Source organism: Hirundo rustica, chromosome 6, assembly GCF_015227805.2.
Source record: "Hirundo rustica isolate bHirRus1 chromosome 6, bHirRus1.pri.v3, whole genome shotgun sequence".
Taxonomy (NCBI): domain Eukaryota; kingdom Metazoa; phylum Chordata; class Aves; order Passeriformes; family Hirundinidae; genus Hirundo; species Hirundo rustica.
Genome location: NC_053455.1, coordinates 10,835,614 through 10,977,039, shown reverse-complemented (window position 1 = coordinate 10,977,039; position 141,426 = coordinate 10,835,614). Strand labels below are relative to the sequence as shown.

Sequence of the window (141,426 nt, the reverse complement as noted above, 5' to 3'; positions counted from 1 at the left end):
GGTGGTGAACCCAAGATCAAAGTAAGTTTTCCTGTGGGTTTTTTTTTCACATTAGATTTATTTGGTTGGTTGTTTTTTTCCTTATTATCAATTAACTAATGCAGAAGTTATTTCTGAGGCTTATATGGGAAATAAATATTTCTTCTGCATCTGTTTTTGGAGAAACATTTTCCTCTTTACATTTAAGTGCAAGTTGATTTTTGAAAAGTGCTTCTTGAAGTCCAAAATTGATGTCTATATGTAGCAGTATCTGCCAGTAAAACTGGATGTTTTTACTGTTTCTGCAGAACATTGTACATGAACTAAGAATAACCAACCAGGTGATATACTTGAATCCACCAATTGAAGACTGTAGATACAAACTTTACCAAGAAATGTTTTCTTGGAAAATGGTAATCCTGTCGCTGCCAAGAATTCAAAGTCAGAGATATCAGGTAACTGTAATGAAGCTGTATCTAAGTCTGAGCAATTGCTTTCACTTAGTAATTAACTGTCCTCAATATACTAGTGTGTTGATCTAAAACCAAACCTGGTCACAAGTATAACTGTGGTTCTTAGGTTGGAGTGCATTACGAGCTGTCTGAGGAAGAGAAGTTCTATCGTAATGCATTGACAAGGATGCCTGATGGTCCTGCAGCTCTGGAGGAGTCATACTCAGCTGTCATGGGAATTGTGACTGAAGTGGAGCAGTATGTCAAGGTAGGAGACTGACAGGGTATAATGGAACAGCTGAAATGGACTTTCAGTTTTCCTGGGGGCTGGAGGGAAACACATCCTTTGGAATATACTGGAGAAGTTCTGAACATTGTGAAATACTTCCATTAGGTTTGGCTGCAGTATCAGTGTCTGTGGGATATGCAGGCTGAAAATATATACAATCGTCTTGGAGAAGACCTGAATAAGTGGCAGGCCCTTTTGGTTCAGATAAGAAAGGCAAGAGGGACATTTGACAATGCAGAAACCAGAAAGGAGTTTGGACCTGTTGTCATAGACTATGGCAAGGTAAAAAATTGCAATTATTTCTTGTGATAAATGCATTGAATTTCAGAATAGGTGTATAACAGAAAATAACGAGAGTGACAAATTACTATTATGTAACATTATTCACTTGTAGGTACAATCAAAGGTGAACTTGAAGTATGACTCCTGGCACAAGGAAGTGCTCAGCAAATTTGGCCAAATGCTTGGTCAGAATATGACAGAGTTTCATTCACAAATTTCTAAGGTAAGAAGAGTCTTAATTCCAGTTTTTCACTTTTAGATCAACTGTTGTAGAATGCTAAAATGCTGATTTGTGCCCTTAACAGTCCCGTCAAGAGCTGGAGCAGCATTCTGTGGACACTGCTAGCACATCAGATGCTGTGACGTTCATCACATACGTGCAGTCCTTGAAACGTAAAATCAAGCAGTTTGAAAAGCAAGTTGAGGTAGGTTTGTTGTCTTCTGCTAATGATTCTGACTTTGTGGAAATGTCAGGCTTAGCTTGTAAAATGCAGCTTCTTCCTAATCATAAAATGATATTCAAGTTCTCTTAGAAACAGACTCAAACTTCATATTCTTAAAAATCCTGTGAGCTCTATAGTGAGCATTTATGTTTATTTAGCCTTGCAGCTTAAGTTTTGTCTTTTTAACTTAACACCACTGTTTCTTGTAGCTTTATCGCAATGGTCAGCGCTTGCTTGAGAAACAAAGGTTCCAGTTTCCTTCCTCTTGGCTCTACATTGACAACATCGAAGGAGAATGGGGTGCCTTTAATGACATTATGCGTAGGAAAGATTCTGCCATTCAACAACAAGTAGCAAATCTGCAGATGAAAATAGTTCAAGAGGATCGTGCAGTGGAGAGCCGAACAACTGACTTGCTGACAGACTGGGAGAAAACAAAGCCTGTAACAGTAAGTAGTGATGATTATTATTTACTGAATGAGGTCGGTTTTCTGCATTCAGTAAGAGGTAGGGAATTTGTTTTTATGCTTTTTTTGCAGTTTTTCACAGTGAATACAGGTAAAAGTATTTTTAAGGGTTCTGTAATAACCTGTCAGTGTGTTAATTTTTGGCAATAATTGCAGAGGGAAATTTACCCTTAAAACTTAGCCTCTGTTAGGTGCAGAAAATTAAATTACTTCATTGACTAAGAGAGCTTTGTCTGAAACAAGTATGTGTCAGAGATATTGCATGTAAGAGGATTAAGAAGCAAGCTGCTTTTTCCTTTTTTTTTTTCCCTGAAGTGCTTTTTAGTAAAACCAAAAGCTGCATGTAAAAACGAAATTAGACTTATTGTGGACTAGTAAGTCTTATTGTCAGTAAAATGGAAGTGTAAAAAAATTAGACAGAGCAACATTTATATTTCATCCCCACTTATAACTTGCCTTCAGCATAACTGTAGGATTATTTGGATTAATGTATCCCATGCAAACTTTAGGGAAATCTGCGTCCAGAAGAGGCTCTTCAAGCTCTTACCATTTACGAAGGAAAATTTGGCAGGCTGAAGGATGACCGTGAGAAGTGTGCAAAGGCCAAGGAAGCTCTGGAGCTTACAGATACTGGACTTCTCAGTGGCAGTGAAGAGCGTGTCCAGGTACAAGCTGCTCACACACTTTCTTGCCAGTTTTGGATGGAAATGTTTCTGTTCCATCATTTTCCCCGCAGGAGAGTGACTTGTAGTGTGTGCTCTACTAATATCAGGGCACAGTCTCCACACTGACTCAGTTCTAGCCTTCAGAACTTGTCTGTGATCTCTTCCTTGGCTGTCCTATTCTTTTGAAACTGTTATGTGAGCCAAGATGGAAAACTTTATCTTGGTCACTTGCTGTTGCAGTTCTGTTGAACTGGCAGACTATCCGGAGGTTTTTGATGGATTAGAAATATTTTGTTTAAGTCGCCCATGCTGTTTACTTAGAAGAAATTAGGAATAACTTCTGATGTTTGATACATTCTTTATTACAGGTAGCCCTTGAGGAGCTGCAGGATCTCAAAGGTGTCTGGTCTGAACTCTCTAAGGTCTGGGAGCAGATTGATCAAATGAAAGAACAACCCTGGGTCTCAGTACAGCCTCGCAAGGTACTTCCCTTTTGTGTACATGAACAATGTAACTGCCACAAGTAAATGCAAATTAGAAAATAGACTTCTTGGGCATGTTTCTTTTGAAGATAAGCTAAAAAATATTCACAGGATTGTCATAATTTAAGTAATCTTACAGGGAATTTATGCAGTTTCCATAGTTTGAGATTGGACTGCCTCTACAGAGAAGAAGCTGCTGTTTTTAAATAGGCTGTTGGACCTTAGAGAAACTTCATTATACAGTTGGGTAAACAGCATTGATTTTAGTTCAATGCTCAGGAGGTAAAGAGCAGAAAGAACAATAATCTATAAACTAACTGCGCGTGACAAGACTGCATCATAAATTTCAATCAGACCAATAAAACTAGATTCTCAACTGTAGAGTGAGCACATCTTAGGCAAATATGGATGACATTTAAAAGAGCTGTCCTGTTGCTAATGTCTCATTAGAGTGAGATTTTTGTAACAAATGTATAGGCAACTTGTATAGTTATGTGCACACAACTTATAGAGAAAGATTTCACTGCTTTTATGTTTCTGACAGCTTCGACAAAACTTGGACGGTCTGCTGAACCAGCTGAAAAACTTCCCTGCCCGTTTGCGGCAGTATGCCTCCTATGAGTATGTTCAGAGACTTCTGAAGGGCTACATGAAGGTAAGTTGCACACATTTCTAAAATGCATGTGTTCTGTATTCAAGTTCAAGGATGTAACTTATCTTTTCTTCTGTAGATAAACATGTTAGTTATCGAACTGAAATCCGAGGCACTTAAGGACCGACACTGGAAACAACTGATGAAGAGGCTTCATGTTAACTGGGTTGTCTCAGAATTGACCCTGGGCCAGATCTGGGATGTCGATTTACAGAGAAATGAAGCAATCGTCAAAGATGTTCTGCTCGTGGCTCAGGGAGAGATGGCTTTGGAAGAGTTCTTGAAACAGGCTAGTATCAGCTCTTGTATGTATGCATGTAATAGCAAATCTGAGCGTTGCTCTTAGGTGGCTTCTTGTGAAGTAAACTTGTCACTCTAAGCCCTTGAAACAAGAGCCAAGACTCCATGATTTGTTCTCTTTTGGGGAACAGTTTAAAGGTATGAAAATTTTCCTCTGATGAAACTTGCATTATTTGGGAAAAGCGGTTCTTGGTAGTGACTGTAAAGATCCCACCTTGAACTGCATCATAGTCTCAATATTTTTAACACAAGCTTGAGTGTAGAGCCAGAATCTCCAAGTAAAAAAAATAGTATCTGGTTACTCTAATACATTTCTACTTTGTAACTATGTTGGAGCAGAAATGATTGATGTCCTATCTTAAACATCTTTTCCTTCAGATAAGAGAAGTGTGGAACACCTATGAACTGGACTTAGTCAATTACCAGAACAAATGTCGTTTGATTCGTGGATGGGATGACCTTTTCAACAAAGTCAAGGAGCACATTAACAGCGTGTCTGCTATGAAGCTGTCACCATACTACAAGGTACAATGGAAAACAAGGCTAAACAGTTTTTGTTTATTTCTGCCTTCCCTTTCTGTTTAGTTTATATTTTTGTCAGCAGGGACTATATTCACTGTTTAAAGCTGACAGACTGTTAATTGTGTATGCATACTTTGTAACTCTCAAAAAACCTTTTCCTCTAATAATTATTAGTAGTCAAACAGTTGATAATATTAAAATGAATATTAATGCAGGTGTTTGAGGAAGATGCCCTTAGCTGGGAAGATAAGCTGAACCGTATCATGGCACTCTTTGATGTCTGGATAGATGTCCAAAGGCGGTGGGTCTACCTGGAGGGTATCTTTACTGGCAGTGCAGACATCAAGCACTTGCTTCCTGTGGAGACCCAGCGGTTCCAGAGGTAACTTTTTAATTTTGTTCTTTTCTTGCCTCCCTTGGAGCACCAAGTGGGCAGACCTGAAACTTCATGGCTCACTATAGCACTCTGAGTTGAAATACTGAATGCATTCTTACCTGGTCCAGCTGGATTACAGCTGCTGTAGATACAAGTTCCTCAAGCAAAGAGGTGCAACTATAGCAGAAAACGTTTACAGTAAACTGGCTGATGTACAATTTTTAGAAGATGATTAGGACTCGGGTCGTTTTCTTTGCTAGTTCCTGTCAGTTTCTTCAAGGGTTTTTCTGGCATTGTGGCTGCAACAATCAGGCTGTTTTCTGTTGCTGCAGACTTTAATATCACCCTTTAAACATTATTTACTTCCTCTCTTTTAAGTTGGTCTGGTCATACTTACTCATTCCACACACTTCCAGTCAGATCAAAGAATCAGATTTATGCATCTTTTCAGGAAGTAAAGATAAGTAGACCTGCTCTGGACTTGGTAGATTGAACATTACGAAGAAATTAGATTTTTTTATTGGGGGCTTGAGGTAGATAAATAGGAATTTGGGGAACTTATGTTTGTGTTCCCTAGACCTGCTGCAACCATTAGAGGTGAGGTGGTCATTTAGAGACAAGTAACTTTGGTATTCTGTAGGCCTGTGGTTACAGCACGCTAATGTATTGTGTTATTTTACTTGCAGCATCAGCACTGAATTTTTGGCACTCATGAAAAAGGTGTCCAAATCTCCACTTGTGATGGATGTTCTTAACATTCAAGGTGTGCAGAGATCATTAGAGAGACTGGCAGACTTACTTGGGAAGATCCAGAAAGCCCTGGGAGAATACTTGGAAAGGGAGAGGTCCTCTTTCCCTCGGTAAGCAGTTGACTTCTGAAGTAATCTGATGTTTCTGTGCAGGAATTGGTGTACTGCTCTGTAAAGCCTTTGCCAGTTCTGTGGCGCATATATATGAGATGTTATGATTATTTAAGTATGTATTGTCTATATACAGAATTCAGTTACAGCTACTTCTCCGGAAGTGGGGCTGAAACTTCCTTTACTTGCGCATCTGTGGCTGGTTGCAGGATTTGGTTATTGCCTAAGGAACTATTGCAGCTGATTTCTGTAAACTGAAGAGGTTCTTCTGCCATTTGATTGAAGGACAGTGTCTAAATTGTCACAGTCTGGTATTTAGATCATTGATTTGGACTTGCCTGTAGACCTCAACTAGTTTGTCACTTAGCATGAGAAAATAAGAGTGAGGGAGGTGCTGAGTGTGAGCTCTTCCTTCCTGGCTGATAGGCAGTTCAGTCCCAAACTTTACTGTGAGTATTTCAGAGATGGATAAGTAAAGGAAATGATCCACACTGTGGAGCATGTTATACATTTCTGTATGGTACAGACCGCATGAACTTAATGGTAGCACTGAGGTATAACTGCTAAAATTTTTGGTTCCTGCAGTGTTGAGGAAATAGTTGTCAGTTGCTTCCATATAGTGGCCATGGATGAAGCATGAATTGTAAATTAAAAGTGATAGTTGGAGTTGGAGTTCTGATATAGATCTAATTTTATGTGATTAATAGGTTCTACTTTGTTGGTGATGAAGACTTGCTTGAAATCATTGGAAACAGCAAAAATGTTGCTAAGTTGCAGAAACACTTCAAGAAAATGTTTGCTGGAGTTTCTAGCATTATTCTCAATGAAGACAATTCTGTGGTTCTTGGGATATCTTCACGTGAAGGAGAGGAGGTATAGCTGCAGTATTTCTTTCTAAATAAAATTCTGAAAATAAGTGAACGTGGGCTGACTTAAACCTTTAATTCTTGCAGGTGCTGTTCAAAACACCCGTGTCCATCACAGAACATCCCAAGATCAATGAGTGGCTCACTCTTGTTGAAAAAGAAATGAGAGTGACCCTTGCTAAATTGCTTGCAGAGTCTGTTACTGAAGTAGAAATCTTTGGAAAAGCAACTTCAATTGATCCAGCAGTCTACATCTCTTGGATTGACAAATACCAGGTATTAATGTGGAACACTTAAGTATACTGCTGCTCGGTTCCTTCAGCAGGGAAAATGATCTGATGAGGGTTTTTTTACACAGGCTCAGCTTGTTGTGCTGTCAGCCCAGATTGCTTGGTCTGAGAATGTGGAGTCAGCCCTCAATGGTGGAGGTGGAGACAACAGTCCTCTCCAGTCTGTGCTAGCCAATGTTGAGGTCACACTCAACGTCCTGGCAGACTCTGTGCTGATGGAGCAGCCACCCCTTCGCAGAAGGAAACTGGAGCACTTGGTGAGTAGAAACCTCTTTTCCTCTTCAAGGTTCACATGTGAGCATTTTTAGATTTTAATTTAAAAAATGATCAGTCTAAGACTTACTGTTCCTCCAGGAAAAGATTTTGTGCATTTTAAGCAATTACATTAAGTTCTGATCCTTAATGTAGGTGGTGGCAGTTTTTCACTCTAGTCAGCTTAATCCATGATACCATTATTATAGCCTATCTCAGTGAATTGATCTTCAAATTGGATCTTCCAGGCATGGAAGTTACTGGTTTCTTTTCATTCAAATGTGAAATATGTCATTAAGCTGCTGATTGTTGTAATCATAAATATGCTTTTGTTTGTAGATAGGGATTGGAGGTGGAGGGGGAATTAAAATCATCCTGGGTTATTTCTAGGGGGAAACACCTGGTTTCTGGCAAGTAAAATCTTGAGTTCAGTAGTGTAATGGATTAACAGGCTAACTGGGCCAAAGTGCTTTTCTGTAAACTAGGAAAGTCATTAAGAACAGTAGGCAACGTTGTTAATTTTGGCTCTGTAACGACATCTTAAACCAGAGACTGATTTTAGGTTGTGATTTCTAAGGGATGGCAACTCACTGTGTTAATCTGAGAAGCTGTAGGATTCCTATCTTTATTAGCCTGTCCTTGTTGGCTTGTATTGTGGTCTTACGGAGTTACTTCATTCTGCAGATCACCGAGTTGGTGCACCAGAGAGATGTTACAAGATCACTGATCAAAAGCAAGATCGACAGCTCCAAATCCTTTGAGTGGCTCAGCCAAATGCGCTTCTACTTTGACCCAAAGCAGACAGATGTGTTGCAGCAGCTCTCCATTCAGATGGCAAATGCCAAATTCAACTATGGTTTTGAGTACCTGGGTGTTCAGGATAAGCTGGTACAGACTCCTCTCACTGACCGCTGCTACCTGACAATGACACAAGCCCTGGAGGCAAGACTTGGAGGATCACCATTTGGTAAGTTAGTGAGACAAGTGAATAAAATTCTTATCTTCTCTGATATATATGAGAATGAGTGGTTTAGGTCACTTAAAGAATCACCATGAGATAACAGCAAAGGCAGGTTTAATATGAATTAGTAAAAGTGCAACAAATTCTATGGCAAGGTTCAGTCTATCACTGTATAGATAAAGCGCACAAGGAAAAATCTGATTTAAACAATCTAAAATGGTTTATGTGGAGACTGGGGATGCAGAAGGATAAGCAGGGATAACAGTAAGGGATGCAAAGGGGTAAGGGAGACTACTGTCACAAGTGTCAGAGTTGCCAAACTGAGCTTCAGACTGGATCAAGTTTAAGTTTAAAGGATTTAGCAACACTTACCTAATCAATGCAATAGTAGCAGTACTTGAACAATTGCTTAATTTAAAACAAAATGATTCAGTAGGATTTTCTATAAGCACAGCAGTAACTTGACAAAAAGTTTAGCTTAATTATAGACCTAAATTGGCAACACTCATAAAGCACACAAACATGAAGTATGTGCAAAGGTATACCTATGAAAAATGCCCCTTGAATTCAGTGAAATATGTCAGATGCCTTTTCATCTCTCCAGAAATGAAGGATTGGGTCTCAAGGAGTGCGGGTGTCAAGGTTCAGTTGTCAGCTTTCAATGGCAATCCTCCATTGTAAATTGGAGAGATCACAAGCTCCAAGAGGTATCTCACCGGGAGGCAGATCCTGGCCACAGACTGCTGCAGTCCAGGAGATCTCAAAGGGTCTCACTGAGGACCACTGTGTATAGAGTTACAAAATTACTGATTTTAGTCATCAGGAAGTTTCCATCCTGGCCGCAATCCGAGTTGAGCTGTTACTGGAATGTTCCTTGGGAAGTCCAGCAACAAAAATATTATTATACTTGCTGTGTTGTTCAGACAGAAAAATATGTCTCAGGGTTATTAAGTAGAAAACAGGAGCTCGTTAGACAAGCTGTGGGAGCAGACAGGGTTTCTGATAAGCTCAAGGGGAGCTAACTGGTGCTGTTAATGTAGGCCAAGGTCTGACAAACATCTCTGAGACTGTAGTGTAGTCTGGGATGGGGTTTAGCAGCAGGACTGGGGAATGGATTTGCAAATGCACAATACAGTGTTAATGAGAACATGCAGAGCACTTACAGCTAAGATACTGAAGAACAGCAGTCTTTTGGAGGAAGTCAAAACAGTTTTAGGTTTCGTTGAACCCTCTGGAACAGGCACCTTCAGAATCCACATACTGGCAGATTGCACAAATTGGCAGTGGTACGCAGATTATGAACTCTAAAGCATGTCCATCCCATTTCAAAATCAGGTCCTGCTGGTACTGGTAAAACAGAGTCTGTTAAAGCTCTTGGACATCAGCTTGGCCGCTTTGTGTTGGTCTTCAACTGCGACGAAACGTTTGACTTCCAGGTAAGCTGTTTGATTATAGCAGTGTAACAAACCGTAAGAATCTCTCCAGAGCCCTCAAACAGCCAGCAGTGTTTATTTTCAAGGTGATTATGTATAAGTCCTAACTGAGCTGGTATCTGTGGGTCATACAGAGCCTCTGTAACAAAAAAAATGCCTAAAGCAGGAGTGGGACGGAACATTGCTAGAGCAGAGGTTCTGGCTTTTTGAACAGGTAGTTCTGTAACAGCAAATGGAGGGAAAGAAAGAGGAGGTACAGGGCCAGGGGCTGAAGACTGGCTTTAGGAAAGTATCTTAAACTATGTAGTTTGCATTGATAGTACTGGTTTAATGAGGAACAGATGAGAGTGTGAGATTACTGAAGCAGCTCTACTACTACCAAATTATCCTTTACAACACAGCTGTGCAGTTTACCTCAGCGTGTAAAGAATTCCTCAAAACTAAGAAAACTTAGCCAGATATTTTAAGATTAATGATATCTTCAAGCTGAGAACCAGATGAAATATCTCTGTAAATGATAACACAGTAAATTATCTTCAGATGAAAACCTTGGTCAAGTGTATAGATAAAAAACAATATAAGACATAGACAAGAAATCACTAAACTTCATGGACTCTGCCAGGTTGCCCATGTGTGGGTTTTTTTCTGTACAGCTCTATTTTGACCAGATTTAGCCAGAATTTGGCTTGTAGGGGTGACTGTAAAAAAATGCTTAGGGAGTATTAATATCACAGATGATGTGATCCTTCCTTGTCCCAGCTCCCTTCCTCCCTCTGACAGTAAAGACAATCATGATGTCCCAGAGGAAGTGTGTTACTCTGTTCGTGCTCCAGTAAACCTTTCTTCATGTACTGTTTCTCCCCTTAAATCCACTTGCGTACTTGGTTTTATAACATCTTTACCAAATTGTACCATGGTGCACCGTTACTATGCACTTCATGGAAGGGCAGCTTCTTTTTTTTGTCATTTTTTAATGATTCCTGTATTCTTGTAGTAGAAAAGACAGCGAATAATTGATACCTGAAATGGGTAGATTCTAGATCTCCCTCACGTTCCCTCCTGTTGCCTTCTACAGAATCTTACCTTAAAGGTTGTTCTTAAAATAGAAAGGTTATCATACTCTGGCCATCCAATTTGCTCTTCTGAAATGTTTTGTAATTCTTGTACCCTCTTTGCAATAAAGGACTAGAACTGCACCTGATGTTAATGGTATCAGCAAACAGAACATTATGCAGTGGACTTAGTTTGCCTGTTTTGGAGCACACTGCAGTGCAGTATGGAGTAATAGGGAGCTGTGCTCATCTTCTGTGGTTCTGTGAAGCAGTGAAAGCTGAACTTCAGAACCCTTTCATAACTCTTATGGTACTACAAATGCAGTAACCTACAAATAAAGACAGCTTCTTCCTGCATTGTATAAAGTGCTCTTCTCTGCTCCTTTTGCTGATGCAACTGAGTGAATTTCCCCTCTCTGTGCAGGCAATGGGACGCATCTTTGTGGGACTTTGCCAAGTGGGTGCATGGGGCTGCTTCGATGAGTTCAACAGACTGGAGGAGCGAATGCTCTCTGCAGTTTCACAGCAAGTTCAGTGCATCCAGGAAGCCTTGCGAGAGCATTCCAACCCCAACTATGACAAGAGTATGTAATTCTTCTCTAACGTCCTTCATGCTGTTTTGTTCTCAGCTACATTTCTTGCAAATAATGCAAGGATGAAGCTACTTGATGTCAGAACTTAAGTATTTGATGTAACTTATTACTGTTTCCTATCACTGTAGGAAATTAAAATAGAATAATGTATGACTTCAGTTCTCAGAGCGATGGATCACTGACTGAGGTATAGCTAAATGCACTCTTTTTTTCAGCTGCAACACCCATTACCTGTGAGCTGCTGAACAAACAAGTCAAAGTGAGCCCTGACATGGCTATCTTCATCACCATGAATCCCGGCTATGCGGGCAGATCTAATCTGCCTGACAATTTGAAGAAGTTGTTCCGTAGCTTGGCAATGACCAAACCAGACCGTCAGTTGATTGCTCAGGTCATGCTGTACTCCCAAGGTTTCCGTACTGCTGAAGTTCTTGCCAATAAGATAGTACCGTTCTTCAAGTGAGTAACAAGTTTGGCTCCAGTCAGTAACAATAGAACTTACTGTTCAAAGCTGTAATACTCTTTTGCAACTCACTAAGCACATTGTGTATCAATAATTTCAAGCAATAGTTTCAAGTAAAGAATGACATTTACCAAGTGTTATGTTGGTTCATACTGAGAATCGAATTGTATTTTGTCTCTTTTGCTTCTTAGGCTTTGTGATGAACAGCTGTCCTCCCAAAGTCACTATGATTTTGGCCTGAGAGCGCTGAAAAGTGTGCTGGTTAGTGCAGGTAATGTGAAGAGGGAGAGGATTCAGAAGATAAAGCGGGAAAAGGAAGAGCGTGGTGAAGTTGTTGATGAGGGAGAAATCGCTGAGAACTTGCCAGAGCAAGAGGTAACTTGTGCAAAGTTCTTCTGTGATAGAGGATGCACAATTAACAAAGAATGTAACCCTTCAGTGTTTACCATTTATTATTAAGCCACGTGAACAAAATAATGTTAGTTACCAAAGGCAATTTGATGGCTTAAAAGCACCAAGTTAAATATGACTTCTAAGTTCCTGAATCATAGTGCACAACTCATTCATATGAGGTGGTGCATCCGTGACACTTATTGCTGCTCAGCATCTCAGCAATTAATGCCAAAAGCATAATAAAGAGACATAAACAGAAAATCAATAGGAAATCATAGGTAGTTCCAAAGTTGAAACCACTTAAATAATTGTTTTGACTAAGACTGCCCTGGTCTGGTACTTAATCAGTAAAGTATTCCTTGTCAAACACATTTGGTGAAGTGAACTTAACAAAAAAATCTGATGAAATGTAACTCTCTCTCTGCAGATCCTGATCCAAAGTGTTTGTGAAACTATGGTACCAAAACTGGTTGCAGAAGACATTCCACTGCTGTTCAGTCTCCTTTCTGATGTATTCCCTGGAGTACAGTATCACCGTGGAGAGATGACAGCCTTGAGAGAGGAACTTAAGAAAGTGTGTCAGGAAATGTACCTTACCTATGGTGATGGAGAAGAAGTTGGTGGCATGTGGGTTGAAAAGGTAAAATATGAAACTGAAAATGTGGAATTGAAGTTTATGTATAAGACTAAATTTCCTTTTATATTATGAAAAGTCAAAAGCTTTTAAATTTTTCTTGTCTTAAACAATACCTAAAAGCTTAGATCGACTGCTGAAGTTAATTGCTACATTATTTTTTGCATCACAGGTTCTTCAGCTATATCAGATTACACAGATAAATCATGGTTTGATGATGGTTGGTCCCTCTGGAAGTGGGAAGAGCATGGCCTGGAGAGTACTTCTGAAGGCCCTTGAACGGCTGGAGGGTGTGGAAGGTGTTGCTCACATTATAGATCCAAAAGCAATTAGCAAAGATCACCTCTATGGTACTTTGGATCCAAATACCAGGGAATGGACAGATGGCTTGTTTACACATGTCCTGAGAAAGTAAGTCTTTAATAGCACAAATACAAAATGGCTGGTACATTTGTACCTAGGATAATTTCACTTTTCTGAGTCCTAATTCTCTACTTCAATGAATATTTCCTTTAATATAGAATCATAGACAATGTGAGAGGTGAACTACAAAAACGTCAGTGGATTATCTTTGATGGTGATGTAGACCCTGAATGGGTTGAGAACTTGAACTCTGTTCTGGATGACAACAAACTTCTAACTCTGCCAAATGGAGAACGTCTCAGCCTCCCACCAAATGTAATGTTCTTTTTTTACATTGTGTTTGTGTGCTGTATATAAGCTTGTTGGTTTAATTTAATATGTACTAGTGTTAATATGTACTCTTTCTCATCACAAGCAAAGTAATACTGAGTTCAGATTGTGGTTTGCTGGAATAAGGGGTTTTTGTGGAAACATTTCATGTTACACTCACTCCGACCCTGTAAGACAAAACATGAATTATATAAAACTTATGGTAAATGTCAATAATTATGAACTTACCTTAGGAGAGTATAATGCTGATGTTGATTATTCAGCATCTGAATGCGAATTTGCATGTTTTAAAAGGTCTCTGTTTTTTCAGTGAAAGGGTTATTCTATTGTTTTCATCTTGTTGGTTGTTTTTACTCCTAAGTGTTATTTTAAATTTCTGTTTTTCAGGTGCGTATCATGTTTGAAGTACAGGATCTGAAATATGCCACTTTGGCTACTGTGTCAAGGTGTGGTATGGTCTGGTTCAGTGAGGATGTTCTCAGTACAGACATGATATTCAATAACTTCCTGGCCAGACTAAGAAGCATTCCTCTGGATGAAGGTGAGGAGGAAGCTCAGCGCAGGCGAAAGGGCAAAGAAGATGAAGGAGAAGAAGCAGCATCCCCAATGTTGCAGGTATAACTTAGATTACATTATGGGATAAAGTAGTAAAAATGCTTGTATCACAGATACACCATACGTAGAATTTATGACAGCCTATCATAGAAAGGCTGACTTCCTCTTTACTTCTTTTTTTTTTTTCTTTTTTTTTTTTTCCTTTTTTTTTTTTTTTCCTTTTTTTTTCCTTTCTGTTCTTTTGTTAAATATGAAGTATTTTAAGCCTTAAACAGAATCTTTCTGCCTGGTAGTCAAATGAGAAGCAAATGCTTAGAGCGGTGTTTGTCTCCCCCAACAGATTCAGAGAGATGCTGCAACAATAATGCAGCCATATTTCACATCCAACGGCCTGGTAACCAAGGCACTTGAACACGCTTTCAAGCTGGAGCACATTATGGACCTCACGCGCCTGCGCTGCCTCGGCTCTCTGTTCTCCATGCTGCACCAAGCTTGCCGCAACGTGGCGCAGTACAACGCCAACCATCCCGACTTCCCGATGCAGATAGACCAGCTGGAGCGTTACATCCAGGTAAATGCAATCTGCTCTCAAGTGACTGACTCCTGTGCTTGCCTAGATTTGAGTTACTCATTGAGCTTTGTTCCGTTACTCTAAAAGCAATGTTTGCTGTTGTTGCCCCTTGCAGAGGTACCTGGTCTATGCGATACTGTGGTCTCTTTCTGGAGATAGTCGTTTGAAAATGAGAGCGGAGCTGGGAGAATACATTAGGAGAATCACCACTGTGCCACTGCCAACTGCACCCAACATACCTATAATTGACTATGAGGTAAACCTTTCTTGTGCTAGAAGTGTCTTTCGTTTTCTTAAAAGCTCGCTTCAGATTTTGGAGGAAAATCTGGAGAATAAACTGCTAGACTATCTCAAATTTTACAGTTTCACGCTTCAGCAAACACATCAAATAAGCATTTATTTAAAATATGTTTAAATAAACACATCAAATTTGATGTCACTTAAAAAAATTAACTAAGGTTAAGCTGTTCTAAATTGTCTAATTATGTTTTTGTGCTTCTAGGTGTCCATTACAGGTGAATGGGTGCCATGGCAATCCAAAGTTCCTCAAATTGAAGTTGAAACACACAAAGTTGCAGCTCCTGATGTTGTAGTGCCAACCCTAGATACAGTTCGCCATGAAGCACTGCTGTACACTTGGCTGGCAGAACACAAACCTCTGGTGCTCTGTGGCCCACCAGGTTCTGGAAAGACCATGACCCTCTTCAGTGCTCTCAGAGCTCTGCCTGACATGGAGGTACATGAGAGAGTTGTGTGTGTGTGCGTGCACATGGGTGTGTGAATTACAGAGTAGTAGCAAGTCTTTAATCTTCTTAAGATTAAAGATAGCATGGAATTTATTTCCTAGCCAGAACTCAATGATAGCTTCACCTCAGTCAGTCACGTGTATATACAGCAAAAAATAAAAATCACATTGAGGAGGATACAAATTCATTTCTTAAGTTCTTTAGCCTGAGGCTGCTTTCTTGCTTTGCCACTTCAGTAACAGAAGAGCATTTCCTGCATTCAGTGTTCAGTTAAAAGCCTTTTAAATGTTCAAGAGTAGCTCTCATCCTTCTGTGTATTTAGGTGGAGTGACAGTTTCATTTAGGTTGTGTTGTTCAAAATGCAGGATCAGGCAAGAAGCATTGCTGCATGGTAAACGGAGAACCTGCAGTGGGAAGCAAAGAGTATCTAGGCTGTATATGGCTGTATATATGTGGTAATATACCTGTAATGTGGATGGTATATATACTTCCATTGTGAACAGCCAAACATACCTGTTTCCAGGACTCCTGGTATACTTTCTCAGTCCTTAGTGTATTTTAATTTTTTCTTTCACTGTTTTCTTTTGAAGGTGGTTGGACTCAACTTTTCAAGTGCTACCACTCCAGAACTGCTGTTGAAAACTTTTGATCACTACTGTGAATACAGGCGTACCCCTAATGGAGTGGTGCTGGCTCCTGTGCAATTAGGAAAGTGGCTGGTGCTGTTCTGTGATGAGATCAACTTGCCAGATATGGATAAATATGGCACACAGAGAGTCATATCCTTCATTAGACAGGTTTGTTTTCCTTTGTAATCAACTGTATCACAACAGCTACTTATAGGGAAATAAAATGTTCCACTGATTTGATTTGATTTTTATGTTTTTGTTCCAGATGGTGGAACATGGAGGATTCTACCGTACATCTGACCAGACGTGGGTGAAACTGGAGAGAATTCAGTTTGTTGGTGCATGTAATCCACCTACTGATCCTGGAAGAAAACCTCTGTCACATAGGTAATGTGTCTAATAAATTCTAGGTAACAATGGAATAGGAGTCAAAACTGAAGCATTGATTATATAATCTGTTCTTAATACACTTGTTTAACAGCAGCTGTGCTGAAATTGTGTTCCTTGCTTTTGCACTCTCTGCTGCTTCGTTCTTACCATAACAACCCAGCAGTGGACTGAGTGTTAGGCTGTTGAATCACCTGTCTGAAACACTTGAGAATGGGAGCAATCAAACCAACTACAATTGCTGCTGATGATTTTGAATCGAGCAGTTATTTAATTTTGGCAAAAGATAATGAAGAGAATACAGATAGTGATTTGACTTTCTGTACTGTGTAATATGCTAATCTTTCAGATTTTTACGACATGTCCCTGTGGTCTATGTGGACTATCCTGGACCAGCTTCACTTACTCAGATATATGGAACATTCAATCGTGCAATGCTGAGGCTGATCCCATCACTTCGCACTTATGCAGAACCTCTCACTGCTGCTATGGTAGAGTTCTACACAATGTCTCAGGTAACTTGTTAAATGCAACTCCAAACTCCAGTTAGAAGACTTTCTTCCATGCTGAATCATTTGACATGTCTTGTTAGCATTTTACATGGATAATATGTGTACAAGAACTCAACTGATTACTTGGGTTCTGGCAAAAATGACTGAATTATGCTGTCAGAGTAATGCCTTGCAATGCCAAGACCTGTCAAAGATAATGGTGCAACTTCGAGGTAGAGTAACTAATTAAGTTTAAATTTTTAGGAGAGATTCACTCAAGACACGCAGCCACACTACATCTACTCACCTCGTGAAATGACTCGGTGGGTGAGAGGTATATTCGAAGCATTGAGACCACTGGAAACCTTACCAGTTGAAGGCCTTATCAGGATTTGGGCCCACGAAGCCTTACGTCTCTTCCAGGACAGGTAAAAAATTCATGAGCTGGGGAAGCAAAACCATTAAAAGTTGCCTACTTCTCACCAGCTTTCATTGGAACATCAAACTAAAGTGTGCTTTATGTTAAATAGCTGGAATACCAGTGAGAATGTTTCCTTTCACTCCAGCTTGACTGTGTTGGAAGTTGTATCTGTACAAAGCAGAAGTATATTGTGCTGCCATGGTGTGATTATTTCCTCCCATTACAGAGGACTGTACTCACTGACTTAACTTCTTTATCCAGACTTGTGGAAGATGAGGAGAGACGCTGGACTGATGAGAACATTGACATGGTTGCTCTGAAACACTTCCCCAATATTGACAAAGAAAAGGCTATGAGCAGACCTATCTTGTACAGCAACTGGCTGTCAAAGGCAAGTTAAAATTAAAAAAAAAAAAAAAAAAAAGAAAAACCCCCAAAATTAAATAGGTTAGATGCAACTGAGTGATGCAGCTCTTATGACCATATTAAAGTGATAATTGGTGCCCATCATGCTGTTAAATTGATCTCCAAGAAATTTTTACTATGATTATCTGGAGTGAACTCTGCCACAAAAGTGATAGCTGTTACACCAGGGATGCTACCATGGAATGTAGAAGCAGTATAATTTTCTCAAGAATAGTGTGACGTTACCAGGTTACAGTTATTCCTTATGGAATCTCTTGGATAAGGCGGTGACTCTTGAGCAATACTGATATTACACATTTTCTGGTGACCTGTTTCTTATAATCTGAAGTGATCCATCTGGGCAACCTGTACAAATCCTGGTGAGTTCAGGCAAAAGTCCTCCTAGCTTGCTACCCTTTGACCAATAGTAAGTGACTAGGAAAGGCTGTTTAAAATAAATTGGGGCAGGAGGTAAGTCTGTAGTGCTGCTTCCCAGTCTCTTTGGTAACTGGCAGCATAGGCTCAGCCTATGACAGGTTCAGTAGATAAAGTGTTTAAACCCCATGCTGCTACCTGTGCTGCTCTAGGCAGTGGACACGTTTCTGTGCAAGTTAAATGAGTACAATGTTCTTAAGCTTTTCTAGGGGATTGCTACTCAAGTATTCTAGTAGTTCTGCTTTGGTGTACTCATAAATTTATCCCTAAGCAAATTCCCTTAATCTTCCATTCTGTATTGGCTGGTTCTTTTAGGATTATATTCCAGTGGATCAAGAAGAATTGAGAGACTATGTGAAAGCTAGGCTTAAAGTCTTTTATGAAGAAGAACTTGATGTACCACTTGTCCTGTTCAATGAAGTCTTGGATCATGTGTTAAGAATTGACCGGTAAGTTCAGACTTCCATTGCTGCTCATATAAGCAGTACTTAGAGTTACTCTAAACCAGAATAGCCTCAGTACAGAGTAAGAACAGAGCATGGTCTCATTGTTGTCTATGGAAAATACACTCCATATAGCAGGATCCTGTCTGGTAAGGTGTGTCAGTTATGGTACTAACTTGAAGCTTAGGTGTTCCAGGAAAAGCTTCAGTAAGTTGCTAACACTTACCAATCACACTTGGTTGTGTTCCTTTTCAGAATCTTCCGTCAGCCACAGGGCCACTTGCTGCTGATTGGAGTCAGTGGAGCAGGGAAAACAACCCTGTCAAGATTTGTTGCCTGGATGAATGGTTTGAGTGTCTACCAAATCAAGGTTGGTGTGCTAAGTTTAACTTCTGAAAACCTGTAAGTCAAAACTCCCGCTTACATATTGACCCCTAAAATCCCATTAAAAGCTAAACCAAAATGTTAATGACCAGTTTTAACTCTTGCCAGGTTCACAGAAAATACACAGGTGAAGATTTTGATGAAGACCTTAGGACAGTATTGAGACGCTCTGGCTGTAAAAATGAAAAAATAGCTTTTATTATGGATGAGTCAAACGTCTTGGATTCTGGATTCCTGGAGAGAATGAACACTCTCCTAGCCAATGGAGAGGTAAGAAGATTTTAAGTAAATATTTTTTGCACCTTTTCATAACCATAAACTACAACAAAACTATCTTTTGAATTAGGTTCCTGGTCTCTTTGAAGGAGATGAATATGCTACCCTCATGACTCAGTGTAAAGAAGGAGCACAGAAAGAAGGTTTAATGTTAGATTCACATGAAGAACTGTACAAATGGTTCACCAGCCAAGTCATTCGCAATCTCCATGTAGTGTTCACTATGAATCCATCTTCTGAGGGCCTGAAGGACAGGGCAGCTACTTCTCCTGCACTCTTCAACAGGTAATTGCTGCATATTCCAACATATTTTACAGGTGCCATTAAAACACTGCTTTTGGGGAAGTCTTCACAAATGCTTCATATTTCAGATGTGTCTTGAACTGGTTTGGAGACTGGTCAACTGAGGCACTCTACCAAGTTGGCAAAGAGTTCACAAGCAAAATGGATCTTGAGAAACCAAATTACGTTGTGCCTGATTACATGCCAGTTGTGTATGATAAGCTGCCACAGCCACCAACGCACAGGGAGGCTATTGTTAATAGCTGTGTGTTTGTTCATCAGACTCTTCACCAGGTATGTTATTACACTGCTTAACTTACACTTACCTCTAGGCCATGGCATCATTCGCCATTTTCCTAAAAACTATGATCCTTGGCATCCAAATAAATTTTAAAACAGTGCATACTCTGCAACACTTTGTTCCCTAAAGGCTAATGCTCGGCTGGCGAAACGAGGAGGCAGAACCATGGCAATCACACCACGCCACTACCTGGACTTCATCAACCATTACGCCAACTTGTTCAATGAGAAGCGAAGTGAACTGGAGGAGCAGCAGATGCACTTGAATGTTGGTCTTAGAAAAATCAAGGAAACAGTTGATCAGGTATGTATCTCTTTAAAACTTTGCTCTCTATAAAGCTGGAGTGAGTAAACAGATCTCAGTGCTCAGTATGGATTCTCTCTTCCATCCTACAATCGATCTTAGGTGGAGGAATTGCGGCGTGATCTAAGAATAAAGAGTCAGGAGCTGGAAGTGAAAAATGCAGCAGCCAATGACAAGTTGAAAAAGATGGTGAAAGATCAACAGGAAGCTGAGAAGAAAAAGGTAAAAAATTTTGTTGAATCTCTGCGCACAGCAACTATTTTATTTACAAAACAGAGCCTACAGAGCAAGTGCTGGAAGAATTTCACCTTCTAAAAGGCAGTATTTTGTCTGTGAAATTTCCTTATAGGTTATGAGCCAGGAGATTCAGGAACAGCTGCACAAGCAGCAGGAGGTCATTGCAGACAAGCAGATGAGTGTGAAGGAAGATCTTGACAAGGTGGAGCCTGCTGTCATTGAAGCTCAGAATGGTATGTTAGCACCTCAAGAGATCACACAGTGGTCTTGGATCTAAAACTGGTCTACAGGAATGTGTTTTCTTGTGATCTGGGTTGGTCCTGTCTCATAAAAGTGGCTCTTAGCATGGGGCTGAACAGAGTTGAAGAAATCCCTTCTTTTGAATTCACAGTCTTTGAGCTGTGATTTTTGTGCCTTTTTTTTTTTTCTTTTTTTTTCCTGTGTATGATAGAACCAGTCTGATTCTTGATACTCCTGTGGATTGCGCCTTAGTTTCTAGCAGACCAGCTGTAGAAAGACTAGTGATGCCTTGCTGCTGAACAGACAGCATGTAGTCAAACTGTCCATTCATTAAACTGGACAGACAGATCACTGGTTTGAGTGAATCATTTTTAGACAGCAGAGTAAGTTGTCTGTGCCTGTTTGGCAAGCTGATCTTCATAGAAGCGTGTCTTGTAATATAGCAGTTATTCAGTAGTATCTGCTTCTCTAATAACCTCATATTCCTTTTGAGAATCTTGAAGCATTTATACAAATCCAGGGTACTCTGCTGGGCTTTGCTAACTGTTTGTTTTCTTCCTAATCAACATTTTTCATCTTTCTGGCACTGGTTAGCTGTGAAGTCAATAAAGAAGCAGCACCTGGTAGAGGTCCGTTCCATGGCTAATCCACCTGCAGCAGTTAAGTTGGCTCTGGAGTCCATCTGCCTGCTGTTAGGTGAAAGCACCACTGACTGGAAACAAATACGTTCCATCATCATGAGAGAGAACTTCATTCCGACCATTGTTAACTTCTCTGCTGAGGAAATCAGGTAAAGTGTGAGATATTTATATGAACAAACCATTTACAAAGAATAGAGGGTCTTCACTGGACTTTCCTCTGTGTAATTGCTTTGGTACCACTTGACTTCTTTTGAAACCAGCTTATTGCACATGGTGAGCATGCAGGTGGTACAGAAACTAGACTGCTGAAGCCAGGGTGTATCATGAAAATTGGGATGAAGCAGCTGCTTGTTGTGTGACTTAATGCCATGGTTGCAAAGCGGTGTGTTGGTGTCCAAAGCCACTTTGTCAGTTGAAAGTAGTTTTGCAGCAGTAACAGCCCAGGCTGCTGGTCAGCTTCCTAGCTGGCTCTAAATGGGAGCAGAAGGTCAGATTAGAGACACCTGAATTCCCTTCCAACTCCAGTTTTTTTAAAAGTAAAGAGCTGAGCAGTTAGTGAATGACTAATCTTAAAATATTGATACTTTTTTTTATCACCTGTAAGCTGTAGTTTCTGAAACAACATGTTGAACATCCCAGCTACCACTCAGCAAAACTGACAGGAAATATTTCTTAGCTGTGGAAGGCAGGCTGGATAAAGGGATACTGAGCACCTGTGTGCTGACATACAGTGTACTCATGCTATCTGTAAAACTTTTTCCCTTGCAGTGATGCCATCCGGGAGAAGATGAAGAAAAACTACCTGTCAAATCCAAGTTACAACTATGAAATTGTAAACAGAGCATCACTGGCCTGTGGACCTATGGTGAAATGGGCAATTGCACAGGTAAAGTCAGCTTGAGGAAGCAAAGGCAAGGTGAAAAGAGTGAGCCAGAAGGCACATAGCAATGTCTAAAGGTTCTGAATTTGCCTTATCTCAGTAAATATTGCAAGCTATTTTGCTTCAAAGAAATGGGGTAGATGGTTCAGATGAATGCTTATGGGATATACAGTGACATGCCAGAGAATTACTGGCCAGTTGTGATACAGCCTCTGCACTGAAAACTTCAGGTTTACGATGAACACTGGTGGATACTTTCTGTATGTGATGTTATTCTACAGAACAGGACAATTCTCCACTGGACAATGCAGTGCAGTCCTCTTAATGAAGACTGCATTTGTCTTGCCTCAGAGTAGGACACTCTCAAAGCAGTCTTTTTAGTTTCCTAAAGGAATAGGCTTTGGGAATCTTTCCCCAAGAGTGAGATACCCAAGAGTGATTTTACTTGCCTGTTGGTGTTCCAATACAGCAAAGTTCTTGACTCATTAAGACTCTGCCTGCTTGGAATGGCATGATCTGGAGAGACTGTATTTAACTTGAATCTTGCCAATAGACCCTGTCCTAATTGTTCTGTGGCTTAGCTTTATTCATTTCACTGCTAAGAAGGGCAGATGAGCACAGTACTGGCATGAACACTCCATTGAATATTTATGTAAAACAATGGTGTGCACTTCTTAATGTGGTCTGAACCTTTTGAATGCTCTGTAAATCTACAGAGCAGTACAAGGATCTTGCAAGAAGCAATTAATTATGTTTCTGTGCTTAGTTTAAGCTAGAGTCCTACAGACTGATAAACAATACTAAGTTTCTCTTAAGTAGTTATTAATTCTTACACAGGTCAGAAGTACTTAAATTTAAAAAGATGCAGTTGGTAGTATACAATGCTGTGGTTCCTGTTAACATGTCATTTTAGAAAGTGTAAAGATTCTTTTTATCATTTGCAGCTAAACTATGCTGATATGTTGAAAAGAGTGGAACCTCTACGCAATGAACTGCAGAAGCTGGAGGATGATGCCAAAGACAACCAACAGAAAGCAAATGAAGTAGAGCAAATGATTCGTGATCTTGAGGCCAGTATTGCCCGTTACAAAGAAGAATATGCAGTGCTGATTTCAGAAGCTCAAGCTATTAAGGCAGACTTGGCTGCTGTAGAAGCAAAAGTAAGATTTCATGTACCAATAATTTTTCGTTCTTTAATCTTTGACAGTCCAAAATTGAATCCTTCTTCGAATCTGAGAGTGGACTTGGTTGCTTCCTCTCTGCAGTGCATTTGAACTGTTTCATCTCTGGGTGTTATGAGGCCTCTCAAGAAACCTGTCTGGAGTTAGAGAAATCCCAAATTATATTGCTACTTGGTTAACAAGACAGTTCTCATAAGATTTAAAATATGTGGAAAGCCTTTGAAAACAGGCATGGATGTAGTGGGATTATAATGTCTTAACTGGGCTTCAAGGAGAGGAGTGTGGATTATTCTATGTACTTGATCTCATCATTAGTACGTTACTACTGTACTAGTACTTACCACTTTTAAGTTCCTCAAGGTAACAGAATAAATTAAATTTATTAGCACTGAAGAACCTCAAATTTAATCTCATTCTGAGCTTTTAAGTTTAACTTGGGCCTTTAGTCAGAATTTAAGTGTTCTGAGAGACTTGAAATATAAGAACATTTCATCACCTAAAGAATCTACTTCACCACTTATTTCTAGGTAAACCGTAGCACAGCTCTTCTGAAGAGTCTTTCTGCTGAACGTGAAAGATGGGAGAAGACAAGTGAAACTTTCAAAAACCAGATGTCCACCATTGCAGGAGACTGTTTACTTTCAGGAGCTTTTATTGCCTATGCTGGCTACTTTGATCAGCAGATGCGTCAGAATCTGTTCACTACGTGGTCTCACCATTTGCAGCAAGCAAATATCCAGGTAAAGATACAGTCATGATAAGCTAACCATACATGGATTTACTGCAGGAGTTAAGCTTTAGAACTGGTAGGTAAAGAATGGAGCTGTTGGAAAGCTGTTGCAGCTTTGTAGAGCTGCATTTACTTAAAATGTCTTCACCAGCTGGTTGGAGAAGGTCAAGTTAAATATTACCTGTGTTTGCTTCCTGCAGTTCCGCACAGACATCGCAAGGACCGAGTACCTTTCCAACGCCGATGAGCGGCTGCGCTGGCAGGCGAGTTCTCTGCCTGCAGATGACCTGTGCACAGAGAATGCCATCATGCTCAAGCGCTTTAACAGGTACTTCCTTCTAAGATGTGAAGTTCTCAAGCAACATTCTCGCAACAGGCAGGGTTTGCACCTATTGAATCACAGTAGCTCCTTCAAAGCACTGTTTCACTGGGGTGTGAACCTCTAATGTTCCTAAAAGCATCTCAAACTTGTGTAAACATAAAAATCTCTCATTCACCTTTGCTTGCCTTTTGTGTTATGCTTAGCTGTTAAAATAAGTTGGCTTGAGCCATTTTGTTATTTGAGCTATTTTGTTGCTCAAATACAAACTTGCTTTTTAAAACTGAAGTGAGTCATTGAACCTGCCTCAAATTAGTGAAAGAATAAACAAGGTTTTAGAGTTGAGACTAATAATGCAATGTAAATTCATAAAACTGCTTAGACACTGTCTGCAGTCAAAATCTAAATAATGAAAGTGTTTTATTTTTAACTTAAGGTATCCGCTGATCATCGATCCCTCTGGGCAAGCTACAGAGTTTATCATGAATGAATATAAAGACCGTAAGATAACTCGTACGAGCTTCTTGGATGACGCTTTCAGGAAGAACTTGGAGAGTGCCTTGAGATTTGGTAACCCACTTCTAGTTCAGGTTAGTGGCATGATCTTGTAGAAGCTATTTAAATTCTTGAATTCTGTCCTGTGTATTAGAAAAGTTTGTTGTTCTCTTAGTAACATGCAAGTGACTTTATTTTCAATTTACAATTTAACAAGCAAACTAATGATACATATGGTGTTAATCCTGAGAAGAATTAGTGAGTTACAAAATCAAAAGAAGGTATTTCCTTTTCCACCATTTCAAGATCAAATTCTTTTATCTTGAATTGATCTTTCCATACTATAAAATGACTTGCAACCTGTCTATCTGTTCCTTTGTTTTCATGTGCTTTCCCTAGTCACAGATAATGGCAACTAATATTGTTCATTATCTAGAATTAAATCTACTCAGAGTATCAGGGAGAAATTTCAGTAATATGAAGAAACAGGCAACTGTAGGAATAATTGACTTTCACTTGAAATGGGTATGTTTTTCACTTCTTAGTATGGAAATGGAAGAGATCAGTAGCTGTTGCTTGTGCTGTTTAGAATAGGGTTTACATGCAGTAGAGCTAACAAAATTACAGCCATTAATAATAATTCTCTTCTCTACCTGTGAGGCTCAACTGCACATCTAAAGTGCAAATACTTTCTGAACGTGATCCCTATTCCAAACCAACTGCCAATTGTTTGCATACCAGAATTTAAGGTGCTGTTGGACTGGGAGTTTTAGCTTGAGACATTTGCCATCAATCTTTAACTCATCTGTCTTTCTAGGATGTGGAGAGCTATGATCCAGTTCTGAATCCAGTTCTGAATCGTGAAGTCCGAAGAACCGGAGGCAGAGTTCTGATTACTCTGGGAGACCAAGATATTGATTTGTCACCATCCTTTGTTATCTTCCTTTCCACCAGAGATCCAACAGTAAGTAAAATCAAAAGCTGTCCTGTTTGTAGAAATGGCATGTGAAGAGAGCTGAGAAATTTTTTTCATGTTTCCCGTGACAGGTTGAATTCCCACCAGACCTCTGCTCTCGTGTTACATTTGTGAACTTCACAGTAACTCGCAGCAGCTTGCAGAGCCAGTGTTTGAATGAAGTCCTGAAAGCTGAAAGACCAGATGTTGATGAAAAACGCTCTGACCTCCTCAAGCTTCAGGGTATGTTTACCAAAATTAACTTCCTCCTGTTCTAAAAGAATACAGTGCGTGTACTCTAGAAGTACACGGTGAAATGTCTTCATACTCTTTTCAGGATGCCCAATGGCAAAGTACATACAATTCACATAATTCTTTAACATATCTGTACAATGTGACTTTTTTTTCTTCTAACTAAGGTGAATTTCAGCTGCGCTTACGTCAGCTGGAAAAATCCCTACTACAAGCACTTAATGAAGTGAAGGGACGTATCCTGGATGATGACACCATCATTACTACGCTTGAGAACCTGAAGAAGGAAGCAGCAGAGGTTACCAGAAAAGTAGAAGAGACTGATATTGTCATGCAAGAAGTAGAGACTGTTTCCCAGCAGTACTTGCCTCTTTCTACAGCTTGCAGCAGTATCTACTTTACTATGGAGTCACTGAAACAGGTAGGTTGAGTTCTTTCTATCAGGAGCTTTGAGTGTTTAAAGCTAAATAGGCCCTGCCCAATATTCCAGTTTGGTAGGCATACTCTGTTGGTTATCAAACAGCAGGATTGTGGAGAGAAAAAATAAACTCTCTTCTCTTTCAGATACATTTCCTGTACCAATACTCCCTGCAGTTTTTCTTGGACATCTATCACAATGTCTTGTATGAGAATCCAAATCTGAAGGGAATTACAGACCATACTCATCGTCTCTCAATCATCACAAAGGATCTCTTTCAGGTTCAGTTTTTTAATTAATAAATGTAATTCTTTAATGATTTTGAAGGGTCAGAGTTTAAAGCTTCTTACGCTACTCCTCTGTTTTGTTCTTAGGTGGCCTTCAATCGAGTGGCACGTGGCATGCTGCACCAGGATCACATAACGTTTGCCATGTTGTTGGCCCGGATCAAACTGAAAGGCACTATTGGGTAAATGTTTCTTTTCTTGCTTCACTTCAGTTGAAAAAGGGGGGGCTGTCTTGAAGGCATCTGGCTAAAATCTTCTTTTCCCTTAACATTAGGGAGCCTACATACGATGCAGAATTCCAGCACTTCTTGAGAGGGAAGGAGATTGTACTGAACACTGCATCTCTCCCCAAAATCAATGGTTTGACTGTAGAGCAAACAGAGGCAATGATGAGATTGAGCTGCCTTCCTGCATTTAAGGACCTGGTTTCAAAAGTTCAAGCTGATGAGGTGAGTGTTGGTTAGGGTTTGTCTCTCCACTGAACTATCTTGTTAAGCTTTTCAGGTGTCTGCTTGAAGAGCTTCATGCTTACAAGTAAGCTCTCCTGCTGTGGAAAGGGAAGTCCTAAAGATTAACTAGCTGTAGTTGTGGAAATGAATGTTCTTACTTCCTTTGTGACCCAGCTGTGAAACTTGTAAAGACCAGCACTGTTTATCATTCAGAAACAGTTTCACCATTCATCTGGCTTTGTAGTTGGCCAGCTTTGGTTCTCATGGTAGCAGAAAGTGTGACACTGCATATCTTTTGCTGTGTCACTGTTGTGTGATAATTATGCAGCAGAGGGGAGCAGCCCCAGCCATACATAACTTCGTTATGGTAGGCTCTTGGACGTGTCTATGTGGAATCAATTTGGACAGTACTCAGCTGCTGAACACTGCACCTTCTCCTGACTGAAATGTTCAAAGAATAATAAATACATCTTTGTCTTGACTGTGAAACTGTATGTCACAAATTATGGCCATATCTTAAATAGCACCTGTTTGGTTTGCCCTTCCTAATTTTTATATTAGAAGTTGAATTCTCTTTACTACATCTAATTTTTCTCAAACTGTTCAGCCTGGGGTAAAATAGCATACAGCTTGGCCTGGGACTTGATAGAGATCTGTAGAATCGGGGGTGCTGGAGGCTATCAGTGAAATGAAACATATCAGTGAAATGATTTGGCACATCTAAAGATAGGATAATAGACAAAGTGTATTTTACATGTCCTTGCTGTACTTTTCTGATATCTTGAAACTCAACTTCAGGTTTTTTGCATATTTTTTTTTCAATACAGCAATTCTGCATCTGGTTGGATAGCAGTTCCCCAGAACAGACTGTACCATACCTTTGGACTGAAGAAAAACCTGCAAGTAAGTGAAGATGCTCTGTTGCCCATATCAGTCGTGCTGTACTGATCTAAGCAGTTACTATGATTTTAAAAGCAATCTAACGTAGAATTTAATTTTGGACCTTAATGGTTGACAAAATCATAAAGTTGGGATTGTAGAAGGACCTCAAGTCTAGTGGGTTTGGTTCCGGGTTTGGGGTTTTTGTGAGGTTTGTTTGTTTTCACTGTATTTTTTAAACCAAATGGTTCTAAGGAGTAGTTACTACACTGGGTTGTTGCACCTTAACCTGTGATCTGGTCTTCCACTGAGGACGAAATGTAATTCTACAGTCTCATTAGATTGATTGCACAGTAGTTTGGATTAACTTTAGTCATTGCCAGTCTGGAGATAGCTCAATACTCTAAAAAGCTCCAAGACACAGAGGAATGGGCTGGTCTAAGTGTAGTGTTTGGACCTGCAGTTGTACCTAAGCATGAAGTCTTACCTCTTGCTACATTAGTTGTCAGTGCTAATTTTTTAGGAGTGAGAACTTGAGAGTAACTGTTGCCCTTCAGTTCATCCCCCATCTCATAGGTAATTTTAGGAAGTGTTTGCTGCCTTTGATCATTCCAGGCTCATTCTTGTAGCTTTTTAAACTAAGGATTCTCAGCTTGTTTTCACTAGCTGGTTATTAAAGCTGCTGGATTATTAGCTGAAGCAGCTCTAGGTTATCTGCTCTATCCATGCTAGACAAGTGTATATGACTTCAAAGTCTAGCAGAAGAGGAGATTATTTTGTGAGTGAGAAGATGTGAAAAGATCTGTTTTCCCTGGAAATTAAAATCACTCATGTCAATAATTCTAGCCTGTAGATTTTGTAAACCAGCTGAAGCTGCTAATTTTTTTCAGTTGTCAAGAAACAGAATATAAGCATTTCAGTAAAAAGTTGCATCAGACCTTCCAAAAAGATAATTAACTTTCTAAATACGTAGTCTTCAGAACAAGATGGGGAGAAATTGAGTGGAGAATTGAAGAGAGGAGGGTGTTGAGAATGGTTTTTTTACCTGTCCATCTAATCCTGTCTCCTCTTTCCAGCTCCCATTGGACAGGCCATTCATCGCTTGCTTCTGATCCAGGCCTTCCGTCCGGATCGTTTGCTGGCCATGGCTCATACCTTTGTTTCAACAAACCTTGGAGAGTCTTTCATGTCCATTATGGAGCAGCCTTTAGATTTGACACACATTGTGGATACGGAGGTAAACCACTTGTTTTTAAAATGCTTAGTGCCACCTTGCATGAGTTCCACAGTGAGTTAAGCTATCCAATTAATATTTCTTTCACTTACCTTTCTCTGGCATGAGGAGTGGATTGTTTTTCTTTTTTTTAAAGTAAAACTAAGCGTTACATAATGGTTTTAGTTGTACAGAAGGAGGAAGCACTGAGCTTTCTGTATTCTCATATTTATGTAGTGATTGATTCATATCCTCTTCAACTTTTTGGAGCGCAGGTGAAACCAAATACCCCTGTGCTGATGTGTTCAGTGCCTGGTTATGATGCCAGTGGTCATGTTGAAGACCTTGCAGCTGAGCAGAATACGCAGATTACTTCTATTGCTATTGGTAAGAGCATACCTTATTTCAACATCTAAGCATAAATGAAATTGTTAGCAGTAAGAGATTTAGCAACCCTTCTCTCTTTTAGGTTCTGCTGAAGGGTTTAACCAAGCAGATAAAGCAATAAACACAGCAGTGAAATCTGGAAGGTAAGTTTCATTTTCAGCTAGAATACAGCCTAGTAGAAAGGTAAAAGACGGATGTTAGCTACTGGTTAAAGACATAAAACTGTGAGCAAAACAAAAAAGTAGGCCTGTCTTTTGAATTTAAGCTTGTAATAACAAGCACATAGGTATACGTCTTCTCTTTAAACATTTTCAGGAGAAGTAGGTTTTACAGTACATAGTAACTGATTCTATTTAGAAGGCAAGTTAAAAAGAGGGAGGAAAATCTTTAGCATTGGTACATTCTGTTACTCTTTGTGATGATCACAGCCAGGATCCATAAGCTGTTCACTAAAAAGCACTTGTTCTCTTTCAAAAATGCACAGATGGGTAATGCTGAAGAACGTTCACCTGGCTCCTGGCTGGCTCATGCAACTAGAAAAGAAACTACATTCCCTGCAACCCCATGCTTGCTTCAGACTCTTCCTTACCATGGAGATTAATCCAAAGGTAACACTGATTTAAAATTTGATTAACTGGTTTGGAGAGCTAAGAGTGCTCCCCAGGGAAGGTTCTCTCATGACTGCCTTTCTGCAGTAAAGAAGAGGGAAAATCCACACCTGTCAGGGCAGTTATTAGCCTTGCTTTCTGATAACTGAATTGTAGCTGTAAACTTCATAGTTTCTTTTGCTGATTCCCCTAACCTCCAAAAGAAAGGCAGTACTTCACGTGCTCACCATGGGGTTTTGAAGCTGATGCAAACTGTGCTGGGATTTAATTAAGTGAAGGCTAAAGCAGATGGATTTGAGCTTGTTGATCTTCTCTAGGTGCCAGTGAATTTGTTACGTGCTGGCCGAATCTTCGTGTTTGAGCCTCCTCCTGGTGTGAAGGCAAACATGCTGAGGACTTTCAGTAGCATTCCAGTTTCTAGGATGTGCAAGGTGAGACTGTGGTTTTGTCTTGATGAAAATAAATGGAAAAACCTGTCTGTTGAAATCTTACCTTAGATGGTAAATCCTCAGATACTAAGATGCACCTGAAGTGTTTTTTCTCTCCTCTCTCAATAAAGTAGTAGTTGCTTTTTCTGTTTGGTAGAATGTATTCAGTTTCAGTAACAATCTAGCATTAAATCTGATACTTTCTAGTCTTTTGGCGGGCTTTGGTTTCATCACTTCACTTGAGTAACAGTTGTTTGGTTTTGTGTTGTTTTTTTTCTCCCCACTTCTAGTCTCCAAATGAGCGTGCTCGTTTGTATTTCCTCCTTGCCTGGTTCCATGCCATTATCCAAGAGCGCCTGCGCTATGCTCCTTTGGGTTGGTCCAAGAAGTATGAGTTTGGAGAATCTGACCTGAGATCTGCCTGTGACACAGTGGATACCTGGCTGGATGATACAGCCAAGGCAAGTACTGTTGTGTACTTAGGCACAGGTAACAGATTACTTTGGATCGTCACTGAAACAGTCAGTTCTGGAAGAATTAGGGAAGTTAAATGAATAGGCACAAAAGACCTGTTGGAAATTCAATAATTGTTTCCTGCTAATTATAGGGTCGCCAAAACATTTCCCCTGATAAGATCCCCTGGTCTGCACTGAAGACACTGATGGCCCAGTCTATCTATGGAGGTCGTATCGATAATGAATTTGATCAACGTTTGTTAAACACTTTCTTGGAACGTCTGTTCACTACCTTAAGTTTTGACAGTGAATTCAAACTGGCTTGCAAGGTTGATGGACACAAAGATATTCAGATGCCAGATGGAATCAGGTAATCATTTTTTCCTTATCCTGATCTCTTAAATACAACTTTTTTTTAATTAGAAAACTGCACACAAAAAAAACCAAAAAACTATAAACCAAGCACATAACCTGTGTTTCTGTGCTGTGTAAACATCTGTCTCAGGCAAAGCATTCCCTTGGCATTCTAGCAGAGGAAAGCCTTTAATGAATATTAAAACTCTGCCTTGCAGGCGTGAAGAGTTTGTGCAGTGGGTTGAGATGCTCCCAGATACACAAACACCATCATGGCTGGGACTGCCAAATAATGCAGAGAAAGTTCTTCTCACTACACAGGGTAAGTCCAGAACTTCAGCAATGTCTTCCATGGATTACCAGGCTACCATTTTAACTAAGAAGCAGAAGAGAAATACAAATTTTGCTTAAGAGTTGATAGCTTTCTCCTTCTTCCTCAACAGTTTTTGAGTAGTCCAAAAACTGACCAGGAGCCTGTGAATCAAGAAAGCCAGTTACATTTAGTCTTCCAGGTGGCAAGCTCCTATCTTGATTCTGGAAAACTTTATTGGAAGCTTCTGGAGCCACCTACAGCTGGGCAGTTCTGAATCTTAGGTCTAGACTAGGAATAATGGAAAGTCCTGGTTCTTGCATATAGCAGGATGTTTTAATCTTGGTGCCACTGCTTCCTCTAACAGCAAATCTTCTGTTTTAGGCATAGATATGATCAGTAAAATGCTGAAAATGCAGATGCTGGAGGATGAGGACGATCTGGCTTATGCAGAAACTGAGAAGAAGACAAGAACTGATTCTACATCAGATGGACGCCCAGCCTGGATGAGAACACTGCATACCACAGCCTCTAACTGGCTTCACCTTATTCCACAAACTCTAAACCATCTGAAGCGGACTGTGGAAAACATTAAAGTAAGAGCTGTGTTCTATTTAACATGGGCATAGGAAAAGCACAAATTCAGGTGCACTGTGATTTGCAAGTACCAATTACACTGCTGAGGGGCCAGTGGGACCTGTATTGATGCTGAGTGCCATAGCCATGTAATGACCTGCTGAGTTTCTTGACATGCTCCTAAAACCTGGTTTATGTCTTTTGGGTAGTATTTGAAGAAATGCAATGGCAAACAGTCTAGCCAGGCAGTCTGCATTTATTATTCAACTGTGAATTCTACTTCCGTGCTTCTCCAAGGGTGAGAAACAGTTGTAAAACAGTTTCTGCGACCACTTTCTGCACCACAGGCTGCATCTTTGTGTTCGCTACTTGTAGTCACAGTGTCACTGCTCTGCCCACCCAGAATTTGAGCGTTGTCTTTCATAGCAGTTTTCCAGCAAGAGCTTTGATCTGCAACTTTGAATGTTTTGACCATCAGGATCCTTTGTTCCGGTTCTTTGAGAGAGAGGTGAAAATGGGAGCTAAGCTGCTCCAGGATGTTCGTCAGGACCTGGCAGATGTGGTTCAAGTGTGTGAAGGGAAGAAGAAACAAACCAACTATTTGCGTACACTGATAAATGAGCTGGTGAAAGGTATGGGAATTCAAATTAGCCTCTCCCGGGGCTCTTTGCTTCTTGCACTCTGTAACAGGCTGCTGTGGTCAGCAGCTTTAAAAAAACAACAAAAATGGTAGAAAAATGTGGACAGACTTTGCCATTTGACACAAGTAATAGTTTAAGTTGAGCATAAAATTCCCTTTGGTTTGGCATGAGACTTCCAGTTGAGGTTGATAATAGCCTAATAAAATTAGGCTATAATAATATAATAGTTAGGCTTTAATAATAATATTATTAGGCTTTTTTGTACAATTTGTATTATTAGCAGCTTAATTTCTAGGCTGAAATATTACTAAATTCTCTCAGTTTCTGACTTGGGACATAAGAAAGTTATTTATACACCAAATGAGTAGTATTGATTCTATAAAATCTTCTGAAAATATTCAAGTTCTCTCAATTTCTGTTTAAAGATTGTACATACATACGGAATTTTCACAGACATTACAACACCATGTTGTAATACATGGTGATTTGAACAAAAGCATTTTCTGAAACACGGATAATTGACCTCCTCAGTTTTTTCTAAAGAACTCAAACCTTCATGCAGAGTTGAAGATTAGGTCTTGCTGTGTGTAACTGCAGCTGCCCTTGAAGGGTGTCTGTAAGTGCGTGGCATTTTAAATACAGAGCAGACCTGGAGGCCATTTGCTCTGTAATCTTTGAAAGTGCTTTCACTCACTGAAGAGCTTTATAAAATAGAGGTTGATATTCCAGTCAAGTCTTTAGACTTTCAATATAGTGTGTAATTTCAACGTGTATATGAGCAAAACTTAATTCTAATCACATCTTTGTAGGTATTTTGCCTCGTAGCTGGTCTCATTACACAGTGCCAGCTGGTATGACCGTTATCCAGTGGGTGTCTGACTTCAGTGAGCGCATTAAACAGCTCCAGAATATTTCCCAGGCAGCTGCATCTGGTGGAGCAAAAGAACTGAAGGTACCTTGTGCTGACTTCTTGGGGTTATTGGTGGAGCTGTGGAGCTGCTTCCTGGAGTCCTCACATCGGGACTTCTAAATAGCTCCTCAGTGACTGAGCTTGGGTCAGTGTTCTCTGCGATGTCTGTATATGCTGCAGAGCATCTCCTGATTGCAGCGTGATGAGGCTTAGCAGGCTAACTGCACAGAGATCAGAGGGAGCATTAGTACTGTGGAACAACAGGAGACAAAGCCTTAGAGCAAAAAGCTTCTTAGCAGTTACACCGTGTTCCAGTAGTAGCAGGAACATTTTAAGGGTAAATAGAAGTATTTATAATAGTCATTAATTAATACTACAGCTGAAATATTTTTTTTCCCTATATTTTCCCCCTTAAATAGAACATCCATGTGTGCCTGGGTGGCCTGTTTGTACCAGAGGCATATATTACTGCTACAAGACAATATGTTGCCCAAGCAAACAGTTGGTCCCTTGAAGAACTCTGTCTTGAGGTCAATGTTACAACTACCCAGAACGCAGTCCTGGATGCCTGCAGCTTTGGAGTCACAGGTAAACTTAGCTGAAGGAAGGAACTTCTAGTATTAAATGGGCTGTGTCAAATGGAAAAGATGCTGTTGTTGCAGAAGTTAATACACACTTCCTGAAAGTATTTTCAGATTAGTTTGAGGTTAGTTATTAGGGAAGTACTTAAAATGCTAATAAATCTTAAGTCTGGGGTCAGTATATATTGAAGTGGTATTGCATAGTGTATCACTTACAACCTCTTCATTTTGCAATATGAAATACTTTTGATTTAGTGGACGTAGCCCTTAAATGATGCAGAGGAGACAGCCTTTGGATGTATGAAAGCTTGCAGAACTCTAAACTGTATTGCAATTTGCAGGCCTGAAGCTTCAGGGAGCTACATGCAGTAACAACAAGCTGTCGCTTTCGAATGCTATTTCAACTGTCCTACCCATTACACAGCTTCGCTGGATCAAGCAGACAAATGCTGATAAAAAAGCAAATGTTGTAAGTATTGATGAAAATATTTAGTTATCCCTAGCAGTTTTTTTTCCTGAGGCTTTACGGATACTTGTACCAGGCACAAAAAATCAAATTGGTGTTCTCTAATTACTTGTGGTGTCAGTTGGCATCTGATTTCAGGACTAGCAGCAAACAGACCTAGTGTTGACCATGTCTTTCCTTTGTAGATAGATAAAAAGGAGAGGCATCCAAAAATGCTGTTCAAGTCAAAACCTCAAATTTATACCTATAGCAGCATCTGTGAATTTATTAAGCCTTGGGGGTTTTTTTCTCATATTTTGGGTACTGAGTTATCTGAGACTAAATTCCCATCTCATTGGTACCATGTAGTTGTTACAGAAACCTGTGACACTCTTCAGCTGTCTTACAGAACTCTCCTATATTCATGTTTCTCCCCAGGTTACTTTGCCAGTTTATCTGAACTTTACTCGTGCTGATCTGATTTTCACCGTTGACTTTGAAATAGCCACCAAGGAAGATCCCCGCAGCTTCTATGAGCGTGGTGTTGCTGTTCTCTGCACTGAGTGAACAAATTTGTTTTCACTGGTTAATGCTATAGTAAGTGTCAGTCTTCTATGTAGTGCTCACCTGTACTTCTGTAATCAGGATAGGTTAGCAGAGGGATTTGTGTCAGGTTGGCTGGAAAGGGGATGGTGCATTGGGAAGCTGATAGGCCAGAGAGATTTCTTTGAAGGAAATTTGAATGAGCTTTTTAGATGGTTGTTGGTAGATGTGATATTTGATGGATTATGTTATATTAAATAAAATATATAGCAAAAATTTTGACTGTCTATTTCTGTTAATCTAATTCTTAGTGATGGTTTTTGGCCTGGAAAACCTGTACCTATGGTCTTTCCAGAGAGTAACTATGAATTGCTCTTCAAGCTAACGTCCAGTAACAGGAATCTTGTAAGTCTGTAGTGTAGTAAGACACAAAGCCTGCTGTCTGCTGTGATAATTCAGGCCTTTGCCTTAATTATTTGCAATGGACTGGGTCATACTTGAAGTCACCTGCTGCACTACATTGAGAAGCTGGAGCATCCTGAACTAAACTTTCCATTGATCACAGAGCTTCCTCTTTCTCAAAATGCTTTTATGGTGAAATATGTCTCCAGATTCATGTCTCAGTAACCCAAGAGGAGGCTATTAAATGCTTACACAAGGAGTTACAATATTATTTGAGACTCTCACATGTGACCAGCTGTTACTAAATTAGGGAAGATGAGAGTTCCTGCTAATTGCTCAGGTTGCTGTAATGGTTTGAGCATTTGCTTGCTTTTTCTGATCCTGAATTTGTTGGCTTTCTGCCCATCCTCTCAGAACAGGTGTCCTCTCTGAAGTGGCTAAGTGTTCAAAGACATATATGAAGACTAGAAAGCTGTGTACCCACAATCTCAAAACAGAAATCCTGGGAACCCCTTCCTTCAGTGATTGCTCCTATGAAAGCAGTGACTTTTATAAGCTCTAGTATTTTTCTGTGATAAGGAGTTCTATGGCACACCTGTGCTGGGAGGAAAAATTGCCATCTCAGCCTGCCTCACATACTTGTTTTGGTCAATGCTTGCTGTTTATTAAATCAGAATTCTTCTGTCTGCCCTCTCCTTATTGCTTTGCAAAATTAATCTCTGAGATTGAACTGCCCTGGCTCATTTTGTTACCTTACAAAGTGTGAATCCCAGAGCAGTGAACCACGTAATCTTTGTGCAGTTCTTAGCCAGTCATGAGGAACTGAGATGAGAACTACATACATCATGATCCAAGATGAGCTGTAAATGTAATGCCTTTGCTTTGTTTCAGCCTCAGTGAGAGACTTTGCTTTCCAGCACCAGAGTGTGTCTGGGACTGGTATCACTGCCTCCAGCATTGTTCCAATTACATTGTACAGAAAAAAGCAGCTCGTGCTAGCAGCAGGCTCTGGGTACCAGCTGCAGTATGAAGTATTAGCTTAAAACCAGAGCTGTTGGCAGCTCCAGTGAACATGGACCTTCCTTTCAGCAACTGCTCATAGGCCTGGGCTGTGCTACCACTTACAGCTACTATTAAAACTCTGCCTAAACCAGCTCCACCTATTGGCAAATGCTGATGGGGAGATCAATAGGCTCAAGGACCCTAGAGCTTGAGCTTCCCCAAACTCTTCAGCTTTTTTATGTTAACTTCTGCATTAGGCCTGAATTAACAAAAGGTGCAATTTCAGTTCACAATTTAATCCACATCTGGAGTCTCCTACTGAATAAACACATTCCAATGATACTGTCCCATGGGGCTTACCTTTCCATTTACTTCTCTCCTGTCTTGTTTCTTCCATGCTGTGTGAAATAGCTGCTTTAACTGAAATCCACTTTAGAGTTTTTGGCTGCAGTTTGAAAGTCAGGGGGATTCAGTTTTATTTAGCTGATGAGGCCAAGAGCTAGGTATCTTAATAGCCAGGACTGAAAATGAGGGGCTTGGCTGTGGGACAGTGTTGTATTCTTAAGCTTTTCTCAAGTCTTCATTCCAGAGAGATCTGTAGCCTAGTTGCAGTACACACAAATCCAGAGCTGCAAGTGGTTGGTTGTTGGTTTGTTTGAAGTTTTTTCAATTTAATTCCATTTTCACTGGAGCAGTCTTTGTCTTTGGAGACATGAAGGGGCAACTACAACAGCTCCTGTCTTTGGGCAAAGGCCTCTGAAACTTACTGTTAGACCACATATGTTCCAAGCTGATTAAAAACCATTTCCAGCTGGAGGACTAAGGATGAAAGAAAAGTTGCTTTAATAAAATAAATACACAGGTGGAAGGGTGCAATGCTAGCAGTTAAGTAATATTTTAAGTGGCTTTCCATCTTATGAAAGAAACTGGAAACTAAAAATCTCTGCCCATTGTACAAAACAAATGCTTTCACAAGTTACTGGTACTAACATCTCTCAAGCCATCATTATACTTTCATAGTTAGTAGTTCCCCTCCCACACAAATGGACTAACCCAGATCCTAAACCTGATTAAAGAAGTTGTCGTACAGGAGAAGGAAACCAGAGACAGTTTTTGCTCCCTAACTGGCTTCCCATCTGTGGGCGCCGCTCCTGCAGCTCCTGAATGATTGTTTTTACTAAGAAGCCCTGAGCTAATCTATTGCACATTACAATGTAAACTGATCTGGCAGCACACAGAAACTGCCCAAAACATTGGTCCAGTGAGGTAGGAGCAGCTGTGGTAACAGCCAGGAGACAATTTCTCCCCCTTTGAAGGATAAAATAAATGCTGGATTGCCAGCAGTTGCAGTCAGTTCAGCGTGATGCAGTTCAGCTGCTGGTAGTCAAACCTGAATCATTCACCACTCCGAGGGAGGTCAGACACAGCGGGAGCCAAACTCACATGAAGCAGGTACCAGACAAGCTGTAGCTATGGAAAGCTAACTGCAGCCAAGGGATCATTCTTCTTTCCCTCCTTGCTAAACCCCTGGCAGTGCTGGTGAAATTACACTGAAACTGAGCAGCTGCCTCCGGGTACTGCACACAGGAGGTGGGCACCCAGCTTGTCTGTCATGCTGTGGATATACCTTTGCTAACTTACACTGGAATTGACACACATCTTGTTTGAGTCCATTGTTCAGCTGGATCTCAGAGCTTACTGTACAGTGCAGTGCACTTGTAACAGGCCTGAGGCAGCCTGTTTAGCTCAGGTACACACTCTGCAAAATAAATCTCTGCCAGAATGATCCTTCAGAACAGTGTCCAATGATTTATTCATCCCTTAGATTAAGTTGCACGGAATTTCTTTATTTTTTCACTTGCATCCTCTGGAGCAGGAATCCCTTGTTTTCTTTTAATGATGGGCTGCTCGGCCATTGTGCCATCACAGAGAGCTGCGAGCAGGGGCTGTGGAGCAGCCTCAGCCAGGTTTGCAGGCAGATCCATGGAGACTGAAGGGTTAACAATCATCGGTAAGGCATGGGCAGGTGTCAGCCCCGCGGGGATAAATGCTTCTGTGGCTGGAGGCTGCTCAGGTGATGGCAACAGATCCTTCTGGAGGCCAGGAAGCTCTGGGGCTGCTCTACAGTCATTTACTGCCTGAACTTGACTGGCATTCAGAGGATTAGGGAAGGATTCTTCATCTTCTGAAGTACCAACATCCCCCAAAGGCATTGCTTTTGAGGCACTGTTTGTCCATGGTGCATCCTTTATACCACAGTCAGTTTGAACAGATGTGTCTTCTGAATCACCATCATAAGGATCTAAAAACTAAAATAAACATCTCTAAACATGGTGGATGATTGTTTGTCCTTAAAAAAAAACAAACCAAACAAGATGCAGCATACAATGGACTTTAAAATCCCTTTCAACCTAAGTCACAGACTTACTGTGGAAGCTTTTCTGTTTTTCCACACACTCCTACCTCTATTTTAGTTTATGGATGCTACACAAAAAACTGTAATACCCAAAACCTACTTGTAGTCCCCTGGATTCCTTTGCTTTCTTGAGTCCTCCAGCAAGTGGGCTAGGCACAACCTATTTAAGAGACGTTAACAAAGGTTTATAAGGTACTTTCCCGTAAGTTACCAAACAAAAAAACAGAGTAGGTGGAAGTCCTGGGGAAGAGGAAGTCAGATTGTCACTTTGCTAAAAGACAATAAAAAGCGTGTCTCAGTCTAACTTTTAAATGTTTGGTAAAGTTAACCTAAAATAGAGCTATGGTAAGTCATAGTGCACTTAAAGCATTGCACTAAAGAGAACAATGAGTGATTACATACCACCAGAAAACAAACCAAAACAGCACTTAAATAATAATAGTCAGGATACAATTTAGACAGTTTCCCTCCCACTCAGGTCCCTTTTTGTTCTTTCACACGGGGATGATTTGTATTCCTGAAATAGCTCTTAGAGTCTGGGCCTATTAATTTAAAAATAAAAGCCATGTAGGGAGACTCCCTTTAGGAAAGCAAACCTCAGGTACCAAGTCTCACAAAGGGAAAGAAGTTAACAGCAAGGAAGGTGGGGAAGTTCTGGAAAAGGATCCACAGCAGGTGCTCAGAGAACAAACACACTGCAGCTTCCAGTGGGAAGGGGGAGAACTGAGCACAGCTGAGGCAAGGCAGGGCTCAGGAATCTGGGCTCAACAGGAAACCAAAGGCTTTATCAACGGAGCTCAAATCAAAGCCCATTTGTGACCATGTAGTCTTGTGCTGCTTCAAGAACAGAGACATCCCCACAAAGCCCTTCTGCTTCTCCAAAGAGCACAGAAATCCTCCAGTCCTGGCCTGGGACCTGCCTCATGACCCTCTGTGAGAGCAGCCAGCTCTTTCTTCAGGCTGGGACCAATGCAAGCCCCTCATCCACCCTACCCAGCCATCACACAGCTGGACTTCCACCCTGGTTTCCCCCAGGAGAACATGGACAACTCCAGCCTTGCCCTGACCATTCTGGAAGGTGAAGTGATGGCAGATTCCTGACAGGCAGCTTCTCCAAGTCACAAAGCACAGGGTTTCACATGGACCAACAGTGAGCATTAATTCCAAAGAGTTTTACCTACAAATTAAGTATTTTGTTCTCCACTCCAGCATCAGGTCTTTTTTTCATCAGCACTGAACACACAGGTTTGACAGAACAACATTCAAGAAGTTACCAATATCCATAACTAACTGCCACAGCAACAGAGCTGCTTTTAATCTCCTCCAAAAGGGACAGTCAGAAGGTAGAAGTCCTCTAAACCAGAGCTGTAGAAATCCCACTGGACCACAGCTGCTGAAAGCTGACATCCAGAAACAGCCCAGGTCAGCACTTTCTTAGCATTTGTCTGCTTAAAACACTGTCCTGCCTCATCCCCCTAGAATCAACTTTTTAAAAGTTTGTAACAGTTATAAGAAAGAGCCTGATGGAAAGAGTAGTACTGGGTTTGGAGATGCTCTGGATTTTTTTCCCAGTTGCAAAATTAACAACCCCACAAAATGCCTTGGTTGCTCCCTACTGAGGCTGAAGGAAGAGCTGGATACACATCAGGGAATCACATCACCATGAGAACCCTTCAGAATCAGTCCTTACCTCCACCCTGGATTCAGACTCGGACTCTGTGCTTGACTCCACGGTGCACTTCTGCTGCAGAGGAGGAAGGGAAAGAAATGGCACTCAAAGCAGAAGCTACTGCAGCTTTAGGCTGAAGCTGAAGTTCTAGTACCAGCTGTAGGTGCTGAGTTTCTCCAAAGCTTCCCCATCTGAAACCAGCTAGTCTTTCCAAATATCCCACAGTTGTGCTGGTTGGGTTGTACAAGTGAGGCATAAGGGGAAAATAAAAACCTCTCTTATCACTCCTCACCCCAAAAACACAAAGGGAAGCAGTCCAGAACCTGCCTTGCACTTGCTAAGAATATTTACTCAAGGCTCATGAGTAACTTTACAAAACATTTTTTAGTTTCCACTGTGATTCTGTTTGTTTCTTTGCATTTGGTGGCCCTTCAGTTCATAAATGTAACTGTACATGAATGACTCAAAACACCCTCCTTTTTTCTAAAGCTCTTGCTTAGAAAGAGACTTACAAATAAACATCTCCCCGCATCCCCAGAGGGTAGGACAGAAGTAGAGGAGTTGCCTCCATCCCTCCCATTTAAATTAACTGATCCACACCTGTTCTTCATGCACTCTTTTCCAGCCCAGACAGCTGCACCATCAGGCCAAGAGCAAACCAACAAACACTTTCTGAATTGTATTTTAATAGGGAGGCAGAGAAGCAGCAATTAGAAAAATTACCATGTATTTTCGTGCCAGTCTTTCTACGCAGTCTGGGCCTTTAACAGAATCCTCCTTTTCCTGAGCATCTACTGAAACAGGTAGAGGAATAGGAGAGCACATTAGAGAAAACCTTCCCTGAGATAAAACGCCCAGACACAGCTATTCCCCTTATGCTAGAAAAGTTGATCAGTCCTTCACATAGCCTGTGTTAAGCTCTCAGTCAAAGGCAGCTTTTGTTCAAAACTAAGTAAGAAGCAGCCACTGTCTTCTACCACAACAGGATTTCATTCATTGGTCCTTCATGCAGGATTAGGAAAATATTACTTTTTTTAAAGAAGCTTATACCCAACCATAGTGGGATTTTTTTTTTTTTTTTCTTTTAGGCACGACAGGTTTTCTGAATCCCTAAAGAAGTATTTGTGTTCAAGATACCCAACCAGACTAGAGAGGGATAAATGCAAAGCTGTGCCACAAGCCAGCCCTCTGTTCCAGTTCCCCACTCCCAAAACTCAATCCCTGTACACTCGCACATCCCCCTCCACCTGGAGGGCTCTGTCAGGGGCTCCCTCCCTTCCATACCCTCCATGGCCCGCCCGGGCTCCCTCCCTTCCATACCCTCCATGGCCCGCCCGGGCTACCTCCCTTCCATACCCTCCACGGCCCGCCCGGGCTCCCTCCCTTCCATACCCTCCATGGCCCACCCGGGTTCCCTCCCTTCCATACCCTCCATGGCCCGCCCAGGCTCCCTCCCTTCCATACCCTCCATGCCCTCCCAGGTTCCCTCCCTTCCATACCCTCCATGCCCTCCCGGGCTCCCTCCCTTCCATACCCTCCATGCCCTCCCAGGTTCCCTCCCTTCCATACCCTCCATGCCCTCCCGGGTTCCCTCCCTTCCATACCCTCCATGGCCCGCCCGGGCTCCCTCCCTTCCATACCCTCCATGCCCTCCCGGGTTCCCTCCCTTCCATACCCTCCATGGCCCGCCCGGGCTCCCTCCCTTCCATACCCTCCATGGCCCGCCCGGGCTCCCTCCCTTCCATACCCTCCACGGCCCGCCCGGGCTCCCTCCCTTCCATACCCTCCATGGCCCGCCCGGGCTCTCTTCTCTTCCTCCGCCGCTGCCTCTTCCCAGCCGAGGCCATCCCGGCCCAGCCCCTCCCGCCTCTCCAGCTTTATGTGCTGGGCCCGGCCGCCAGCGCCTCCACCCTCACGCAGGTCCCGCTCAACCTCCTCCACCTGGGCAGCTGCTCCTCCAAGAAAGAGGGAATGGAGCGAGAAAACTCCCTGAGTGAAACCTCCCATGAAAGAAAGCCACTTGTGCCGCTGCACGGCTCCTCTGCAGCAGCGCCACGTGGGGCCTGCACGCCTTTAGCCGCTACATTTCCCAAGTGTGCATATAAAATACACATATATTACATATATATATATATACACATTTAAAAGCACACACATCCAGCTCGCCTGGTTGGCAAAGATGTGACACTTCCCTTCTGCTCTCACCAGCTGATTTTCTGGAGCCCCGTTTCCCTCACAGGACCCTCACACTGGCAGTCATCAGTCGAGGGGATCCCCCCTCTTCCCTCCGGAGGCAGCAAGGCGATCAGAGATGTTTCTTCCTGGGATTTCCTGGAGCAGATGATCTCCCCTGCAGCAGAGGGACAGTTGCAGCTGGACACACAAAGCTTTCTGACCATCCTTCTTAATCACTTACAATCCAGCACAGCAATTTTATTGTTTTTAAATACCAGGCACAGGGGTTTTTTTTCAGAGTTATTGGAGAACTATGGATCAGGTCTATTTTTCACAAAGTAGATCTGATTTGACCCTTTAAAAGCCACATCTCCATTCCCTTTCTTCTTGTTCTTTTTATAGGAAATGAGGAACTATCTTTACTTTTTTTTTCCAAATCAAATTCCTTTTCTTCCCATTATCTCCTTCTTAGATGGCTTTCTGGCATCTTTCTGCACAGTGCAGAAGGTACTACTGTATGAAAACCTCAGCAAAACAAACATCTTATTCTAAAGCCAGCAGCGGGTTGTTGCTCCAAAATGGCACCAGGAACAAGTCCCAGTGGGGGTGACAGTGACAGCAGCTGTACCAGGAGCAGCCCACAAGCCTTCACCCCACTTCTGCCTCCAGCTGAGCTAGACCCTGCTGCTTACACCTCTTCTCTTCCCAGACACGTCTTTTCATCGCCTTACTTTCTCTACCCAGACTAAACCCACACGATGATTATTACCCCCTCTCTTCAGAATCTCCAGCATTTTCAAAACACGGCAACCAAGAGCCTCACTCAACACCCCACAACACCTCCCACCACTGAAGCGGGAGCTCAGAGGCTGTTAGTGCCTGCAGCACCAGCTGAGCTGAATGAGCACAAATGAACATCGTGCTTCACCCAGACACAGCCTGGGAGTCCTTACTCCCACAAAAGCCTGCCCAAAATGAGCTGTGGATTCCTTACAGGCAGCAGCTGCTAGCAGCAAGGCCCGGGCTCCGTGGATCAGCTGGTCTGCCAGGGGCTGCAGATGAAATGGGCGAGCACAGCCCAGGGCTCCCGCAGCACCTCTCCCTTTGCCCTTCTGGGCAGGGCCAGGCAGCAGCTAGGGTCACACAAGAGAATTCCACGGGAGATCTCGGGTTCCACCTCCCAGCACACGCACTGGCGCCATCGCTGAGCCCTGCGGCTGCAGTGTGAACGGGGAGTGGCCCGAGGCTCAGAGAGGCGCAGCAACGCTCGCTGCAGGGCTCATTCCCACCATCTCCCGCTGCTCAGCGCTCTGCCTCTCCGCCTCACTCTCGGCCCTGCACAGAACTTGTGCCAGCCCCAGCAAGCTCTGAGCTCCCTCGAGTCCAGGCTTTCTTATGGTCTGGCTGCTCAGTGTAATGCAGGGAATGACTCAAAAACACCCGACACATTCTCAGGGCAAGAAATACCTGAGATGGCCCGTAAGTTTCACCTGAATTATTCTCTTAGAGATAAACTAGTTTTCAAGAGAGGTTAAGACTTGTGCCATCCCTGACCAAGTGGAAAAGTCTTTAGCATTGCCACTGTAAATTTTAAATCCCAGTGTTTATGATGGTATTTTCACTTTTTTTTTACACATTATGGAAGATCTTGTAAAACAGATTTTAATCACAAGTCACACATACCTTTCAATCTCCCTTAGCTTCGATACACTATTGAATCAATTTTTTGACACTGAGGTCTTGAAACAGTAACTTAAAGCTCACTGAAATCAGCCCTCCTGGTAACTTCCAACACTAAACATCACAGAAGGAAGCCTTTTCCTCCTGATCATTGCTTGTCACCCACACACCAAACTGAATACAAACCAAATACTGTGCACACATTAGAAACTGTAACTCCCTTTCTGCACATGCCATGTTTGTTTTCACAGCAGCAGTACATCCATCACTGAGGGGTGGTGATGGAACAAACAGCTCCTGCCGAGGCACAGGGACACTTGAATTCAAAGCACATCTCAGTCCCCAGGCAGGGCTGCGGGGAAACCACAGCTCCTGCCTCGCTGTACGAGGAAATTATGTCCTTGGTTTGACAATGCTTTTCACTGACATGCAGGTACCAGCCTCTTATGCAGACTTCTATGAGGTAACCATTAATTTGAAATTATTTGGAACATTTCATGTCATGATACAGAATGTGATGTGTGAAAGACAAATGCCCCACTTGTTACACACATTCCACCTTCAGCACTCGTGTAATCAGCATTGAAGTAACTGATTTTCACATCCCATCTTTGAAAAAGAATTCAGATCTGGAACCACGCAATCACCTCAGTGTAGTCAACTGAGACGAACACCAGCTTGAATTCCTCAGGTTGCAGCATATCCACTGCCCCAACCCAAGCACAAAACAGGGACTGGCTTCTCCCAGCCCTGTCCCTGCTGCTTTGACAAAGATCTCCGTACAAAGCCGCAACTTGTACAAGTCGCTTTGAATTAGCTTGCAGGAAACCACGTTCAGGTACTTGTGAAATTGGACCAGAAACTCTCCCCTTTCACCTTACTACAAAAAGAACACCAACACAGCATTATCATATATATGAATTATTTCACATTGGGAGCTCCTCTATCATGGAGGACAGATGGGTACAGGATGGTCAGAAATTGCCCTTCAACCCCTCCTCCTCACAGATTAGCTCATTGAATCTAAGCCATTGTGAACACCAAATACAATCTGCTGTAAGTCAACTAAAGGGCACACAACTGCTGCTGGAGGGAGATGCTTACCAATAATTTCTCTTTGCCACTCCAAGGCAGCTGCCAAGGAACTCACAACACAGCTCCCTGGCAGCTGTGTGATGTGTAATGGCAATGCGGCTCAGGTAAAACCTCCCAGCAGCACCATTCAACAATGGGTCACAGCTCCCTTCACCCAGACTTCTTAACTGAACCATCCCCATGCATTATATCCTAACTGGGAGCAAATCACTCTTCCAGAGACCCTTCTTGCTCTGGTGTGCCACTGGTCTGGGATCATGAAGCAGATCCTGTTAATTACAGACCACAACAGCAGCTGGAGCTCAGGAGCCAAAGCAGCAACTCACATGGGCAGAACAATTTTATTTCAATGTGAACAAAGAAGTCAGTGACACAGCTCAATTCTTAACACTTTTATTCTTACAGTTCTAGGTTTGAACTGTACATGCAGAGTTGCATAAGTCACAATAGAGATTTACAGTGGATTCTATTCTATGGTAGAGTGCAATCCAGAATCCTTGAACAGTATAAAAAACAACTTTAAACATCAAGACCTTGTTAGGAGCAGAAGGATTAAAGCTTCCCCAAAAGATTCAGCTCTCCTAGATACCTAGTTACTAGGTACGGTATGTTAGACACTTAAGAGTTGAAGAGCTGTGGAACACTAAGCAAACTTGAACACCCTGATGTCTTCCCATCTTCGTTACTTCTTCCCACATTTCTGGCAATTAAGAATAAGTCAAAAACCCTGCCACCTGCAACCAGCTAATACAGACAAAAATAACTACTCCTTACTTGCCTGTTTAGGGTTGTACAGTGTTAAAGAAAAATATTCCCTCAATGGCATTTGTATCTCACATCAGCTGAAAAAGCAATGTAACAAAAATAAAGGTATAACATCTTTGAAAATAAATATAAAGAGGGAATGCAGACAAAGTGTCAAGATTTTTTTTTTTGGCAGGTAACATTCATAATATACAAAATATAACTTATTCGTATTAGCCAAGGAAACATTCATGAGTTCCTGTAAACTGGTTTAATCCACCTCCTCCATGCGTGATGTGTCATCATCTCCTTCGAGAGGTGGCATCTCCTCAGTGACTGCTGGACTGGCTTCTTCTGCAGCAGTGTCATCCTCATCAATGCCTGTGCAGGAAAGACACCCCATTAATGCTGACAGGTCAACTCAAACCTTCCATCTCTCCAGCACCCAAGGGGTTCATTTTCCACACTACCAAGCAGCACCAAGACAACAGACCCTGAGTTCACGGGAGGCATGACAGATCTGGGAACTTACCCAGCCCAAGTTTGATCATCCTATAGATGCGGTTGGCGTGTGTCTGAGGGTCTTCCAAGCTGAAGCCAGAGGACAGCAGCGCTGTCTCATACAGCAAGATGACAAGATCCTTCACAGACTTGTCATTCTTATCAGCCTCTGCTTTCTGTCTCAGTGTTTCAATGATGGAATGATCAGGATTAATCTCCAGGTGTTTCTTTGCTGCCATGTATCCCATTGTGGAGTTGTCCCTTAAGGCCTGCGCTTTCATGATCCTCTCCATGTTGGCAGTCCAGCCGTACGTACTTGTTACAATGCAGCATGGAGAAGTGACTAAACGATTGGACACAACAACCTGCAGAGGGCAATACACAAAGCACAGGTTTGCAATTCAAGCATTTCAACAAGTACAACTCGTTTACCCTAAATTCATTTTGAAATGCACTTTTACACACAGGTTAGCCGAGTACTACACTTTTACCTTTTCTACTTTCTTTTCAAGGATATCTTTCATTATCTTGCAAAGATTTTCAAACTTTGCTTTCTTCTCCTCCTGTTTCTTTTTCTCTTCCTCATCTTCTGGAAGCTCCAAACCCTCCTTTGTTACAGAAACCAGGGTCTTGCCTTCGAATTCCTTCAGCTGCTGCACACAGTATTCATCAATAGGCTCAATCATGTAGATCACTTCCAGCCCATGTTTGCGAAGACGCTCCACGAAAGCAGAGTTGGCCACCTGATCCTTTGTTTCACCTGCGACAAACAATGCCACAGATGAGCCTCAGCACTAACAGCAGCTTGTTTGGTTTCTGCACAGCCTGTGCAGAGCTTTGGTGCTTCATGTCCCCACCACAGGAAAAGCAAAAGGGGCACTGACAGCACAAAGACACTCCAACTGTTAAAACTGACACTCCAGCATCCAATACTCTTAACTGATTTGGAAGCAAATCTGCATTTCCTTTATCTCATTTAAAAACACCCTTCCCATTCCTGCCAAGCAAAGGAACCCTATAACAGCATTTATGAATCCCCCTCTGAAGGCTTACGTAAACCTACATACAGTGTGGGCATTTTGGGCCATTTCAGTTCCCCACTCACCAGTAATGTAGTAGACATGTTTCTGGTTTTCCTTCATGCGAGTGCAGTAATCCTTCAGAGAAACCATTTCATCACCAGATGCAGATGTGTAGTACCTCAGCAATTCTGAGAGCTTCTTGCGGTTCTGCGAGTCCTCGTGGATGCCAAGCTACAAAAGTAGGAAGAAAAATCACTAAGTGATTCCTTCAGGTAAATATTCAACTGTGGCACTTTAGTAGCTGCAACAACCTGCTGCAACTGCAAGTATTAGCACTGCTCAGCAGAAAGACTACAAACCTTGATGTTCTTGGAGAACTGCTCATAGAACTTCTTGTAGTTCTCCTTGTCTTCAGCTAGCTCAGTGAAAAGTTCCAAACATTTCTTCACCAAGTTCTTCCGGATCACTTTCAGGATCTTGCTTTGCTGCAGCATCTCACGAGAAATATTCAGAGGTAAATCCTCAGAGTCTACCACACCCCTCATGAAATCTGCAAAACGACAGAATTACCTCTGTTAGTCTCAAACAAGTATTACCAGTCACTCTACCTACAGGTGGCTCTGCCCATTAGAAGTTATGGATTTGTTTCTGTAGAACTCCAGCAAACATGAACTAAACAGTACTTTTAACTGCTCAACAACTCTTTAGCACTAAAATCATCCCCCTTCCAAATTTCTTTACATACAAAATCAAGCTACAGAACAGCTAAGTAGTTGTAACTGTTTAGGGAACACTTTCCCCAGAATTATACTCACTCAGATATTCAGGGATCAGTTCCTCACAGTTGTCCATGATGAAAACTCTGCGCACATACAGTTTGATATTGTTCTTCTTCTTCCTGTTTTCAAACAGGTCAAAGGGTGCACGCCGTGGGACAAACAGCAGAGCCCTGAATTCCAGCTGCCCCTCCACAGAGAAGTGCTGTGAGAAAGCAAGATGATTGTTTGAGTCCATTTGCACGGTTCCACTGTGATAATCACTTAGCAGTTCTTTAAATACAGAACACAAACTGCAACCATCAGAGATCAGATTAACAGAGCAGTTGAGACACTGGTCAGGAACAAGCACTCTCCTGAGACAGACACTGAATTAGTGTTAAGTTATGAGGTCAGCAGACCAATTCAGAACACATTCGGCTCCTTATACAGCATACTGAGATTTAGGAAGCAAATGTATTCTTATAGCACTTCCCACCATCAAACTAAAGGCACAAAACCTTTTCAATGACCGATTACAAATCTAATCCATTTTTATATTTATGTGCCACCTAGTTTTAAATTTAATTAGACAAGGTAACTAAACTATGAACTGGGAAGACATCTGCACTTCCTGACCTTGATCCAGATTATGAACACCAATGCACAATGGATCACAGTTCAGAAAGGCTAAACAACCTTCTAGCTTCCATGCTGCATGTTATAGTTCATGTATCTACACATTCAACAACTGTAGTTGTGTGTCCAGGGAAGAACTTACTTTGACAGCCAGGTGGTCTTCCCAGTCATTAGTCAGACTCTTGTAGAATTCTCCATATTCCTCATTGGTGATGTCATCTGGGTTCCTGGTCCAAATGGGCTTGGTCTTGTTGAGCTCTTCCTGATCAATGTACTTCTCCTTAATCTTCTTCTTTTTCTTCTTATCTCCATCCTTCTTCTCTTCTTCTTCATCAGAACCAACATCCTCAATCTCTGGTTTATCTTCTGTCTTTTCCTCCTTATCTTCTTTTTCCTCTTCCTTTTCCTCAGCCTCATCATCACTCACCTCCTTATCACGCTCCTTCTCCACCTACAAAACAGCACCAGTACATGAACTGCAAGAACCATACATTAAGTAAGAGCTCCAAGGTACCGTACCCTGCAGCCTCACAAAGTCAGTAAACTTCACGAACATGGTGTCAAGCTCACGTTCTGGGTCCTGACACAAGTGGTGGAATTTCCACATGCTATGAGCCAAGTTCTTACTATTCAGTTTCATTACACTGAATGACTCGTAACAATACACCTACATTAGTTAACGGTTTGGAAACAGACACTATTTGTTTGGAAAACATCTTTTTAATTTAATCCTGTGAAAAATGATTTTAAGTAAGAGAACTACACTTCCCCAGAGCATCCTCCATGTAACACCTGAAAGAACTGAAACCAACCAAATGAAGACTGACTGCTCCTTCTTACATGAACTCTCACATGTGAAAGTAGCAATACTTGTTTAGCATTTCAAGTAAGGTACGTACAAAGAGTGTAATTGGGTAGCCAATGAACTGAGAATGCTTCTTCACAATTTCCTTGATTCGCCGCTCTTCCAGGTATTCAGTCTGATCCTCTTTAAGATGCAGGATGACTTTTGTTCCACGGCCCAGAGGTTCACCTAGAATGGAGTTGACATGTTTTACTTTGCTGCATCAGGGCAGACCTGGTGATTAGCTCTTTAAAAACACACTGCTCTATCAGCCATTTTTTCCACCAGTAGGAAAATGAAGCTTCTGTCCATAAAAAAAGCCTATGTTACACTTTCTCAAGTTTACTGTACTCTGCATGTATTTCAAACAAACTCAGAAAATGTTTACGACTCTGTTCAGTCTTTAAACACTCTGCATACAGAGTTGTTGAAATCTCACAAATATTTTTGCACATATGAACTCTGAAAGCTTTATGCACCATTTACCCGGGCATTCCATATGTATCAAATTCTGCCAACTGAAACAGCAAGATACGACCTGGACCTATGTCTGATGTGACACTTGTGTTAATTCATTTTATCTTGTTTCTTCTCCAAGGCAGACTCTGTATCACTGCTAAACATCTTGAAAAGGCATCACTGGGCAGGAACACTGAGTACTCACCATTATCCAGTCTCACAGTGAAGGAGCCTCCAGCTGAGGACTCCCAAGCGTACTGCTCATCATCGTTGTGCTTGGTGATCACTGTCACCTTCTCAGCCACCAGGTAGGCAGAATAGAAGCCAACACCAAACTGACCAATCATGGAGATATCGGCCCCTGCCTGCAGGGCTTCCATGAAAGCCTTGGTGCCAGACTTGGCAATGGTACCAAGGTTGTTGACCAGGTCAGCTTTGGTCATCCCGATGCCAGTATCAACAATGGTTAGGGTGCGATCATGCTTGTTTGGAATCAGGTTTATTTTCAGCTCTTTTCCAGAATCCAGCTTGCTTGGGTCAGTCAAGCTTTCATACCTTATCTTATCCAGAGCCTATAAAAGGAAGAGACAGGCTTTAACATTCCCTAACTAGTCCTGAAAATTTTCAGAAATTGTCAGAATTAACCAAACTAATTTTGATACTTACATCTGAGGAATTGGAGATCAGCTCACGGAGAAAGATTTCCTTATTGGAGTAGAAAGTGTTGATGATCAGAGACATCAACTGAGCAATCTCAGCCTGAAAGGCGAAAGTCTCCACCTCCTCCTCCATTGGTTGGTCCTGAGTTTGCACAGCTTCCGGCATCTGTGAAGGAAGGGGGAGAAGTTGAAATTCCATCCGGAACAGCTTGGCTAACATATTCTCCCTGCAGGCAGTGACAACAGCATTCTGAGACCAAGTTTTTTAACCACGTGGCTTCAGCACCAGACGAACACACGCACATAAAAAAGCCCTACCCAGATCTTATTTCCAGCCAGTAACCCCATTCAAAAATTTTAATGAGTGCAGAAAATACATGACAGGACTTTAACTCCAGGCATGCTTTACACTCACTTTACCTTGCAGTACCAAGGGCAAGACAAGACTTTTCCCCTCTCCTCCCTTAATTTACGGATTGATATGGGACCTTTATTTTCCATTTTCATGAAAAGTACTTGTAATCTTTATTTGGGTTATTTCTCTTATTTGCATACGCAGCTATCACCTCCAACAAAAAAAACGCTATGCACAACCCCTACTCATGCACCAACACTCCTCAGCCGGACTCCTTTCTTTGGACAAACATTTACGTTGACAGAACAGCCGCCCTTCAGCGGGTACCCTGCTACCCGTTTGCTCCCCCTGCGGGAGCCAAACCTCGGGGGCGGCGGATTTGGCCCGGAAGGGCTGTGTCCGACCCCAGCCGCGCTTTACAGGTTACGGACCCGAGGGCAGGAGCGCAGCGCCGCAGGCGCAGGCCCGGCCACCGCCGCGGGGCGGCCCCGGCTCCCCCCGCCCGCGCCCGGACCGCGCCCCCGAGCGCGCGCCGCGCTGCAGCGCCCCCTGGCGGCGCCCGCCGGAACCGCGGGACCTTCTAGAAACTGCCAGAGCCTTCCCTGCCCCCCCCTCCCCCGCCCCGCCTCCCGCCCGCGCATCCCCCCCCATCCCCAAAGCGCTGCGGCGCCAGCAGCCCCCGAGCCCGCTCCCGGCCTCACCTCCTTGCCCCCGCTCCTTCCCGCCGCTCTTTCTCCCCCCATCCCCCTTTCTTTCCTTTCTACATTCCGCTTGTCTCCCGCTCCTTCCTTTCTGCCGCCCCCGCTCTTTCCCCCCCCTCTGCCCCTCGCTCCCTTCCCTCCTGGCACTCCGCTCTTTCCTCTGGCCCCCGCTCTTTCTCCCCACAGTACTCCGTTCCTTCTTCCTCTGCCACCTATTTCTTCCCCCACAGCCGCCGCTCCTTTTCTCCAACTCCCAACTCCTCTCCCCCCTCTCGCCCCCGCCGCTTTCCGGTCCGGCGCTCCCCCTCACCGCAGCTCCTCCATCTTGCACTCATGGCTGGGTGCCCATTCATTGAGAGCGAATCTCTCCAGCCGCCCGATACCTCCGCACCGAGGCGTGCTCGGGTCAGCCCCTCATAGCCCTGCCGAGGGCGCTGCGAGGCGGAGGCGGCGCTGCAGCTACACCCCGGGACAAGATCAGCCTTCCCTGACCGCCACCTACAGCCGCCGCTCCGCTGCGATACCGGAACCCCCCCCAAGGAGCTGCTCGGTTTCCCGACCTCCATCACCATTTCTATAAGAACATGATTTTAATAAACTGGGTTCAGAATCATGAACACCGAGCTCCCTTTCAGCCATACCCAGACTATAAGCCCCGATCACCTTTCCCAGGATCTAAAGAAGCACGGAGGGAAGCGCGACCTGCGCCACGCGGTTCCTGCAGCACACCCCAGCCCCCGCGCAACTCCAAACAGGAGCCCCGCGCCCCTAGCCACCGAGCCCCGGGACCCGGTCGGAAACGCTCCCTGCGCCGATCCACCGCCGGCTACCACCACTCACCTTGGCAAGGGGAAGGGGCGCTGCTCTACTTGCTGACGCTGTGACACGGCTCTCACGCTCCGCTATAGCCTCACTAGTGCGCGCTCCCGACAGCCCGCCCGATTTATATACGGCGGGACCCGCCTCCTTCCAGAACCATCGGGAACCTTCACCGCCGGCGCGGGGGGGCGCGGGGAGGGGGCCGCGAGGCGGGGGCGGAACAAGCCGGCCGAGGGGCGGGGCCGTGCCGCTCGCAGCCAATCGCAGGCGTCCGCGACAGGCGCCGCGGGGCCGCCGGCTGAATGGGCGCGAGCGCGCGCGCTGCCCCCGCCCGGCCCCGCTGCGCCCCCAGCGATTGGCTCGGCCGGTATTCCGGGGGGAGGGGGGAAGCAGGAAAGAGGCGGGCGCATGCGCGGGGCCGCGCGGGGCGGCGATGAAGGGGCGGGGTCCGGAGCGGTTGCGCGAGCCGGATGACGTCATTCGCCGCCGAGCTCCTCTCCGAACGTCCTAGAAGGGGGCGGGGCCGAGGTCTCTGTTCCCCACCCCCCCCCCAAAATCCTCCTTCATCCTGCCCCCGCGGAGCGGCAGGGAACGGCCTGGAAAACTCGGGGTGCCCCGCCCCCCGCCTCCTGCCGGGAACGGCCAAGGGCTGGGGTGCGGGGTGGCGGTCACCCTCTTTCTCTCCGTCCTGAACTCACTCTCTGCTGCGTGGCCGGTGCTCCGGCGTGCGGCTGTGCAGGGGTGCGGGTGTGTGAGGGTGCGGGAGTGCGGGGCACAGGTGTGTGAGGCTGCTGCGTGCAGGTGTGTGGGGGTGCAGGTGTGTGAGGGTGCGGGCAGGTACAGGTTTGAGGGTGTAGATGCGTGATGTGTGAGAGTGCAGGTTTGAGGGTGTAAGTGTGTGAAGGTGCGGGGTGTGCGGGGGTGCAGGTTTGAGGGTGTGGGGGTGTAGCTGTACAGGAGTGAGGGTGCAGGTGTGTGAGGGTGTGGGGGTGCAGCTGTGCGGGAGTGAGGAATGCAGGTGTGCCCGTGTGCCGGAGCGTAGCTGTGCAGGTGTGCGGCGGTGTGGAAATGAAGCTGTGCGGGTGCGCGGGCATGCAGGTGTAGTTGTGCGAGCTCAAGGGTTTAAGTTACTTAAGGATTTGTGTGGCTGTGCGGGAGTGCAGGTGTGCAGCTGCGCGGGGATGGACAGGTGTAGGTGTGCAGGAGTGTGGGTCTGTAGATGCAGGTGTGCAGCACTGCCGGTGCAGCTGTGCAGGTGCTGCCATCCCCTCGGGTGGGACGAGGGGCTGCGGGACGGTGGCACCGCTCCCCTTGCCCTGCTTGCCCGGCAGGATCCGGCCGCGCTGCCGGGCGTAGCCGAGTGAATCACAGCTTAGCGATGCTGTGGTAACGCGTTTCGCCTGCTCAGGGAAAACAACACCGGTTCTCACGCAGCAGGTATAAGTCTGTGAGTTAACAAAATTCTGCCGCTCAGTCTGTGCACTTCCATGGGGTAAAAAGAGCCATGGGACCGAATCCAAGCAGCTCAGCAGACCCACATAGCAATGCAGTTACTTAAGGATTTAAGTGCTAATAGTAGACATGAGGCGTAGGCCAGTGCTTTTGGGTTTGTAACAGCCTAAAGGCTGAAACCTGCTGGGTTTCTTAGCCTGAGCATGGCCTTTGCCAGTTCATCTGGCAAATCTCGGTTGATGTTCAAAGGGCACTGCAAGAGACACCTTTATACATACATTTACACATCCTTCATAAAGGTTTTGGATATGTACAGATCTCATTATACCCAGCAGCTCTGTGATTGCAACATTTAGCGAGGTGGTTATTTTTATATCCTGAAAGACCTGATTGGGAACAGGGAGTTAAATGCAGATCTTCTGCATCTCAGGAGAATGATCTGCATCCCATGTGTTCCAGACCAGACTTCTAAAACTTTCTTCTTGGAGCTGATCCACTTCCAAGGATATAAATACCAAGAGAAAGTACGTGTTAAAATTGTGCACTGATGTAAGCATGAATCTATCTAGACAAATCTCCTTGCTCTAAAGAACGGCTATTTATTTGAGGAATAAAAAGAATGTTGTTTCTGTTGCAAAAATTCATCTCAGGTGCAACTTCTTTCCATTTTTCTTTTGTCTCTTAGATGCGCCCCAGACTTTTAACTAGTTCAACATTTGTCTGACTTTGGGGAATTGAAATTTAAGTTGCCTAACCTGCCCTTCTCCAAGCTGAGCATCTGAAATAGACTTAGCATGAATTAGATATTCCAATACTTAACACATTAACATATTTAATCAAAAATCCTCATGCTGAACTTAATGTCCTTTGCATTGGTTATCCTGCAGTTTTAACCCAGAGAAGCAAACCTGATTGAATTGAGTTCCACTGGCTTGATTTTGTTGTAGCAGTATGTTTTCAGGGAGTTTTCCATATTCCGACAAGAAGATACATTAAGTACATATCTAAAACATGTAGGAACACTAAAGAATTAAAATTACAGCTTGTCTTGCTGCAGTTTCTGCAGTATCTGGATCAGTACATGCATTGGTGCAATGTCTTAAAGGAGTCTGCCCTCTAAATCCTGGTGCTCCAGCACTGACCCAAGCAGTTGGCCAAAATACAGGATCCTGCAGGTTATTTTAATTAGGTGGAAAAATTAACTGTGGTTTCAACAGCATAAAAGGGTGTATAGGTGAGCTGCTGCTCAGCCCACAGGAGAAGTCAGACTGTAAGGGTGAGGTTATTTGCTCACCATTCTAAGCCACTGAGAAAGCTGGATTTCAGCCAGCACTCAGCCTCCAAAGTTCTGCACTTATGTCTGGGTTATCTTCTTGGTACTTACTTAGGTTGTTTTCTGTACTCTCTTCAAGTTTGATTTTGAGGTGCTTCTCAATGCATTTCTCTTCCTTTCTCTCTCACGTGTATGTTTGTATGAAATAACATGCACCAAAATGCTTTCTTGAGTACAAGTTCCTTTCTTTGCACAGTGACTGTGATTTCAGTGATCTGACAGCTGCTTTGGTTGTCTGCTTCCATACAGCAGCCTAGTGGCTCTTCACCACTGTCCTAATAAAGTGTGGCACTTAAACTCAGGCATAGTGATGCAACTTTCATATTTTTTCTTAGATTAAAAAATAGTCATGGTATAGTATAAATTCTATACAATGTACCTTTTAGGCTGAAACCCTCTTACATTCAGATTCCTTTGACTGAAATGCTTTCTAACATGTATTTGTATCAAAGTACTTCTGTACTTCAGAGAATGGCTAAAGTATTGCAATACATGGAAATCTGACCAAGCATTTTATCAAGCAATATCCTACTAAATTTGCTTGTGTGCTCTCCTTTTGAGGTGTCCAGAATTTTAAGGGTGCCACTTCCATAAAAAATATTCAAGATGTTTAAGAAGGTATTTTCCTTTCTAGTCTCTCCATTAATGTGGGTCCAGTGATTCAGACTTACGGATATACATAATTTCGAGCATGTGAAGACCTATGGAAGGGTTTGCATATGTCTGCAGGATCACATGTCTTTATACTGTCTAATCTCCAGTCACATCATTCTGTTTTCTCTTTTGTGGTTGTGTTTTCAGCTTTCAAAAGCAGACTGATTTCTTTTGTCAAAGCTGTTTGACAAGTGCACTGGGAAAATGTAATCTCATACCAAACCATTTAAGTTTTCCCAGCTCTGCTTAATCCCCGTTCCTCTGTGCTTGTGTAAAACACATATTTTCTTCGTGACTTGTGAATAACCTGTGTTCTTTTTGTTCTGTTATGCAGAGAGGGCTAGCAAATATAGACACTTTGTTCCTATGGTTACTCTATTTTAACTGATCCCAGTTTTGTATTACTTCACTTTTAGGCAAGGAAAAAAAAAGTCTGGTTCCAAACTTGGTTCGTGTCAGAGTTAATTTTGGAGGAAATTCTGAGCGAGATAGATCCATTTTTCAATGAAGAGATTGTGCTGGTTTTCGTTGGGGTAGAGTTACTTTTCTTCACAGCAGCCAGCATGGAGTTATAGTTTGAATTTGTGCTGAAAACAGTGTTGATAACTCAGAGATGTTTTTGTTATTGTCGAGCAGTGTTTGGACATCATCAAGGCCTTTTCTGCTCCTCACAATGAGCCCCAGCAAGGAGGCTGGGAGGGCACAAGGAGCTGTGAGGGGACACAGCTGGGACAGCTGACCCCGACTTACCAACAGGACACTCCTTACCAGAAAGCCTCCATCGTGCATTTCCTGGTTTCCTAAGGATCAGTCCCATACTTGTTCTCTGTATGCATTTGCATCCTAATAGAATCTTTCTTTACACAATTTCATAGAACTCCTCGCTATGTGAAAGTTATTGTATTTAAAAAGAACAAAGTAAAAGTCAGCTGAAAGGAAGTTCTTTAATGTTCAAAGTGTTGAAATAACACCCAGGAAAACTGGGGTTTATTATTCTTTCAATCAAAGGCTTTTTCTGTGTTGCTGAAGATTTTTTTGTTTTTTTGTAAGCCACAAAGAAATTAAAAAGCATTTGCATAGAGAATTCGAATTCCAGCATTTAACCTAACTTCTGAGTGTTTGGTGTTATAGCCTTAATGCTTTTATAGCTTTGCTTTAAAATTAATTTTGAGTTCTGAGACAGTTTTGCCGTGTTATCTCAGTGCTTCAGGGTTTACTGAAGGAAAACAAAACAGCAGCAACTGAAACTGCTTAACAGTAGATTTCAGAAGAATGATGTAAGTAGAAAGATGTGGCAATATATGTCTAGTTTGCTTTAACACATGGAATTATGCATGTAAAAGCTGTGTTACCATAATGAAATGTAAAGCTCAGAATGGATATGTGTCTGAGCAAAGCTTAATGTTTTCTTAAAACTATTTCCCAGGCCCTCTTCTTTTGTGCTTTCTCATTGCTTGCTGGAAGCTAAAGTGATCAGAAGATCTTTAGGTCACAAAAAAAAGGTGATTCATACTAGAGTTAGGATCAATAGTCACTTAGAAGGAATATTTTTCTGGTGAAGAAGCTACTTAAGAGGCTAAGAACAAAATCGATCTCATAAAATGCAGTTGTACTGTAGAACTGCAGGTGGCAGCAATAATTGCATGGACCATGGGCTGCATGTACATATTCTATTTTCCTAAAAGTTTATGGTTCTTTAAGTATGTGTCAGGGACTGTGAAAACTATCAGTCATTTCTCTCAGAAGGAATTCTAAAGGGACTTCCTGTTGAATAAGAATATATTTGTTACAGCAACATTCAACAATTCCACAACTAACAAATGTAAATTATATTTTATATATATATTATATATAACATATATAATGTATTTATATAGATATGTAAAGCTCAGCTGCAAAGGAAAGCTGAGAGAATGAGCATGGCAAGGCCTGGGTTCATGGGACATTATTAGGGTCCCAGAATAATTGTTCTTATCATAAATTACTTTATGTGGTGTTTGTTACAAAATTAATAGGTTAACTTTATAGCAAGTCAAATTTGATATTTTATATTTTTCCTCATCTTAATAGTTCCTTGTGACTGGAACACAATATATTTTCTCTACAGTTTTAGACCTTACATAATGTTTTACACTTCCCCAGAATAAATGCATCATTAGGTACTCCTTAACTGAAATTACATGTACAAATCAAGCATCTGAGCTGTACAAGGCACTTTGTCTTCCACCAAATTAAAAGTTTTTCTTGCACTCTGTGGTTCAGCTCTTTGTTTTAAGAGCATTGTAAGATGACTGCGGTACCTGTTTGTGGAAACGTGTGCAGTCTCTGTCTAGCGTGAGACCAAAAAACCAGGACACACAGTTCCATGGCTTGGAGAGTGACAGGAGAATGCCATGCCCATCAGAGCTCCCTTCAATCAGGAACAGTTACATAAAACTCTTAACTTTGGAGGGAGAACAAGAGGTATGGTAGCAGCTATAACTTTTATTATCCATAGTTAAGAGCTTTGTTCTATTCATAGGCATAAGTTTCCATGGATCCTGATTCAGAAGGACAAGAAGCTTGGAGAAAAAGCCCTTCCAGACAGCAGAAGACAAAAAGGTTCCTAGACAAACCCCTGGACTTCCCACGAAGGTATTAAAAACAATAGTGATGGTAAAGTTACATCTTTAGAAAAATGACTTAATAGAGCCCCAGTATCAGGAAGCATGGAAATAAACCTGACACCATATTTCCCTGTACATACTCGAGTTCTAGGAGTTGAATTCAGTACAACAGTAAGGGGTTTAGTACTTACAACAGCTGAGCACTGTTTCATATTTACTGTCAAGTGTAAATATGTATGGAGCACTTACATGCCTAATTTTGTGTGTGTGGTAGATTTGGAGACAAAACTCTCCTTGAAGCCACCTTCTAAATGTTGGATACTCTTGGTAGTTATGTCACAAAGCATGAGTTGTGTACTTCACTAACATTCTTGATGCAATAGTATTGATTTTGCAAATTACTGATGATAGATGATTTTTCAGAGTTAGGTGATTATGACATGAAAGAAAAGTTGATAGTAGGAAATAAATTTTCAGTTCATCTTAAAAAGAGGCACAGAAGGTAAGTTCTAGTCCTCGCTTTTAAGCAGATAAGAAAGATCACGCATTTTTGCATTAGAAAGTATTATATAAAGAAGATATCTTTGGGATCAAATTGTTCTGGTGACTTCAGCAAAAGGAAGAAGAAAAATTGTTGGAACGGCCTTCATAGTTTAGAAACACTTCTAAAGCATTCTTTATAAGCACATCTCCTAGAAACAAAGAGGAAAAAAACCTTTCATAGACAGGTTTACCTTAGAAATGACGGGGAAAGAGAGAGCAATCTGGTATGGAGATCACACTTTCAGATTTAGTTGTGAATGGAATTTTAGTTGTGTAAAGATCTGAGAAAGTAGGTTTACTAAGGGTGAACTAGGTTAAAGAAAACCAATTACACTTTTTTTTTTTTTAATTGAGGATACTGAGTATGCAATAACCTCAATCATTCCACTTTAAAGAGGACACAGAAATGGAAAGAATTGAAGAATCTTGCAGAACAACTGCTTAAATTGGTGCTATTCTGATAAACCTGATTCTAGAAAGAATTTGCATGGAGGACTTTTAGTTATTTATTAAGTCAGAATTATAGCTCAAAAGCAGCTCTGGTATCACACAGCCAAGTTAACCTTAGATCTGACCAGCATGAAATGAATTTTGTGAAAAAGATTTGTAAGAAGCCTTGGCCAAGGCTGACTCTTGTCACTCCTTCAGAGAGGTGTCCAGGCAGAACACTTCACAGTCCAGAGAACTGCTTACAAACTTTCTGTCTTCTTTCCTTCTGAAAGTCAAGGAAAACTTGGAAAATTTTATTACTGTCACCTTCGTAATTGTGCTGTGCTGCAGTATCTGTGAAAAAATATTGAAGTCAGCTATTCAGAATTCAGTGTATGCTGTGTGCTATACTATGAGTCTGCTACACACCTAAAAGTTTCAAATTTCATAAATGAAGCATGTTTCAACAAAGGTCTTAGAAGTCATAGAAATTTTAAAAATCTGCAATCAGGATCTACATTTTTCACGATGGGAGATTGTGAGCATTTAAAGTAGGTGTCAGTTAAATAGATTTTTCTCATATTTCAAACAGGATCTGGTCCTTTATTTGACATGCTATACTCATTTAAAAAAAGACAAGAAATTAATTTAAAATTGTCCATATATTCTGGGTAGACTTCCCCCCCCCATATTCCAGACAGTACTTCCATTTTATTAGCAGGATATTGATGGGATAAAAAACAAGGTACTAAAATTACAGAGGGCTTTCAGATAATCACAGATTAAGGCTTAACAGCTATCTGTGATGAACAGTCTGCTTAGACACAGTTTAATGTTATTTTCTTGCTGTGTCAGACAGATCAAAAGATTTATTTCTTGTGAAAAACCAAGAGAACTCTGAATCCCAGCTTCCTCTCCACAAAAGAATGCTGTAAAAAAAGAACAGTTGCAGTTAGATATTCTGATTAAAGCTGACTGTGAGTAGGTACTTTGAGAAATTTTGTCAAGAGCTGTGCAAGTACTTGATTAATCATTACAAATTTATCTGTGGGCTACAGGAGCTAAGCATAGTGAATTAGAGGAGAAAATCATCTCTTTCAAGGAGATGCTTCCTGCCATACTGAGGCAAATCTTCTGATGTAACTTGGCTCCTTATGCTGAAATCCTGCTTTGCAGTCAGCTGAGCCAAGGGTATTCTTAGCCAGTTAATATGCAGGTCAGTATAATGCAGCTGCTCTGCTCTGTGAAAGTAGGTCAGACCACAGTTACTAGAAGTCACCAGGTTATTTCCTAACCAGAGGGGTGCTGGTTAACACTTGCCAGGAGATACATCTGCCTTTTTCCCCCCACATCATTGACAAAACCAAACCAGGAAGAAAATCCCTCCAGAATGGGTCTTTTAGCGCTGTGGGATTTGCAATGACTCTTGTGATTGACAAACTTAAAATTGTTTCAGATCCTGACAGCCCAAGATTTCTTCATCTCTGCTTTATTTGGACTGGATATATCAGGAAGCGTGAAAGTACTTTTGTTTTGTCAAATTCAAGTCACTTTTTAAATTTCTAGTGTTTAAAATAAAATCAGCAAGTTTGCTCTAACCAGTCAAGTTCTTTATTATAAAGCAAAACTATAAAAAATTATGATAGAATGCATTTTCTCTTTCTTTTTTTGGCTGTCTTTCACAGTAGATCTGCAAAGCTAAGTTGCAGGAAGGGGCAGCAAAGGATTGTGACAGTAAAATAAGGGATTCCTTCTTTCTCAAGACATAGCTGCTCTTTCTAGTGACTTACCTAAAATTGTGTTTCCTCAGACTGTTTGTTCAAAATGAAATATCCCTCTTGGCTGTGAGTTCTATAGAACTGTTCAAGTTTGTTTCATCTGACAGAAATACAGTTCTGAATTTATACTAAAAATAACCATGATGGCTTGGCTTCCTTCTTCTTCATAGTTCAAGACAGAAAATTACAGGGGGGCATTCTTTTTCTAGAAACCTCTGTAAGTCATATTCCTATTATATTATTTAATTTGCATGTTATTTCCATCTTGATGAACTTCCCTGTATGTCCTTGGGTTTGTATGAATAAACATAATTACAGGTCATATGAGATGTATTTCCAACTCTGCTTTGCAGTTTTGTAGAATTAATAAATTAAATAATACTGATGCACCTGGCATTCAAAGTGCCTTTCTAAATTGCCTTCTGCTCATCTGTTCTCACTTTTGGAAGTAGAGCCATAATAAGCCTGGCTTAAAATCCAGAATTACTAGTTAGTCACTGCCAACCAGACCTTTTTGAGAAGCATATCTAAATATGTCAGGAGATTTCTTTGACCCCAAAAGCACAGCTTTAGTATATATCAATATAAAATGCATAATCAGAGTTTATTGCTTCATCTGCATAGTTATGATCTTCAGCTACAAGCATGTATTTCATTGCCAAGTAGTCCAGATTTTAACAAAATCATGTACTGTGTCTTACTAAATTCACTAAGATAAATATTATAAGATTTTTTCTGGGCTGGTGAATGAGAAGCTCAGCATCGAGACTGGTACATGGTATAACTCTGTTCTTCACAGGAAGTACTCTTTCAGAGCTCGTTAGGAAAGCAACCCAAGAAATTATCACACAATAAAGAGTCCTTCTTGCAAATGGTAATTCTGGCAGTACAGAGACATCTTAGTTAATGTTGTACTGGTAGCATCTGGGAATGATGCAAGGACATTAGGTATGCAACTAATGTTTCAAAGCATGTACAATTAGCATCTCAAACAAGGCACTTACAAAGAGTCTAATTGGATAGCTGATGAATTGAGAATGCTTCTTCACAATTTCTTTGATTTGCCTTTTTCCCAAGTATTCTCTTTGGTCTTCCTTCAGATATAGGATAATCTTTGTTTTACAGTCACATGGTTCCCCATGAAGGAAATATGTGCATTTTAGTGACAAATAGCAACCTTTTTCTGAAAGTAAGAGTTAATACAATTGTGATAAATTCTTAATCATCATTGACTACCTGATAATGCTGAGCTGGTCTTCTATACTTGTTCTGTGCTCCAACAAATGCAACATCTAAAGCAATGATACCATTTCAATGTGTATTTCCCCCAGCTTTCAAAGCCCTCATGAAGCACAGCAATACAACATATGAACTGCAAGAGGGAGTCTGTAATGCAGAAATTCATTGTTTGACCTTTCTCGTGAAATGTTATGCATACTAGGAATTAAACGCAGCAGTGGTGCTGTATTGTGTGATGCACATTCATTCTCTGCTGCACAAAGTTCAGTCAGTGATTATTACCCAGCCAGGCAAATTTGCTGCTAAAGGTGGAGATCCTGCTCCATCAGGCTGTGCACCTGTGCTCCCACTCTGTTCCACAGAATGTTCACTTGACTCTCACCAGCCATGAGACAGAGAACAGCAAATTCTGTTGACAAACATTTACCATTATGAATGACAGTGAGAAGCGTGGAATGAAGGTGACTTTCCTACTGCCTGTCTTTGCTTTGTCACATTTGCAAGCAGGGAGGCAGAGAGGAAGCTGACCCCAACCTGACCATTCGCAGAAACACCAGCACACGCCACATTTCTATAGAAGCTCCTCTACCGCACCTCACAGTAGTCATGGGATCAGCTTTGGTCATCCTGTGCCTGAATCCATGTTGGGCAGAATGGAATTGAACTTGTCAGTCCCATCATTCCCAGAATCCAGATCGTTAGGATCAGTCACAGCCTCAAGTCTCATTCTGTCCAGGGATCACAACAGAAGGCTTGAGCATTCTCAGGGTTACAGTTAAGAATCCAGGCAGTGTTTTAATGGCTGAGTCACATTAATAGCCAGATTACTTGCAACCAATGATTTGCTAACTGCCTCCCTCAGAAAGTTTTTCTTGCTGGAATAAAAAAATGTTGATGAGCAGTTATTTCAGCCTGGAAGGCAAGAGTAGTCTTGTCTTCATCCATGGGCTGATTTTCAGTGTTAATAAGGCTACAGAGAGCTGAAATCTCACTGCATGTATACCCACACATACACTTGACAGTGGCACATGTGTTTTTAAACTGAAAAAATACTAATAACTTGTCTCAAGGGCATAGGGCAGAGAAATTTAATTATTTTTTCAGATTTATCATTAATAATCTGGTACACATTTTAAAGCTTTCCCTTTTCCCTGATTTCTTACTTAAGATTAAGATAACATAGAATGAATAACTATTTAATCAAGAGGAAATTCATAGCTTTTTAATATAGTCATGTTAGACTGTATTCTAAAGTAAGAAAAGTCATCACAGGATTTGATTTATTATCACAAATTGATTTCACTTGTACATTCTGGGACATCCCAGAAAGAAAATTTTGCAGTTATGACAAAATAATGCTAGATTTTCACTCTCCTTTAACTGAAACAGGAATACTCTAAGGTAACTCTTTAATTTTAAAAATAAGTTTGAAAGTTCTCTGGGGAATGAGAGATATTGTATTAGTTGGTATAATGATGAGATTAACACAGATTTGTTTATAGTCCCTTCAAGTCAGAATAACACTGCAAGGAAACACATTTTATTGAAGGGACATATTTTAGTATAATGTCCCTTCTCTTGTTCATTTGGCAGAAACCAAGTCTGAAACCACCTAAAGGTGTAGATTTCCTCCTTAAGATAGACAATTTTTTCCTGTTCCTATTCAAGTTATGCTTAAACAACCCGCTTTATTCACCTTGCATTAAAAAAAGACCAGAAGGCCCTTGTGTCTGGCTACTAGCTGTTTTTATTTTGCCTCAGTTCTCTCCTGTCACAGCTGTGGGAAGGAAAGTCGACAAGAAACAGAATAAATGATAATTTAAACTGACTAGAAATACTATGATGAGATTATGTTTGAATTTTCCAAAGGGAAGCGATGGAAAGAAACATACTGCAGACACATTTCAGCTTATATTAAAAGAGCAACTAATCTTTATCAAAAAAATCAGCCCATCCCTTGGTTTAGACATGCAGCAGGAGAAGGAGAGAGAAACTGAACAAGACTCCTTAAGCATGGAGTGAGTCAAGGCATCCGTGGAGAGTGTCTTGTTCTGACCTACCACATATCAAAGGCTGATAGGGTTTGCTAACCCATGTACTAGAGGCAAGCAGCCTCCTCATTTCTTGTTTAGAAACTAACATCATAATCCTGCACTTCAAAAGAGTTTTATAAATATTTCTTTTTACTGAAGGTAGGTAAAACACTTTCTACTTGAAACAGTGTCGATTCTTGTAGATATTGCACAAAAATAAGTGATAATGTTAAGGGTAAACTTAATGAATGATGGAGAGTTTGAGGTTGAGAGGAAGGAACCTCCTGGAGGACACCACCTGGAGCAGGTTGGCAATTACCGTGTCCACTAACAGCTGCTCTGAAATGAACTAATTGTGGGTGACAGCTCTTGGCAGTTCCAGAGAGTGGACCACAGCCCTCCTAGAGAAACACTGAAAGGTAAACTCTCTCTAGGAGCAGCTGTTTCAGCCCAGGCACACGTGGCCTCGGCTCAAACAGCACCAAGCATCAGAAATGGAAGATTTCTGGTGAACAGGGTGACTCAAGTGCACTGATGGGCTGTGCGTGTTTCGGATGCAAATGAAGAAACATCCTGACTTGTGAGATTAATCCATTAAAGCAAAGAGAAGCTTAGGAAACGTGGTACTGCCACGCTAATGAGGATTCCTCCTGGGTGTTTGTGCTGTTGCTGCAGTGGGCAAAGGGAGGAATACGGGTGTGTCTCCCTGCAAGCCCTGCCACCACCTAAGAGCTGGGACATGAGATTGCGGCATCAGGTCTGTCCAGTTTGCAATGCTGTTAGAACTCACCAGATGGGGCTAATACAGCAAATATAAATATTCTCTATAGGAGAAATTTTTAACATAGAGATGGGTAGAGAGAGCAATGTATATTTATGTATGTGGCACAGGAGTTTTTACCTTATAAATGTTGTTTGGTTTCTTTTTTTAAAGTTAACCCCTTCAACGAGTCCATTATTTTTAATAGATACTTTGTTACATTAATCTTCCATGAGTCATATGTTTAACTGTTCAACCATTCTCTGCCACCCCACAAATCAATAGCTGTCTCAGGAAATCTGTAGGTTGGATCAGGCTTGCTTAGTTTTAATTTTTTAAAAACTCAAAACTACTATAAAACCACATAAATAAAAATTGAAGGTTTATGTTGAGATCAATTCCTCATCATTATGCTTTTATCTATGTTTAAATAAATGGAAGTTGTAAAAATCAGTTTGTTTATAAATGTGCACAGCTTTCCCCTCGCCTTTGGTACTCTGATGCAGAAACTGATCCTGTCACGTAAGTCCATCCCCCAGATTTGTTTTCCTGTAGAGATTAAACATATTTAGATATCACAGTAGAGTTTTAGTTAACTGATTTAAAAAACAAACAAACAACAACAACAAAAAAACCTGTATGCCAGTGCATCTATCAAACATCCCCATCTGTGTCAAATCACTGAATCAGGAAGTTAGTATTTGAAAATTGAAAGTAATTGCCTGTGAAAGATGTCAGACTGGTGCTCTCTGTATTTTACTGTGCCTATAAGAAGCAATTCTATCATCTTTACTATTGAAAATGAGGAAAATACATGAAGATTTAATATGCATCTACCTATATTTGATTTTAGCTTGTTATACCTACTCATGAAAAGAAAAATGACAGTAAACAAGCAGACTTCAGATGGGTTTTAGCTCAACCAACAGAGCAGCTATTGGAAAACGGCATAAATCTTGTAATAGAAAGATGGAGGCTAAAGAGAAGGAATGTCACAGGAATGTGCATATGTGATTGCATGATTACTGATACATGCTTGTTACATAAGAACAATGTTGTATGAGCTGCATAACAATGATAGTTTCAGATAAACCAGAAAATAAGAGACCCCAGAGCCTACTCCACACAGGTAATCTCCTAAATCACACTTTTCTTTAGCAATACCATCCCTTGCTTTATGTATGCAGCAAGAGAAAGTTAGGAGAGAGAAACTGAACAAGTCTCATTAGGCACAGATAAAGTCAGACTTCCATTTAGACAGGCACTTAGGCTGCTGAAAGCCTGAGTGATGATAATTTTTCATGATGAATTAAACTTTGTGTGTGATGAAATTATAAGGTACATATGATAATGATGTAAGAATACATATGTCATAATAATAAATACCTTTTCTCCTCAGCCAGCCTGTCTTGTAGATGACAAAACTCCAGTTAAAAAAAGCGATCCCACTTTGATGGTAAGTTTTATCTAACATAATCTTCCTATATAGGAGTAAATTCTGGATACCAGATGGATGGCAAAGCCTTGTGAATTTAACTTACGCCCTTCTTGACTTGCAAATGAAAATCAGTGACCACATGGCCATAATGAAGCCAGCACATAATGATGACCAGAATGGAGCCAGCACATAATTCAGGGAAATAAGCTCTCCTTTCTTTAAATGTGCAATGATTCAACCAGCACTGAATGAACAGCCAGTGCTGTGCAGTATCCAGAGCTCCCATGCTTCAGTGAGCTTATGGAAAAACTCATAAAAATTCCCATTAGATGATCATTTATCTAAAGCTTCAATGCTTCATCTAAAACAATTTGGAGACAGTCATTCCAGCCATGGAAATGAAATTATGCTTGTGACACTGATGGAGAATCTCCTCCTATGACTGGACAGAAAGCAGATAGCCATGTTTTTGCTGAAGCTCTCTGCAATCTTTCAGATGTGAGAAAGGTGATAAAGGAATGAAGAGTGTGCTAACAAGTTTTCAGTTCCTTTTTGAGTAATACACCAAAGCAACAGAGAAAGATCTTACCATCAGCTAGGTAGATGACCTGGGGGAGACTGAAGAACCTTGCATGAACTTAAAATATACAAGCACATACCTGTCTTAAGTGCAAAATGTTCAGAGGCTCCTGAATCTGATCACCTTTAAAACTCAGTCTTTTTTTTTTTTTTTTTTTTGTTGTTGTTTTTGTGTGTTTGTTTTGGTTTTTTTTGTTTTTTTACTTGTTTTTTTTTTTTTTTTTGGTTTTTTTTGTTTTTTCTTCTTCTTCTTCCTTTAATTCTGGTAATGCTTCCCTTTCCATGACTGTTAAATTCTGTCCTTTCCAAGAACACCTTTCTCCACTTTCCTAATTTTTTGTTCTGCTTAGTGTCTCCTAAATCACCCACTGGCAGCCACTTTTCTTTCAGGGATGACTGCTACCTCACTGTTGCTCACACCAAATGCAGGTTGCTTTGCTGACCTGCAAGTCCCATCAATAACCAACCATGCATTATTGTAACTCAATAACCACAAGCTTCCCAATGAAAACTGGCTGACTGAAATAGCCAATCCAGATGAAAGAGAAAATAATTTTGAAATACATGTTTGCTGAATCTATTTTTTCTTGAACTACAAACATGCAAGGGTCTATTGCAAACCGCACTTTAGGAGTGCTCTTGGCTTTCTCAATGGCGCTGCGTTCTCACGCTGCAACACTGTCTAGAAATTCCAGTTTTGTGAGAAACTGAGTTGCTGCTGCTGGCCAACAATCAGGCCTTATTTATTCACAGGTTGTCATTCCTCAGCTGATTACAACAGTACTGTATGTATGGATAATGTCTTCCTTATTTAGGGAGTTTGGAGAAGTACATAATGCTGCAGCACATCTTAGAAACACAAGTTATTTGTAGGTATATCAAACCAATCTCTCTGGCTTTCCATAGAATTTAAATTAAAATCAATATCTCAGTCTTATCTTCAGAGAACATAATTTCCAGGACAACTACAGCCCCAAGATAATAACTGTTGTTGACAAGAAGAGCACTCCTGGCTATGGAGGCAAGGTACTCTTTTCAGGAGACAACTCACAATGACCTGATTGCAAATGGCAGAATGAAGTTTTCCAAAGACACAACAGAGTCCACCCATCATCCTATCCCAGCTACAAAGCAGACTCATTTTACCTTGCCTCCTTCAATCCAAATGTCTGTTTTCAAGAGTACCCATTTTGTTTCTTGGTAATAAACCCCCCACACACACAATGAAAACAAAATGTTTCACATGCTCTTGCTGCTCCTGTGGAGGGATACAAGTATAAACAACACATCTTGTGTTCCAGGAGAGCAGAAACTTCCTCGGTAACCCTTTCACTTTGTAATACATAATGCATTACCTCACGTATTTAATATTAAATGTATGCAGTGGTTAAGAAGAGATTCCTAATGCAAATATGGAGCTATGAAATTACACCAGAAACAATAATTTCTCATGATCAAAGCAAGTTAAATGTACCGTAAAGACCATGTAAGTACTCGGAAATATATTTCCAGCACTGCCATTCTTTCCCTTCTCCCCATATTAAATGGAACTTGCATGGCATCCTCGCACCAGCACCAACCTTTTGCCTAGTTCAAATGTGTTCCTTACATGTCTGCATCCCTCTGCTAGTAACACACACACACACTCAAAAGTGGTTAAAATTTGACACAGTGCAGAGCTTTCGACTCTCTGGACTCTTAAGCCAGTCACATTAAATGCCTAAATTGTTTTGGGCATCAGAAGTCCCAGAAAGACTTGACAGACCTGCTATAGTTGACAGACAGTGCAGACACAGTCTGATTTCTGCAGCATAATCTGCAAGTGGTACATGCTGGAATAGTTTGCCTGGTGGAGTATGGGTGTAACCACTTTTTTTTTTTTTTTTTTTTTTTTTTTTTTTTTTTGTGTTTTTTTTTTTTTTTTCCCCTATCTCAGGAAAGCTGGTAAAAGCTAGTCCCAGTTGTTGCACTTTTTGAGAAGTAACAGACAACATTAAAATTCAAGCACAGGAAAGTTTTGTTCAAAACTGTACTTGCATTGCATGTTCCTCATGTCCGGTGAAAGCACCATTAATATTACATTCTGAGAAGCTGCAGGACCAATTTATGCCCCACATAAGGCAACCTCAAAGGACCACACTTTTATTACTGTTAGTGAATTTTGCTCATGTCTGTTTTCCAAGTTGCCAAAACAATTTGCAAAAAGTAAAGGCACAGTAAAGGCAGTGATTGTGACTGACTTCAGTTTATTGGTTGTGTGATGCATACAGAACAACTCATCTGTGGTGTCCTCATGGGATCATTTCAGAACTATCATCCTTGGTTACCTTGAAACAGAAGAATTTTCAAGTGGTACAGGGAATTTTTTCATAAGACTTATCTCTGTAATCTCTTTTTCTCCTAGTATTTGATGAGCATTGTTGATGGGGCTGTACAATAGTGTTCTTGTGACTTGCAGCTGTGTTTTTCAAATGAATATTTGTCTTGGATTCTCCCTGGAATCTCTCAGCAGCTTTTATTGTTGTTTCTTGTAAATGTTAAACACTACATCAATTCTTTGACTTTCTGCACCATCATGTACTGCTGATAACCAGGTACTTGTTAACTTTGCTTATTCTTTGGATCACACTCATTCCATCAGTGACAGATGGCCTGCTGTGGTTTCAGTATGATTTGCATTCCACACAGTCCCTCTACCAAAGTTGTCTGCTTTCTTCTTCTAAGTGATCTATCTAATGTTGTCAGTGGGTAATGAATAAGACATACTCAGTATGCCTGCTTGGAACAACACTTTAAAAAAAAAAAAAAATGTTGTTACATCCTTATCTGTTTGGAATATTACTATTTAGAGATCCTTGTTGTTCCTGCTCTTCTTTCATGACTGAAAATATTCCTTCTCTCTGGAAGTCCATTAATGAAATTTCTTTATGAAACAATCACTCTTAAGATGATTTAAAAATAAATTGCAGGGCTGCTTACCTACTTTATGTGCTTTTAGGAGGTCATCAATACCATCTGTCAGGACTGGCTGATAAGCTGACAAGATCTATTGGTCATTATTGATTGGCTTTATCTTAAGAATTTCAAACAAGTAAGCGAGCCTTCAATATCTGGCCTTTTAGAAGTCTAATTATCTGTACTTGTTCAGATATTCACTCAGATACATACTCTGTTTTGGAGATCTTTGGCTGTTTCATGTCTCTTAGCTATCTTTTACTAATATTGTGATAGTCAGCAGCAAGACAGTATTCAGCTACAAACAAAATCTCCTTGAACTAAATTGACTTGAAACTAAATCCCTTTAACCCCCTGCAGTCTGGAAGACTGAGTGGACTTCTTCAGCTGAGCTGATTGGAGAGAAGGAAGGTCCTGCTATCTGTTCCCTTAAGCAGTTGGTGTTTTTTGTTTAACCATACCCATTTCACACTTGCAAGGGGTTTAATTCTCTATCCATTTACCTTTCAGAAATGGCTCCTCATGGGGTCAGGAGAGCACTGTGGCTGGTACAGGAAGGATTAGCAGCAGATAGATATAGTCCAGAAAGAAGAGAGCAGGACAATGCCTTTGGTAGCAGTCACATTAGAGCCACACAGCTACAGCAGGAAACCAGACCCTGAACGTGTGTTTTTTATTGTCAACGTAAGGTGATCAAATTCTATGCTGCTTATCTTCCCCTACTTGCACATTCCCAGCTCCTTCCTTATTTTGGCTCCAGCAGTTCTGTGGTGAGTTGAATCAACCTGGTTGCTGATCAACACTTTGCTTACCTGAGAACTCATAATTTCTGTGCGTGTGTTAATTTTCGGGTGGATCTGACTCACCCTTTGGTTGCATGATTACTAGAACTGATGCAAGGCAGGTAATGGAAATACCTGTAGAGGAGGAGCCAAACCCTTTTTTTACAGCTGGAGATCAGTCTTAGATCAGTTTCAGTTGGTCATGAGGCTGTAGTCAGATAAACTCTTAAAACTGAAACTGCTGTCAGAAGAAACAGTCCTGCCTCCCTGCCCAGTGAATACAATCCTTCCCAACCCTCTGCCACCTCCATCTGATATTGATCTGGTTCACCATGCAACACAGCTGGCTGTATGGCTGCAGGATGATCAGAACAATGAGGTGAGTGACCCAATAACCAGTTCTTCAGGTTCACACCTCGGGCCAACTCCCAGGCCTGGCTCTGCCTGCAGCAGGTTGGAGGCTGGTGCAGAGCTGGAGGGATGAAGGTACAACCTCCATCAGGGGCAGCCTGGGCTTGGCATGAAGTGTCAAAGTACAGCTGCACAGCTGGATTTGCTGTCCCTAAGCTGACAGAATCTTATAGCAGGAACCTCGCCAAGCTTCCAGGCACTGGCAAATGCCCTGTGGGCAAAGCTGGCCGGGGCTGTGGCAGACCAGCCGATGGAGATGGTCAGGGTTGTGATGCCTTACTGTGATGTGAGTGGGGGCTCTCACCTGGGAGCCACTGCCCCAAAACCAGCGTTGCACATGGACACATTCTGGCTCTGATCTGGCACCTCCAGCAGCGGGGACCGCCTCATCCCATGGTGTGCCGACACAGAAACCCACACCCTCAGGTGTCAGGTTCCTGTGGGCACACAAAGCCCCTGCTCATGACCCCCTCCTCCCCCTCGCTCCCATCCCCCAGAGCAGCTGCCCCGTGGAGCCACCATGCTGGGTGACCCTGCTGAGGCCACATCGGCGGTGCTGTGTCCAGATCTGGGCTCTGCAGCATGAGAGAGACGTGGAACTCCTGGACTGGGTCCACTGGACAGCTACCAAAATGATTAAAGGGCTGGAGCATCTTTCTTATGAGGAAAGGCTGACGGAGCTGCACCTGTCCCACCCTGAGAAAAGCTGACTGAGCGAGGACCTCATCAGTGTGTAAAAATATCTAAAGGTGCGTTGTCAGAGGATGGAGCCAGGCTCTTATCGATGGTGCCACGGGCAGAAACTGGTGCACAGGAAGTTCCACCCGAACATGAGGAAGAACTCCTTTACTGTGAGGTGACCATGCACTGGAACAGGTTGCCCAGAGAGGGTGTGGAGTCCCGCTCACTGGAGACATCCCGAAGGGCTCTGGATGCAGTTGTGCGCTCGGGGATGACCCTGCTGGCGCAGGAAGGCTGAGCACGGAGGCCACTGCGCTCCCACCATGACCCACCCCCGCCATGGCCACTCCGTCACTCCCACCCACGCCCCGCCCCAGCCATAAGCCACGCCCATTTTCCAAGCCCCCGTGGCTCGCGGGCGCGGCGCGCGCGCAGTCGCGCGGTAAACAGGCCCCGCCGGCCCCGCCCCCGCGCGTCGCCCCCGCGCGCAGGGGCCGCGCGCGCGCCGGCGGCTGCGCAGTGTCGGCACATCCGGGCACTGGGGCAGGATGAGCGCTCCTTTCCAAGATGGCGGCGGAGGGAGGTGGGAAGGAGATGAACGAGATTAAGACCCAGTTCACCACTCGGGAGGGGCTGTACAAGCTGCTGAGCCACTCGGAGTACAGCCGGCCTAACCGCGTGCCCTTCAACTCGCAGGGCTCCAACCCCGTCCGCGTCTCCTTCGTCAACGTCAACGACCAGAGCGGCAACGGGGACCGGCTCTGCTTCAATGTGGGCCGGGAGCTCTACTTCTACATCTACAAGGGGGTCCGCAAGGTACCGGGGCTCCCCCGCCGGGATGGGGCGGGGAGTGGCGGGGGCTCTGCGCTGCCCGCCCGTCGGGGTGCGGGAGCCCCAGGGCCGCGGGACCGCGCCGGGGGCGGGGGACAGAGGCCGGGCCGCCCCTCCCTCGCTGTCCCCCCTCCCCGCGGCCGTGGGGTCGGCGGCTCTTCGGCGCCGGCCGATCTCCCGGTTAACCAGGTAGCGGCTGGGGAGAGGGAGAGCGGGCCTGGGCCGAGGGCGGTGTGAGGGCATCGGCGCTAGGTCGGTGCTCGGGGCTGCTCCAGATACGGTATTACCGACGGGAGCTGTGTGTGTGGGCCCCGTGCAGAGGAGCGATCGCTTGAGCCCTCCTTGTCGTGCGGGAATGAGGGTTGGCTTTCCCTCCCTGGGCCTCCTTCACCTGCTGCTTCAGGTCAGAATTTGCTGGACACACTAATGCCTGTTGTGATTATGGTGGTGTCAAATCCCTGCTTCCAGGATCTTCGTGGCTTTGCCTGCATGGCTAAAGCATTCGGTGCAGTTTTAGGCCTTTGTTATGACTTAGAAATGTGGGTTGATTTTAGAATTGTTTCTAAATGGGAGTGGTGCAGTGAGATGAGTCTTAAATATCAGATAATTGACAGAAAGTTGCTTTTGCAGGAGAGAAAGAATGATGTACTGGAGAGAGACTCCTCGCTTGTCATTATTGGATGCAGGACAGTGCATGCATTTGATCTCTCAGGTCACCATATTTATGAACAAACCCTTGATTTTACGGGATTCAGAGAACAATTCGGAATTTGCCATGCTGTGTGAACGCATGTTACTCGTAATAGATGCAAACACAGATATAATGAATGTCAGCTTTCTGTTTTGTTTCAAATAGTGGGTATTCGTTATTTTACGTGCTTGGGTCTCAGCTGCCATCATGTGAGTACCTTGAAATCTTCCTGCTCTTAGCCCACCATTCAATATGGGATGAGGGCACGGGGAGCTAGAGACTCACACGAGGCTGTGCAGGAAGCTCGTGGATGAGCAAGAAATTATGCCTGAATCTGCTGTGTCCTAGGGTAGTGCCCCTAGCACTCCTACTTTATATAAAATGTCAGCGCCAGCAGGAGTTTAAAGTCTGCATGGTTGTTTGTTGACTGTGACCTAACAGATCTGATATGTCTTGTATAATTATATGGAAAAGTGTGTCTGTGTGTATTTTAGTTTCACCCTCTCCTGAATTTTAATAATCTAAGTATGTTTCAAGTAGTGCTTGGACAATGGCTTCTTTAAGCATAGAAGGAGTATTTAGTATCAAGCAGTATTTGCAATTTATAAGAAGTTGCTGTCTTTACAAGGTGTCCTGAGGAGCAGTATCTCTGAAAATCTATATCCTAAATTGTTGCTGTGTTTGGGTCCTGCTGTGTTTGTTTTTTCCATGCAAAGTAGCTGCAGAGTTCTCTCACTTAGCTCACAGAGCAGGCCTTTATGTAGTTTTGTAATGGTACATGTGATTCTTGCAAGTTCTCTTAGTCATCTCTTACCACACTTCTGAAAAATAAAAATCTAAAGCCTGGAACTTCGTTGACAATAAGGAATGGAATAATTACATCAAGTTACAAAAATCTTCTTGAGCTCAGTATTTGGATAGCTTTTTAGATGTTAAAAGCTACTGGTATGATATACAGTAACTGAGAAATTTGAGTTTGTGAACTCATGAGCTCTGAGGCATTTATACCTGTGACAATGAGAGGTGTTTTACTCTATTCAGAGAAAAAGTACATTGTTAGGACAGAATTTATCTCAATGACCTTTTACAGTATTAACTACCTAAATTAATACTGTATATTCTAAATGCATAATACTTTAGTAAAGTGAACCGAAAGAAAGAGCTTATATCTGCAATACTTGCTGCTTTGGAATTAATTTTGGAACTTCAGTTGGAAGTAACTGTTTTGTCTATGTAAGAAAATGAAACAGGAACAGGCTGACAGCCTGTCAGCTGATCACGTGAATTTTTCAGAATCAAAAGTTCTATCCTGTGGCTATCATAAAGGGGAGAGAGCTATTGTTACCTAAATGGACAGGATGTAATTCTGCCTTAAACTGGGTAGACTATCACATTCTGTGTTCCTTCCTGTTCCTGGGAGCAGAATGGGGAGAGGGATTTGATGTGTTTAAGACCAACCTGTTTGTGCTCCTTGGCATAATACAGGTGCTGATAACTTCAGTTTTCACTGTTTATAATTATTTACATATTCCTTAAAAAGTTTCCCTGATTACTTTAAGATCATGATTTTCATTCTGGCTAAGTCATATTAGAGTATTGAGTTGAATTTAATGAGGCTGTGCTGTGTGAATACATCAGCTAACTGTGATTTTTTTTTTTTTTTTTTTTTTTTTTTTAAATTTTTAAGACTTCTTTTCTTGATGGGAAAATGCAACATTTTTCCTAAACTGAGTGGAAGAACTACCAGGACTGTATTTTCAGTGACCGTGTCCATTAGGTACTGAGATAGTTCTTGCATCAGTAATCCGTTGCAGATCAGTACATGTTAAGGAAGAGTGACACCTAAGAATAAATAATGTAATATTGAGTCAAAGAAACCACTTAGAAGGGTATTTCTTGACATCAATAATGCTAATCTTTCTTCTTTTAGTTTCGCTTAAATTCTAAATGCTTTGTGTCTGCAATGTCTGGTTTGTAAGTCACCTTTTTAAGTGAACTGCTGATGTGTGTGTTGTCTTAGGAGATTTAACTTACATAAAGAAAAATGTTTCCAGGTAACCTTGATCCTTCTTCCAAGGCAGTTGGTGAAGTTAGATCTAGCATCCAGGACGGTGGTGTGGAGATGGTCTATTTGTACTCCAATCCTAATGGTTTGGTAGAGAGACTGCATTTCCAGATGTCTCTAGAGACTTTTCAAAGCAAAAAGGTATTTTCTCCCAGCTTCGTCCTTCCCCTCTTTACGAAGGAAGCTGAGTTTTTAGTATTTTGTGATTCCATGTTACTACTAAATTTTACTGTTTTCATGAAACATTTTACCGTGTTTCATGTTTTCTGTGTCATACAAAGCACATCAATTATGATCCAGGACATTTTTTTCATACTAAAGCATTGCAGCTCTCTTTGTGTCTATAAAGCAATGCAGACTTCCAGAAAACTCCTATTTTCTGATTTGGGTCCCCTGGAGAAAGAAAGACATGGACCTGTAGTTTAGTAAGAAGTGTGATGGAGGGAGATGTGGTTGCTTTCCTTAGATAAGTATGTAATTGTTCTTAACTGCACTGAGTGTCAATGGACTTCCCCTTTCAGTCCTTCTTTATTAAGGTTAGATGTGTGCAGAGATCTCTTATTAACCAGAAGGGGTAAATTTCCATGAACTCAACTGGTCTAGTGACAGCTGTAAATGATGGACTGGCAGTATAGGATCCTCTTGGCAGTGTGCTCCTGTCTCCTTGGCTTTGACAGTGCTCAGCCTCTGGTTGAGCTAGTCCAGCTTGCTAAACCAGCAGCAAAAAGTACTTGCAGTTTTTCTGGGCAGATTTCCTCTTGATTTGGTGAGTTGAGCAGTGTCATCTTGGGGTCGATTGGCACACTGTACTTAGAGTACAGTGACAGCAAGGAAAGGGTTGGAGGGGCCCTACACCCTTCAGTGGCCTGGACTGTCTGCTTGGATCCACTGCCTTAGGGGAGCTCTCTTGAATAAAGCCTCTGCTTCAGCCTTAGGTCAGTTATGGAATGATCTGTTCCTGAGGCATTGTTGACTTGATTTTGATTAAGAGAGTTATAGGTGTTAAAGGAAGCTTTCCCTGTTATTTTAGGCATTTCCCTCTTTATGGAGTGAGAATATAACACAATAATTCAAAAATTGTTCAAATTATGATGCTCTGATGCTCTTGGTGGGTTGCTTTTTCCTCCAGCCCCTAATTAGAAGTGGGGGCTGTTACTTGATTTTTGCTTATGAGACTGTCTTGAAGGGCTCAAATATGGTTTGTGGCTAGCTTTGCAAAATGATTTATTAGTTGATTCATTAGGCTGGAAAAGAAGAGTCCTATATCATCTTCCTTGCCTTAGGAATGACTGACAAGGCAAGGCTTTCCAGATTGCTGCTGACATTAACTATCAAGTCCTTTTCCCTTCCTGCTAGGAAGCTTGTGCATTTTCCTTATAGAGGTTGTGTGTGCGTGATGTGTTATTCTCCATATGTTGAAAAAGTTTCTGGGCAAATTAGTCTGCAGCTGTCATTGCAATACAAGTACACATTAGCAATAGTGTTGCATGGTGCACAGTCCTAATTTTTACCTAATATATTGGCGGTGATGAAATTTGAATGTATAGTGTAGCTTATTACATGACGTAAAACCTTTTGCATTGTAGCTAAATTCTGGCGCTCTACTCTTTGGTAACATGTGGCAGGCTTTCTTAACATTAGTTGTTTCATTTTTTGAGATCACCTTGTTGGAAGAAGAGGCTTCACCTGTAGTTTGACTTTTTTCTTGCAGCTACCTAACCAAGCAGTTTGTTAATAACTATGGAATATTACAGTATGTTACAGTTGTGTTGGATTAGAGACATACATAGGTGGTAAGCACAGGTTGATGGTGGCATGGAGGGCAGAATTTGTTGACTTTTTTTAAGCTTTTGTTGAGCAAGTGTCTTGGAAATTATATTTGTACTGGAATGAAAATAATCTTGTATCTCAACTTCTTTTATTGAGAGTTGGCATACTGGTAGTCCGTGCTTATCAGTAAAAAGACTGATGTATAGGATTCCTTTGCAGTTCTCAAAATTACTTTTTTTTGTGTCTGGCTTGATTTTTTGTGCAGTTGAGGAGTGTTATCCTTGGTGGTGACTTTCATTCTATAGACTGTTCACCTGGGAACTTGTTGCAGTGACAGAATGATAATGGGTGACATTTGTCGCTGTGCTTAATATATTGCTCTGAGAAGAGCAGTATGAGGCAGTTGTAGGTTGGAAGCTGGGACATGTGGCGAAAACCATCATGTTTTCTCGAGATGTGGTGGCAATGTGAATTTATATTACTGCATACTTAGAGATCACCAAGCTGTGTCAGGCCTCTGAAACAGGAGTACATTTTAATAGCATATATGAGCTGTTAAAAGGCTGAGTTCTGTAAGAATCTCGGAAGATACAGTAGGTCTGAAGCAGAGGCAAGTATACCTACATTTTAGTGACTAGTCCTTATACTTGCACTAATGAAAATTCCACAGTTTCCTTCAATAACATTTTTTGGTGTTAGTTCTCTTTCTTCTTCCTCCAATATCTGACTAAGGGAAAAAAGAGAAATCAAACCAGGCTGCATGCAGTGAATGCAGTTATTTAATGTGGACATAGAGGATAGTTGACTATTGCCTTTGGCTTTTGCATATTTAAAAACTTGTTAATTTGTTCACTCAGTTTTTCAGGTAAATAAATCCACCTCTTTAAACCATTCTTCTTGGATCATGAGTTCCAAATGTTTCATTGCTTTCCTCAGTTGGCTTCTGTTGTCTTGTATTAGTGGTAGTTATAGCATACCTAGACCCAGTGCTTGCACTGTGGGTTCAGCACAGAGTGAGGGAGAATTGTTGCTTGCTGTGTCTGTCTTCTAATTTTCTTGCTAACATATTGAATAGTGTTGACATTTTTGAATCCTGCTTATAGTGATGACTCACTTGGATTGTTTCTTATCATACTTGCTGCTTTTCTCCGTTTTTATCCATTCCTTGATTTTTGTTGATGTTTATAAATGCCATGTAGCATTTTAATGGACTTTTGTTCTATTAAGATTATTTGAGAGTGATTCTATTTCCAGTTCCTTGCTGCATAATGCAAAAAATCCTTCCAGTCTTGATGTTATTCAAAAATTTGATGTGTACTCTCATCTATACATGATAATCTCTCCTAGAACTTAAAAACCATGTGGTGGATTTGCTGCTGATGTTTCACATTTCTCAGGTGTGTTGGATGTGACTCTATTCTGTCCCTCTTTAAAAGGGTGCTGTAGATTCCCTTTTTTCAAGAAATCTCTTAATTTCTTGCTGAGTTATTCTTCTCTCTGTGTTGGATAGTAGTTGTTACATTGGGACTGGACTAGCCAGTCTCATGGAGGTATTGTGGCTAGATCAGTAATACTTTACCTCTGGATCTGTGGTTGTGAAGGTATCTGAGAGCCTCTTGGAAATTTGGTTCAGGTTTTTAATGGATGGGAGTATTCACCACTTTGAGTTTTGTGATGTAGATAGGTACTATCTTTCCTAATTCTAGCTGGGCTGTACTAGAGACTGACAGACATGTTACCAAATACTCCTGTAGTCTTTCCTGAAGGGTAGAATTTTTAGTAATACCTTTTTTTTTTTCCCCAACAGCACTGCTGAAGGAAACAGTGGGGAGTTAACGTAGATTACAGATGTGTAGGTAGCTTTCAGTGTTTAATTTTGTTATGAGGCTTGTACAGAGCAACTAGGACTGGCTAGAGTAAGATAAAAAGACTAAAAAGCTGCTTTCAAATGACAGTTACACTGTTAAGTGTTTCTTGCTCTGGAGGAAGATGGAATATCTATGGTTGACAGAGCTTGCAAGATGATTTTTATGTAGGAAGTGGTATTAGTTTATAGTGCTTTTTCTTGTCCTAGTCTGTGCTTCAAGCCCATGTCACAACTCTGACTTCAGTGAGCTCTTGCACTGTGTTGGCTGAAGGATTGCTCTCTGAGGTAACTGTTCATTTGCCTGTGACTGCTTGTTTGGCTGCTGTGTTTGACAGTGAATGCTGGGCTATGCTGGCCAAACCCCCACGTTGGGATGCAGTATTTTACAGGCAGTGAGTTTTTGTGTGCTTCTTTGGTTGGCGTTTTTTGCTACAGCAGTTATAATTTTGGAGGTTTTTGTTTTGTATTGAAGTGCATTTGTGGTAATACTGCACTTACATGAATTCAGTTGGGGAAATTGAGTTAGTGTAAAGCCAATAATTGTGGCACTTATTCTTTGCAGACTGACGAAATTTTAGTCATAATGCTTCACAGATGCAAAGAGGGGTCATTTGTAACAAACACTTCCGTGCCCATGGAAAGTTTATGGGGCACCTCTGTCAGAATATTTATAAAATTATTGTGCTATGTGCTTAAATTACAAGGAGTTTGCATTATACATTGACATCTGGGAGTCTGCAAAATATTTAAGTAGTTAACTGTTAATAGTTAAAGTGTACATTGAAGGTGCCTCAAACTCTAATTAAAGGCTGCCTAGACCCACCTCTGAGAGGATTGCCAGCCATAATTGGCTTGTTTGACATTCTAGAATCGAATTTAATGCCCTAGTTTAAAGTATTATTGTAGTTTTCTGGCTGAAGGGAACCATCTGAAGTACTTTCCTGTGAAGGACGCGTACCCAAAGGCCACTTGATATCCAGTTGCTATGACTATGAGTTGACACACTTGCACAAATTATTATTTGAAAGTGGTGCCATTTAGTGCTAAATAGTGCCTAATATTTCCATTATCTCTCCTCTTAGAAGGCTTAAGGAAAAGAAACATTACATTAAATGTGCTATACTTAAAGTAATAATATTTGGTTGTGTCCTTATGGGAAATAGAGTATTTTTCCTTCCTTAGCTCACTCCGCTTTTAAGCCCAAGTGAATAGACAGCCCATTTTTTAGCATCTACATCCCACCCATTTCTTGCCCCTTGAAACAAAGCAGCTGCTGTTGCCTGTTTGGCTCCTGTTGGGCAGCTGTTGGTGCACTGGATGCAGCCCCCTGGTCTTTGTGGGCAGGACCACCAGCTGCTGCAGTTGAAACCTTTCCAGTGGCAGTGTTGTACCGTGCATTGGGATTTCTTGTGCATTATTCAGTCCAGCTGTTCATAATGGAATGATAGATCTCTAATGGATACGTTCTGCAAATTGATTACAGTTTTGGTTTACCAGCTACATTCGTTCTTTAATTTCATGCGTTAATCATAATGTTTACATATGGCTGTAATGGTAAAAAATAATATTTATAATTTTTTGTTACTACTTTTTAATTCCATGTGGGTTTGGAAGGTGACTGTATTAAGAAGTTGTTGGTTTAATAGTGTATATTTTTGTACAACTGGAGATTGTAAAGTGCTGTGTCAGACAAAATACTAGTCTAAGCAAGAAATTTAGCTTGGGAGTACTCTGGTTTAGGGAGAAAACATTGCAAGTTATGAACAAACTTCACTATCCCAGATTTCATAGTAATTAAAAACATATTATTTAGCAGGAGTTTTAGATACTTTTTTCTGGGGAAGTGTTACCACATGAAGTCGGAGAGGACTCAAGTTTATGGTTTTAATACTCCCTTTCAGCTAAAGAAAGAGGGAGCAATGACAACAGGAGAGAGAATGGATACCAATATACATTGAACTGTGTGTTAAAAACCCACCAGTCTGCTGGAAAAAACTATTTAAACAATGCCTTAAGGACACTTTAGCCTGCCCTGGGCTACAATCGCAGGGATAACTAACTCTGTGAATCTCAGTAATATAAATGTCTTCTTTTCCTAATTTACAGACATAACCATAACAAATACAGAATCCCAGAAATTGTAGTCTCATCCCAATATAATGTGGCAGTTTATTTCTAAGGATTTTTTTGTATGGCTCTTCTAAGACCTTTAGGAAGGTTTTTTGCAGGTTTTCTCGATATTTTAGGTGGGTTTTGGAGCATGACTGTGATACATGTTTGAAGCTGTCATTGAAAGGAAATTTTGGCACAAGTTGTAAAGGATTTCTTTTGTTTTGATTTTTCTGGTTTTCTCTTGTTAACTGTCAGTACTATAGAAAAATAACTTTGCACTGATTTGTTTTTTTAAGTCACGTTGCTAAGATTTAAGTTACGGTCTAGATGTCTGGATTTGCATATTTTAGTGGTTTGAATGGAAAATGCTGTTTCTTAACATCAACTTAATACCATATTGTGAAGCCATAGATGAAGGCTTAGTGTACATTTTTCTTCAGATTTTTCCCTAGATAATAGCAAACAGTTGGATTTCATTTTCAGACTTAATTTTTAAATGAAAATATTTCTGGAGGTTGCTTTTCTTTAGCCTTTTTATTAAAAGAATGGGCCAGAGACCTACAATACCTGTTTGCATTTAAGGTGTCAAGATGGTCTGTCTTTAAAAAAATAGTTTATGAGGGCAGGAATAGTTGCATGATTAGGCAATGCCGCTTTTGAAATTTGGTATCATATACTGCCAAATGTAGTATTTCTTACCTGTTTTGGAGCCCATTTTGCATTGTCATTTTGTGTCAGTTTGAATTATTATTTTACTGTCCATAAATAATTAAATAATAATTTTTAAGTGTGCCTGTTCAGTGTGATGTATTGATCCAGGAGGTTTTTTCCCAAAGAAGAATTTCAGAAATTCAGGGTGCAGCTTGTGAAAGTGAGATGCTTGTGTTGACTAGAGAATTATTGCTGTTTAATAACATGAGCTGTGTGCCTCAACAGGTGACTTCAAGAAATGTTGTTGTTGCTGTTACTTCAGTGTGAACTTGTCCTCCCTCCCCTCTAAAGGCGGCTGTCCAGTTACATTCACATCACTTTAACACACAGCATGGCCTCTCCTGCCTTCAGCAGTGGCACTGTGGTTCCTTGTACAGAATAACTTCTGTCTGTGTGTCATGAACTGTTTGCTAACACCTTCAGAGTTGAGTTTAAGATGCTGTTCCAGGTGACGTTTCTGACCTAACAGCGTTGGCAGAATAGCTTCTGTGCCAATGAAGTGACTGTTTAAGTGTAGTTCTGTGTTTTAGCCAAAATGCTGCCTCTGTAAAATCTCTAGATGGATCTGGGATGGTTAAGCGTGGGCACATGTTAGCACTTCTAAATCAGAAAGATGGGGCAAACAACTGTTCTAAAGAACTCAAACAAATGCCCAGGTTAAGATGCCTTTAATGATGCTCAAGGTGATCTGTGCTTCTCATTTTTAGGGTGACAAAGTACTGGTTACCAACGAGCTACTGCAGCTTGCTCAGCTGCTCTAAGTGCTGCACGCTGATGTCTCTGTTCCCTGTGAACAATAGGTAACACCTTGTACTGACTTTGTGTGGCCAGGTTCTGGGGGCTTCTCTTGGAAGCTGCTGTGAGAAGCCCAGGACAGACCTGCTGCTGCTGGTCAAGGCTGAGCCAGTCAGGAATGGTAGTAACACCTCTGTGATAATATATTTAAGGAGGGAAAAGTTACTATGCAGATGTATTTGCAGCCAGAGAAGAGCAGGGTGAGAACATGTGAGAGGAACAGCTCTGCAGATACCAAGGTCACTGCAGAAGGAGAGGCAGGAGGTGCTCCAGGTGTCAGAGCTGAGATTCCCCTCTGGCCTGTGGTGAGAACCATGGTAAGACAGGCTGTACTCCTGCAGCCCATGGAGGCCACAGGGATGCAGAGATCCACCTGCAACCCGTGGAGCCGACCCACATCAGAGCAGGTGGATGCCTGAGAGGAGGCTGTAAACCTGTGGAAGGCCCAGGTTGGAGCAGGTTCCAGGAGCCATGGAGGGAGGAGCCCATGTGAGAGCAGCTTCCTGGTAGGACTTGGGACTCCTGCTGGAGTAGGCTGTGCCTGAAGGACTCAGATAGGAAAGGTTCATGGAGAACTCTGTCCTTTGGGACTGACCCCATGTTGGAGCAGGGGAAGGACTCCTCTCTCTGAGCAGTGGCAGGAACAACGCGTGATGAACTGACCACAACCCCCATTCCCTGTCTCCCTGTGCTGCTGGGGAGGAGGTGGAGCTAGGAAGAAGGGAGGGTTGAGGGAGAAGGTAGTTTTAAGGTTTGTTTTTAGTTCTTGTTATGCTGCTCTGATTTTCTTAGTAATAAATTCAGTTGCTTTCCCCAAGTTGAGTCTGTTTTGCCCACGATGGTAGTAGGTGAGTGATCTCTTCCAGTCCTTAGCTCATGAGCCTTTCACTATATTGTTTTCTCCTCTGTCCAGCTGGGGAAGGGAGCGATAGGGCATCTTTGGTGGGTGTTGGCATCCAGCCAGGGTCAACCCACCACGTATCTTCTGCAAAAACACGTTGGACTGGCATTGATCGGGTTGATCTGTGTATTGTGTTTTGTTAGTCCTAAACCGATAGAGGCATTGTGTGTACATAAGAGAAAGCCAAAGGGGAATGCTGCTAAGATCAGGGCCTGGAGAAGCCCAGTCTTAGGAGCCTAGAAAGAGTTTTTGCTGTGCTTTTTCTTCACTCATCTGGGAACCTTTCTTCATTTCTATCTCCTCTGGTTAGTAGGTATCTTGCAGCTGTGGCACTTGCAGTGCAAATCGATGTAAAGGAGAGTTTAGATTTGGACAGCGTGCAAACATCAGCAGTGGTTAAAGGTACGATCATTTTTGACTGCACAGATCCCTAGCGTGCCTGGTGTTAGTATACCCCTATCAGTGGTGGGATGATTTAATAGCTGGGCTGTGTTGGGTGTCCTCACAGTCTCCTGGGAGGACCTTGAGCAAAACGCCTGACATGTGGGCACTGGCCCCTCAGTGGGCAGCGCAGTGTCTGTGAGGTCTGTCGGTGACAATGGACAGTCTGATCGCTCCCTCCCACGCCTGAGACAAAAATCAGCCTGAGGAAAGAGACAGTGTTGTGTGACCGTTTGGCACGTGGAATACTTTCAGCTCTTCGATGGTAATTTTTAAAGAAAATTATTAATAGCAGGCAAAAGGTTGTGGGGTTTTTTCCACATAATATCTATACCAGTGAAACTGCCAACGCTTATTATTACTTAAAATATCTTAATACCTTGCTTACTTTAAAAGAAATATTTTTATTGCGAAAGCTAGTGCCTGAATTTGGAACATAGTGCCTTTTGTTCTAAAAATTCTGAAGGAGGATTTTGCTTCTCAGATTGGGTGATAACCTAGAACTTGTACACATGGGATTGTGGGAAATCAGAGTTCACTATATTTGTTTTAGGGATTTGGCCCTTGATATTGTTTGCTAGTAGCTATGTTTGTTTTGTAACACTTTTCATCTTGTTAGGCTGGCTTGTAATGAAATGTCTTCAGCCCCAGAAGGAAGATGCATTGCAAATTAACAACTACAGGACAATAGTTAGAGCAAATGTGTTATTTCATCTGTCTGTCACTGTATGTGACCACAAAAGCATAAACCAATGGGTCTCATCCTGGTTATGGAGCACAGGTTTTACATTCGTGCAGTATTTTACTGATGTAACTTCGGTGGGACTGTTCTGGTGCTCTTAGGATAAGAGCCAGCTTCATCTTATTTTTAGTACTAAAGTAATTAGGGCTTTGTTCTAGTAATATTTTCTTAACATGCTGCAACATGATGGAATTATGGGCTTGACAAAAACACTGTGTCAAAAATGTCCAGCATTCCTGTAGGGCTTGCAAAATCCAACAGTAGCCAGAAGATTGGACTTGCTGAACGGACGTGACAGTGTTGCATTTGACTTCTATTGAGTTTTATAATGAAAAATTATAAATTGATTAGCAATTAACTGCTACAGTGAAGTAAGTTTCTATAGCAACAGGGCAATGCGGTGTGCAATTATTCAGACTGCTTTCTTTAGCAGATAATTTTTTTCTCCCAAGCACTTAGTTTACACCGTTGGACTAAAACATTCTTTTGTTATAGCAACGGATAATCCTCAGCTTTTGCTGCTCTTGCCTTTTAATTTTTTTTCCTTCCTAAAGAAATAACTTTTCTTCTTATGAGCTGAAAAGGGAATGGGAGAAACTTTGAGATAGTTGCATGTTGAGTTTCCACCAGTCTACCACACTGCTATCTATTTGTCTGTATGTTATTAGTATAATGAGTGGAGTTATAGTGAATATGTTGTTATGCAGTATGAATTTCTATTCCACTTCTGCCTGTTGACAAGTCTATATAAAACTGAACCTGGTCTAATTTATTAATAATTGTGATCATATAATAGCTTGCAAATTTCAAGTAAATAAATTTAGATAAGTTGTAATGCTGATTCCCTGAATCAGCCAGGGTGGGGTTTTTTCATTCGTTCTTTTTGTGTCTGAAGTCTCTGTATTTGTTTTTTTGTTTCAGTACTTCTGAATACCTTTAAAGAGAGGAATATTCTACTTTAATCTTCACTCTTAAAATCAGAAAACATTAGGGTTTTGTCAAGGGACTGCAGGTGTTTGGGGTTTTTTGCCATAGAAAACACTCACAAAGGCAAGTTCTAAGTGTTTCTCTATTTTGATCTTTTTAAAGTTAGTGGAGATGAAATTTAAACAACTTAAATGATGAAGCTACAGCAGTCTTACTTTTTTAACATGACACTTAGTTTTGTGTTAAGTAATTTAAAGATACCTCAGATATCTAATCATGTGAAAGATAAAACAAAAGCAGTTTTTGCTTTTGTCAGTCAGCCTCAATGTTTGCTGTTGATAGGTATTGCACGATATTTCCAATATTGTAACAAAATAATACCAACGTTTTAGAAAAGAAAAAAATAGGATTCAACGGTAAAGTGAAAGTAGCTTTGAATGTGTGACTAAGAACACTGGTCCAACAGGTCAGGTCACTTTTGTGTGTGCATGGGGAGGAGATGATCAGTTCAGAGATGACGCTACCATTAAGTCATTGCAATGTTTCCAGTTTGTTCCATGTTTTGGCTTCCATCTAAAAGCAGTCTACCAGCTCTAATTTAAATAAGTGTTGCATTTAACAGGTATGGTGTTTTTTTTAACCAGTTTTGCTTGCAGAACTGGGCCAATATAAACAAACTCCCAGTGAAAGTAACTTACTAAGTGTTTAAGAAGTGTTGCAGCTGAGTGTGTGAACTGAATGAGTACAGCTGCTGAATTGTGCCAGAATGTGTGGTTTTACTTAGTATCCATTTGATATTTACGTATGTATGTTCCTTATTTTAATTTGTTTCTTACATCTAGTACATGTATTCTTATCTCTGTTAAACTCATCTGAACTGTGCCTCACTCAGTGTTAAAAACAGGTGAGAAGGGACTGATTTTAAGTGTAGGCAACAGTGTGACTAGACTGTAGGAGTAGGAGGAAATAAAGGGATCCACTGGAGAATAAGGAGCAAGAAAGAGATCAGAAAGGTAACTATTACATTTTTACTTTAGAGCTATGAATCTGTTATAAGGTACTAAATTGTAACTATTGAGAAATGAATTATAGTTAACTAAGCATAAATATTAAGTGAGACTTGGAGAACATAACTGTGAAGCATAGTTAAGGAAAGAGATAATTGTTACAGTACACTTCATTTTCTCAGTTCCTCAAAAGCAAAGAGACTAAAATGTGTGCTTCAGTGCCTTTACAGAAAGTGATATGGTCTTTGCACAGCTTGTGACAGTCCATAAGTAGTAATCCAGCGTGAACTTTATTTAGTGCCTGTGAATATTTGGAATGCTCTGTGGTATTCTGAAATCAGTTGCTTTTTAATTCACTCTATTGCTAACAGTGAAAGTTTCTGCTAAAAACCTTCTGACTGCCTTTGGCTGAGTGAAAGGCAGGTATTTTTGCAAGGCTTAAGCTGACTTATATTCAGATAGAGAAAAACATGCAGGAGTGCTATTCAACAAATACCCCACAACAACAACAAACAATCCCCTTTCTACTTTAGCTTTTGAAATTCTTACATTGTGGACTTCTGTGTTAGGGATTCTTTTTTGTTTTGCTGAAAATAAAATGTTGTCTCCCTGTGGTGGGAAAACATTAATTTTTAATGTATATATATAGTCAGCTTTATTTGAAGTTCAAGCGCTCAACCTTTGTAGCGTAACACTTTGGTAGTGAAGGAGAATTGTCACTTACTAAGTTCATGTCCTTGGATGAAGTGGAATAATAGATATTTAAAATGAGGGCATCTGAGAACTTGGAAATTCTGTTACAAAATGATCAGAGAATTAAAAGCTTGGTTCTTTATATCTGAGACAACCATTGGGAAGAGACCTTCAAGTTGAGGCCTTCTAGGAGTGGTTTTGGAAATAATTTATTGGTGACGCTGATACAGAGAAGCAAGAGCATGTACATGGTGCTCATAATAACTTTGGGACTCATCACTGTTCATGTAACTACTTTATAAGGAGAAACAAGCTGATATCGCAACCATAGATGAAGTGAAAATTCATTGAAAAAATCCATAGGGAATTTTTGCTTCAGCAATACAACTGAAAAGACGTTAAACAGAGTCTAGTGTTGATTACAAGCTGAGCCAGCTTGTGATACAGCTGTTGAAGTCTGGAGGACATAAATGCAATTCAAAGATGCATCAAATGAGGTTTACCAATAGAAATAAAGCATGTCTTTAGTGCCATTGTATTAGGCATTGAGAAGATGGTTTTAATATTGTATGAAATTCTGGTTGCTTGTGTTGAAGGTGATTTTTAACGCTTGCTCTACAAAAAGGATGGTGTCTAATGTAAAACTGGAGAAAGAAGTGTGTGATTTTAGTTTTCTGAGCAAAGCAGTCACTAAATAGCCTTTTTGTCACAATCACTAAAAGGAAGAAGAGAGAATAAATAATACAAAACCTTCCTTGGATGTATGAGACATTACCAAAACTTCCACAAATCCCAATCATGCAAAAATTTACTATTAGAAGGATCCTGCTTTTTGACCAGTCCTGCTGTAAGCAGTCACTAATAGTTGAACTGCAGAATGAAAATACTGTAGTGTGATAGGCTGCAGACCCTAAGGGAAGTACAGAATAGGTTTTAACAAGAGGCAGAATGTTTCCTCCAGAAGCTTCTTAGGGCTGAGCCAGATGAACAGAGTGGAGGCAATTTATTTTTAGTGATACAAATCCAACTCTCTATGAGGTACCCAGTGAGGCCACCTTACTGGCTTTCAGATCAGGACAAGAAAGGACTATTAAGAGACTGAAGAGCTGGAGGCAGTAATGTTCAGTGAAAAAATAGTTGTACAGCTCACTTGGCAGCTATCATGGAAAGAACAGGAGATGTTTAATGGTGACTAAATGGATGCTAGAGTATCTCAGTAGTTTTGTGGGGAAGCTTTAGGAGGGAATTTTGTATTTTGTGTATTCTTGGAGGTGGTTTTCTATATTCTAGGCTCCGTTTATACATCAGGCACTGAAGGTCAGAACTATTTCATCCTGTCTTAAACCATGAGCAGAGTAAAGGATGAGATTTTCTGAACTGGTTACCGGTCAGCCCTTTGTTTTTTGTTTTTTTAAAAAAAATCATATGGTGTAGTGTGACTGAAAAATATGAGCAGTAAGCCTGTTTCTTTTTCTGGTTTTCCTAATCTGTTTTGTACTTACTTTTATATAAAATTTTACTATGCTGAGGTATTTGGTAGGTTTTGTAGGAATTGGAAAAGATGTTGTGTGCTTAAAACAGATATTTTCTTATGATCATGTGTTTGAGAGAAATGTTTGAAGAAGGATCTTTCTTCAAAATGGAAACTAAAAGAAGCAAGTATGCTTTGGCTTTGCCCTGCTAGTGTTAATCCGTGAAGTTTGAATTAGCCAGTTACCTGGCCCCCCTTGCACTGGAACAGCACAGTTTTCCACCACGGGAGCAAGCTTTAATGGAATCAGTCTTTCTCATTCAAATGTACTCCTGGAGCAAATTCTCCTTTCTGACATGAATGCAAACTCTTCTTTCACAGGGGAGAAGATAGTGTCAGATACAGACTGCTCTTCTAATGTAGGTTCTTATAAATTGAATATACTCCTTTCCTCGCATCTGTGTGCATTCTCTTTATTTGGTAGCTTTTTACGTACTTCTTTGGCAAAGAAGTTTTCCCTACTACCCTGCCATTTTAAACAAAAGGAAAAATCCATTGAGGTTTGTGATATAAGGTGGTTCTCCAGTATGAGAATGGCTGCTTCACTCTTTGAAGTTAGTGTGTCTTGATCAATATGCAATGCTAAAGAGTTAAACGGAATTTCAAGTAGAGGCTCAGGCTGCTTGGTTACCATGGCAAACACAGTAGGAAATTCATGCCAAAGTTTGGAAACTAAGATACACAAAAGAAAACTTGTAAACTGAAAAAATTACTTCAGAGAGCAAATATACTTGTTTTTAATTTATTGGAGACTGTTTCCCAAAGAATACAGTTTTAAAATCCTATTTTATTAAGCAAATCTTAATTACCAGAGTTTTGCACAAAGGAGGCTATATTCACAAGCAGGGAAGAGTGAGATTCTTTGTTGTCTTGCCCTCTAACTGTAAGGGCATTGAGTGAATAGAGTAGCCTCTTGAAGACAGAGGAATTGAATTGCTTAAGTACTGTAATCAAGGCTGACATATTTTCAGTGTGCAATGCCTTGTTTCACTGATTACTCAGTCTTGTCTCTCTAAAATTTGTCTGTTAGTGATTATATGTCTGTTAGATCACATACATATGATGGGTGTATGTATATGATCTCTGTGTATCTAATGGTTTGTCTATGTTCCTGATTGCATATATATCCTTTAATTACTTGTGTATATTAAATATCTTGCCATATTTAATTCACTTTCCCACGGTTGTTTGTCTTAAGGCTTGCTACCTGGAACCAAGATCTTTATGTGAGTATTTTAATGGGATGATTTTCAGTTTGATAGGTTCCCTGTGTAATCAGCTTACTGTGAACACAGTATTTGGTATTGTGGTCCTATCAGGATGTTGTGGCAGAATCCAATCCTTTTGCATGTGACTTGCTGTACAGTTTTCCATAGGTGTGGTCACATGCAAATCATGCTGTTATTTTTCTCTTTCTGAATATAAATTAGTATGTATATTTCCATGTATCTTCACCAAAGTCTCATCCCCCAAAGGGAAGCTGTTACACAGAAAGCTGATCTGTGGCTTGAGGGAGACGCTACTTTTAAAGACTTCCTGAAGATGGAGGTTAGAGCTGGAGTTGGGCATTGTGATCATGAGCACCTACCCTCACATGTGACTCTACCTCATCACTTTATGCATTGCATAACATGGATTGGAGATTATGGTAGGCAGTTGGAGGCTCAGGGAAAGCAGTTTAGGTTATTACTGAGAAACTGTGATGAATTTGCCTGTCTTTATAACACATGGTCTCTTGGGAAGGGAGGCTTGCTGTCTTCATAACTGGGAAGTAGTTACTGGAACACGAAATGTTGGAGGTGATGGAACAAACAGTTTATGATTTGGTGTTCAGGAGTTCTTGTTGTGAACAGTAACTGTTATATTGAATTACAGGTTAGTCTTCTTTTTGCTGACCTCTTTAAAAAGGACTTACTGAGCACTTTTTAATTAAAACAAAAGTGGAACATGAAAACATCTGGAAGATTATACTAGGGCTTAACTCAAAGGAAAGTAAGAATTTAGAGGCCACAGGAAGAGAAGAATTGTGCCACTATTAGCAACAGTAAATAAAATGTTTCATCCCACTAAGTTTAACATATGGTAATTTATAGTTATGTGGCATATCTGTAACTTCAGGGAAAGAAGTAAAAGGGAAAGAGCAGCAGAAGTTGAAGATGGACTGGTTTGACTGGCTAACTGGCAAGAGGCAACTGTAAGAAACTTGGGAGATGCAGTTAGGCTACTTGAATGAGCAGCAGTATGTGATCCCACTAATCTCTTGGTGGCACAGAGTGGAGGAAAATACTTGAGTCCGTTTGGAGCCGCACAAAAAGAGGGGATTGATATTGGTGATTGCCTTAACTGATTAGTACTTGATTTCTAATAAATACTTATTTCTTTAAGAAATGGAATGGAGAAGAATGTTAGAAACAAGAAAAAAATCATACATGTATAAATCTCTTCTTACAGGCCTATAAAAATGTCTTATTATGGAGATATTCAGAGAAGTGGTGAAAATTGTGACATCTGAAAACTTTTGCGTAAATATTGAGGACAGGATTGCTTACTCTAGTAATCAGTGTAAGTGCTGTGTATATGAGGAATGTTAGACATCATTGTCTCTTCCTGGGAACAAGATGGTGTTCAGTAAAATCAGAGGGGAGCAAAATTCAGGACTGACATTTTTTTCCACATATTAACTCATCAGGGTACCTTGCCTCTATAAGTGAATAATGAACAGGAAGTGGGAGTTAAAATCTGGCAATTTTTTCAATTCCATGCAGTAGTTAATGCAAAAAACCCCCCCACCAAACTCCTGTAAGGGTTATTAAACTTCCATATTTGCAATTTAAATGGCTTCATGAAAGAAATCTAGGATGGACAGTAATCCATTAATGCAGCTGACTTCATGAGTTAACTTCGGGAACGTGTCTCTGCCCACTGTTTAAGAAATGGTACTGGAGTAAAAAGTACTGGCAACAAAGTCCAGTTTGGAGTCCATGATTATGAAGTATGGATGTGCTATGACTTGTTAAATCTGTGTCTTAATTGTTAAGCCAGTGAGGGGGAGACCAGCGTAAAAATGTGACCTGTCACCCATGGTTTATAAATAGCCCTGAGAGATCATTATTTTGAACTTAAAACTGCACAGTGAGATCTCTTTCTTACATATGTTCTTAAAAAGAGCTGAGTAGGGGGAGAAGAGGAGGAAGGTGTCTGCATCACATGCACAACATACGTGGTTCTGAATCAGGGTTCTGCTGGGGAGGTTTTTATCCAGCAGGCTGAGTTACAGTAGAACCAAAGTTCTGCAGACCAGGCACTGGGAAGAGACAATAATGCTGATATCAGAGCTTCTTCTCCTTTCTTCCTATTAAAAAAAAAAAAAGAAAAAGAAAGAAAAAAAAAAAAAGGCAAGTAATTGCTTAAACCAAAATAGAACATCTAATTCAGTTCATGTCTGTTGGGAATGTGTGATACAGTGACTTTATTCAGAGTTGTTTAACTAGCCTGTTTACAGATTTAGTGTGACCAAATGCTTAACACTGGATTCACAGTCTCAGTTTTTATCTGAGTTGATCGTGTCATTAGCTGGCACCCATGATGAGGGGAATTTTGCAGAAGGAACTGTGGAATACCCCTTTAGTTAGCTCTTCTTCAGCATGGGTTTCTGGGGGATTGTTTCGAGGCTCGGGAGCTAGTTAAAGCTCATACATTCTTTTTGTCTCATAGTAAAACAGTGTTGTGCAAAGTGTGTAATTCAAGTGCTTTTAGTGAGCAAAGGGAGCAGGTTTTCTTCTGCAGGTGTAATAAAAAATTGACTTGGTTAAACATGGAGAAACAAGCACTTTTTGAAAAGTTACAGTGTCCTGTTACTTGCCTGAAGCTTTAGTGGTGTGATCATAGTGCAGCTGAAGATTGCTGGAGTTGCTTGAAGTGCTTCTGGTCAGCTTGTGGAGCGGACAGGCTGCTGGGTTTCTTTTGGAGGTTCTAAGCTCTCAGACCTTGTCAGAACTGACCAGGACGTGCCCTGGAGAGCCGTGTCATGGTCAGTTCATTAGAACAATTTGGGTCTGACCTGGCTCTTTGAACAGCATTGTCACAAGTTGTGTGTTTTGGTCTTCCACTCTAAAGAAGCAGTGTCAGCATGGGTAAAAATTTTACCAAGTGAGTAACACCTTGAATTGAATATGCTTCAAATTTCCAAAGGAACAATTTCAGGGACTTCAGACCTCTCTTGGATTATGACAGGTGGAGGCAGCAGCAGCATTCTGTGCTCAGAAGACAGGGATTTTTGTATGGAGGGGTTCAAAACCTTGTTTGAACTTCCCTTAGCCTCCGTGGCCTGCAGTAGTTCAAATGTGTTAATATTTCTATACTGTTTTAGTGCCCTTTGCTCAGTCTTATAAACAAAGAGTAAGTTGATGCTTTATACACCTGTGAAGTGAATGGGGACTTGCAAACAGTTTCTTTTTGAGTCTGCTTTTCTGAGGTTTTGAACACTTTTTAAAAATATCTACTTTTTCTAGGGTTATTGGTAGCCTGGTGCTTTCACCTTAGACAACTTCCAAAAGAATGTGCTGATCTGTACTGTAACCACAGAAATATTTTGGTTTATGGCCTTACTAAATTTGAGTTAACATTGTTATGATAAGCTGTAAATCAAACAGTCCTTTATGTGCCTTCTTTATGGTGTTCACATCTACTTTCTTGAGTTGCCAATTATATAACCATCGGTTCAGTTAGTATGACATAGATTTATTTCAAACCAGTGCGTGCTCTTTGCTCTGTTTGAGTGCTTAGAGTAATTCTTCCGGAAACAGAATATGATTATTTTATTGGATCCTTCAGAAAACTGCACTGATCTCTGCCTAAATATGGATTTATGTCCAGTTATCTGGTCTAGAGCTTTTCTCTAAATGTAGGTGGTCCTAGTTGTCTGCTGTATGAATAAATGCCTAAATCTTGTTAAGTAATGTTTTTCTCCTTTCAAAAGTCATGTGCGTCTTGTATGGCCCCAAGTGGGAATTAAATCTAGGAGGGAGAAGAATATCAAGTAGCTTCCCAAATTTGAAAGCGGCTTTGTACAAAATTGATCTTTAAGACTTTGTTATGGATGAATTGTGTGGAATACTTGAAAAAAAAATTAGGTTAAATAAAATTACTTGGTGTCCCTGTTTTACTAGCAGAGCTGTTCTTACAGAGTATCCTAGAAACTGTCACATGCCTTTAGTGTTCCTGTTCAGCATTTAATCAAGTGCTTTGTAACTTATAAAAAACCTTCTGCAAAGATACAGGAACTCATTTATGAGGAGCGGTATTGTGAGTGGCAAAGCTATTGATGCTTCAATTCTTGGAGTTGAAATATCAGCCGAATTTTAAATGCAAAACTGAAAATAATGTTTTTATTGAAGTTTAGAAATGTGACTTTAATATAAAGCAGGTACATTGAATGCAATATAAAGACCTAAAATTTCCTTAGCATTAATGGCTTTGCAAGGCTCAGGAGACATTTAAAACTACTCTGTGTACACACACAACGCCTATTATGCAACCCTGGAAACTAAGCACATCACTCAGGTATGGAAAAAGCAGCTCTTTATTTAAGAAACTACTCTTATATTTAGGAAACCTATTGTGGCTATAAATAGGGCAACTTTACAAATAGTGATGGTCTACTGGCTTTTTATGGAATCCTAACGAGAATTTTTACCATATGTTTTTCTTTCTCTTTGGTTTCTAAGTGAAAGCTGAGAAGCTTTTAAACTATTGTAGGTTTTTGGGGGGAGTTTCTGAAGTGGATATGTGTTGAGCTGTACACTACCTGAAAGGTTTATGAGTCTGAAGCGATGCTGGATCTGAAGGGAGGATGTGAGTTCTTGCCAGACTAAACTTTCTACCGAGAAAGCCAAATCAGCAGCCTGTCAGCTTACGTGCAGTTATATTTGTAGCAGCCAGTTTGTTCCTGACAGGCTGTGGCACTGTCAGCTGCACTGAAGAGTGTTTTGTTGGGGCTTTGTACTTACAGGAAGTGTTGCCTGGACTTTCTGTTGTGTATTTTATATAAACTAAGCAGAACTTTTGCCCTACATCAGTGGTCTTTATAGGGAAAGACAACCAACTTGTTCCTGGAGATTTTTTGCTTCTTGAAGTTCCTTTAAGATGCAAACCAGACCTGTTAAGTAAGCTGGGAGTGGTTCTGTTGCTGCGGCTTTGGTTGATCCTAGGCTTAGGATTCCAGGGCTATTCAGGTTGGAAGGAACCTCTTCGAGTGTCCAGTCTAACCCCAAGCAGGGTCAGCTGTGAGATCAGATCAGCTTGAAACAACAGTGATGTAACTACAAATTATTCTGTTGCTAATATTAAGTGATCTGTATTTGGGCTATAAAACAAAAAAAAATCTGGAAATCTACTCCTGCGGTAATAAAATAGATTTCCAGTGGGAAGTATTGACTCTGGTAATTCTGTCAGAAACTTGTGTACAGAAACAAGGAATGGAGTTGGCCAGAAAGTTCTATGAAAGTGCCTGGGATAACTCCGCTTTCTTGCGTTCCTCAGCATTCTCTGTCCTTCGGCTGGCTCTGCAGGAAGGAGGAGAGCAGCACAGACACGGAGGAAGAATAAACAAGCTTAGTTTTCCCTGTCCTCACTAATGCAGTGAGCAAGTTGGGGGGGTTCTGTGCTATTCACAGGAGATTCTGGAAAGCAGAGGGCTCCAGCAAGGGTTGTGTTGCCTCTTTTTTTGCCTAAGTTTTAAAGAGCGTGTGTGAAGTTCAACGAAACTCACTTAGTAATAATTCTAAGAGTTGATTTCTTTTGTTACTAGTGCAGCATTATAACAAGCACAGCTTTTTCAAATTGTTCTGTTTCTAGACTAAGGACCGTTAAATCCCTGGATTTAATGCAAGGTGTGGAAGAAGTAGCAAGTTACAGGTAATCAGTCACGAATTCCAAGCTCCAGAAATATTGAGGCAATTGTTTTCAAAAGAACATTGTCTTGGTTCTGTGTGTCTTCTCTTTTATTGTGCACTAGAGCTATGCATACATAGCAAATCTGCTGCTCAGGATCAGTTAATTCTCTGGACAAGAGAGATTTTCTTAAGAGGATTTTTTGGCAGTAAAATTTTTATTAAATACTTCACTGTTTTGTCTCACAGCTATGACCCATTGAAAGCCAGTCTCTGGGCAAATATAATATTAAATACTATTTGGTATCTAACGGAAGCCTTTAGATGAATACAGCTGAAGTTACCTGGAATAAATTAAGAAAGTTATTAATTTAGTATCTTGGCAATGTTTTCAGCTTGGAAAGAATTGTAACATGTATGACACATTTCATTCAAGTAAAATTTACAGAAAGCTACAAATGTAAGTTAGTAAAAGATAGAGGAAGAAATAACATCTGTGAAGGAGTGTGATTAAATGCTGACTTAAAATAATATGATTCACTGTTTCGGCAATCTTATTATGAAAGCTCTAAGTCTTGGATCAATAAAATAAATCTTGGATAGATATTAATCTTTGGCTTTGACCTTAGAATTACATACAGCTAGAGAACCAAGGTTATTGATGCCCATCCTAATTAGACATTTCAGACATCAGAATTTGAATACTTAAATATTTGCTTCAGACTAAACTGGTTTTTGTTGGTTTTTTTCTGCCATTTTTTTCTTAATGTTTGTGTAGTTAAAGCTGTGATTAATATTCCATTTGACTGCCCTTCTACTGGAAGTCATGAATCCAGGGTGAATGGGCTTCTGTTAGATGGTTGGATTTTTTTTTTCCTCCCTCCCTCCCCAGCAGAGTGGGAGTAATTTTGCTTAAACAGTGTGCTGTGAGAGTTAACTAAATGAGAATAGGAAGTCCCCCAAACAGTTAGATGGTTCATGTTTTATTACTAGAGTACTAATTCATCACACAAACCTAAACGTTCCGTTTTTCTTCTGTGAGCAAGTGTGACGTTCTCTTAAAGCAGAGTTTTGATCTATTCAGAGACAGTGCTTGGAAGCTGTTGATGCCCAAGGTACAGCAATTCTGTTCAGCTGTGTTGCTGGCTTTGTACATGTGTGTGAGGTTCCTGTTGTTACCTGAAAACGGTTCTTCTTTGTCTCTTTGCCCAGGGGGTACAGTACCTCTGTGTTGGAAGGAACAGACTTTTAGCACAGGTATCGGTTGTCCAAGGTGCCAGTCCCAGAGCCTTGATTAACTGAGATGTACTTCAAGGCCTACACAGCTAAGGATGGTCTTGATAGTCCTTGCCTTGCATCAGCTGCCCTATTCTGCTTTCAGTCATGATTATTGAAAGCATTGCTCTTGTCATGGATGGTCCACAACAGAAGTTTCTCAGAGTGAGCAAGCTGGAATAGTGCTGAGTGTTTTTCAGAAGAAAATCTTGAAGGCATTGGGACAGGAAGTGTGCAAATAGCTTGCTGCCAGCTGCTGTCTTGAGGGTGCCTGCTCCTGTGCTTTTAACCTCCATGCCTGGCAACACTTAATCCCAAGATTTTTCTGGGTTTTTTCAAAGTACGTCACCACTTCCACACAGGGGGCAGTTCATACCACATTGTTCAGTAAAGAGTGTCAGATTTGACAGTTTTTTATGGACACACATCTAATGTAAAAGCTTTTCTCTTTTTGTGAAAGAATCACATCTTCCACTAAAGAGCAAATGGGCTTAGTGGTGAGCTGATGTAACGCTGAGTCCCAGGCGTGATTGAATTTTATGAGTAAGCACTTTTCTTGTTCTTAGCAAAATCCAATAGCAACCTTCATGCAGAAATAAAGAAAATGTCTCCTAGTTCCTGTGCCCACTGATTCCACTCTCTTTCAGTTGAGAGATATCTAGACCAAAGCAGTAGTTTAGTGCTTGTAGATTTGATTTGTCTCCATGAGACAACTGTGCTGTAACTGAAAGCAGTAGGTGCATGTAAGTAAAAGGCAGAGCATCCCTATCAGTAGAAGCCTGGTTAATTCTGGGTTGAATTAGTTTATTTATACTCCATTTAAGTTCAGACAGATTCTTACTGCCATCTGGTTCCCAGGGAACAGCTAGAATAAGCACAGTGAAGTCTATGTTTAGTTTTAATTTATCAGAATTTCATGTGTTGCTAGGTTTATTATCACACAATTTCATGACATGGGGAACTTCAGTCGCACCAAAGTTGTTGGACAACAAAAACCAAAGCTAGTGATGTGAAACCTCACCCAGACAAAAAAGCAAGGTATAGTTTGAACATACTGATTCTTTGCTGCTTCAAGGGACAGTGAAGATTCAGAAGAAGGTGGTAATGCCTGTGTCCTCTGCTGGCTGGGAGAGTCTGTGGTTCTCTGGTCATTCAGTGTGATTCAGGCCAAGTTGTATTTACTTTAGAATGGATCATCATTCTTAGGCATTGAGTCCTGCTGCAATTTCTGTCCAGAGGAGAGAACTTGGAGATTCATAGGTTTGGTTTTTTGCATTTATTTGAGGTATGGCTATGTGTTTGTGTAGCTCTTCCAGGTAGAAATGCTACCCCAATTCTGAGAGTTCTCTCTTGACATCACTTGTTTGTAGTGATACAGGACAAGGGAGAGTTACACAGTCTAAGATGTAACTGCAAGGCCTTTAGGATTTGATCTTTCAGCTTCAAATCAGACTTATATCAGCCTGTGAATGCTCTGTGGCAGGCATGTGCATTATTCTGCCATCTCCCAGTAGAACTAGTATTCTATTTAATTTCTCCTTGAAGGGTATTGGTAATATTCTCTTTTAGCTTATAATGGATCTCTGGACTCTGGGGAGTAACCTTTTAGTCTGCTGACTTCAAAAATTGTAATACATCATCTCATTTTGGAGGTTTTAACTAGGAGACTGTACACCTGATTAAACTGGTTTATAATATATGCTGCAAAACATAAGTGCAGCTTTACTACTGTTGTGTATAAATGCTTGTCATGCATATCCTGTAGTTAAATTTGCCTTGGAAATGGCTCACCTGTGTAGCTGCTTAGGATTTTCCTTACTGACAGGTCTAGTTTCTCTCCGTGTAGTTCTATGAATACCAAAGATCTGCTGTTCCTCAGACCTTGTCCTCCCAAGGTTTAATGCTCTGGAGCAATTCTGTTTTATCTGAAGCTTGTTTACTTTCTCTTTTATTGCTGGCCTGATTTCCTCTGACTAAATATACTGAAAAAGTATATATTAGAATTAGAATCTGAGCCCCAAATCTCAGCTACATGTGAGGCCTGTAATATTGTTGAGTATCTGCAGCTTTCTAATTACAGACTCTGAACCTAGTAAATAGGGAGGTTAAAAAACAAGGTTGAACCTGATGTATGATCTTGCATATTAAATGTGTGGGGTTTAATCTCTGGATGATGAAAGATTTAGTTGTCTCTTCAGAAGTAATATGGGGATAAACACAGGTGACACAAGTGAGGGAACATTTTAAATTGCTTTTCTGTTCCTTTTGATTCTTTTGACACTGAGTGCTAGGTCTTAATTTGTTTATACTGAAATTCCTCAGGTTTTTTAGTACTTATTTTGTCTGAGCTATATTTGAATTTTGTTTTCAGAATCAAATTACTTTGTAGCTCAGTGGTGTAAAATGTATTTTATAATCGCAGTATCAGTATCTTGAGTCACTGTTCCTAGAAAATGCTCCCTTTGGAGCTGGTTGATAATTTTTTGTGATTATGGAGAATAATGTCATTTGTTTGCGTGTTGTTAAAGGATAGAGTTCAAGAATTGTGTGATTGAGAATATAGTATTTTTAATGCAAAATTGGTTGTAGCCAGTACTGAGAAAGTGCTGCTAGAAAAGTAGAAGGTACCTTGTCTCTGTGATGGCTCTTGTGGCAGGAGAAGCTTTCTGGTATCTTGAGGACTCAGAGGAGCCCGTGCTACTGTGTGGTTGTCATTGGTTTGTCACGTGTTGTAGGTGCAAAGGCAAGGGCAGGTGTAGTTTGTATACTTGTGTAATATAAAGAGAGAAACACTGCGACAAGATCTTGGATGTCTCGTAAATGCAGAGCTGCTTTTTAAAGTAGGGTTTTGTGACTGCATAAATTGTGTGGTATAAACATTATTTTCAAATAGATGTGGTTATGAGCACATATTATGATAAACTGTCTGAATTCTGTTTGCTCTCTTTGCAGGCTGCGGACTTGAGTAAACCAATAGACAAAAGGATATACAAAGGAACACAGCCTACATGCCATGACTTCAATCACTTAACAGCCACAGCAGAAAGTGTGTCTCTTCTAGTGGGCTTCTCTGCAGGCCAGGTCCAACTTATAGACCCTATTAAAAAAGAAACTAGCAAATTATTTAACGAGGAAGTAAGTAGAAATCTTAATATTGTTGCATGCAATGTATCTGATATTGAAGTTCCTAGATTTTTCAAAGTTCAGTGGATGTGGCTCCATTTGCCTTTGTAGCCTATTGTTCAGTCACTGCCTTTGTTTTTCAGCTGTTCCATTGGCTTGGAGCACTTACATAAACATGCTGTTCATCGTGAAAAGACGTTGTGGGGTTCAAGATTAAAAATTAGGATTTTCTGGTTTGGTTAATACTGTAACTAGGGTTGAGGACAGTTTACAGATGGAAATAAGATCTACAAATCTAAATGTTGCTCTGTGTGCTCTGAATTCAGTTGTTTCTGAGGCTTCTGGTTGCCAACAAAGAATAAAATTTTTAGCTGCTATTTAACTCATATATTATAGTCAAAATACTAAGTAAGTTAAAAATACAGATATTTTTGGTTGGCACACCACAGCAGAAACTGCCTGTATCAAGTATCCCTAAAGGTTTGCTTGGATAAGAGTAGGATGTAAAGCTGAGTGCACAGAAATGCTGGGGGTTTATGAGGTCATGGCCATGTGATGTTCGGAAGGAAACTCTCCATCTGCTTTTCCTGCTGCTGTGCAATAAGGAAAGATAGAAGGAGTACTATGGGGAGCACTAATGCCCAGTTACAGGATCACTGGCTCTGAGTATCTGGTTGCATTGACATTCTTAGAGGAGTAAGTGTCCAGATGCTAGTAAGGAAAGAAATCCAATAACTGGGATGAATTGTGACAGCATTTTCTGCACAGGATAAGCTATGGCAATTTGGGTGGTCTGGGGGAGATGATTTTCTTTTGGGGATTGTTCTTTTGCTCCTTTTTTTGTTTTAATCTAGCTCTGTAGAGAGGTTTCCAGGTCTCTTGGATTGGTTTTTGTTTGTTTGTTTTTCTTTTATTTCTTGGAATTTCAAATCTGGATTAGAACTTTACAGATGAAGTTAAGCCTTGCTCAGCTTTCAAAGTGTGCCTTTTCCCGCCTCAGAGAGATGTGTCGCCTTGCTCCTTCCTTGTGCAAAGAAGATTGAAGTATTGTTCTCACTGGGGATGTTTTATAATTAGATCTAATTCCTCCTCAGCTTTCTAAAAGTAGCTACATGTAGATCAGAAGAGGGGCGTTTTTCTTCCTACCTGGCCTTGTCCCAGCTGCTCTGTCTCTGCTTGTGTTGAGTGGGAAACAGTGCTGGAGAATCTTTTAATGAATCTTTTGTCTGTTGGTAGAAACCTCTGTATAAGTAGTTGAAATGTTAATTTTAGCACTATCCTAGCACCCACATCCCCCCCAAATTTATTTATTCTTGTATAAATACTAAGAAGGGTAGCAGACATACTCTAAACAGCTGGTTTCATATCACAGAGTAGTTCCCACTCCTGTAGCTGAGCTAAGTTCCTTTGAGAAAAACTTCTGGTGGAATACTTACATCAAGGCCCAGTGCACTTTTTCAGGCCTTGATAATGTTTAATGTCTGGGGACTACAGTGCAAAGCTGAATAGTTCCTGTGGTGTTCCCCAGATGCTGGAAGCACTGAAGCCACTTCCATCAGCCAGTATTGCTTTTTGTCTGTGCTATAGGCTGATTACTTCAGTGTGATGGAACACTTTGACCGTTTGGTGGAAATTTAAATGAGATGATCTCTCTTCTACCAAACTAATGAAAGGATTTGTTCAGTGCTACCAAAACTACACACACAATAGGCTACAGTTAAATTACAGATTCTTGTTTCCTTCGCTGACCTTATCTGGAGTTACAACCAACTCTAAAACATACATATTTTTATTCTGTCAGTTACAGTATTGAAGTTTGTAGGTTCTGTCTTGTATTTAAAACCCCTTTCACAGAAACATTAGTGAGCACTGATGTTTGAACCAGTTCATTTGCTTCAAGATGAAGGTGCCTATTGGGTTTTGAATATATTCTGAGTTTAGATAGTCTTTAGGAATAACCATAGGCATAAGGTGGTCTGAATGAGCATTAACATTGTTCTACAGATCCAGCACTAGTGCTAGAGGTAACAGAATTCACCACCTGTCCTGTGAGGATTTGGTGCTTTGGGTAGCCCAGAGCTTTGCTTTGACTATCAGCTGTGATGAAGCAAACAGAATAGCAATCAGAAAATATATGATACATGAAATAAATCAACCTGTTATGACAGGTTATGTTGAACATAAAATGCAATAGCCCTAGCACAGTCTTAACTTGTTACTATTTTTTTTTTTTTTTTAATTCTATTGATTTTGAAGATGATAGGGACATGAGAGGCTGGGGTGAGTGATAGATCCTGTGCAGCTTGTGGCTGCCTACATAAATCTATCTCTATCCACAGTGGTACTCCTTCAAGCTGTGTCAAAATTAAACCAGTGATATTTTCTTACTCCCCAGACCGGTCAAATGTACCTCACAGATTCAGTTGTTTCCACGTGGTAGTGGTTATTATCAAACTAGCCAGTGTTTTTTCATCTTACTTTTTAATCCTTTTTTTTAATTTAAACTGAAGCCTTGAGCCTTTTTTTTTTTCCTTTTAAATTTGTACTGTATCGTTGTTGCCAAAGCTGTGTAAGACCTTAATGCATATTCTTTGATTGCTTCAGATTTTTCAGTCCTTTGTGGCCTGTGCCTGTAATTCTGTCCCTTCAGATTCTTCAAATCATGACCAAGATAATCTTGGCTCGTGTTTCTGACTTGTGAGCGAATCTTCTTCACTTACTATTCTCCTGTCAAACTGAACATAAGCTCTTTATCTCACATCCCTCACTGATTTGCTGATGCTGCATTCAGACCGTTCTTGTAATGCATCTGCTTCTCCTACTGACCGCAGGCCTAGCTTTGTTGTGCTGCAGAACTAAAACTCCTGAAAGTCATAACTTCAGAGTTTTTATCTTGAGAAGGGGATTGGTTGTAGTCATGTGTACATGTCAGGTTAAAGTCTCTCTGCATCTTGTCTCCCTGAGCTGATCTGTTCTCATTGCAAATCGTAATCTTCCATTTTTCACAACTTCTTTGAAGTAAAGATCAGGTTTGCAGGGTTTCTCTGCAGTATTTAGGATCATGTAGCCCACCATGGTTATGGGCATAAAGTGCCATTTCTGGTATAAAATTTGAGCAGGTGCTCTTACGAGTAGAGGTTGTGTCAGATTGAGTTGCTTTAGTAGAGAGCAAGAAATTTTGCTTTTGTTGCTATATTGGCAGTGAGAAGACTGGTGCCTACAGGAAACCAGCTGGGCTCCTGCTGTGTGCCAAGTAACTTTCTCTCTAATATTTCTGATGCCATCATTATTGAGACATCCATGATATATATCAGTGAATACACGACAAACTAGTTAAAAATCTCACAACAGAATCATCGACTGTATTATTTTATAGCTACTCCATTTGAAGGAATGGAGTAAATGCCATATTTAGTTACATCTCTCAGCTGTCAAATATACCATGGCTGTTTTAACCAATGAGAAATTACAGCAGAGAGGCTTTCTGGTTTTACACTGAGGTTGACAGCAGCGGAAGTGTAATCTAAAATGGCCAGGTGCTGCTTTCCAGTGACAGCTCCACAAAAGATAACAGCTGATGTATTACCCATTAGTTTGAGGGTTTTGTGGGTGATAAACAGTGTAAGCAGGGTTTTCAGAGGATTCTTTTTTCTTCTTTGTTTTTAGGGCCTTTGTAACTTGTTCTGGTATTCCTTAGGCTCTTTATATTTGCACTCTTTCCTTTTGTGTAGCTCAGCTCTTCTTTCTGCTTACAATCAATGTATCAAATACAAATCTTGAATGTGCTTGTAAGGAATTACTTGTCTGCAAATTGCAGCCGAATGGTGCCACAGTCAACGTGGTAAGTTGTGGAAGTGCACCAGAACTACAGGAGTCAAAGGAGTCAAAATTTACCTGTCAGTTCCTAGAGCATTGAAAACATTATGACCAGGAATGTTTGTATAATGTCTATGCATTTTTTTGCAATGAACTCTATTAAAACATTTTGTTTTAAAGGAAAGTGCTTAATCAAGTGCTAACAGTATTGACAGGTCCTTGGCTATTGAAAGAAAAACAATTGGAGGCTGGGGATTGTAAGGTGAAAAGTTTGTAGTGCCCTGTGAATTGACCCAGCCACGTGCATTTACCTTCTCACTTTCCAGCCACATGATAACAGGGTCACTGTGTATGCAGCCTTTGCCCCCTGAATCAGTAAAAGCCGGTAGAGTTTTTTTCAGAGGTTGCATTTTATTTGTGATTTCAGATAAAATCAGAGCCTAAATTTACTGTTGTTGATTTGTAACCTGTTTGCTGTATAATACAGTTGAATAACTGCCTTTTTTCCCTTTAGCTTAATCAATGTTTTCTTGTTTCCTTCTCATGCTGTTCAACCTACACAGGGAAACGTAAACCAAAGAGCACTGCCTTTAGATTCGCAATGGATTGGCTCGACCAAAATATGGTCTTTGTAGAGTGTGACTGGACCATAATAATAACCTTTGAAATCACTTTGAAAATAATTTCCTCTTTACTGCCTGCTAAGTTTTTGCCTGATACAGTAACATAGTTCCTGTCTAGAAAGTTAAGTTCACTTTATTGAAGTATCGCTCCTCATCCCCCAGAAAGCTCAGATTTACAGTTTATCATGAAAACTTTTAATTTTCAGAGTTTCTGATGTGTATCTTCTTTGTTTTTCACAGAGACTAATAGACAAGTCCCGAGTAACCTGTGTAAAATGGGTACCAGGTTCGGAAAGCCTTTTCCTAGTAGCTCATTCCAGTGGCAATATGTACTTGTATAACGTGGAGCACACTTGTGGTACCACAGCCCCGCACTACCAGCTACTTAAACAAGGAGAGAGTTTTGCAGTGCATACTTGCAAGAGTAAATCCACAAGAAACCCTCTGCTTAAATGGACAGTAGGTGAGGGTGCCCTGAATGAATTTGCCTTTTCCCCTGACGGAAAGTTCTTGGCGTGCGTGAGCCAGGATGGTTTTCTTCGCGTGTTTAACTTTGATTCGGTGGAATTGCATGGTACAATGAAAAGCTACTTTGGAGGATTGCTATGTGTGTGTTGGAGCCCCGATGGGAAATACATAGTGACAGGCGGAGAGGATGACTTGGTGACAGTTTGGTCTTTCGTGGACTGTCGAGTTATAGCGAGAGGCCATGGACATAAATCGTGGGTCAGTGTTGTTGCGTTTGATCCATATACCACTAGTGTAGAAGAGAGCGATCCGATGGAATTTAGCGGAAGTGATGAGGATTTCCAAGACCTCCATTTTGGCAGAGATCGAGCGAATAGCACGCAATCTAGACTATCCAAAAGGAACTCTACAGACAGTCGTCCAGTGAGTGTTACGTATAGATTTGGTTCAGTAGGCCAGGACACACAGCTCTGTTTGTGGGATCTTACAGAAGATATCCTCTTCCCCCACCAACCTCTCTCAAGAGCAAGGACACATACAAATGTCATGAATGCCACAAGTCCACCTGCGGGAAGTGGTGGAACTAACCCAGGAAGTAATGGAAACAGTATCACAACACCTGGAAACTCTGTACCCCCTCCTCTTCCACGGTCAAACAGCCTTCCACACTCTGCAGTCTCAAATGCTGGCAGTAAAAGCAGTGTCATGGATGGTGCCATTGCTTCTGGCGTTAGTAAATTTGCAACCTTGTCGCTACACGATCGGAAGGAAAGACACCATGAAAAAGATCACAAGAGAAACCATAGCATGGGACATATATCTAGCAAGAGCAGTGACAAACTGAACCTAGTTACTAAAACCAAAACGGACCCAGCTAAAACTTTGGGAACACCTCTCTGTCCCCGAATGGAAGATGTTCCCTTGTTAGAGCCTCTTATCTGTAAAAAGATAGCACATGAAAGACTGACTGTGTTAATTTTTCTTGAAGACTGTATAGTCACTGCTTGTCAGGAGGGATTTATTTGCACATGGGCAAGGCCTGGTAAAGTGGTAAGTTTTAATCCTTAATGCTGCATCAAAGAACTAGAACTCTGAATAGATAGTTTTCTTGAAATATAATGAATGTTGAATATAAAATTTCTTTATGCTTAATGTAAAAAAAAAAAAATATCCTCAGAGCCATACTTTTGGATACTGCATGCCATATTTCTGAATGATTTGAAGTGTCTTGGATAAAATTATTAAATATAGTTGCCTTCCAGCAGAAGAAATAAATACTGTGCATCTAAACTATTGATCAGTGTTCTTATACTTAAGCATAACCACAATATGTTGAAAGCTATTTATGTAAAAATTGAAGTAAAACCTGTCAAACACTAAAATAATCATAATCCTTCTAATGTTTTCTACAAAATAAGCACTCCCAATGAGAGTAGCTTATGAAAAGCTGCTGCTTCTAAGTCTAATGAGAAACGTGAGCCTCTGAAAAAATGAAAACCAAAGTGTTTTATTCCTCCATATTTTTCTGTGGTGGCCTGCCATTAATATGAAACCACTTCTTACTAAAACGTCAGCCATTTTATGCACAGATTCGTGAGCCCTGTTCTGACTGTAGTTTATGCTCTTGAATTGTGAATCAGTATTATCAAGGAACTCTAATTTTAGCCAGGTTTTGATTTATGTATTTAAGTTAGGGAAAATCCTGCAAGCTTTCTCTCAGTATTTTCGGTGTTCTGTTCCTGTCAGATTTGTTAGGCAGTTCAACCACTACCAGCTCGTGTTTTTGATGGTACCTGTTCCATCAGCTGAACCTACCTTAGTCTATTACTAGTTTTCACTCTTGTTGTTGATGCACTTGAACACCTGTAATATTTTCTTTTTCTTCTGTCCAATGTATAGATAGCTAAATTTTGACTGAAGCTAAGTGTGGTGATTCTTACAATCAAAAGTACTTTGTGCTACAATAGCTATGCCTGCCAGCAACAGTTCAAAGGACTACAGCTATGAAAACATTTCCAGAGTTGATCTGAGGAAAAGGACCGTTACTTTTGTGAAAATTTCTGAAAGGGAATGTAGATTATCACCTGAACTGAAAGAAATGATCTGGCAATACCCGAATAATGCCATGTTGAGCAACTTAAATGAAAATGTGGTTTGTTAGATTTTAACCATTTGGTTCATAAATCTGACATTTGAAGCAGAGGTACTGTATATATTTAGATACCACATCTTCACTACTATAAACTTGCAAGTAAAACTCAATAATTTTTCTTAAAATTGTTTGTACAATGTAGGCTTTTTTGAGACCTTATCAAATTTGTCATAGGTATGCATAAACATCTGTGTCTGTCCAGCATCTTAATGCATATTTAAAGGTTGAATCTAAAACTTAAAATTAAAAACCCCTTTATGGCAGAAGGGAGGAAGATGTTACTTAAAAGTATTTTTTTGCTTGAGAACTATAAATCCAGCATTAATTTAAAAAATTTTTAAAAAATGCATTCCCTTAAAACACTAAATTATTTAAAATGTTTGCTCAAAATGAAAGTATTAAAGGAGTTATACTTGTGTGACTCAGTGCACTTCACATCTTATCAACTACAGCAGTGCCTCAGATTGCTGTTGTGAGCTACATTCTCTTTTTGTTCTAAAACTCCTTTGCATACTATTAAACACTACACTGTCACGTTTATTTTCAGTGGCTGAAGTGGGTTTGTTAGACTGAGTATAACTTAAATATTTTTGTGTATTGACTTTGATTTGGAATATGACATTTCAAATATTTCAGAGATAAAGTATGCAGTACCAAAAATCAGGATTTATGTATTGGCCAATATGGAAAACTTTAACTACAGGTAAGTAATTTTCATGCTGAAGTTATCACTTTCAAAATTAATATATTGCACACTGATGTAAATGCCATATTCTTTAGGATGTATTTACTTAGAAATTTTCAAATTAATTTGGTTCTGATTTCACTTGCATTTCTAGTGAGCTCACTCTGCTGGTAAAAGCTAAATTTTGGTGGCATGTTTACAGGGCTTTGTAAGGAAAATACTTGTGCCAGAAGGACGTTATGGACATCCTTTTTGTTTATAGGAAAGCACTTAATTTTATTTAAAGAGAATTGTCAAAGTATAAAACACTCATGGTGATGTCTTTCTTACTGGGTTATACACCATCATTTCTGTTTCACCAGCTGTTTTATCCTAGGTTGTCCCATTACTCTGGGGTTTAAAGTTGCTATTTCTAGTCTTCCTTTGACATATGGCTCCCCAAGTGATCTTAAAGCTCCGTCACTTTTTTGTCTGCCAGCTCTATAGAGTGAAAGCCCCTGAATCTTGCTGCTGCTTCCATCACTGCCTCAAAAGGCCTTCATTAACTTGATGCCACTGCTAGCCTAAAGAAAGAATTGGGTGGAAAAGCAAAGGAGGCTTGCAGTGTCTAATGTAATTTCCATTGAGCCAGTGCTACCCTTCCCTCTTACTTCCAACAGCCATCAAAACATGCACTGGATAATTGGGCAGGGTATGACAAGTGCCGTTTTTTTTTTTCTGGTTGGGCTTGTGCTGCCCCGAGTAGAAAAAAAATCCAGGAGTGTCTCTTCAGCCATGATCCCTGTGGTAGTTGATAGTCTCTACAGTGCTGACATTTCTGCTTCAGTGTGTGCAAAATCATACCTTGAGCTTCCTCATGGGCTGTACCGTTCTTGCATTGCACTTCCAGAACTGCTCTGCCAGCTCCCAGTCAGTGAAGTGAAGTGAATGGCAAAATTCAATTAGAAACAAATTGGATGAGGCTCAGGGTTCATTAGTTTCATTTTGTATTCTTTTTTTTTTTTTTTTTTTTCCCCTTTTTTTTGAGCTGGGTTCTATGAGAGAAGGTTCAGGGCGGTCAGAAAAATAGGTTGCCTTAACAAGAGTATGAACTTTTCTTCTCAACATGGTGACAATTAGCTGTCATCTCTCACCCCTGTCTTTCCCAGGCCCTGACAGGAAACGTACATGGGATTACAGAACTGTTGGATTGATCTGAAAACTTAGAAACAGAATTTGGAAAGGACAAAAGTAAACTTTATTGTGCTGCTTTGTCAAATGGAATTACAGGAATTGCAGAAGCAATTAAAAAACCCCAACAAAACCAACCCACAAAACCCCAAAGTGGTACTTGGGTATGCAAAATAAGTTTTCTCTGAACTCAGTGGTCAGAGTAACTGCTTAGGTGATTTCTCTGTTGGACTTTAGAACTGACTGTTCACTGTACAGTGACTCCATTTTATGTCAATGAAAGTTGCCAGTGAGTTCCCTGTGTCAGAAAGCTCAAGGTAAGATTGGCCAGAAGTGTCCCCAGATGAAATGGCAGTGTATAACCTAGCAAGAGAAACATCCTACCACTTTGTAAAACAAATGCACATGAAATTTATTTATTTGACTTATTGTACAGGAAAACTTAAATTATAACATCCTTGAATTTTCTAATTAACTACAACGGTAGTACAGTATCATGTTTTAGTATGACTTCTGTTTTAGTGAAAGTACTTAAACATTCATGTACTATATTTGAGTGAGACAAGCAGCTATACATACTAATTCTTCCTCAGTGGAAAGGAGCATTTCATCATTACAATTGAAGTTCAATTGCTGGTATTTAAGTACTATCAAATAGATTCCTTTCAACGTGATACGGTATCTGTATAAACTTCAGGGATGATTATAGTTAAACTGAAACACAGCTATGCGACTTCAGGTTACCATGCTGAAATTTGAAGCTTTCTGTAATGTGCACAGTAGCAAAGTTGCACATGGCATACCCGCACTATCAGGGTGAATTGAACCTAGAGTACACTGGTGTGATATTTATAGCAAGGTGTGTGTGTGTGCGTGTGTGAGGAGGTGTGACAAGTGGCTCCAGTAAAGCCAGGAGAGATCATAACCCTGTAAAGGCTTTATGATGAGGATGTCTGGATTAGGAAATAACATGACTTTTACTAAACGCTTTCTAGAAAACCCATGTTCTGAATTATCACCTCTTAAAATTTGAGTATGTACTTGGAATGACTGTATATGTCTGCCCCTTTAACAACATAAAACGACTAAATTAATATTTAAAATGCTGGCCTGCTTATGTTACAATAATAAAATTTGTGTCAGTTAATTTACTGTTAATTTACATGTAAAGATTAAACTATTTTTTCTGCATTTTATGATTCTGTATACTGGAGTTTGTTAAAGATTGACATGTTAGGTGATACTGTACAAATTGTATTGACTACCTTTAGTGAAAATCAAAAGTAAAATTCATATGTATTTCCTTTTTACACTACCATCTAATTTCTTGACAACTTGAATAAATTTCATAGAGCCTTTCTAACATGAACTATTGTTAATTTAACTGTTGCAATAATTAAGCTTTAAGAAGTATTGTTGGTATATTTATAATTTTAAGAAGATCATGTTTGTTTCATACTGCTTATTTTTAGCTGTTCTATTGTCACTGTTACAGCTGAAGAACTTTACTAAATACTTGACATTACAAAATAACTTGCTGGGGTTTGTCCTCTGTATACTGATGTTAAATAAAAATGTGTGATTGAACTGTAAATGTAGATAACTTTCAATAGTCCTTTCCACATTTGAGTTTTAATTTATCTTGCAGTGCTTAGGTGGTCTTGTGCTCTCACACTGTGCTGAACAAATGGCCACAATGTTAACTTGCCGTGCTTTAAAGTAAGAAGTTGATCGCATCTGTAACCTGCTCTGAGAAATTTTTTCAATTCGTCTCAAGACTGTGCAGATGTTTTGATGTTTAAATCTTGCTGATAAGGTCATGACTCATGGTAGCTATTTTTTTTAGGGCTAGAGTAACGTGAAACAGAATACTTACCAAGCCGCTTTTCAAACTTGTTTAAACTCAGATTCAGCAGAACACAGACATGGCTGTATCTAGATTCTCTCTGCACACCTGTCCGGTAGGAGCTGGGGCAGAGTGTCGTCATTCCTTCTAGGACTCTACAGGAGCTCTTTCCTCTGTGGACTCTGGTGCAGGGTATGTTCTTTATTCCAGCTTTAGATCTTGGTGTTTACCTAATGATTGCTGAATTTACAGCCCCAAGGAGATGGTTATACAGATGATTTTCTGTCTAGAAAAAAGCAGTCTAGAATGAAACTCATCTGAACTCAAATAAACTAGTCTAAAACTTTGGTTGCAAAATTTCTTGGAGCAAATTTAGGTGAAGACTTCAGATGTTGCCATTCCATTTGAGGCGTTAGGGATTGTCTCACCTTTGCTGTGGTGATTCTTTGTTAACAAAGAAAAAGCCAAACAAATGCTATTTACTGAAGTGTTTCAGAGTAATTTTTGAGGCGTTTCAGTGTAAGAGTGAGTTACTTTGGGTCCAGTCTGACAGGGAGGACTCTTGTTTGACTCTTATGCAAAAATACTCTGTAGACTAAAGCTGAGGCAATCATCTTATGTAAACTTGAGAACTTTGTGGTACTTCAGAGGTATTGATTGACCATTGTGATGATCTATACATAGAACATAGATGCATATTTAAGAACAGGGGCTAGTGAAGGAATAAAATTAAATCTGCTTAAACACTTCTGGAACATCCAGTTATATCAAATGATGCAAGAACTGGTTGGTCAAACCAGTTTCTCAATAGTCAGTGTGAGCCTGAGACAAAACCCAGCTTCCATAGGTTTTGTGGTCAGAGAAGGTATTTGGCAAAATATATCTTGAAACATGAAGGTATCATTTTACTTGCCTTTAATAATGTTGCACAAACTTCTCAAGGAAATAACTTGTAAGAGCATGCTATTTTCTGGGTTTTGAAGCTGGATTTTAGGTAGGTGCTGCTCAACCTTATCAAATTCATTTGGCTCCTTTGTTCTGCTAAGACCACAGTCACTTTACAGCTAACTCACATGGGGTTGCTTTTCCCTGAGGTTTTCCCTGGTTTATCTCAATTTCATTATTTTCTGAACTGAAAATTTTACGCTTCACTGACTTTTGTAGTTTGAGGAAAGTAGAGAAACAACCATTTCTAAGTATGTGAACCCTTACTATGTGAATGAAGCTTAAGGTCCTATTTTTCGAGCCGGGTCAGGTTTCTGCTGGCAAAAGTCTTTTCTGCATTTTCCGGCACCCAAGTAGTTGCATAATAATTTCTTTTTTTTTCCTCTTGGACCTGCATATCTTCCATTCACCTAGTGCCACACTGGACAGATTTTTTAGCTACTGATGCTTTTCTACAAACCTTGAAAATTTTTTTTTTTTTTTTTTTTTCTTCCCCCGCTCCCCCCGCCACAGTGGCCTCTGTTAAGAGAAAAACTCCTTTGTATACACAGAGAATTTGCAAGTGAAACCTTAAATGTGCTACAGTCTTTTATAGGGTTTGGTGTCAAATGGTTTATGTAGTTATAGTTTAGTGTAATGTTACCAGAACAGGAAAAAAAAAGGCAAATGGAATAGAAATTTAAAAGCCCATTTATAAACACACAAACTGTAAAGACAGCTATCAGCTTTGCTGTATCCCACTAAATCCTGTACACAATATTTCTCTGTAGCATGTTACGTGAATGAACAGCATGTGCTTTCCTGAGCATTTTCAGTTAATTAATTTTATTACTCCATTAGAGATTAATATCTGATTCAGTAATATCATGCAGTTCAGAAGCTTTTGCTGTTAAACATTTATTTGTTTGGATAAGGAACTTGAAGATTTTTCATGCAAATCTTAAAACCAATTCAGCTGATTTAACTGCAGAACTTTAAACAAATGTGAGAAATCTCACTTTGGTTTTGGTGTATTTACTGCTCAAACTCTGTAATGGACCGTGGGCTCTTTTCTCAAGCAAAGCTGTCAGTCCAAATTACTTTGTAACTTTAGTTACGTAATAACCCTAATTACTCCAGGAATATCACAGTTCTGGACAAGAATAAACTACTCCTGGAGTATTTTTCAAATAATAATTTCCCATTATTTTATATACTGACAGTAGTAGAACTGGTTTAAAAAATCAGTACCCTTCTTGTATGGGCATTTGTTAATTCTGCCATATTTTAATTAGTTTAACTGCATTAGTGAAGTGTACTGTGAGACTTCTTTTTTTACATTGGATTGGTTGTTATGTTGGATCCTTTCCTTTATTTTTTCGACCTTTCAATTTCAAACTAGAAAGGAGAAAGATAAGCAGAGTTTGGCATCCAGCACGTTCTGAGTGCCAGCAGAGTTGCTTCCCTGAAGGGGACATGCACTTTCTGTATCCTGCTTGCGTGTCCAAACTTGCCGTTTATTATCTAGATTAGTGAAACTATGTACGATTGCACCTTTGGCTCCAATTACACCTCTTCTAATTTAAATTAAGAAAATATTAACTCAGTGGCTACTGTTGACGTTTTTCTTACTTAGTATTGCAGTATCTTCCTGATTTTTTTCTTTTTTAATACAGCAATTACATGCTGATCATTCACAGAATTAGTTTCTGTTGTGAAACGTTGTTTCGTGTCTTTGGAAAAAAGCCCTAAACTTTTGTCTGGATAGTATGTAGAATTTTAAAAAATATACCCACCCCTCTCCTCACCATCCCATAGTGAGGAGGGTGTGTGTTCATGCTGCTGCAGCGAACGGACCCCAGCGATGAGTGCCACAAACCTTGGGTGCAAGTGGCTTTCCTGACTGTATTTGTTGTGGCTTTTCATTCTACCCATGCCACTGTATTTTTACCAGATGTGCAAAGTCCTGTGTGTTTCAGGAAGTCAGAGAATGCATGGATAAACAGCATAGCCCTAGCAGCTAGTTAGTGCTGAAGCAGCCTGTGTTCAATACTCACAGCACTAATTGACAAGAAAAATGACCCCATCCTCTGAAAGCTGCATTGCTCAGCTGTGGAGTGTCCTGTTAAGATGGCACATGGGACAGCAGCTACTTCTCCGAGGTTGGGATGAATATTTATTTACTCAATGCCTGTCTTGGATCTCATAACTCTTCCATTTCCCACGCCTGCTAGACTCAAATGCTGACAAAATACTACTGCTAATAAAACACTACATTTATTTACAAAACTTTTGAGCAGTGTCTTAATTTGCTCCTGCTGTTGGCTCAGTGGGATCTGTTTGTCCTTAAGCCTGAAGCTGCTGCACCATGCAGCAGAGCTGCAGCTGTTGTGGCTCTGCTCTCCCATGTTTCCTGTCACAGCTGTTAAACAGGCTGACTTGGCTGTTGCTCTAATGAATTGCTGCAGCTTTTGTTCCATCTTTTCCCACTTGATTGACCAGACTGGGTGGTTCTGTCACAGAAAGCACTGCACTCTAATGGCTTTCTTCTTTCTTTACAGGCAGGAGCTTTTTATTCTTTTTCATTACTTCACCCATCATATTCTTCCAGAGAATGTAACAGCTCTTCTAATCCCACGCCCTTTGTATCACAGAGGAGACTTACTGTGAACTTGTGTATCAAAGCAGTAACTTTATTTGAGCCCTTACTTTCTTTTCTTTGTTTTCCTGTCTCCTGTGTTACACCAAACACAACCTCATGAACAGCCTTGCTTGGAAGGCCCTGATACAGCGGCAAAATTTTGTAGAATTTTTGTTTTAATCAGGACCCACTGAGAACTCACCACTTTGGTGAAACTTACGTGCCTAAAAAACAAATTCATAGTCTTGCTTTTCTCGTATGAACATCTAAGATGTCTTCTGAAATCAAGTACTTGACTCACAAACTTTCTGGTCTCTCCCCTGAGAGTGAATTTCTGAATGGCATCATAGCCTAGTGCTAGTATTAAGGCAGTGCTTGTGTATATTTGTTCCATCTGCAGGAGCACAAGGATATTGGTCTTGAAGTTATTTCTGCTTTGATGTTCCTCTGGCTTGCCTGCTCAGAGTTGCAGAATTAATTCAGAGCAAGGACTGAAACACAAGGAATTCCTGGTACTCATTGAAAGCCATCTGCACTGAGCTGCTGCTCTTCAAAGAGGGAGCATTCACCACCTGTGAGATGTAACCAGGACTGACTCCTTGTTCCTAGTGTTGGAACTTGCATTCTAGAGTGACTGGTAGTTCACAGGGAATAAGGCACCACACTGAATTTCAGTATGTGCTGCCAGTTTCTAGAGGAATCTTAGGAAAATAACTCTGTTTTGTTTCCCAGCAGTTGGTTGTGTTTCAGTGTAAATCCAATGCTAGAATAGGGATTATAGGCTGGTTATGAGCCTATTGAAAAAGACATTATGCCACCCCTAGAGCTTCCTGTGTGCTTATAAAGCACATAATTGCATATGAACAGTTTGGATTGCTGATTTAATTAAGACTGAATATAATACCTTTGGATGTCTTTTTCCAGGATACTTCAAAGTTGCTTAGTGGAGGTAATCTTCTGACATGAACGACCTTCTAGTTGCTGCTGGATTTAATAGACTTGTGAGGAATGCTTCAGTAATGAACTAGTCAATTCTGATTCAATCATGTCACTTTCCAACCAAACTTCCTGGCAGAAATTTCAAGTGCTTCAGTGGTTTGTTTGTTCTAAAGTTCTGCCTTCTTTCACCATCTAGTCCTTAAGTAGTAACTAGGAAACTTTTTGTTCTCATGAAATATGCAGGATCTTTGCACATCCTGAATGTCAAGAGTAAAGAACAACCCACTTCAGTCTACCTCAACAGTGTTTGAATCAGATATTGCCTGAATAAACAAATACAAATAAAGGTGTTCAGGTTCCTTCAGGTGAGGTCTATGGAAGGCACCAAGTAAAGTGCCATGTGCTTTGTTATATATAAATGTCATATGGACCATCTGCAAATACACAGTCTGCCATAAATCCTGCAAACTGTCCAGGTTCATGATGTGTCTGAAATTATCAGATGTTTTTTTAAAAAGAAGGGCTTTGATTTTAACAGAAATTTGATGACTTGCATCCAGTCAGTCCGGCCCTCTTTTGCCTCTTCAGAGGTCAGGGTTTACTTCCATCATCATGACCTCTCAGTTTTTGGGTCCAAGTGTGAAAGAGCTCCTGTAGATTCTGAAGAAGTGATATAATTCTGTCTTCTGTTTGTATAACAATTACTGCCTGATTTTGTCTAGTTTGATGGATCTGAGTCCCAGGTTCTTAATTTTGAAATAAGAATCTAAGTTGGGAGCTGCTTAGAGGAGCTGCTGAAAGTGTATTTATACCTTCGAGGTGCGGAGTTGCATGGGGATACTTGCTGGTGTGCTTCTAGCTGCCAGCATGCTCCTTGGCCTGCTGGCATTCAGTAGGACTAACTAATGAAGGCTAAATTGTATTTTGACAATAAGCTTTTCCTAAATAAGCCTGATAAAGTTACTTTTATGTGAATGATTAAAAAGGAGTTACTGTGCATAAATCTGAAATGGAGTCTGTCCATTGGTACTCATAGGTTTAATCTGTAAGGTGCAGTTGCCTTAACACAGAGCAGCAGCCTCTGTGTAGTGAGGGGCACTGTGCAGTCGTGGGGCTGTGTGTGAAATAAGTCTCTTGATTTGAATGGCAAGGTAGTTAGAAGAGCTGCTACCAAGTTTTCCTGAGTGTGAACTGTAGTAAGAATCTTTACTGAACTCTCATCAGTGTTTCATTCCATTTTAAAATTACCAAAACAAGTTTTTGGTTAGATGAGCTATTTTTCCATTCAAAGCTTGTAATACTCAATCACATTTAAGAGATGGAGCATTTCCCTGTATCAGGTCAGGGTGTCAAACATACTGATACTGAAATAGGTTTGTTTGACACCACCCCAGTAGAATGCTGATCACTTTTTTGGTGTATGATTTTTGAAGTTTCACAGTTCACTATGACTCCCAAGTGCAAGGTAGATTAAACCAAATGCTGGATCAGATCCATTCCATGTCATAAACGCACACGTTCCTTCCCGTCTGAGAGCTCTTTGTGTGCTGCTTGGCTGAGACCGTGGTGACTTAGAGCCTTTGTAGGAGAGAAGGTGCTGATGTCTGAAGTAAGCAAGTGTTGGTTAAAATCAACTGTACTCATTGTAGGTTCAGGTTAAGAAGTTTATAAAATTCATGTCAGGTTCTCTTGCTGGATTAATGTAAACTGCTTTGTTTGCAGGGTTTATTGTCATCCCAAAACCAGGCCAATTCTCCAAGTGGAACTGTAGTATAGCCATCACACTACTGCTAGCAAATCTCTGAACGCAGGACAAGAAGTAATGACAGTGGAACCAGGAGCTGTTCTTCAGGCAAAGAGCATCACAAATTATAATGTGGCAGAGTGTAAACATGGAATTATGTGAATCACATAGTGACTTGCAAAGGACAAATGTAAGGAGTTCTCACTACAGCTGATCCTGCTAGGCTGCTCACCCAAGGAAGAGTTTGCATTGGAGAAAAAGCAAAAAGCTTCCTTTAGTGCTGCAGGAAAAAGTAGTAACATTTTTGTTTTCTTTATACTTTTCAAGTCCAGTGTAATTTAATCTCTCTATAAATATATAAATAAAAGATATATATATATATATATTATATATAGTGTAAAATAAGATATGTTTCTTAAATTCAAGTAAGTTCAATGGTTAAACTAGTACTTCACCATTGTTTATTTTGCACTGATTTTTTTAACCAGAGATGGCTAGAAGACAGCCTGGAATGCACTCATGGAAAATGAAAGTCATTACTTTCTGGCTTCAAAATGTTTTTCAGGAAGATGGATGCTGCAATCATAGATTTTTTTAAAACAAAATTGTTTTGCACTTAAATAGTTTAATGCTTATAGAGAATTACTTTAAAAATGGTGTCCAGACACCAGAAAAACTATGTTGTGGAGAAAAGATCCTTTGTATCTATTAAACATTTATTTTAATATTGTTGTTTCCAACTGCAATCGGCTCTGTATTATATGTATAAAAAATGTAATTCAGTGATGGGGGAGGGGAGTAATGGATCATTACACTAGAAATTCTCATTCATTTAAGAAAGTGATATTTCTAATTCAGAAAATACATATTAAACTATCTTGAATATGCATTTTTGTTTATTTCTGTTCAAATCCAATCACTTTTGATGTAACCAATTCTTTGTTGAATTAAATGTTTGGTACAGAAATACTATCTAAACTTTGTAGAACAAATTCCTTTCAAAAATACCTCACCTAGAACATTGCTTCATATTTAATAGAATTGAATTTCAGTTAGGAAAGTGAAATACGATTGTTCTGTTCTTGTTCTTAATGGCTTATCTCCAAACACATCCTGCAGTTTAAATACATCATACAGCAGCAGTCTCACAGAGGCAACTTCATGGGGTAAGGATTTTGTTGTCATGTGCATTTGGAGTTGGGAAGTGGAAGATCCCATAGCAGTAGCTTACACGCTTTCTGACTTGTCAGTCAGAAACTGGGTTAACATATTGGAGTAGCATTTCTGAGACTCGTTTGTCTTACATCAGGCATCTATCTCATTTATAATTCAATGATCTTAAACTGGTAAATGTGATTGGGATAGACATATCCATGGATTTGCAGAGGTTAATGCTGCTTGTCTAAACACTTGTCATTTTTAATCAGTCAACACACCACTTAACTTGTTTTCAATGGTTCTTGCAAAGATTAATGCTTCATGTCCAGCCCCGGAATGACAGAAAATAGAAGTATCCATCATATGCTTCCTTTTATCTTATGCAGTAATGTTCACAATTGGGATTTGCAGAATCCTGCAGGCAGAGTAGAACAGAGGATGCTTGCCCAGGACCATAAACTCGCCTGAGGGTGCACATACTGTATCTGTGGGCACGTTAATGCCCTTCCTGCTCTCCAGCAATGAAGCTGGGTAGAACTTTTTTAATTACAAGTAAACTGAAGACATTTTCTGGCATGAGAAGTGATTTGTTTTCAGGAAATGAATGAGCATTTGGGGAAAAGCAACTGCAGTAGCTTGTAACTAAGTCTTATCCTAGCAGTGGAGCCAGCGTGTAGAGAACTGCCAGATCCATTTATTAAGCTGGGAATTAGTTCCCTGCTTTACTGAAGATGGAGCTGTGCTTTACAGTTTTTAATCTGTCTTCTAAAATACAAGGAACGGGGAAAATACTGAAACTGAGCAAGATTATTTTTCAGAAGTTGTGTTTTATTAACATAGTGGGTTTAACTGTTAAAATACAGATAAACCTCATCACTGAAAACTAGTGTAGTTATCTCCCCAAAGACGACTTCTATATAAGTGCTTCATATGGTCTGAGTCAAAATGAAACAGTTGAAAAAATATGCAATAACTTTAAAATACTTTTTTCCTTCAGCTGGAAAAATACAAAACGAGTAGGGAAGGAACTGGAATATCCAACATCTGGAGAACAACAGCAGCTACTCACATCCGTGTTGGCAGGGTATGTCCCTGCCACAAATCGTAGTCCAGCAGCACACAAGGAATGTGTGTGGGTTTTCTTTTTTCAGCCTCTTCTTTACTATTAGGGCAATCATCTAGAAGCTTGAACTGCCCATACCACACTCTATTCCATATGGAAAAAAAATTCTTTTAGTAGGAAACAGGATACTAATAACTTACCTGGAAGGAACTTAAGATCTCTATGGTAGATACAGCTTTTAATAAAAATATTTTTCCTATGACATTAAAAAATATATTAGAAGTGAGCAGAACACAGATAATCGCAGTATGGAATTTTAGCTGGAAGAATGAGGGTAGGAACTACACTTGGCAATTCGTAGTTTAAAATTGGTTGTATTTTAACTATAAAGCAGGTGGGAAAACTCAAGTCTATCTATTCATCCAGCAGCCAGAGAAGTGTAAGTTGTCTCCAGAGGTCTAATAGCAAAGAACTTGTTAGGAAATAAATATCCTTGAAGTACTGTATGTGCCAATAAGATCCACCTGAAAGCGTAAAAAAAAATGAAGAAAAATTCCAATCTGGTTCTTCAGATTTGCAATTTTATACCAAAAATGATCTGTTGAAATTGCCATTCTCATTATAACAGTCTGACAGCCCCAGATTCAAAGAATGTGATAATACACAAGATGTTATTCTGATAGCCTTTTCTCTCCAGGTTAAAACTTAGAAAAACTCTGACGTTTTCCCAGTGCGTGTATAATCACCTACCAGACAGATTAATTAGGGAAGCAAACAGTGGCAATAAGACTTTAGAAATCAGAAGGGCACCTTGTGCAAACCTAGTTCGATGGAATTTTATATTTTTTAGTCTAAATACTTAAACTTCAGCATCTGTGATTTGAGGCTTCCAGAAACAGATTATGGGAAGCAACCAATACAATTAATTGTATCTCCATCAGGAATATAGTTTTGATAATCTGAGCTTTGACCTCCTGTATAGTGCTAGGTAAGACAGATCTGAGTCAGAACAGTCCATCAAATGTGACTAGTAGGATTTGTCTTCTATTTTGCAAGAAATTAACAACAGTGGAGAGTAAGCTCCCTTGGATACAGTTAGTTACCTATTTTTAGACCATCAGTGTTAATGCTGTTCATTATGGTCAACTCCAAATACATCAGCACTAAGCAACTCACCATCTTCCTCTCTGGAAAAACACTGGATAAGCTCATGGCACTTTTGCTCAGTGTTCCAAAGGTACGAACTTGGAAGTTACTGTTGCACTGTGTTGCCTGCCTATAGACCTGCAGCCCTTAATTTCATTTTTCATCACACCTTTCACATACCTGTCTGTCTGTCTATAAAAAACCCCTATGGTAGGTATTATGACAAATACTGTATTGCCTTACTGTTGAATTTCTATGTTCTATCAGTATGAGCTGCTAACACGAAAGCATACAGACATGGGGAGATTATTCACTGAAACAGAACAGGAAAACTCATCCAGTCACTGGTTTTACATACCTTCATTTCACTTTGAGATACTTTGTTCAGGAGTACACTCTGCTTGGAACTGGAGGACAGCAGCATCCATGGCAGGAGGAGTTTCAATAAAATGACAAGGAGCAGTTAGCTGTACCGTTGTGTTCTGCTGTTTCCCTTTGTTACAGTGTTCTCACCTACTGGTGTAAAGCACTTCCTCCACTAAAACTTGGGTCCTGTATTTGTTCATTCCTAGTAAGAGAAATCTGCTCTTCTTTTGGAATGAGTAGCAGCAGTAGAGGTTTCCCTGCAGAGCCTTGTTTAAGTGCTTTAGTCTTACACTATAAAAATTCTTATCAGGGCTGGGATGTTTTTCCATTCTTGCTATTGAGGTTCTGAAAGTTTGCTATGAAGAAATGACATAAATTGAGCAATGGTACTTGATGCAGGTGCACAATATTTAACTTGGATAGTCAAATTTGAATCAATATCAAATGCTCCCACAGTCTGCACCAGTGTACACCAGTCTGCACATTTACCCTGTGAATATTTTCACATTTTCAAGAAACTCCCTACAAAGGTTACGTTGATCCTCAGTACAGTATGTGATAATAATACCATCTTCTAAACATGAAGACAAACATAAGTTAGACAAGTGCTTTTTAAGCAGTAGATGTCAAAAGGATTCATAAAGAACTTGAGTCTCATGAGCTTCTCCACACGGAAAAGCTACACTCTGGAATTTGGGCATGCTCAAAGTTGTCAAAAATGTCCAAAATTGACCTGAACAAGGATTAGGATCTAATTCAATCACAACAGAACCCTACAAGTGTTGAGATGCCTCTTCTTACAAAAACAATCAACCAATCAACAAACCACAGCAAAAAGTCCACTTACTGGAAGACCTCAAAGTAAGGGAGAAGAATAATTATTTTCACAAATGCACAGCCCTGTGGAATCTCAGAAGGACAGTCGAGAACATAACAGGCATAATTTTTACTCTTACAAGATCTTTATGTTAACCTGTATTTTACTGCATCGTGTATCTTAAATTGGTTGGAATAAATAGTCTGGATCTAGAGACAAATTCAAATTGATGCCTAAGGATTGGCTACGTGATGTGCTCCTCCCCAGTGCCCCATTTTCCACAGCCTCCCCACAGCAGCACCTCTCACACAAAATGCCCTTTCCCTCGTGCTCATGGCTGCATTTTTGAACAGCAGCACCAGAGCTCAGTGTTTGTTTATGGAAAAAAATGATGATCACTTCCCAATTACGAGCAACTTTTATAACTATTAAAACCTCCAAAAAAGTAACTTGCCAAACCTGCCTTGCATGCACACTTGGTAGGCAGAAGATTTTCAACCCCTAGCCAAGTATGACTTGCATAGACTTTTGTTTTCTAGATAACAAAACTGTTCTGTAACACATCACCAAATTTAAGTATTGCAGATTAATTAATGCAAATCTTTAGATCTCAGGAATTTTAAAATCAATGGTATCAAATTGGAATGAGGATTTTTTCCTAGAAAGATCCTAAGATAAGGATGTTTTAACTCTTACATAATTTAGCAATAAGAAATATTCTGTTGAATTGTTACTGATGATCTGTGTGCCAGATTTCTGAAGCACGATCAGCTAAGTGCTTTTACTGCTCTTTTAAGCAACTGGCTGCAATAAAAGTTCCTGTTAAGACTTTTGATTAATGTTAAGATCAATGGCTTGAAGCAAACTACACCTACAATTTGCTTTTGAATCAGCTAAAAGGTTGGTTTAGCTTTGAGTTAGATTATAGTTACATAAAAATATTCAGCAGTTACAGAAATTGCATCAAAATCAAATACCTCATATGGTTGCACGATTTGCATGTTCAGTAGAACCTGAGGTGGAAGTTACTGAATACAGGAGGGGAATAATTTCCTGAGCTAACTGAAAAGAAAAAATCTCAAACAAAAACCCAAACCCTTAAATCTAAAAAAAAAAAAAACAAAAAACCAGCAGTTAGCTGTCATTTGTAATACAGTTTGAAAACTTAAATTCTGTAGATAACATTCCATTCCTAATACTTGAGCTCAAAGAATCCTTTCATGTTATTTTTAACCAACCTCCTCCTCCATCAGGTTCTAAAAGGAACAAGCACTTAGGAAGTTCAATGCAGAACACGCTCTGTGCTCTGCCAGAACAATGCTTTAATTAAATATTGACCCCCTTCAGGAAAAAAATATCAAAATGGTAGGAAAGCAGCCCTCAAACCTTGTGGGGTTTTCCTACAGATTGTCAGAGCAAGGCAAAATCAGGCACTGCTGTTCTTGTCAGAGCTCTAACAACAGAAGCGTGACTCGGTTTCTCACGCCATAGCCAGGCTTTTGCTCACTTCTATTCTTCCTGCAGCAGGCAAATGGAAATGTTTCAGGGAACACTGAAGTGCCTTCTGTTTCTCAGACTGTTGAAGAAACAACAGAAGTTTCAAATGTGCTTCAGTGGGCAAGTGAGAGTCTACACCTCAATATTCAATCCAATAAATCTGACAGACTGGAACACAGGTTCTACCATCTTCCTTAGGTCCCCCAAAAAACTAATGCAGTGTAGGAGTAGGACAGGAAATCAATTTGGCTACTCCAGAAAAGTGTAATTTTGGTAATTCTCCCAGCAGAGGCCCATGTTGTTGATTTGTTTTTTTCCCTCGACTTTCCTAAGAGAATACTTTTAAAATAAGTAAATGAGATTCAAATTCTTTCTGAGAACATCTTAAGGAATACAATTAGAAGAGAAAATCCAAATAAACAGAAATTTAAAATCCCTCACAATTTACAACTTCACCTCATTCCTTTTTTAAAATTATTTGTCTTACTTGATGTTTCTTGAAATCTTGCCTAAAGGAACTTCTTAGAAAACCTACACTGATGAACCCCAGAACTAAATTTGTGGAAAAGGTGGCTTGTCCTTTAGAAGGAGAGTTCATGCTCTCAAAGCTGAATGCACAGCAGAAAATAATTTATAATTGTTCTTTGTTAGTTTGTGGAGGTTTTTGAGGGTTTGAGAAAAACCTGTATTTGAAAATTTTCCATGTGGTACTAACTTCCACCTCACTTTATTGATACAGCAAGCGAATACACAGAGTATTTTTCACATAGCTGATATATAAACAAAGTTTTAGTTTGCCATAATTTTAATAATATTTTAATTATTTTTTATTTCATGTCAAATACACTTTTAGAATTTTCCCCGATATCATCTGTATATAGGATTATTAAGTTTTTAAAAATATATATATATTTTTTGCCCAAAATGTAGACTGAAGCCCTGAAAAGGCAAAAGCATAATTCCTGTCTCTGACACACTTCACCTGGAAAATGTTTTAACTCAAGGCAGACATCAAAACCAGGATGATGACATTTAAAAATGAAGGTGGAGCTGACACATTAAGTAACAGCAACTCTAACAAGAGTCTACTGAGGGGATTATGAGGTATTAGAGCTTCTAAATTCTAACTCTTGTATGTCAGGGATCTGGGGGGAGGGGGAGCTGCATCAGACCAAATAAAGATCTGTGTTTAGGCAGACAGAATAAACCCAAGTAATCAGCTTAAGTAAAACATTTGTTTCTAGCTAACAAGCTCAGTGCTACAAATTACTTTCTCTAAATGGGCTGACAGTTCTTCCACTGTAACACTATCTGTCTTGGACTTGCCTTTGAAATTTGCCACAAATACTGAGGTACTTGCCCCGACCTATTTGCTCCTAGTCTTAATTGTTTGTGCATGGTTAAAGCTCATGTATTGGCTGACTTTAAAAGGCTGGGGAAAAAGGAATAGAGACAAGTATCAGTAGTGTTTTAGGTAAGGTTTGGTCTCTGCAAAGAATTACATTGAATTATGTTCGTGGTTGATAGGACAGGGACTAGCTCTGGAAACAAGTTTAATTTCACACCACTTAACATGGACACAATGCTCCCCTCACCTTTTGACTTTAGTCTTCAAAACTGAAGTGATTTGAAGTCACTTGCCAGAGTTCATGAAAATAAGGGTGCTGTAAAGTTTGATGGGCATCAGTTCTCTCATCGGGGTCATATTTTATCATTGCACACAGGAGATAGCTTTGAAAGGCAATCTGTGCACAAGGGAAGACTTTCCTTTTCCTTTCTTTAAAGGAAGGAGTTAAAACTCAAAATTCTTGACCTGTGTTAAGCAAACTGAGAAAAACATTGAATCATGCATATTCAGAGAGGATTACACTTTACTGAAAAGAAAGAATTCACCTGATTTAGGCAATCATTCATTAGGGAAAAGTAAGTAGTACTTGAAAAACACCTTTTCTTTCCTAAAAATTTATGTCACTGGCCTTAAAGATACTGTGGAAATAAAAGGCCAAACAAGATCAAGACAGGCTCAGATTTCCTCTGCTCTGCCTGCAAGGTTCATGAATGGGTCTCTGGGTAGGGATAGAAGACACTGCTCTTGGGTCAGCACAGATTTTGGGTTTTGTGGTGGTTCCCGGAGCAGAAATTGCACACAGCTGTACAGCTCTATTGTGGATATTGAAACAGTGAGATTAGTAACTATGGGAGTGCATACTTACTGCTTGAACTTTTGGAGTTTGGTTACCAGGGGTGCCTAACACTTCATGGATTTTTGAAATGTGGTCCAGCTCATTAGATCTAAGAAAAAGAGGCCGGAAACTGCAAGGTAAGAGATGGTATTAGTACTAGAGAAGACACAGTTAAACTGTCACTTTTGATTAGAAAAATCCTTCTTTTATGAGGAGGAGAATGTGTTAGAATTATTCATTTATGGACAGTTTAATACCTATAAACAACTGGAGGATAACATGAGCAGCAGAGCAACATAGCTGCTGGTTTGGATTGAAGGAGTAACTTGGGCTATTAAATGGAAATCTGTAGCTGTCCTCTCCTGCTGGCTTGAGGCAAAATATGTAGAGATCATCCCTTGTGGTGAAGGGCAACAGTTCCCAGAAGACAATGCATTCTCCTCATTTGAAGACAGCAGAATCAAGCAGTGTGCACATAGAAATGTATTTATTACACTCCATTCCTAACACACAGGTTCTTTGCAAGCAGCAATACTGCAAAGATGGTAATTTGAACTGCATTCCTGAGCTGGATCCTCAGTTAATATAAAACTTGCACAGAGACCTTGAAAACACTGTTATCATATTAGAGCAATCTGACTTTAGTCAGGTCCATTTACATTTATTTCCTGCACTTGCTGCTTTTTTCCTTGAGCTTATAATTTAAGAAACACTTCAGTAGCACCAAATGACTCTTGAAAGCAAAACACTCACCCCTTTGTAGACATGAGAAACTTCTTTTTAACTGTTTGCAAATTCAATGAAACAGCTGGCTGCACACTGCTCTGAGTGTCTTCATAAAGCTTAGAGTAGAGCAAGGAGAGAAAAGATCTGATTCACATTGTGCAGCTGCATCAAGACATGCAGCTGGGACTAGCTTCTGTGTGAACTAAAAAATGTGCTGTTGTGGAATGTAAAACTGTAACAAAGTCAGGAACAACTGTGCAAGCCACTGAAAAGTGCGATCCAGGAATCATGATTTATAGAGAACAGAAAGAGAAACAAGATTTGAAAGATCAGCATGGCTGAGCAAAGGACTGAAAGTTCTTAGACAATGTGCTGTAAAGCATAAAGGCTTATGCAACCACTCAACAGCAACAACTGCAGGAGGCACTGAAAAAGAAACAAACCTGTCCGTATTAGTTTGGCAAATCTGTACCTCTTTTAATTCATTAATTTCCAATAAACATCCCTCCTTTCTCTCTGAACACACCTATAAGGTTTCTGAAAATGTTCAGTGGTTGCAAAGAGTGAATTTTTTTACATTAAGCTGAAACTACAAGGAAATATCTTTAAGGTTTGGGGTTTTCCCATGAGAAAACTTAAATTTACAGCATGTCATTTTCTTACAAAGCTACAAAGCCCAGCTGGTTCAAGCTGAAATGAAAAAAACCCGAGGCTTTCTTAAGGCTTTTGGTCCCGATTTACTTTGTAAGACTACTGCCACATTTGGGATTTTTCTTTTAACACTTTTCTGGCTGGAGAAGTAGAAATGTTTCTACAAGTTAGCAGGCAAAGCATAATGGTTGTCATTTAATGTGATGGTGATGGCAGCAGCTGCACTTGCCATGTGGAGGAGGAAAGAAGCAAAGCAAATGTTATCAGTCCTGGTTGCAGATCAGAGACAGCAGTGTGGGAGGAGAATAAAGAACTGCTGCTGTTGCTAGGGCACAAAGATATTGGAGAAATACTCATGGTGGGTATTTTTCCTTTTTTCTTGAAGACCAGGGACAGATTTTTTGAGTTATGGTTTCATTATCACCAAAAATCTTAAAATACTTTAATTCATGTTGTCCGGAACTCTTCTTTCATCAGAACCTGATTTCAAAATATACCAGTACACAAAATCTTAAAGAGCACAGGGGTCTTAGACATACTACCCTATAAATCAAAGCCCTAAATCACAGGGAGTGTATTCTCTAATCTCCTCTGTTTCTGCAGAAAGTATTGGTAAGTCCAAAAAAAGTGGGAAACATTTTACCATTAAGTGCATTAACAAGACTGAGGATAGTTTGTGATGCTCATGAGAGGAAATGAGCCTTATTCTACAGAGAGAAAAAGCAGAGGAAATACATTTTTACTAAATATGAAGCCATTGGGGAAAAAAAAAGTTCAAAAATGTTTCTCTGTAAATCACTTTTGTTTGTACTGTGTTCTCTTGAACTGCTTTATTACTAACCTGCCACAGGGTGAAGACCGTGCCAGAGCAGACGGGATTACTGCCTCGTGAACCCTGCAGACTAAGCACCGAAGCTTCTACAAATCCATGGAAACGAAGATCATATTACCCAAACCACATGCTCCTAATTTGAGTTATTTACCTTTGATTATCTTGATTAATGATAAACAAAACCCTCCACTGAGCACAGTACCTTGTGATTTCATAGAAAACACAGCCAGGACTCCACATGCCAATTTTGTAACTATAGAGCCCATTTGTAAGCAAACATTCCAGTGTTCACCACCAGCATGGGGAGGTACTGTGTGCCTGCTGGGAATAGATACTCCCACAAGATCCAAAATCTCTTAACTATAGGGTGTTCTGCTGCAAAAATAAATAAAATATTTCCACTAATAACAAACACTAAAATATTCAAGCTATGACTGTAAAACAGTCATCGTAAAAGAAATCGCAGATTACTTTAAGAAGAAACTTTCCAAAATCATGGGGTAATAGTATCACAGTAGTAAAGCTGCATTAAAATAATAAGTAGCTCCAGGCATGAAGATATCTGTGGCCATAGTTTGTAATGCAAATACTGTTCTGTAGCTCATGAAAAGAAAGGTAAAAGAGCATAGGGAGTATCAGATAAAGAAAAGCTGCTAAATAGGACATCTAGATAAAGTTACTAGAGTTCTTCTGTTTAGCAGTGATTTAATAGGTGGCTTTGGCTTCTCCTGTACACTTCTATGACTCAAAAGAAAAAAATTATCTTCAGAAAGTAAAATTTCATAAACTGAATTTTAAAATCCTTGCTTTCAAGCATTAGCAAAATAACTTTCTGCAACTGTCAGGAGAGATGGTTACAATTAGATCTTCTGAAAGCCACTATCTTCTGCTCTCTTTTGTATGTGTAACTTCCACTAAATGTAGGAACTGAATGTAGAAAGAAAGTTGCAAAACTGAACCCTATTTCCACTGTCTAGATTAACACAGAAAGGAAAATATATATTAATAAAGGATAAAGAACAGGTTTTTAGGTTGGAGGGAACACATGCAGGGTGTAATGCATCTCAGTCATTTCAGGTATTAGCCAGTAACAAAACTGCTCATTCCCCTAGATCAGGAATACAGTAACTGTCTATATATTTCTTAAAAAATTGTACTTTTATTCATGAAGAAACATTACCTTCTTAGGGTAAAGAGAAAAATACTTATATACTTCACTTTTAGTTAAATATCCTCACATAAAATTAATTACCTTCATTATAATGTTTTCTTGTTGCCCATCTCTCTGAAATATTCCATTTCTGTTCTAATACAAACGCAGAGAGAAGAATTCAGTAAAAAGATGAACATTATCAGTGCTTCCAGTTATTTATAAAAAAACCAAAAAATACTGAAAGAAACCAGCATTTTTTTCAAACTTATAAACAGGTAGTAAAAAATTAATTTTAACCATCATGGTGAGCCAATAGCTATGGATATGGGAATGGGGAATGGGCACATCCAGGAAGGAGAGGCCAGGCTTTCTGCTTCTGCTCTCATCAAGGCTACCAGAGGATTGCAAGGGCCATCCCCTCCCAGGAGGGCTTCCTGCAGCAGGTAAGCAGGTCCTAGAGCTCCTTTGGGGTGCTGGCAGCAGCTCTGGCTGCCTGCTGCCTCCCAGGACTCTGCTGCAGGCAAAGATGTATCTGGGCCATGGCCTTTTCTCTCCCTGCAGAGTTGACTGCTGCCCCAGACAATTCTGTTTCTGCCTAGAGAAGACCCTGAAATAAATGTATGCTACATTTGCTGTAAAGCTGTTGCTGAACCAGGTCTTTTACCTATGTATGCAATCTAGAGATTTGCATATCTGCTACATGTTGTTCCTGATTTTTTTTTTTTCAGGCAATGGCTTTCTCCTTCCTAGAATAAAGTTTCAAGTTGTGTGAGTCCTTTTCAGTAAAGAACAAATAGAATACAAGTCTTCAGCTTCCAGAGGTGCATTGATATCACCTTTTTCAATTATACTACTTCTGTCGTTTATAGTTAGCTTTGTAGTTCATTTCCCACTCAACTTCTGACGTAATTTATATTTCAGTATGCACCAAATAGCTCAGCTAACAATTGTCAATTCAATACTCTGTAAGATGCCTTAGTTTTTACTGCATGTATTAGCTGCAGTATCTATTTCCCCAAGTTTTGCAGAACTGCAGTATTTCACTTCTAAATATCTCATTTCCTCTCTACTCAAAGTAATTGTCCTTCAGGTTGAAGATTTCTATCAATCACCTCAAGTTGCCGCAATGGTTTAAGGACTGTGATTCACATTTGAATTGCAAATTAAAGGCTAACCTACCTAGTTTAGCTTGCTGTTGCTGTTAGACAATAATTACAGTCATAAAATTTATCCATTTTTCAGAGCCATTCAGTAACTGCTCAGCTTTTTTCTTTTATAGGCTCCAAAGGCCTTTTAATCGTGCTGTAATGCCTTTATGTAACACCGCAGTGCCATCAAGGGAGGCAGAAATGATCACATTTTTGAAAAACAAAGCAGGTACTGATCTTCGTGATGACAGTAGTATGAGTAATTGGCTGGGGAGGAGGAGGGAGATTATCAGGACAGTAACTCATTGAAGCCAGAGCCCCAGCAGCCAGCGGGACCTGTGTTCCCAACTGATTACAGTGCTCCTCCAGGCAGCCACATAATCCACTGGGCAGGATTAGATCACAGAGCACTTGGAACAGAGTACCATTTACATCAGGAATTGTAGTAGTAGTGCCCCCGTAGAGATAAATGGTGTTTTCAACATCAGGACTTTTGTCATTTAGAGTGGAAAAGATACTATAAAATGCAGCTATTCAAATCAATTTAGATTATTATTCGTATTTAAGGAATTGGGCCTTCATAAAAAGAAGTCATGCTTGATTGCTTTTTCATTACATGCCACTAGAAAAATTTGGAGCAGATGCTCTTGTACATCCAGATTTATCATTGGAGAAACTTTATTTGGCAGTAATAGTGCAGTGAATCCTAAGGCACTTGAGGCTTCTATAATTTCTCTTGAAAGATCCTCCACACCTCTCTCTCTGCCACTTTTTTCACTGCTTTAAATGACCTATCTGCTGTTGATTAAACAAAGGGCAAGACTGGTTTTCAGTTATTAAATGCTCCCACTATAAATTAACAGCAAGACAATTATGACTTTGTGTAAAGACAAATAGGCTTGATTGAAGTCACATTTTTAAGGAAAAAATCAAAAGTATCAGCTTTCCACATTAGTAGCATTACAGTGAACTGTCCTCCTAATTACAGAAGTGTCTCCATCCTCCTTGTCAAATTAAAAATTCATTTTCAGTCCACTTCAGTTTACTTTCCTATTATATTCTATGATTTGACAAGCTCCACCCCATGTGCCACCACCTTATACAACATTAAAAATAAGGCACTGTATCATGGTAAACACAGTCCAGACTCAAAATTCAGGCTATAAAGAAGAATCAGCAATTTATAGAAGTTCAGGTAAACCCAGATCGATGCTCAAATAATCCCAAACCGCAGCATTTCAAATTACTATTGAATACAGATTTCATTTTGAACTGATTCACTATACCATAGAAAAGGAGGTTACTACAACTAAGTGATGTGAAAACAATAATCTTCTAGAAATCTTTGAAAGAACTTCCATTTTTAAACCTTAAAAAAAAAAAAAGAACATACTGAAATGATGATTCTCATTTCCATCTGAATACCATGCTAAATATAGCAAATCCAAAATGTCTTATTAAAACTAGTACACACCAATGTCTACTTCAGCAATCAGCAAATAACTCAATTTTAATCTCACATTCTTATCTAGGTCAGAAACAGAGTTACTCCTTTTGTCAGAGATCTGAATAGTGAGTGTCACCACTGACATGTTCGGGAGCAAGTCTTTATTGTATTACACTGAATGACGGCTGCATGTTCAGTTATTTAAATTAAACTCCTAACAGTTAAGACATTAAAAATTCTTAATTATTAATTTTTTAAAATCCTCTTTTACTTAAGAATTGTAAGCCCCTTCATTTGCTGTATCCAGTTCCTTTGCTGTTTATATAAGATCTGGTTTTAAATCAGCTTTTGTTCTAAATTTTTTGTAGGAACTCTTCCTGAAGCTTTATGGTCTCTGACCTGCTTCAACAAACAGCTCCAGATTTTTTAAATATAGAAGTATGAGAGTATAGGATGTATGAGAGAACATTATTTTATAAAGAAAACTTAGTGAAAGGCTTTTTTACTAGGTATAAAAATTCAAAAGCCTTATTCATTGATTCAATAGTTTTGAAACAAATGAGAATAATTTTCTTATTACCTCACTGCAGCCCTGACCCAACAAAGAATCTGTTTAAGTTTTTTTTTTGTTACATAAAGCAATTATTTTGTGTTTTGCAGTCAAGGTTGTTTTTGACTGTAGAATAGATGGCTATGGACTTGACTCATGGGAAACCTGCATGCAGCCATGTCTTAAACAACTGGGTATATTCCACTGGCAAGAACTAAAGGGTAAAGCAGTACAGCACCAAATTCCCTATGAGCTTTATAATCTGTAACAGTGAACAAATAAATTAAAAACAATTCATTCCACTTTGTGATCCACACAAGGAGAGTTTGTGTTTCTTAAGCATATGCTACATACCTTTGATCAGCTCATAAATATTCATGGCCATTAATTCACATACCAGTGAAAGGGAGCCAGGGTTTTCATCACTGCAGAAACAAATAAGGAGACTTTAAGCTAGAAATAAAACTTACACATTGATTGTACACAGCGTAAAAAAAAGTACTTAGTTTAATCAGTACTAAAATAGACATGTTCATTTTTAATTGATACTGTCTCATGGAAGTTTTTAAACTTAAACTCTGAGGTATTGTAGTTTCAAGTCTATGCTATCCAAAGTGCCCACTGCAGAAGTTAACTGATTTATTCCATGAAGCTTTTTGAAGGCATGTTTTCTGGGCAGATCACACTGTTCAGTATCAAGAAATTTCCAGTAAATTAACTGATACAAGCTTACAGTAAAAGCGAGGGAAGCTATTACACCATATGTGAAAATACTTTTTATTTAAATCTCCAGTAGTGCATGGAAATAAGTATCTGGCTGGAATCACTCTTTTGCTGACAACTGCAATTTAAAGTATAACCATGATGTAATACATCTGACACGTTATATTTCACTGCCCTGCAGAGGCAGACATCTTTAGGTATCCAGTTTTTCTTGTAAGGTAATTGCATTACAGTCCATCTCCCCTGCACTGTCGTGTTAACCCAGCCAGTAAAAGGCTGAGGGTACAATGTGCAGTTCAGCTTGCAGACAGTCTGCGGGATTGGCTGGCCAGCTGGATTACACTTAGTGAACACCACGGCCGCTGAGGCTGAGAATTCCAGAAAGCCAAGCTGCTGACACGATTAGCGCTCCCATGTGTTTGTAGAAAACAGGCCTGGCAATAACGGTGCAGTACCTGAGCCCTGAACAGAGAAATAGGACAGCCTGAAGGGCAAGAAAAAGTATTTCAGAGCAGTCAACAAGTTTTGTGTCAAGTATTTGAATAATGAAGGATATGTCTGCTGTTGCACAGTGATGAAATGTACCATGCAGTAATGGAGTAAATGATGTCATAAAACGTGATCACCCTGTGAGACAGAACTTGTCCTCAGAGGACACTGAAGTGCTTAATGAGGCAAGAAACCCAACTTTATCTGACACTTCTTTCCAAAAGCATAGCTCAGCTACTGCCTAATTCTGAGATGTAAACTTCACCTACTTGCACAGAAGTGTCTGTAAAGTTGCTTAAGAAATGATACTGCCAAATAGTTTGTCTTGATCCCCAGTTCAAACTGATAAGTCAAGTCAAGATCCTTAAGTACCAGAGGCTATTTCAGCAGATAAGCTGTGTGTGTGCCTAACCAGAGTACTGAGCCATGGTGTACAGATAAAGCACTAACTGGATATGGGACATGGGTTGAAGTCACCAGCAAATCTCACATATTATGAGATGAAATTTAACTATGCTTAGCATATATTTAGTTTTTAATTTTAATACTAATGTTGAAATATTTTTGGTCTGTTGGAAAAGAGCCACAGAAAGCAAGAGCTACATCAGACTTTCTGAACAAAGGCAGATGTAGACTTCAGATTTTGAGAACCATTTTGGTTTTGTCTTTCTGTTGAAGCTGGTTAAGAATCTACAGGCTGTCTGTAGACCCAAAAGTTATTGGATATTGTTCAAATATAGGAGTAAAGAAGAAGGAAATCAATGCACCATGCATACAAAACAACTTTATGTAAACATATAGTAGGATGTAGACTCAGCCACCTTCATGCTTGTATTTATCTCAGATTATTCACTTGATCAACAGTAAAGTTAAATTAAACAGAAAAGAGGAAGACTGACTTACAGCCAGGGACTGGATTATTGTTGACATTTTCCCCTGCCATGAGGTTGTCAGAACTTTAGTCTGTCACTAACTTTCAAATGCAGGGTCCAATAAATTGTTTGCTTGTTGTTTCTTTATTGAGTAAAACAGTAATTAGTAAATGGCTTTAATCCTTCTTGCAGCTTGGAGTAGCTGGGCTTACCCCAAGAAGAAAAGCAGTGATGTGTTCTGCTCCAGACATCTGTCACAATGCCAAGGAGGTACCCAGCAGGAATTTTGTGTTGCATAAGAGTATGGATGATACTGTTTACTCTTGTGCTGCTGTAGCATACATTCCAAACATTGCTCAGTGGGATGCATTGCCAGATTTAACATTTAAAATTAAGTTTTGATGGAAACCTCTTACATGAAAAACAGACACTATTCAATTATTGTATATATTATTTCATTGCCCTCCTAGACTTTAATAAACAAAAATCCCATGCTACAGAAACTCTGGGGAGGAAGCAGGAAACAAAGAGCTTTGCACACTATTGAATGGATCAGAGCAGGACATGCGTCTTTTCCCAGTCACACTTACGGCTAAACACCAAAACAATATTTTCCACTTTGAAACGAGGAGAAATAGCTTGTATGGGCAGGTTCTGTTTAAAATAATCTTATTATCTGTTGTTAAAAGAGTTCACTTAATCAAAATAATTTGTCAGTCAATTTATCAAAGCGTTAAAGGCCTAAAAGATGTTTTAGATGAAAAGATGAGAGTCTGCTTGTTGTGCGGGCTGAGTTGTACACATCTGCCCTTGATACAGTTAAGTAGACAGTTTAAATACTCTTTTGATCATAAATGAGACAATTCTGTCAGTTGTAGGCAATGTATAAATGGACCAACAGATCTCTAACAATATAACAGAGAATCAGAAGCCAAATTACTTGAAGATACTTCTCTTTTTTTAACTGATGTTCTTTGAAGCTCCGAGTTACATTTTGAAACTTCACCTAAGAGCAAAACGTCCCATTTCACTTAGTATGTACAAATGAGTCATTCCCAGTGGTTTCATTAGGAACTTGATATATTTAACTGAGAATACAAAATCAGGAACCCAAGAGGCACTGGTTGGCACTTAGATACTTGGAGAACAGTGTCAAATCTGTGTCTACTTAAACACAGCCCTCTCTATTTTCCTAACTGATAGGAAAGGTACCTATTTTGTGACCATATAACATCTGGATGATGGATGTAAATATAAATGCAAATATGAAGGAGAATTAATGCTGTACATTGACTAAGGATAAATGCACTGGTTTTAACCTGCATTAAAACATTAAAGAGACTGAAAAAAGTATTACCCAAGGAGAGGACTGACACATTTCCTCCAGTTATTATTTATAGCTAAAAGAAAAACAGCACAAGTATATCCAGTACATTTGGCAAGGCAGAAATCAACTATTTATTCCTCATTCATCTTGTTTCACCCTCGACCCAGTGTCCAGGCACCATTTAATACAGTGGGTGACATCAATTAGAGTACTCAAGGAAATAACCCCCCAGTGCCAAACAGGAAGGCAGAGCTCCCTTTCTGTACCACATGCAAACCTTTTTAATTCATGTGTACTTAAAAAGCTTCACTTAGTCTTAATTTTGTGTTCCCTCACTGAATTTAAACATGATTTTCTGTAGAATGCAGTGATTAATTATGCATACCTTTCAAAATGTTGTTTCATATGTTTACTTGCATAGTACTTTTCTTCCTAAGACTCAGTTTCTCCAGAATATCAGAAAATGTTCCCTGTCCTTATCTTAGCAAGTGGTATTTTAAAAACAAAAATACGCTGTTTAAAAATCGTTATGAAGACTGTTTATCAAGCCTTACTTGACTTGTTAAATGCTGACTAATGGAAAACTTTCAAATAGAAGAGGTATTTTGTTAACATGTAAGTTGAGAGAAAATAAAATGAGAAACACCAAATGAAGTTTTCCTGCCCAGATTACAGAAATATATATTCCAGAAAGCAGAATACAGTAATTCTGAGACAATAAACTACCACCTCCTTGCTCAGAGACGTGATGCCTTTTCACACAGCCCTTCCTACATTTTTGTATGCAACTCATATTTTAATTTATTCTTTGCTTCTTTCACAAAACACACACACAAAAAAGTCCCTTTATTTACAATGCACTGAAAACAAAATTATCTTGGAAAACAAGTGTATCATGAAATCATTGTTCCAACATGGGGGTTATTTGTCTAGTTTTTTTGTGTAGGTATTGTTTGGTTTGAGGGTTTTTTTAAATTTTATTTTAAGCAAAGCAATTTCTGATTTTAAAGCTTTATTCCTATATTAAATTCAGATATGAGATTTGCACTGTGCCAAAAGTAATGTTTGGCTTTGATAATGAAGTGCTTCAAATACAAGGATGTGAAAAATCAGTCAATTCTAATTCTGCAGAACTTTAAGGGATGAAGCACACAAGGGTTATGAAAAAAAGAGTTTTATTTATATTAATTTTCAGGTCTTCTAATTTCCATCAGAATTGACTTTCTTCTTTCCTCCTTTATTCTCCTTCAGCTTTGTGATTAACTGTTCCTTACCAATCCCAGTGCTTAGTTCCCTTCACCCACCTCATCCTCCTATTTCCTTTTATTTTTAGCACCTACAGATTCTAGCCTTGATAATTTTTTCACTAATTTCACCTGAGCAAAATCCAATTCTAGTTAGCTTTATGCTGCTGTTGCTTTTGACATGGTCTTATTATTCAAGAAAGATGCAAACCCAGTCATTTTGAGGGAGGCAGGCTGGAAAACCTCTTCTATCATATTCAGCCCTTTATGGGTGTCAGAATAACTGGGTGTCTCAAGCAATGTGGCAGCAGTAAATTCAGTGTAGCTGCCTGTTATTAGTTACTGTGACAACGGGCCCTGGCAGGGATTTGGCCTGTGACAATCAGCACTTTGTGAGGCTTCTTCCCTGCCTGGTGTGAGGACTCCTTCTAAGGTCAGTTCTCAAGCAGTTTCTGTCCTGCTGCCTTGTTTTGGAAGATAAGAGAATTTACTAGCAGAGATGGCAGCTATTTCATGCCAGTTGCTCTCTGTGTCCAAGAAGACTTCCAGATATGTTTAATTTACAAGTATAAACACAGCCTTACAGTGGAGAAAGACTGCCAAGAAATTTTGCAGAGGGAAAAGTTACTTAGGCAGGGACATTCTAATGCTGTCTTCCAACTAACAATCAATTTGTGTTGTCCTATTCTCATTTCATCTCCCCAGCTTTCATACTTGCTTCTGTTGAAAAACAAAACAAAACAAAAAATGTTTTCTTTTCTTGTGAGCCAAATGTTTGTACTATAATTAGTAGAAATTTCCCCTTGCAACCTCTCTTCAATAGCGTAGCAGCACTTACATGAGAATTGTCAGGTGCTCTTCTCATTTTTATCATCGGCTGCTTCTGTTTTCTGATCATTATTGATCGTGCTGCATCATAAAGTACCTAATTAGGCCATCTAAATTTGAAAAATTTGAAATAGTAGAGTAAAATAAACCATACCATCTAATACACTAAATATAGAGAACTTACATACAGAGCTATTTTAAAAGTAGAAACTGAATTTGAAAGTCACTGTGGGTAAATGAGGCAATCTCTAACAGAGACTCCAAAAGGGGGAGGACACCACAGGACTGTTTAATTGCTTTGACTGTTATTATTTGATAATTGGGCATTTGTGCTTCAAGGGAGCTGATCCTTGGCCTTCACTGAGACTGAGGAAATAACGTCTTGTCGGGAAAAATCACCATGTTCTTTATCCCCACCTTAAGTTTTAATTTCCTACCTAAATTGCTAAATATAAGATGGAGATTGTAAATTCATACTACTTAAATACTAATCTCACAGAATTCAGTGTAAATGATTTTTTGGGTAGCAACTGATACCCTCGAACCACAGTCAGAAACACTCTGGCTGTGTTACATGTTCTTATAATGTCAGAGCCAGCCCAGGGGCCAAATATACCCAAGACAGACATAAAAAAAAAAAAGTTAGCTATTTGTTGATTTACTCTTTTATTCTAATAAATGGCAATCCTGTATTTTTTTGTTTCCTTAAATGCAAATAATTGATTCTCTGGCATTAAAAAAAAATTCAAAATCATGATCTGAAAATAAGATGTTAATATCTATGGCATACCAGCCATTGTGTTAATCAACCAAAGTACTTGGGCAGAGATATGCAGGGAAAGCATTATTGTACAAATGTATTGAAAATATCTTCAGGTATTTAAAGAAGTCAGATAGTTTATGTTTATACTACTTGGTTATGTTTATATATTTATTTATAAATGCATTTTACATGTACAAGAGAAGCCCAGATGACAGTGGAGGGCTCAAGACAACTTGAGTTGTTTAAATTTTAAATTGCATAATTCTAATACTGTACAAAGACTTAATCTTTTACACATTTTAAAACATTCTTACAGCACTGAAGATCTTTTCCATGTAAGCCTGTAAAGGTTGTTATTGTAATTCTTTTACAACAGAGTGGTCTGTAGACAAAATAAATACCCCACACATAACCAACAAATGAGGCCTTAACCTGGCACTTATGAGATCCATCCAGTGAAAAGAATGAAGCAAAGGCCTGAATAATTTCAATTGACTGAATAAAGAGTGGAATCAGGAAGGAAAATTGCATTATTTGAAATGTCTCTTCAAAGGATAAAGTCAACGTGTAAACTCTGAACAAAACAGGTCACTACAATCAGAGGGATTTTCTCCTAGGGCCAAAATGATATGATCACATGACAAGTTAGTTATTGTTTAATCAGTATCTGAAAGAAAATCGAGCGTTGGAAGAATAACAGCATAGAAGTTTACATAAAATAAGAAGAAATAAAATTTAGATTTCTGGCGTACTAAAAAAATTAAATTTGCACTAACAAGCCAAGATTTCTGGAGATTCTTAAAAATCCACTTCAGCACCATCCTGATCATGGTGTGATCACATCCTGGGAGTGACCAGGCAACAAAAAGAATCCACCAAAACAAAAGACTTCAAACACATGCAGAACAAAAAAAAGCCAGGTCTGAGCCTGGCAACTTTAAGCTATGAAAATCGTACAGCTACAAAACAAAACTTACTTCCAGTCAGATTATCTGAATTTGTTGTGGTCAAAGATGAAGACTGAAAGAAATGTTAAAAATTTTATGAGCGTTGTAAAACTGAAAGTTTTGAGGATATATTAAAGGAAGTGTTCTAATTACATTTGCATAGAACATTGAAGAATAAAAGAGACCTGATCACTGGGTAGAGTTCTTTCATGCATCTGTAACAATAGATGTTATCTAACCTCTCCCTTCCCTCCCCTCTGTTTCAGCACACACAGACGTTCAAGCACAGAATTGTTACTGGAAAGGGAAATAAAGGTTGGGAAGAACAAGTTGTAACAATAGGAACTCATCCAACACCCCAAAAAAGGGTTCATGGCTATGAATCATTCAACAGAATAAGAGTTTAATGTGCAAGAGGCTAGAAAACCCAGGAAATAAGGAACAATCTAAATATAAATTATGGGCAAGTGATGGAACTCAAAGACAACACCCAATCATTGTAACTAGAGAGCGTGGAAAATTAATAATCATTTAGAATTAAAGAATCTAATCCAAGATGACACAAAAGACAGCACAAGAGTAGTCAAAAGAGAGTACTATAAAAATCGAAAGGAGACACTTTGTTACAAATATGCCAGATACTGAGGAAGGAAAAGCTATGATATTTAAGTATGCCATCGATAGACGTGGGAAGAGAGAAATCACCAAAGAAATAAAGGAAGCAGCAAGAAGTTGAGCTTCAAGGCCATGGTACGCAATTATTGCACTCAGAGACACACCAGATGTGCAGGGTGTGACACGGGATGATGTGAAGGATGCTAAGCAATGGAAGGCAAGGCGTGCCGAACCAAGAAAACTTGGCAGTTCCTGAGAAAGCACTTGGAGACACCGGCAGCCAGGGTGATGCCCCGCAAGAGCCGAGAGAAAAGACCTATTTACACCTTGTTGCGGAGGAGCGGCACGAAGAGACCAGCGTTGGCATGCGAGGCCCATGAGCTGCCCACGGGCTGCAGGGACGGCGTTTCCAGGGGCTACAGAAGCACCTACGGCCCCCTCGGCGCGGG

The 141,426-nt window shown here is 40.2% G+C and overlaps 5 protein-coding genes across 18 annotated transcripts in view; 2 read left to right on the top strand and 3 right to left on the bottom strand.

The window, feature by feature from the left end:
• Positions 1-35,718, top strand: part of DYNC1H1 (dynein cytoplasmic 1 heavy chain 1) — a 45,059-nt gene extending 9,341 nt beyond the window's left edge. Inside the window, exons 10-78 of the mRNA XM_040066731.2 lie at positions 1-21; positions 288-434; positions 559-699; positions 826-1,002; positions 1,115-1,225; positions 1,308-1,427; positions 1,655-1,894; positions 2,422-2,577; positions 2,946-3,059; positions 3,604-3,714; positions 3,791-4,000; positions 4,390-4,536; positions 4,749-4,915; positions 5,596-5,769; positions 6,477-6,642; positions 6,723-6,911; positions 6,994-7,182; positions 7,862-8,144; positions 9,474-9,574; positions 11,048-11,207; positions 11,432-11,675; positions 11,871-12,054; positions 12,500-12,712; positions 12,879-13,117; positions 13,228-13,384; positions 13,787-14,014; positions 14,295-14,525; positions 14,641-14,781; positions 15,028-15,261; positions 15,862-16,068; positions 16,166-16,287; positions 16,637-16,802; positions 17,043-17,206; positions 17,461-17,590; positions 18,355-18,488; positions 18,738-18,852; positions 18,975-19,136; positions 19,213-19,427; positions 19,514-19,718; positions 19,855-20,028; positions 20,131-20,250; positions 20,378-20,498; positions 21,100-21,295; positions 21,915-22,032; positions 22,971-23,186; positions 23,735-23,947; positions 24,138-24,265; positions 24,693-24,846; positions 25,569-25,715; positions 25,799-25,949; positions 26,126-26,379; positions 26,523-26,657; positions 26,751-26,845; positions 26,938-27,112; positions 27,940-28,015; positions 29,068-29,228; positions 29,480-29,591; positions 29,674-29,734; positions 30,076-30,199; positions 30,517-30,630; positions 30,918-31,088; positions 31,235-31,452; positions 31,655-31,758; positions 32,131-32,342; positions 32,801-32,954; positions 33,773-33,915; positions 34,293-34,461; positions 34,796-34,923; positions 35,338-35,718. The exon at positions 1-21 is cut by the window's left edge and continues 129 nt beyond it. Coding sequence (XP_039922665.1) covers positions 1-21; positions 288-434; positions 559-699; positions 826-1,002; positions 1,115-1,225; positions 1,308-1,427; positions 1,655-1,894; positions 2,422-2,577; positions 2,946-3,059; positions 3,604-3,714; positions 3,791-4,000; positions 4,390-4,536; positions 4,749-4,915; positions 5,596-5,769; positions 6,477-6,642; positions 6,723-6,911; positions 6,994-7,182; positions 7,862-8,144; positions 9,474-9,574; positions 11,048-11,207; positions 11,432-11,675; positions 11,871-12,054; positions 12,500-12,712; positions 12,879-13,117; positions 13,228-13,384; positions 13,787-14,014; positions 14,295-14,525; positions 14,641-14,781; positions 15,028-15,261; positions 15,862-16,068; positions 16,166-16,287; positions 16,637-16,802; positions 17,043-17,206; positions 17,461-17,590; positions 18,355-18,488; positions 18,738-18,852; positions 18,975-19,136; positions 19,213-19,427; positions 19,514-19,718; positions 19,855-20,028; positions 20,131-20,250; positions 20,378-20,498; positions 21,100-21,295; positions 21,915-22,032; positions 22,971-23,186; positions 23,735-23,947; positions 24,138-24,265; positions 24,693-24,846; positions 25,569-25,715; positions 25,799-25,949; positions 26,126-26,379; positions 26,523-26,657; positions 26,751-26,845; positions 26,938-27,112; positions 27,940-28,015; positions 29,068-29,228; positions 29,480-29,591; positions 29,674-29,734; positions 30,076-30,199; positions 30,517-30,630; positions 30,918-31,088; positions 31,235-31,452; positions 31,655-31,758; positions 32,131-32,342; positions 32,801-32,954; positions 33,773-33,915; positions 34,293-34,461; positions 34,796-34,923; positions 35,338-35,466 — 11,088 coding nt within the window. The 3' untranslated portion in view covers positions 35,467-35,718. The remainder of the gene's footprint in view (positions 22-287; positions 435-558; positions 700-825; positions 1,003-1,114; positions 1,226-1,307; positions 1,428-1,654; positions 1,895-2,421; positions 2,578-2,945; positions 3,060-3,603; positions 3,715-3,790; positions 4,001-4,389; positions 4,537-4,748; positions 4,916-5,595; positions 5,770-6,476; positions 6,643-6,722; positions 6,912-6,993; positions 7,183-7,861; positions 8,145-9,473; positions 9,575-11,047; positions 11,208-11,431; positions 11,676-11,870; positions 12,055-12,499; positions 12,713-12,878; positions 13,118-13,227; positions 13,385-13,786; positions 14,015-14,294; positions 14,526-14,640; positions 14,782-15,027; positions 15,262-15,861; positions 16,069-16,165; positions 16,288-16,636; positions 16,803-17,042; positions 17,207-17,460; positions 17,591-18,354; positions 18,489-18,737; positions 18,853-18,974; positions 19,137-19,212; positions 19,428-19,513; positions 19,719-19,854; positions 20,029-20,130; positions 20,251-20,377; positions 20,499-21,099; positions 21,296-21,914; positions 22,033-22,970; positions 23,187-23,734; positions 23,948-24,137; positions 24,266-24,692; positions 24,847-25,568; positions 25,716-25,798; positions 25,950-26,125; positions 26,380-26,522; positions 26,658-26,750; positions 26,846-26,937; positions 27,113-27,939; positions 28,016-29,067; positions 29,229-29,479; positions 29,592-29,673; positions 29,735-30,075; positions 30,200-30,516; positions 30,631-30,917; positions 31,089-31,234; positions 31,453-31,654; positions 31,759-32,130; positions 32,343-32,800; positions 32,955-33,772; positions 33,916-34,292; positions 34,462-34,795; positions 34,924-35,337) is intronic.
• Positions 35,709-43,978, bottom strand: LOC120753903 (uncharacterized). Of its 9 annotated transcripts, none has more exons than XM_040066733.2 (7): positions 43,876-43,978; positions 43,137-43,281; positions 42,715-42,880; positions 41,655-41,725; positions 40,953-41,006; positions 39,363-39,422; positions 35,709-39,155 (listed from the first exon to the last, which is right to left on the bottom strand). In XM_040066733.2, exons 3-7 carry the CDS (start codon positions 42,776-42,778, stop codon positions 38,673-38,675), a joined length of 732 nt encoding a protein of 243 aa, XP_039922667.1. In that variant the 5' UTR covers positions 42,779-42,880; positions 43,137-43,281; positions 43,876-43,978; the 3' UTR covers positions 35,709-38,672. The 9 variants fall into 9 exon arrangements, with proteins under 9 accessions (XP_039922667.1, XP_039922669.1, XP_039922668.1 ...); XM_040066735.2 differs by having other exon boundaries at positions 40,953-41,003; XM_040066734.2 differs by having other exon boundaries at positions 41,655-41,722.
• Positions 43,979-46,258: 2,280 nt separating this feature from the next.
• HSP90AA1 (heat shock protein 90 alpha family class A member 1) lies at positions 46,259-53,600 on the bottom strand. Of its 2 annotated transcripts, XM_040068503.2 has the most exons (11): positions 53,401-53,600; positions 51,512-51,670; positions 51,051-51,417; positions 50,442-50,575; positions 49,685-49,993; positions 48,964-49,129; positions 48,508-48,698; positions 48,232-48,379; positions 47,618-47,886; positions 47,158-47,491; positions 46,259-47,006 (listed from the first exon to the last, which is right to left on the bottom strand). In XM_040068503.2, the coding sequence occupies exons 2-11, from the start codon at positions 51,668-51,670 to the stop codon at positions 46,897-46,899; spliced, it is 2,187 nt and encodes a 728-aa protein (XP_039924437.1). In that variant the 5' UTR covers positions 53,401-53,600; the 3' UTR covers positions 46,259-46,896. The 2 variants fall into 2 exon arrangements, with proteins under 2 accessions (XP_039924437.1, XP_039924436.1); XM_040068502.1 differs by lacking the exon at positions 53,401-53,600 and having other exon boundaries at positions 51,512-51,703.
• Positions 53,601-73,590: 19,990 nt separating this feature from the next.
• On the top strand, positions 73,591-119,315 carry WDR20 (WD repeat domain 20). Of its 5 annotated transcripts, none has more exons than XR_005701472.2 (4): positions 73,591-73,868; positions 101,254-101,436; positions 106,104-109,186; positions 118,411-119,315. XR_005701472.2 is itself a non-coding variant. In XM_040068309.2 (4 exons), the coding sequence occupies exons 1-4, from the start codon at positions 73,620-73,622 to the stop codon at positions 118,462-118,464; spliced, it is 1,764 nt and encodes a 587-aa protein (XP_039924243.1). In that variant the 5' UTR covers positions 73,591-73,619; the 3' UTR covers positions 118,465-119,315. The 5 variants fall into 5 exon arrangements, 4 of the variants coding, with proteins under 4 accessions (XP_039924243.1, XP_039924244.1, XP_039924242.1 ...); XM_040068309.2 differs by having other exon boundaries at positions 106,104-107,381; XM_040068310.2 differs by having other exon boundaries at positions 106,104-107,381; positions 118,921-119,266.
• Positions 119,316-120,421: 1,106 nt separating this feature from the next.
• MOK (MOK protein kinase) lies at positions 120,422-139,449 on the bottom strand. Its single transcript, XM_058420884.1, is given in 10 exon segments — positions 120,422-122,521; positions 126,693-126,792; positions 129,074-129,246; positions 130,124-130,172; positions 130,689-130,770; positions 133,524-133,594; positions 135,158-135,244; positions 136,966-137,008; positions 137,011-137,055; positions 139,443-139,449. Coding segments are annotated over 10 exon segments (870 nt in total). The 3' UTR covers positions 120,422-122,308.
• Between the last annotated feature and the right edge of the window lie 1,977 nt (positions 139,450-141,426).

Bases quoted from the DNA above. Each gene is read 5' to 3' on its own strand.
- HSP90AA1 (XM_040068502.1), bottom strand. From the start codon at position 51,703: ATGGAATTTCAACTTCTCCCCCTTCCTTCACAGATGCCGGAAGCTGTG. The intron at 50,576-51,050 runs GTGAGTACTCAG...ACTCCATTCTAG, and splicing joins CACTGTGAGACTGGATAATG to GTGAACCTCTGGGCCGTGGA. The intron at 47,492-47,617 runs GTAAAAGTGTAG...TGCCCTCTGCAG, and splicing joins TTGAAAAGAAAGTAGAAAAG to GTTGTTGTGTCCAATCGTTT.
- LOC120753903 (XM_040066733.2), bottom strand. From the start codon at position 42,778: ATGGCCTCGGCTGGGAAGAGGCAGCGGCGGAGGAAGAGAAGAGAGCCC. The intron at 41,007-41,654 runs GTAATTTTTCTA...CCTCCTCTGCAG, and splicing joins GACTGGCACGAAAATACATG to CAGAAGTGCACCGTGGAGTC. The intron at 39,423-40,952 runs GTAAGGACTGAT...TCTCTTAAATAG, and splicing joins AGTCTGAATCCAGGGTGGAG to GTTGTGCCTAGCCCACTTGC.
- WDR20 (XM_040068308.2), top strand. From the start codon at position 73,620: ATGGCGGCGGAGGGAGGTGGGAAGGAGATGAACGAGATTAAGACCCAG. The intron at 73,869-101,253 runs GTACCGGGGCTC...CTCTCTTTGCAG, and splicing joins TCTACAAGGGGGTCCGCAAG to GCTGCGGACTTGAGTAAACC. The intron at 101,437-106,103 runs GTAAGTAGAAAT...TGTTTTTCACAG, and splicing joins GCAAATTATTTAACGAGGAA to AGACTAATAGACAAGTCCCG.